The sequence below is a fragment of the Phyllobates terribilis genome, unplaced genomic scaffold, assembly GCF_046119375.1.
Source record: "Phyllobates terribilis strain yellow unplaced genomic scaffold, ASM4611937v1 Scaffold_8__6_contigs__length_399053987, whole genome shotgun sequence".
Taxonomy (NCBI): Eukaryota; Metazoa; Chordata; class Amphibia; order Anura; family Dendrobatidae; genus Phyllobates; species Phyllobates terribilis.
This window is the reverse complement of record NW_027362768.1, coordinates 147263143-147393162: the sequence shown is the minus strand read 5'-3', so window position 1 is coordinate 147393162 and position 130020 is coordinate 147263143. Positions and strand designations below refer to the sequence as shown.

Genomic DNA, 130020 nt, shown 5'->3' with positions numbered 1-130020 from the left:
ATTTTCTTGCTGTGGGGGTTATACAGTGAGGGTAATAAATATTAATGAACGTTTGTGAGAAATTCAAGCAGTCTAGAAACCCACCATATACAGTGGGGAAAATAAGTATTTGATACACTACCAATTTTGCAAGTTTTCCCACCTACAAAAAATCGAGAGGTCTCTAATTTGTATCGTAGGTACACTTCACCTGTGAGAGACAGAATCTAAAAATAAAAAAAACCAGAAAATGACATTATATGATTTTTAAATAATGAAATTGCATTTTATTGCATGAAATACATATCACCTACCAACCAGGAAGAATTCTGGCTCTCACAGACTTGTGAGTTTTTCTTTAAGAAGCCCTCCTACTCTGCACTCATTACCTGTATTAATTGCACCTGTTTGAACTCGTTACCTGTAGAAAAGACACCTGTCTACACACACAATCAATCACACTCCAACCTCTCCACCGTGGCCAAGACCAAAGAGCAGTCTAAAGGCCCCGTCACACTTAGCGACGCTACAGCGATACCAACAACGATCCCGACAACTATACGACCCGTCAGGGATCGTTGCTGCGTCGCTATGTGATCGCTGGTGAGCTGTCAAACAGGCAGGCTCACCAGCGATCAGGGGAGCAGCGACATCGTGGAAAGAATCTTTCCACGATGTCCTGCTCCTGGTTACCAGTCTGCTGAAGCAGGAGCAGGCTGGTAACCATGATAAACAGCAGGTTACTAGGGGCACACGCACACCTAGTAACCCGCTGTTTATCATGGTTACCACTCTGCTAGGGTGAGCGGGAGGTTACCGCTCACCGTAGCAGAGTGGTAACCATGATAAACAGCGGGTTACTAAGTGAGCGTGTGCCCCTAGTAACCTGCTGTTTATCATGGTTACCAGCCTGATCGCTGGTCCCGCTGATCACACACAGCGATGTGTGCTGACCAGCGGGAGGGCAAAGACCAAAAAATGGTCCAGGACATTTCGCAGCGATCAGCGACCTCACAGCAGGGGCCTGATCGCTGCAAAGTGTCACACATAGCGACATCGCTGGTGAGGTCGCTGTTGCGTCACCAAAACCGTGACTCAGCAGCGATCTCGCTAGCGATCTCGCTAGCGATCTCGCTATGTGAGACGGGGGCTTAAGGACACCAGGGACAAAATTGTAGACCTGCACAAGGTTGGGATGGGCTACAGGACAATAGGCAAGCAGCTTGGTGAGAAGGCAACAACTGTTAGCACAATTATTAGAAAATGGAAGAAACATAAGTTGACTGTCAATCTTCCTCGGTCTGGGGCTCCATGCTGGATCTCGTCTCGTGGGGTAAAGATGATTCTGAGAAAGGTCAGGAATCAGCCCAGAACTATGCGGGAGACCTGGTCAATGACCTGAAGAGAGCTGGGACCACAGTCTCAAACATTACCGTTAGTAACACACTACGTCATCATGGATTAAAATCATGCAGGGTACGCAAGATCCTCCTGCTCAATCCAGCACATGTCCAGACCCATTTGAAGTTTGCCAGTGATCTCTGGATGATCCAGAGGAGGCATGGGAGAAGGTCATGTGGTCAGATGAGACCAAAATATAACGTTTTGGCATCAACTCCACTCACCGTGTTTGGAGGAAGAAGAAGGATGAGTACAACCCCATGAACATCGTCCCAACCGTGAAGCATGGTGGTGGAAAAATCATATTTGGGGGCGCTGATACTCAATGTTGCCCTGCGACAGCCCCAAAACCTCAAAGATCTGGAGAAGATCTGTATGAAGGAGTGGGCCAAAATCCCTGCTGCAGTGTGTGCAAACTTGGTCAAGAACTACAGGAAACGTCTGACCTCTGTAATTCCAAATAAAGGTTTCTGTACCAAATATTAAGTTCTGTTTTTCTATTGTATGAAATACTTATTTCATGCAAGAAAATGCTAATTAATTATGTGATAATCATACAATGTGATTTTCTGGTTTTTATTTTTAGATTTTGTCTCTCATAGTTGCAGTGTACCTGCTATACAAATTACAGACCTCTCCATTCTTTGTAGGTGGGAAAACTTGCAAAAAAAATATATTCAGTGTATCAAATACTTATTTTCCTCACTTTATATGGTGGGTTTCTAGATTACTTGAATTTCTCCCAAACATTCATTAATATCCTTATTTTTGGGTATAAGACCAATATTCACAGTGGATTCAAAATACCTATACAAAAAAAGTGCAAAGCTCCAAAAATAAATAAAAATACTGTATATTTTACTATAGATAATAATTAAAAATAATTGGTAGACAAACTAGACATACAAAGTCAAATATATAAAAAACACAATAATTAGGTGAGCAATGACACCACACTCCCAGATGTTTAAGCAAAACAATGTAAGATCAAAATAATTTAAATCTAAGAATTGAAAATGGATACTCAAAAAATAAAGAGTCCAAAATAATCAAAGCTTTAAGACAATATTGGTACTAAAAGGAGGGGGTAGTTGTCACATAACTGAATTACATTTGCAGTGGCATCAATAAGACCTCACTTATAAGAAACGTACCCAATGTACATTTCGCATCAAGCTTCATCAGAGGGTGTACTTAAATTTCTCCAAAAGGCTGCCTCAACAACAGAAAAAAACTCTCATGTCTCATTGTCATGGGTGTGTCAGGTGTGACAGACAGTCATTCTGGATTCGGCTGTAGAAGGTCATTGCTCTTGTGTCACGCAAGGTGTGGGAAAGACTTAGTGCAACACAAAGGGAAGAGGGAAAGGGAGCCCAGACTCTAGGGAAAGGGGGGAGTGGAGACCTCCTAAGCTGGTCTATTGTCACCCTGTCACCCTGTCTCCCCTAACGACCCTATATTGGCTCTTCACCAATCGCGGCACGTGTGCCTCGCCCTGTCTTTCCCTGGCGTATGGCTAAGATTAGGGAAGGGAGGAGATGAGCACTAGTCAATCCCCACTGAACTCTAAAGACAACAAGGGAGGACAAACAGGGGGAAATTGCCTAGCCTCCAGACAAATGCACACATGTCCTCAAGCTCCAGATAGGAAGAAGTACTGCTCTTGCTAATGCCTTCACAAGGAGTAATGAATATCGCCGGCACCTCCTTCTGGAACACAGCAGGTATTTATACACCCAGGCCAGGGTGTTAATTAGCCAGAGGAAGATAGCCGCTGGGTCCTAGAAACAGCCTCTAAGAAGATGTCTGTAATGCCAAACGTAGAGATCTCCTGCAACCAACTGCAGGGCAACTGTCTGTCACTTCTGACACACCCGTGGCAGCTTGGCTCTGCAGGCACCTTCTTGATCTTTCTATCTCTGCTGTGCAGTGATATCCTGTTCTCTCTAGGACCTAGCAGTTACCTTCACCTTCTGCTGCTAATCTACACGCCCTTGCTGGATGTTTAAATTGTCGCAGAGTGCATCTTCTTACAGTCACCGCTGTACTTACGAGAGCTTCAATCAGCAAGATATCTTGAGTAAACATTATTTACTTCATACTGGTTAAACATGAGATACAATTCAGTGTCACACAGTCCGTGTGCTGCTGACATAACACATTCAGGAAAAGAAAAACACAGGAAGTAAAAACAACCAACAATTGAGAGCTTTTCTCACACATTTACAGCAAGTATATAACTATACACAGTATCGCCATCTGCTGTCTGGTTAGTATAAAGTCCTCTTTTCACTTATAATAAGTCCTAATCTGTTGTATATACCAACACCCTTTCTCAACAATAAGGACTTATTCAATCAAACCCAACTTTTTTATTAGTCTCTGGTGTTTATCAGCATTCAACGATGATCTCTCAAGAAATGATATTTCACATCAATATGCTTGGTTCTTGGATTGACTCTTTCCATCTGAGCAAGAACAAGACATCCTTGATTGTCCTCTTTCAGTTTTGTTGGTTCCAACTGTGGTTGTCCTAATTCTGTCAACAATTGTCTTAACCACAGTACTTCTTGACTCGCATGTGCTGCGGCAACGTATTCTGCTTCTGTTGAAGACAGTGTCACAATTGACTGTTTCTTACTTGTCCAACTTATTGGTCCACCTGAGAGAAAAAAAAATATGTCCACTGGTAGATCTTCTGTCAGTTGGATCTCCAGCCCAATCTGCATCAACATATCCTGTTAAAATGCAATTATCACTTTTGGGTAATTTCAGCTTAGCATTGCTAGTTCCTTTCAAATAACGCATTACTCTCTTCACGGCATTCCAATCAGCTTTATTTTCGTTTTGATACCTTTCTACTCAGGATTCCTACTGCTGCTGCGATGTCTGGTCTTGTAACGGTCGCTAGATACAGTAGTTTTCTATTGCTGTTCTGTATTCGTCATTATTTGGTAGAATATTTTTTTCACTGTTCATCTCTTTCAGATAATTAGTTTGCATTGGAGACTTTACTGTTTTTGCATCCTTTAATCCAAATTTTTCTGTTATGTCTTGAATCATGTGATTTTGATTCAGTAGGAAACTTCCGTCTTCTTCTCTTTCTACCTGTATTCCTAGGTACTGTTTTACATTTCCCAAGTCTTTGATTTCGAAATGTTGCTTCAGGATTTTTAGAATGTTTTCTTTATCCCTTTCTTGTTTAAAACAAATCAAAATGTAGTCTACATATATGAGTACATAAGTCCATCTATTAATCAGCCTTTTTGTGTATAAGCATAGATCAGCTTTGCTTCTTTGAAATTTTTCATTTGTAACTACTTCCGTGATTTTGTCATTCCACGCTTTAGCTGCTTGCTTTAAACCATATATGCTTTTCTGTAGTTTGCAAACTTTGTTTGGATTTCTTTCTTCTTTGAATCCTGGAGGTTGTTCCATGTAAATGTCTTCTGTTAAATCTCCATTCAGAAAAGCTGTCTTTACATCCAGATGTCTCAGTTCCATCTGTTTCATTGCTGCAACTGTAAATAAAGTTCTTATTGTAGTGTGTTTGACAACTGGAGCAAATGTCTCATCATAGTCTTTTCCATATTTTTGAGAATACCCTTTACTACGAGTCTAGCTCGGTATCTTTCAGCTGCGCCATCTGTTTGGTATTTTACTTTAAAAATCCATTTACATCCTATGGCTTTTCTTCCTTCTGGTAAATCTGTTAGTGTCCATGTATTTGAATCATGCCTGGATTTAATTTCTGTTTCTGTTGCTTCTATCCATTTATTAACTTCTTCTTCAGGAGGTTTAGATATGTCTTCCCAAGAGGTAGGCTCATAGATTTTCTTATGCTTGTCTTGTGTGAGAGACGTTTTGGTGGTTTTCCTTTGTTCTCTCTCATTGAACGTCTTGGTTCTGTGTCTGTTTGTAGTTGTGATTCTTCACTTTCAGTATTTTGCTCTTCATTAATTTCTACTTCTTTCTCATCAGATATTTCTTCAGTTATGTCACTATTGTTTTTCTCATTTTTTGTTTCAACTGAAATCATAATGTCTTCATTTAAATCTTCAATGAATGTCACACTGTTACTCACCGTAACTCTGTCTGTTTTGGGATCTAGGATTCTATATCCTTTGCAATTTTCACTATATCCAACAAATATTCCTTCCATGGATCTGTTTTGAAGTTTGGAACGTTTTTCTGTTGAAATGAATATAAAAACTTTACATCCAAAAACTTTTAAATGATTGACACTTGGTTTCATACCTTGCCACAGTTCATATGGAGTTTTCATCAGTTTTCTGGAAAAAAATCGGTTCTGTATATATGTAGCTGTCATTGCTGCCTCACCCCAATATTTCTCTGGTAGTTTGGAATCCGTCAGCATACATCTTATAATTTCTGTTAGAGTTCTGTTTTTCCTTTCTGCTACTCCATTTTGTTCAGGTGTGTATGGAACAATTTTCTGGTGTTCTATTCCATTTTGTCTTAAGTAGTCTTCTATTCTGTGACCTGTAAATTCACCTCCATTATCACTTCTGATGACAATTGGCTTCCTTTGAAATTTGTTACTTGATCTTGTTACATAGTCTACAAGTTTATCAAAAACTTCACTTTTGTTCTTAATTAAGTATGTGACTGTGTATCTTGAGTAGTCGTCTATAAAAGTCAACATGTATCTATTGCCTCCTGATGTAGTCACTTTCATGGGTCCACATACGTCAGTATGCACCAAATCAAGTGGTCTTTCGCTTTTCATCTCACTTTCTTTTGGAATAGATATCCTTGTGGCTTTGGATTTTATACAACATTCACATCTTACGGTAATTGAGCAATCTGATATCTTTAAATCTTTTGTCAATTTTTTTCTCTGTAGTTCCCTTATATTGTCAGGGTGTCTATGTCCTAGACGTCTATTCTACATGTGAATACAGTTTTTGTGATCATGTGTTCATACCTTCATCTGTTCCTTTGGTGTGTCAAAATGATATAATTGTTCATCTGCCTTGACTTTGGTTATCACCTTGTGTCCTGCAATAATTGCACACTCATTGTCTTTGAATTTTACTGTAAGTCCTTTTGCTGTTAAACGTTTCACACATAATAATCCGCCTTCCAATTTTGGAACATACAACACATCCTGTACAAGTATCTTTGAATCTTGTCCGAACTTGTTTGAACAATTTATCATACCTTGTCCGATACCTTCTGCGGTTATTTTGCTTCCATCTGCAAGATAAATGGCTTCTTTCTTATCTAAATCAAAATCAGTAAAGAAATTCTTGTCACTTGTCATATGACTCGTTGCTCCTGAATCAATAAACCAACCAAGTGATGATTTCTTGTCTGTTACTTTAAATGTGCCATTCCAATTATTCTCACATGAATCGGAAATTGTGTTTTTTACTTTCTGTGTATGCTTTTTATGTTGTAATTTTTGTTGTTCTGCTTTCCATATGGTACAATCTTTCTTTAAATGACCTTTTTTTCTTACATCTGAAGCATTCTCTTGTCTCTTTATTATAGGGTTTTTTAAATTCTGTAGCTTTAAGAGCGTTTTCACTGTCCTTTTCAGTAGAAGAATCATTTCTTTGTTCTTTTCTGCTCTGATATTCATCTATTAGTCTTGTTTTCACAAAATCTAATGTAATGTCAGCTTCTGGTCTCGTCTCAAGGGCATTTATCAAAGCTGTATACGAATCTGGTAAACTGCTCAATAATATGGCTGCTACATGACTATCTTTAATGTCTTCACCAATAGATCTTAGCTGTGATATCACTTCCATCATTGAGAATATGTGCTTCTGCATGTCGTCATTTGCACTCAATCTCATACTGTAAAGCTTTCTTAATAAAAATAACTTGTGATTCAAGCTAGGTCTTTCATACAGTTTTCTTAATTCTTCCCACATTCCTTTAGCTGTTTCTTCATTTCTTATATGTATTAATTGAGCATCATCCACTAATAAGCTAATGGTGGCTCTCGCTTGTCTATTCTTCTTATCCCAAGTGTGATTATCTTGATCTGGTCTTTCTGTAACAATTACTTCCCATAAATCATCCTTATATAACAACATCTCTACTTTGAATTTTCATAACTGATAATTTTCACTATTCAGTTTAGCTACTGTGAATTTCAGTTCTGTGTTACTCATCATCTTTATATAGTCTTACTTGTTTAGAGAGTTGTACTGAAGATATTCTCCTGTTTTTCTTCTTGCTGATAGTTCCTGTATGTCCTGCCTGTGCTGAATTCTCTGTAATTATATCCAGCTCCTGGGATCATGAATTCCTCTGTCACTCTGTATCTGGATTTATTTCCTTCTGTTTACAGAGCTTATCTGTGTGCTCCGTTATCTGGGGTTATAAACCAGGATCCTCTTGTAGTGCGGGCCTGTAGTGTCTGGGCTTTAGTGTCTGGGTTCCCGCCTGGGCCCATAACCTGTCGCAGAGTGCATCTTCTTACAGTCACCGCTGTACTTACGAGAGCTTCAATCAGCAAGATATCTTGAGTAAACAGTATTTACTTCATACTGGTTAAACATGAGATACAATTCAATGTCACACAGTCCGTGTGCTGCTGACATAACACATTCAGGAAAAGAAAAACACAGGAAGTAAAAACAACCAACAATTGAGAGCTTTTCTCCACATTTACAGCAAGCATATAGCTATACACACTATCGCCATCTGCTGTCTGGTTAGTATAAAGTCCTCCTTTCACTTATAATAAGTCCTAATCTGTTGTATATACCAACATAAATACCCTCAGTCTCTACAGAGAGTCACCGGTGTTAGCTCTATTTTCCTCTGTCCATGCTTGAAGTACTAGTAGTCGACTAGTGTCTTATTGGAGTTCCTTTGGAGAATAGTTGGTGTGATCTCTCTGGTGTCTTCTCAAGCTAAGTGTATTCCCCTCTCTGTCTACCTGTGTCACGCAAGGGCGAAACACGCGTCGGGGCGCACTGCCTTCATCATCACCTCTGTTGGGGGGTCCCAGTGGCGTGAGGGTCTTGTGGACATCTGCTGTGGGTGAGTTACTTATATGATGCTACCTTGACTTAGGGGGATGGGCTGTTCATTAATCAAGGACCACTCTCACACTTTGCTTTAATTACTTGCCATTGCTATTGAGCAATATATTATTGAGTAGCGGTTCCTTCTATTTTTTGAGATATGATCCCATGCTTACCTTTAACATTTGTGTACAACTACTCACATCCATATAGTCCGTTTGCCCCACTGGTCATGTGACCCCCTGATATCTGGCACTGTGCACTTTATACCCTTTATGATATGATTTGTGTATATGCTATTATGTAATTTGCATTCAATAAAATTATGTTTTCTATGCCGCAATACTCATTTTTTCTCCTTTTTCTAAATATTTATCGTATGAGTAGGCAACAATTGGCCCAGGGTCTGGCATTTTTGACCAGATACCGTGGTTCGTTTAGTTTTACAAGGTGGGCCACTGTTTGTTCAAGGGTATGGGAAAGACTTAGTGCAACACAGAGGGAAGAGGGAAAGGGAGCCCAGACACTAGTGAAAGGGAGGAGTGGAGACCTCCTAGTCCGGTCTAGTGTCACCCGGTCTCAACTGCCATCCCTATATTGGCTCGTCACCAATCGCCGCACGTGTGCCTCGTCCTGGCTTTCCCTGGCGTATGGCTAAGGCTAGGGAAGAGAGGAGATGAGCACTAGTCGATCTCCTCTAAACTCTATAGACAACAAGGGTAGACAAACAGGGGGGATATTGCTTAGCTTTAGACGACTCCAGACAAATGGGCACATGGTCTCAAGCTCCAGAGAGGACAAAGTAGTGCTCTTGCTAAAGCCTCACAAGTAGTAATGAATATCGCCGGAACCTCCCTCTTGGACACACCAGATATTTATACACTCAGGCCAGGGAGCTAATTAGCCAGAGGGAAGTAGCCGCTGGGTCTTAGAGACAGCCAGCCTCTAAGAAGTCTGTAATGCCAAACATAGAGATCTCCTGCAACCAACTGCAGGGCGACTGTCTGTCACCTCTGACACACCCATGACAGTACCCCCCTTCCCCTCTACGAGTGGCCTCCAGACACTCAGGACCGGGTTTCTCAGGATAAGATGTGTGGAATGAGAGAACCAATCTGGGAGCGTTCACCTCTGATGCTGAAACCTACATCCTCTCCTCTGGACCATAGATTTTCCAGTGCATCAAGTATTGTAGAGAACGACGTTGGAGACGAGAATCTACAATCATCGAAATCTGGAACTCCATATTACCATCAACCATTACTGGGGGCGGTGGTAGAGGTGAGGCCTCAGAGGTTTAACATATTTTTTAAGTAAGGACCTATTGAACACATTGTGTACTTTACGGACCTGAGGAAGTTCAAGACGAAGCGCTGCTGGGGTAATGACGGCGGTTATTTTATAGAGACCAATAAACCTAGGTCCCAGCTTCCAAGAAGGAACTTTCAATCTTATATTCCTGGTAGACAACCACACAAAGTCATTCACATTCAGGTCCGGACCTGGCAAGCGTTTTCTATCAGCCATACGTTTATACTAATGATGAGCGAGCATGCTCGTTACTCAAGATTTACGAGCATGCTCGGGCGAACACCTAGTATCTTCAGCATGCTCGGTATTATGTTTGAATCACTCCCTTGTGCATGATTTGCGACTGTTTGACAGCTTTAATACATGTGAGGAATGCCAAAGAAACAAGCATTCCTCACATGTATTAAAGCTGTCAAACAGTCACAAATCATGTGGGAGTGATGCAAACATATCACCGAGCACGCTGAAGATACTCGGTGCTCGTCCAAGCATATTCGCCGAAAGGGTTAACAGAACATACTCGCTCATCACTAGTTTATACCTGTCTCCCATGATCTTTAAATTACTCAGCACACCCTGCCATACCGAGGAGAGTGACAAAGCAAACCGTTCCTCCTCAGGAACTCCTGAAGCTCCTCCCCCACTAAAGGCACCAAACTGTGGGTGATAACCATATGCACCGAAGAACGGTGACCTGCCAGTGGATTCTTGATGATGATTATTAATGGCAAATTCTGCCTGTGGTAAGTAGGATGCCCAATCCTCCTGATTTTCGGAAACGAAACACCTGAGGTAAGTCTCCAAATTCTGATTGACACGCTTGGACCTCAAAACCAGACAGAAAAGCAGGTAATATTTCCGTAGAGACAGTAGCCAGGGAAATATCTAAACAGTTCTCATGGCAGTAGTTTCCCCATTCAATAATCTCCCCGGTTTGCCAATCCACCAACGGATTATGTTTAACAAACAAAGGGATACCCAAGACAATCAGTGTGGGAAGATTGTCCAGAACATAGCAAGGGATGATTTCACAATGAACTGACCCCACCCTCAGTTTTACATTATGTACAATCTGAGTAAATGCTTTCTGTGCAAGTGGCGCTGAGTCAATGGCAAAGATGGGAATAGGTTCAGCTAAAGCACAGCAAGCAAGACCATGAGTTTTCACAAACTCAGCATAAACCACGCTGACTCCAGCTCCACTGTCAACAAACACAGAAATTTTCTCAGTTTTGCTCTCTAGCACCACCTCTGCTGTCAGGACAAAGCGGGAACTGCAGTTTGGCCACAAGTGCACCCCTTGCTTATCCAACTCCAGATTACCAAGAGTTAATCGAGTATCCTTTTGTTTAGAAATTGAAGGACTGGTCCCAACAAAGTGTCCCTTTTTCCCACAAAAAAATATACGCCTTTTTGTCTTGCGTATCTCCTGGGACATGTATGATGTAGAGACACCCCCTAACTGAATGGGTTCCTCCACCTCCCCCAGTACTGGCTCAACCCCCAGACCGCTCCCCCGGCAGAGGTACACAACCCCGACAAGAAGGCCCCGGAGAAGGTGGTCTCACCCGTCTATCTCGAATGCGTCTATCAAGACGTATGGCCAACGACATGGCAGCCTCCAAGGACTGAGAGGTTTCATATACTCCCAAGGCATCTTTCAACCTTTCAGTAAGCCCCTCACAAAATTGACTTCAAAGGGCTGAGTCATTCCATTTGGAATCCGTTGCCCATCTACGGAATTCCGAACTGTATGTTTCCACTGACCGAATCTCCTGCTGAAGGAAACGTAGCCTAGACTTAGCCAAGGCGACTCGGTCAGGGTCATCATAGATGAGGGCCAGAGCTCCGAAAAACCCCTCCACAGACTGGAGACAAACCGAGTGCTGCGGTAACGAAAACGCCCATGACTGAGGATCTCCCTGCAATAGAGAGATCTCAATACCAACCCGTTGCTCCTCATTACCGGAGGAGTAAGGACGAAGTTTGAAATACAATTTGCATGCCTCCTTAAATACAAAAAACTTGTCCCTACCTCCTGAAAATCTGTCCGGGAGGGCAACCATGGGTTCAGGCTGGACAGGCCTACCTGCAGAAATCCCCATATTGGCGACCTGTAACCGCTGATGCTGCTGCTGAACCTCGCAGCGGAGGTCATTCACCTCCAGAGACAGATGACGGAAATGCTCTGCGAGCTCTGCAACTGAACCCATACCAAGGGAGAAAGGAAAAAAAAGGTCCAAGCCCAAAAACACACAGAGAAAAAAAAAAGGTTTTTTTTTTTTCTTTTCAAAACGTGGTCGACCAGCGATAATGTCACGCAAGGGTGTGGGAAACACTTACTGCAACACAGAGGGAAGAGCGAAAGGGAGCCCAGAAAGGGGGAAGTGGAGACCTCCTGGCCTGGTCTAGTGTCACCCTGTCTCAAGTACAGTCCCTATATAGGCTCTTCACCAATCGCTGCACGTGTGCCTTCCCCTGACTTTCCCTGGCGTATGGCTAAGGCTAGGGAAGGGAGGAGATGAGCACTAGTCGCTCTCCACTAAACTCTATAGACAACAAGGGTAGACAAACAGGGGGGGATTGCTTAGCTTTAGACGACTCCAGACAATTGCGCACATGGCCTCAAGCTCCAGACAGGACAAAATACTGCTCTTGCTAAAGCCTCACAAGTAGCAATGAATATCGCCGGCACCTCACTCTCAGACACACCAAGGTATTTATACACTCAGGCCAGGGAGCTAATTAGCCAGAAGGAGATAGCCGTTGGGTCCTAGAGACAGCCAGCCTCTAAGAAGATGTCTGCAATGCCAAACGTAGAGATCTCCTGCAACCAACTGCAGGGCGACTGTCACCTCTGACACACCCGTGACAACCTGTTTGTCTTTAGTTGCAGTGGGGGTTGACTAGTGGCTCACCCCGTCCCCTCCCTATCTTGGATCTATCGCTAGGGGCAGTCAGGGATTAGGTTTCCTGCTCGGCGATAGGTGCGGAACTTATTTAGAGACGTTAGGGGAGATAGGGTGTTGTCAGATCTGCCTAGGAGTCTCCACTCCCCCCTTAGTGTTTGGGCTTTCTCCCCCTCTTCCCGTTGTTGTACACTTAGTCTTTCCCTCACCTTGCGTGACACTCATGATCTGGATGACTATGCCTTTATCCAGCTGGACCACTAATTTACATCTTTCTAAAGGAATAAGGCTGCCACCTTGGTGCCAACACTTCCCACTTTTCCCTGACACTAGTTTCTTCTGCTGTTTTACCGTGGTGCTGTCCTGCACTTCTCCTTGATCACTCATTAGGGACTGGGTGGGATCTTTTGCTTCATCCAATGAAAATTTTACTTAAGTAAAATTCAGATCCCCTACCTGATCCAAAACTTTGTAATTTGTGATGTTATGGGAGGGAAATTGGGGTTTGTTGAAGAAAAATGCCTGAAAAAAATAGCAACCTGCTATACTTTTAGGATCTAAACTGTACAAAGAAAAAACGCCGCAAAGAAAATCTACTTGTTGAGAAAGGCAATCCGAAAAAACGGGGGACCAATATAACGTTATGCAAAAAGGCAGATATTAATAAGAAATTGGATATTTAACAGTTACACTAGTTATCTCTAATCACTCCTCACAACATCAGATGATGAAAGATGGACACACGAGGATCCTTGTACGTTGGCAATCTTTGAGGCAGGGGCTATGAATTAATGTGCTATGGATTGTAGCAGGGGTGAACATACGATTGATGCAACCTGTGCAGCCACATAGGGACCCACTAGGTATGGGGGGACTTCCACTTTTAAAGAGGCAAACAGCTTCTGTTACAGATGCATAAAGGGGTACATTATTGGCCCATATACTGATCTTGCACAGGGGCCCTCTTCTGTCTGTGTTCTCCCCTAGATTTTAGTATGAAGTCTTGTTACAAATGTTTTAAAAAGCTGCATGTGAAATACACATGAAAATATGGTGATATTTTTTTTTTAGAATTAATAGTCCAGTACAGATGGATGTTACATGATGCTGCAGGAAAATTATTTATTTCCTGAGGGATTTTCTGTAGCTGCAGCATGAAACAATCACTACAAGGCGCTGTCAGCAGTTGATTGTACATACAATGTCATTGACAATGATTGTTTGTGGTCTACTAGAATCTGCAACGTAGTCTAGCACTATTTTTTGGATGTAAACTTATTTAACATGTGAACACAGCCTTATATATTACCATTAAAAAAACAGCAAAATGTGCAAAGTTATGTACCCTATGTATATACAAAGTGTGGAATGCACAGATAGAAAAAAAAATAAAAAAAAAATAATAATAATAATAAAATAAGTAATAAACAAGTAAAAATAATTAAAAACTAAGGTGTGGAGTGCACAAGATAGAAAAAGTAAAAGTAAAAAATCTATATATATTTTTTCTGTTGTTGAGGCATTCTTTTGGAGAAATTTAGTACACCCTCTGATGAAGCTTGATGCGAAACGTGCATTGGGTGCACTTCTTATAGATGCCATAAGGTCTTATCGATGCCACTGCAAATGTACTTCAGTTATGTGACAACTACCCCCTCCTTTGTATATGTATATATATATATATATATATATAGATAGATAGTAATTTGCAATCAGATTGACAGACTGCTACAAGATTCTTGTGCACTGCATATCTACTTTAGCACCTACAATCTACACACAGGTCTTGTAGTACATGATACAATGGTGCATTGTGAAATACTAAATATGGGGTAACACTACAACTGCAAAGCAATGCAAAACGCTGGAGTCCTGGGTTCAAATCCCACCCCGGACAACATCTGCAAGGAGTTTGTATGTTCTCCCCGTGTTTGCGTGGGTTTCCTCCGGGTTCTCCGGTTTCCTCCCACACTCCAAAGACATACTGATGGGGAATGTAGATTGTGAGCCCCAATGGGGATAGTGATGATAATGTCTGCATTGTAAAGCGCTGCGGAATATGTTTGCGTTATATAAATAAAAAAGATTATTTATTATTATTAAAGTGTATGACTGTTTAGTGTCTCCGTCATCACAGAGAGGTTATTAAAGATGCGGCTCGTCAGTGGATGTATATATGTATCTAGCAGTAGCTAAGCTTACTGTGTAATATGACACATCCCATGTTATCTATAAGTAAACCCTCTACTATTATCACACATAATAAATGTGTTTTTCTGCTAATAACCAGATACAGAGGTAATGGTGATGAGGACGGAGCTTACCTGCAGATTAGTAGCAGACGGTGCAGCGGAGGCAGCAGGTTGCAGTCAGGCAGGTGCGGAGCCGCAGGACCCAGGTGACTCCCTAGAAATAGATTCTACTCCTCAAACTAATTCTCAAACAGATGGCTCATTGCTATTGGACAGATGGGTCACCCGTCCGCCAATCACAGCAGACCACATGCCTGAAGATGCGACATAAAGGATAAGGCTATGTGCCCACGTTGCATTTATGAAGCAGAAAATTTCTGCTGCATAAATGCAAGTCCTCTCCCGGAAAAACGCATGCGGAATTCCGCACGCGTTTATCGCGCATTTTTCGCGCGTTTATCACGCGTTTTCCACATGCGGAATTGCCTTGCGTTTTTTATGCATTGGACAAAGGCAATTCCGCTTGCGGAAACGCAAAATTAAATGACATGCTGCGGATTTTTGAACGCGGCATAAACGCTGCGGAAAAATCCCCAGCATGTGCATAGAACTTGCGGAATCCCATTGGGGACCATGGGGTGCGGATATACATGCGTTTTTCAAGCGTTTACGCTGCGGAAATTCCGCAGCATATACGCTTGAAAAATGCTACGTGGGCACACAGCCTAAGGCTGTGTGCCCACGTAGCGTTTTTCAAGCGTATATGCTGCGGAATTTCCGCAGCGTAAACGCTTGAAAAACGCATGTAGATCCGCACCCCATGGTCCCCAATGGCATTCCGCAATGTCAATGCCCATGCTGCGGATTTTTCCGCAGCGTATATGCTGCAGTCAAAAATCCGCAGCATGTTCATTAATTTTGCGGAAGCGCAGCGGAATCAATGTGCGGATGGTACCCAAGTCTGGAGGAGAGGAGACTCTCCTCCAGACCTGGGTACCAAAGAACCTGTAAAAAAAAGAATAAAATAAAGTTTATACTTATCTTCTGATGTTTTCCCTCCGTCGCGCTGTTGTCTGAAGGACCTGCCACGTCATTGAGCCATGTGACCCACCACATGACTCAATGACGTCACCGCAGGTCCTGCACACAACAGCGTGAGCCGCTCAAGCCTCCGGACGGGGCAGAGAATGCATCAGAAGGTGAGTATAAAGTTTATTTTTTTATTTTTTACCATTCTGAACAAGTTGTCAAGCACTTTTCCAAGTGATGCTTGGAGAAGTGCTTGATAACCCGCATGCGGAAATGCATGCAAAGACGCCTCACAAACGCTTCTACCTGGCGGGAAAACCGCATGTAATATCCGCATGCGATTTTCCCACCAGGGAGAAGCGTAAAAAATATGCTTCAGGTCCGCAACGTGGGCACATAGCCTAAAGGAGCATCTTCCATATTCTGTTATTTATTGTAACTGACGGGTAAATATTTAGAAATGTTTATAAATGACACGATAATGTATCTTATTGCATCTTCAATCACTTTTTAGCTGCTTCTGATAATAATATCATTATCACCCATCATCCCTAGAGTCCTGAAAGAAAGACAAATCTGTCTCATGATGCAGGAGAATAGAAACCCTTAGTGTATGTTCACACAGCATTTTTTTTCTCATATGTTTTTCAATAGGAAGACACTTCAGGGATCTTTCCTTGTCTCTTGCGTTTTGTTGGCACTTTGCTTTTCTGAAGAGTTTCCCGAAGCCCTTTGTTACCTTTCTTTTATGCCAGCATTTTTCGTTAAAATTTTTGTCCAGCGTTGTTTGGGCATCTTTTTATTTATGGTTTTTCTATTTTTTTTTTAAATGCATTGAAGCAACAAAGTAGTGATTTTTGTGGCGAAAATGCTTACAAATCAATCAAAAAGGTTTTGTTTTTTTTAGCCTTCCTTTTGACATCTATTGTAAAGTATTTCAGCATCTTCATTGTGGAAAACACCGGAGAAATGGTCAACTCACTTCTTGATGTTTATGGAAACCTGAAGGAGTTAAAAAAAATGCTCAAAAGACTGAACGTATGCACAGCAATATTGTTATGTAATTGATAATGAAAGATCTTTTGAGCGTTTTATGAGAAATTTTCCAGGTGTCTTTCGGCATGAATCTGCTCAGAAAAATTCCTCCAACAACAGTGTGAACATAGTCTTAGGCTTTGTACACACAGAGGTTTTTGACAATTTATTTTTAGAGCAGATTCTCTCCAAAAAAATGCAGGAAAAATCGCTCAAAAACACTAGAAAGACTTCGTGTGGCGCCCCTGAGGGTTCGGCCGCCACAGGAATGCTGCACTTCTTCAATGGAGTGTGGTGTTCCTCCTCTGAGGTAAGCCTGGTGTGATGGTCAGGACCCCACCTCCACATCCAACACCACATTTCCACCAGAGGGAGCTAGTATGCACTAGGTGCTGCTCCCCTGGTTACAGGGAGACTGGGGAACACAAAGTGGTAGGAACCAGTTAGTGGGTGTGGGTGGAGGAACAGTTAGTTACACTTCTAATTTCATATTTAATAGAATGCCATCTTTGATCTTGGTCTCTTGCTGGTACTTTTGGTTCTGTGTGGACCTGTCCTTCTAAGTGGTCGTACTGTGCTGTCATGAACTGTGTGTGATGTGACTTCCCTCCGGGAGCGCAGATCCTGTGTGGGCCTGCAGCGGCATGGGACACAGCCCTCGTACCCCGAACTATGGGACAAGAGGTAGGTTGCAGACGAGGAATGTCTCAACCCGGCCAAGGACCAGGATCAAGAAGGCCCGGGAGCTTTAGAGTGTGGCTCCCTAGCAAATGGGTCCCGGGGAGGATGCAGACGGAGCGGAGTTCGCCACCTGTCCTCGCCTACCTGATCTATTCAGAGGGATTCCGGCTGCAAGAGGGGTACCGGCCCCTGATACCTGACCTTGTACTCTATGTCCTGGACGGGAAAGCCCGGTTAGGCCCTGAGGATCCCGCCGGGCCTCGGATGGAGAGGAATTGCCACCCGAGCCCTACACCTGAGAGGAGCTCAGAGGGAGACCCGGCCTATCTACACACGCACAGACGGGAAAGGGTGAAGTCTGTAGTGCAGGAACACTCTGGTGTAGGGATGCTGTCTCACATTGGACTTCCTCGGAGGTAGTCGGACCCCCGTCCCTGGTGGCCGCAGGACTCCGCGAGGAACAGGGAGAAGCCTTGCGCTGCTTATGAGAACTGTGAGTAAAGCCTTGGAAATTCATCCCTATGGCCTCCGGACTGTTCATTACGCGCCATACCACGCCACGCGACACGGTGCCCGCACTCCCACACTACTACCCCCTTTATCCTGCCTTGCCTGCCCTGAGGCCGTGCTCCGCCTGTGGGGAGCAGCGAGAACTTTAGCCGCCATGACACCGGGCCTCAGTGGACTGCTAGCGGCGCTGGTGGCGCATCACCAGACACCACAGGTGGCGTAGTCGACAAATTACCACTCAACCCGGATAGCCCTAACATCATTTTTAATGTGACGGCCCTGGGCACGGAACGGGTCAAGGCCACGACTGCATCCCCGTTCTCAACATCTGACCCGGCTCCGAGTACCCCATCTTCCCAGGGCAGGGCTTGAGAGGCGTCACATTCGCATATTCATTTGTATTGTAAAACCACTTTTGTTAATATGTTCAGGTTTTTGAGCATTTTTTTCCGCTTCAAATTGTGAACAACGCCTGGTTTGAGAAAAGAAAGTGCAGATCACTTTGAAGTGGCTCATGATGAAATCTGCTTCAATGAAAAGGCTGCAAGAAAAACCTTTTACTGAACGTCTCAATAACTCTTCGAAATGAAAAAATTCTCCAAAATCTTCCAAAAATAGGAGTTTTCTTAAGCAGCTTCCACTAGAAAACTTTTCATATTTCATATAAACGATTCACTCAACCACATGCCACCTCGATGTGCAGACCCGAACTTGACAGCCTCATAAGCTATGTTCCCACGTTGAGTTTTTGGTGATTTTTTTTAAGCTGCGAATTTTCAATGAAAATGCAAGTAATCTATTGTACTTAATGGGTGCAGAAATGGTGCATAAAATTTGCAACATGAAAAACTCACCAAAAGCTCATGGTGGGAATGTAGCCATATATGCCTGTTGAGTTTGGGAGACCCACAGCTTATGGTCGGTGACATATGGATGTGTGAATCCGGCCTAAGGCTACGTTCACACGATCAGTATTTGGTCAGTATTTTACATCAGTATTTTGTAAGCCAAACCAAGAAGCAGGGATGTAATTGTGGCACCCCAGGGGTCTGGTTGCCACAGTAATAGGAATATTACGTCTGAGAGCAAGTGGGAGGTTTCTCTGGTCAGGAGCCCTAAACATGCAACACGACCCACCCAGACCTGGGAGGGGAGGAATCTGCCCTTATAAACTGGGTCTGGGGCGGGATTAGTCAGTCAGAGCCTGGAAAGGGAAAGCAAGAACTAGGAGCTCTGTAGGAGCAGGAGCGAGTGCCAGGGGCTGGAAGCCAGATAGCTCGCCCTGGCTGAAGACACTAATACCGGACACGGAGTCCGAGGCTGTGGGGACATCCAGGTCCAGCAGCAGAATCCAACCGGCAGGGGATTCCAGGTCCTCTGGCCATAGAAGCCCGGAGGCACGGTCACAAGCAAGGGACCAGCACCGCCATCGTGGAGCGGAGGCTAACAGAAGGCCCCAAGTCACCGGCCATACGGGTGAGCACCACACGGTACACTCAGGGACGTGGGCTACTTCTACCCGCATACAGCAAGGTAGCCAGGAAGAGTGCAGATAGACGGGGAGGTCTACAACTCCACCTGGCCATGGGAGGTCCTGCTTGCTCACAGACTGACCAGGCCTCTACTGCTAACCAGTACTCCCGGGAGGGTCTGCTTTATAACACCAGTAAAGACCCTGAACTGCACTGCACAGACTCTGAGTTGTTCCTGCTGCGCTCGTGCACCATCACTCCCATCATCCACACCAACTGCCCTGAGGCTATACTTCTCCCGTGGGGAGTCATCCCATTCTTAGCTGCACACACAACACCGGCCACAGCGGTCTGCCTTGCAGCGGCGGTCCCCACTGACCGCAATCCACGGGTGGCGTAGTCGGACCATTATCATACTAATAAGACTGCCACTGATTTGACCACCCTGGGCACGGACCGGGTCATCGCCACGGAGACTACAACCCCCAGCGATCCGGCCCCGGGTATTCCCCGCACACACGTGCACGCACAACACAGGCTCAGGGGGCGAGTCATAATGACTGCGGTCGTAGAGGTCACGACCGTGTGGGTGGGGGCCTGCCGACGCCGGCACAAATTTCAACTGGATGTGCGTCCTCGGACGCATATTCAGCTGAGGTGTATTGTGGTGCAAAGACCCGTGCACGGCAATACACGCTGCCGGCCAATCGGAGGCCAGCAGCTGACATGGATGGACGTAACTGGGGGCGCATGGCAGTGACGTCATGCGCTCCCGTCGTTTGCACGCTGAAGACAGCTGCCGGCTTCAGAAGAGAACAATGTGTGACGGGGGAGCGGAGCGAAGCTGAGTATAATGGTTTTTTTTTCTATCCATTAAAGCTCAGCGGCAGTATGGGGGACATATACCAGGATGGGGGATATATATACCAGGATGAGGGCATATCCATGGGGACATGGATATATATACAGTGCCTACAAGTAGTATTCAACCCCCTGCAGATTTAGCTGGTTGACACATGCGGAATTAACTAGGCATTGTGACATTTGTACTGTAGATCAGCCTGGAAGTGGGAAATGCACTGCAGCAAATTTTTTTTTTTAAACGTAAAAAGTTAATTCAGAGTGTCATTTATTATTCAACCCCTCAAACCACAAGAATTCTTTTTGGTCCCCCTAAAGTATTAAGAAGTAGTTCAGGCACCAAGAATAATGAGCTTCACATGTGTGGATTAAAGATCTCTTTTGCCAGCCTTTTCTGACTATTTAAGACCCTCCCCAAACTTGTGAACAGCACTCAGACATGGTCAACATGGGAAAGACAAAGGAGCATTCCAAGGCCATCAGAGACAAGATCGTGGAGGGTCACAAGGCTGGCAAGGGGTACAAAACCCTTTCCAAGGAGTTGGGCCTACCTGTCTCCACTGTTGGGAGCATCATCCGTAAGTGGAAGGCTTATGGAACTACTGTTAGCCTTCCACGGCCAGGACAGCCTTTGAAAGTGTCCTCCCGTGCCGAGGCCAGGCTTGTCCGAAGAGTCAAGGCTAACCCAAGGACAACAAGGAAGGAGCTCCGGGAAGATCTCATGGCAGTGGGGACATTGGTTTCAGTCAATACCATAAGTAACGTACTCCACCGCAATGGTCTCCGTTCCAGACGAGCCCGTAAGGTACCTTTACTTTCAAAGCGTCATGTCAAGGCTCGTCTACAGTTTGCTCATGATCACTTGGAGGACTCTGAGACAGACTGGTTCAAGGTTCTATGGTCTGATGAGACCAAGATCGAGATCTTTGGTGCCAACCACACACGTGACGTTTGGAGACTGGATGGCACTGCATACGACCCCAAGAATACCATCCCTACAGTCAAGCATGGTGGTGGCAGCATCATGCTGTGGGGCTGTTTCTCAGCCAAGGGGCCTGGCCATCTGGTCCGCATCCATGGGAAGATGGATAGCACGGCCTACCTGGAGATTTTGGCCAAGAACCTCCGCTTCTCCATCAAGGATCTTAAGATGGGTCGTAATTTCATCTTCCAACAAGACAACGACCCAAAGCACACAGCCAAGAAAACCAAGGCCTGGTTCAATAGGGAAAAAGTCAAGGTGTTGGAGTGGCCTAGTCAGTCTCCTGACCTTAACCCAATTGAAAACTTGTGGAAGGAGCTCAAGAATAAAGTCCACATGAGACACCCAAAGAACCTAGATAACTTGGAGAAGATCTGCATGGAGGAGTGGGCCAAGATAACTCCACAGACCTGTGCCGGCCTGATCAGGTCTTATAAAAGACGATTATTAGCTGTAATTGCAAACAAGGGTTATTCCACAAAATATTAAACATAGGGGTTGTATAATAATTGACCCACACTTTTATGTTTAAAATTTAATAAAATTCAACTGAGCAACATAACTTTTTGGTTTGTAAGATTTATGCTTCTGTTCATAAAACCTACTCTCGTTTGCAGTTTGAAGGCTCTAACTTATTTGCATCTTATCAAACCAGCTAAATCAGCAGGGGGTTGAATACTACTTGTAGGCACTGTGTATATATATATATATATATATATATATATATATATATATATATATATATATATATATACAGTACAGACCAAAAGTTTGGACACACCTTCTCATTTAAAGATTTTTCTGTATTTTCATGACTATGAAAATTGTACATTCACACTGAAGGCATCAAAACTATGAATTAACACATGTGGAATTATATACTTAACAAAAAAGTGTGAAACAACTGAAAATATGTCTTATATTCTAGGTTCTTCAAAGTAGCCACCTTTTGCTTTGATGACTGCTTTGCACACTCTTGGCATTCTCTTGATGAGCTTTTCTTTGTCACTGTTAATACTACCGGAACTCTTTTGTCACATAAAACATTCTCATTATCATATAGCAGCATATAAAACTCTTCATATACATTTTTAAGCAAAACATATTCTTGGGTACTGGCCGCGGTGCAACTTGCGACCAGGTGTTCATTCTTCTTAAAGGTGCAACACTCTAGCAAACTTGTCTTGAGGTAGACGTTGCAGTTCTTTTATAAAACCAATAGGGGGCGCTTTAGGAAGTGCAACTATTTACAGGGACGGCCGTTCTCAGTCCTCGGCCAGTTTTAGGAAGGGGATGGCTGCTCTCAGTCCTCAGCCAGGTTAAGGAAAAGGGGCGGCTGTTCTCAGTCCTCAGCCAGGTAACTTGGGGAAGGGGACAACTTTAGCAGGTAACAGTCCCATAACAGTTCTCTGTACCCTGACGGGTAACTATGTACAGTCACACTTTTCCTTTTACTGGTAACGGTGTCCTCCTGATGCGCCTTGCTCCCCATGGTGATGATCTTCAGATCCCGTCCGGGTCCTCTTGGTACTGTGGATCTGAGTAGTACTGCTCCGCCTCCTCTACTACACGGCGAACGTGGAGGGCGTACAACCCCTTCACGCCTTGGTGTCGGGTATAGGACATCACGTCTCCTGGATATAGATCCCGCCCTCGATGACCTTCTGGCAGGTGGCTTTCTACATCCCTCCGGGTCACGAACACATCACTGATTGTGTCCGGGTCCCTGATGAATCCCCAGCCGTGTTCCATCTGAAATTTTACGACAGTCCCGGTGGCTCGGGGACCGCGGGCAGCTCGGGGGTTTCGCCGGGTGCGCATCTTCTGTTCTGCGCTTCGGGCCTGTAGCTGCTCTTGCCGGACACGCCGTTCCCGCTGCTCCCTCTCGAACATTGCCAGTTGTTGGCGACAGGACTCCCGTCGGCGGGCTGCGTCCGCCTGTGTCTCCTGGGTGAACCACATTAGATTTTCTACGGTCGGGTCCCACTCAAACTGGGCGTTTTCAAGCGGGGGCTGGGAGACTTCCATGGGCTCCGGAGCAGGTATCAGGGGTTCAGGTGGGACTCCGGCCTCTGCGGACAGGCCTCTCCGTAGGCGGGGGTTAACATATCCGGGGGGCCAGATGAAAGGGAGCCCATCCGGACCGGTGTGCTGGGCGAACAGATCCGCGCCCAGGGGTGGTGCGGCAGAGGCAGAGGGCGCTGACGGGGCAGCGGCGCCCGGGGGCACTAGGCCTTGCGACCAGGCCTGCGGCGGTCTTCTTCTAGTCGCACCCGGGGGTGGCACAGCAGAGGCAGGGGGCGCTGGCGGGGCAGCGGCGCCCGGGGGCACTAGGCCTTGCGACCAGGCCTGCGATGGTTGGCTTCCGGTTGCGCCCGGGGTTAAAGGGCACGGCGCGGGGCGGGGCTCAACGGCGGCGTCTACGACCTGGGGCCTAGTTGGTAGCGGGGGAGGTGTGGCGGCAGCTACGGCTCTCAGGGTTTCAGGTTCCGTGACGGGAGACAGGGACAGGGTTGCGGCCCCTGGACTCGGGGTAAGGACTTCCCCGTTACCTGCCTCCGCGGCTATGGCCTCCTCCACGGCGTCGTCCTCAGCCTCCGATCCACTCTCACCGCCCCCGGAGGCAGGCGTGCTGCTGGGTGGTGGCGGTGCCTCCTGCTGCTGGGTCACGGTCCGCCGGGCCATCTCTTCCTTCCACCCAGCAATCACGTCCCGCTGCGCCCGGACCATCCTCCAGTCCAACTCCTCCAGCGCAGCCCGCACATACTCCGGGTCTTCCTTGGGGAGCTGTGCTAGCAGCTCCGTGAAGCTGCATGGTGGTTCGGCCTGTAGCAGGGCCCTCGCCAAAGTACTGGAGCTGGCTCCTCTCTCCATCTCCGGGTGTGCTCCGGTGAGACTGATCCAAACCACACCCGGCCCCGCAGTTTTCTTCTCTTTCCGCCCCCATTGGGGGTGGTCTTGGGGCAATCTGCTGACAATCACTTTCAGGGGCAGCCCCCCCACCTTGATGGACATCTCCACAGCCGCACTCATGGCTGTTGGGGGTGGGCTCCTTCTTTGGCGCCATTCTGGGACCTGGCCCACGATGGGAGGTGGCTTCCTGTTGTCTTTTGGCGCGCACATTATGGCGTCCGTTCTTCTGGGGCGGGCGCCATTTTTAATACAGTGAAACAGTCTCTTTTCAGGCGCGCAATACCCGTTTGTGGCGGGTTGGTCACTATCCTGCCGACTACGCCAAAGCTGACTCGCCCCCTGGGCCGTGGGGAACTCGGGAACGGGCTTCAGGGCAATGCTGGGAGTAGTAGTGGCGACCCGGTCCCGTGGCTCAGGGTGGTCAGACCAGTGGCAGTCCTTTTATATGTTTTAGGTAATGTCCGACTACGCCACCTGTGGATTGCGGTCAGGGCTAACCGCTGCTGCAGTGCAGACCGCTGAGGCTGGTGTTGTGGGTGCAGCAGGGAATAGTACGAGAGGAGTGTACGGGAATAGTACGGGAGGAGTGTAGCCTCAGGGCAGCGAGGTGTAGATGGTGGGGGTGATGGTGCAGGGAGTCCCAGTACCGTTAGTGCTGGCGAAGTAAGAAGCACAAAGACAACGTGTTGCAGTCCAAGGTCTTTTACTCACAGTTCGTATACTCCAAGCCACTTCTGTACAGGCAGTGACTGCCCAAGCCGTGCTGCGTCCACCAGGTGAGGGGCTCGGTCAACCCCCAGGCAATTCAGGAGCATGGCACAGGACTCCCTTCTATCCTTCCTCTGGCTCGTGCCCCACCCATGACCAAGCTTTTGTCCAGCTGCCGCGGATCTATGTGGGTAAAGGTGGGCCCCGTTTCCCGCTATCCTATATGGTGCCTTCCTAGCAAGGTTTAGCAGGGGGTCGCACCAAGTGATGATCACGACCTCCAGTTCTAGGCTGAGGGATAATTTACCTCCACCAATTTGGGATCCGGTACCCTTTTCTTGCCTGACCCGTCACCCGATTTCACGTTGGTCCTTAGGGTCCCCTCTGCCTTCTTGTTTCTGAGCCCTTCTGTTTCTCTGTCACTTCTTTTCCTTTCCTGTTCCTTCTTCTCCTCCTTCCCTCGGCCTCTTCTCCAGGCCTACTTCTCCTTCTCCTCCCAGGCTCCGGCCTTCACCCTAGGCCTGCCTTTGAGCAGAGTTCCTACAGAGCCTCCGCTCCCTGTCTTCTCCTCTCACTCTGAACTGACTGCTGTCCTAAGATGGTGCCCACCTTTTATACCTCCCCTCTGAGTGTGAGCTCAGGTGACCAGCACCCAATGAGCTCCTACCTATGCTCAGAAACCGTCCCCTTCTGCTCCTACATCACTGGGTTTTCCTCCCCCCTCCCCACTCCAGCCAGGGACATGGTCTGTCGTGCCTGCATTACTGTATAAATGGGAGCACCGTTGAGCTGTCCCCCGGAAATGGGGTGTGTGTGATGCATGCAGCTAACTGAGCCCTGGTCCATACTCCATCCTTACCCGGGAGTGGAATATCACACCTCTGGCAGAGGTGCAATACCCCTGTAGCGGCCGAACCCTCGGGGGGATGTCCATATATTTATATGAATATATATATAGAGATGTAAATGGCCATTTATGTGTATGCATATCTGTATGTTTGAGAGTATGTATGTGTATATATAGTTATCTGTATACGTATGTGTATATGAGTGTGTGTGTATATATATTTATGTACTTAAAAATATGTATGAGTACATGGATGAAGGCCCGCCGAAACGCGCGTAGGGGTGACACCACCCCCCCTCTTTTTCCCAGGGTCTCTATTGGTGCCTGCTACCTAGGTAATTATACATGTGGTACATATCCCTTTTGCTGACTACTCCTGCTTTGCTGCCCCTGGATTCTTTTTTTGTAGGCTTTGCATAATTTTATTAGTGGCATAGGGGTTTCCTACTTATCAGTTATGTTTCATCTCTTTTGAAATGTGATTTGGCATTCGGGAATTGTTCCCTTTGATACAAATGAATTTCTATATGTGGCCCTGGTGTTCCTATATTGGACCCTTCATTATAGGTAAATTTTCCTTGGGGGTTTGTGGTGTCTTTGCTGTTTACCAGCACATGTGGCACTTGGTGCCTGTAAGCTCTATGTCATTTATATACTTTTCTTGTATATGTATATTTAATAAAATTTGTCATTTCATATTTGGGACTTTGATGTCGCTTAATTTTTCCTCCAAATCTGTTAAGAGCTGATCTGCAGCTTTTAAAAAAAAGAAATTAAAATTGTGGAGTGTATATATAATATACATATATATGAGTAAGTATTGATTAACAATTGGCCTTGATTATTTCTAGCAGACAAAAATAAATCCTGTTGCTATGGAAACAAGTATTAACTTTGACAAGTGCTAAGTTTTAGCAGAAAAAGGTTCCGTCATTTTGAAATTGTGATTAAGAAAAAAGTTAACCCTGTCAGGTGAGGATCGGAACTTCAGCAAAAACATTCCAAAGGCGTCTTGTTTTTTCAGGATAATGAGCCGCCCTCAAGTTTCGTGTTGCCCTGCAAAAACTCAATGAAATCCGCTTTGAAGCTATCGATCATCTGCAAATGTTCTCCTGATTTGGCCCCATCTGATTATCTATTTCCAAAACTAGAAAAAAAATATTGATGCTGAGGAGTCGTGATTTGCAGAACAGGATAGGGCTATGTTCCCACAGTGAGTTTTTTATGCTGCGTATTTTCTAAAGAATGCAAGTAACTTATTTTACTTAATAGATGCAGAAATGGTGCAGAAGATCTGCAACATTAAAAAGTCACCAAAAGATTTCGGAGAACTTGTGGCTAAATGGGAATGTCCCATCTGTGTTTTTTTTTGTTTCTTTTTGGTTTGCTGTATTTAATGTAAAGCTGCTTTGTTTTTGATGGTATTTGACTTTGATAAAACTGTATTGATACAGTCCCGTGCATTTTTAGTGCTTTTCCGCTGCAGATTTTTCTCATCTCATTCAAGTCTATGGGGAAACTCTGCTAATAAAACGAATTTTTACCGCGACTGAAATGTTGAAGATTTAAAAAAACGCACCACAGTGAGCATGAGATTTCTATAATCCCGTCCATTTCACTGGAACTGTAAGACGCTGTGATTTTTTGCACAGCAAAAATACGGAGAGTCAAAAATTCATCGTGGGGAACACAGCCTTAAAGTTTTTTTTTTTTTTAGAAAAAATTAGAATGACTTTTGGATCAATAAACTCAATGAAATCGGCTTTGAAATTGTCAGTCGTTTTCCACATTCTCTGGATTTGGCCCCATCCGATTATTTATTATCTCTTTCTTAAAAAAAAAAAGAAGAAAAAAATTTGAGAAATTTACAGCAAATGAGACAGTAATTGATGCTGTGATTTGCAAAACTTACTTTTTTGATCGATGCATTAAATGTATTTTTAGGGCAAATTTGCTCATCTCTAATATATATATATGTATGTATATATATATATATATATATATATATATATATATATATATACACACACTTTTTTATTATATATATATATATATATTTTTTTTTTTTTCACTTGCAACTTTGCATCATGGGTAATTTTACACACATTTTATTGTGGCCCCTATGTGTGACACTGTGGCCCTATGTGACTTGTGCCCGGCTCCATACACTGCGTATTCAGCCTGTGTGTAGAGGAAGCGTACTACTCAAGAGCGGCCATACTTAGCCGCCCTCGGCATCCCGGCTTCTCCTAGCAACGGCTAGCCACGCCCACTAAATTCAGTTCCCGCCCACTCTCCTGATGACGCATGACGCACGTCCAGACGTCTGTTGTTATTCCACGATTCCAAGATGGCGTCTATCATGGAGGGTCCGCTGAGTAAATGGACAAACGTGATGAAAGGTTGGCAGTACCGCTGGTTTGTGCTGGACTACAACGCCGGCCTGCTCTCTTACTACACGGTGAGTAGTCCGTGCTCGGGACGCAGTAGTTATATCGCTTTTCCGTGGTAGGTAAGAAACGTTGGGCTTCAGTCCGGAACCAGCCAATCAGAGTTCAGATGGGGTAGGGCCTCAGCCAATAAGGATGGGCTTTGGGATGTCTGCAGCCAATGAGTGCACGCTTCCTGCAAGTTCCAGCCAATGAGCGTGAAGACGGGCGTTGTGCGGCGTGTAGTGTCCGCGGCCTCGCCCCATGTTGGTAGAGGCACGCCTCTCTGTCACAGCCGCCTCTACACAGCACTGACCCAAAGTTCAGGACTTTTCTGCACTGAGTGTGGTTTTAGACTCCCTGTTATTTTACGACTTTACCACAGGAGGTTGTACGTGATTACAGTCTATACCCCCAATGTAGTGATTAAAAAAAAATCTGCCTTTATTGTTGAAGCCGCTAATCTATAGGACTGAGAATGGTAGAAAGCAAAAAGTTTTAAAATATTCTGTTTTCTTTACCGCTAGAATATAGTAAAACAATACAAGTATCTCTGTAATTGGAGCGAAGAATCCTGTTTCCAGGTCATTTTTGCTGGATAAGAACGGCAGAAAACCAAAATACAATGGAGGAATTGCTTTTTATTTTCTCCATTTCATCCCAATTTAGTCTTTTGTTTCTGTAAAGTATAGACTGTTGCGCTGCCTATTGCTGGCTGCAGAATGAAGAAACTGAGAATGTGTCAGGGAGTTCACTGTAATGGTCTGACGGAGCATTTGTAACATTCTGTCCTTGTTGTACAAGGGATGGAAGCGAGGCGTTGACTGATGTGTTTATGATCAGAATAAGCCTTTAGGGTTTGTGCACACAGCCTTGTTTTTTTACTGGCAGATTCTGCCTTGAAAAAGCACTTAAAAAAAAAAAAAAAAAAAACCGTATGCGCAGCAATGTCAATGTTCTGTCTTTTGCAACGTCTTTTAACAGCTTCAGGCATTGAAAGCTACAAAGCTGCTAAAAGAAGTGGACGATCCAGTTTTCGGCAGCTTGGAAGCCAGTGCTGTGTTATGTATGAAATTGAAAAAAAAAGCTTCCTTGAAAGATGTCAGAAGAGACACTTTAAGGCAGGGCTGTGGAGTCAGTATAAAATGGACAGACTCCAACTCCTGAAATATATAATAAATTGGGTACAGTAGTTAAATGTTTGTGGGGAATATTTTTTTCATAAGAATTTGGGAAAGTTATGAAATGTCCTATTCCTGATCTAAGGGTCTAGACTTTTAGCTGAGATGAATCTGTGCTACAGTAAATTTATCACTTAAACATGAGCCATGTATGAGGGAGTCGGAGGTTTGGCTTACCGACTCCACAGCACTTTGCTGGCTCTTTGCTCTTGCATCTTCTGCTTCAAAACAGCTGTAGGTACATCAGCGTCTAAATGGCGCACATACTCTTAAAGGGAATCTATCACCAGATTTTTGCCATGTAATCTGAGAGCATCATGACATAGGGGCAGAGACCCTGAGTCCAACGATGTGTCACTTACTGGGCTGTGTTTTGCAGTTTTAATAAAAATTAGTGTTGTATCAGCCAGAGATTATCACTATAGGACTGTGTCTCGTGCCTCCTGGGCAAACCACACCCCCAGCACTGATTACCAGCTTTCTGCCTATGCACAGTGTATCTAATAAGCTGCTAATCAGCGGTGTGGACAGGGTTGTACACAGCTCAGCATTCCCGAGCTCTGCTATATCAGCAGTAGAGTAAACTGTGATTGTATCAAAATGACATCAAGCAGCCCAATAAGTGACACATCGCTGGAATCAGGGTCTCAGCCCCTACATCATTCTGCAAAACCTGCTTCCCTTTAAATGGTTCGTCCAGTAGATTTTTCTGGCTAATCCACATGTCTAGGGCTACCGTTTGCCTGCACAGCCAAAGATCTCAGAATGCTGCTGCTACATCATAGCGGAGTTGGGTCAGATTGTGACTCGCTGGCTAATGCTACCGTGACTAACAAGTCACAAAAAGAACCCCTTTGGATTCTTTGCAACTTTTGTCATGGTTTCAGCACCCTGCAGATTGCAGTGCAAACCCACCTGTGTATACAGTGCGATGCAGCGTATAGCGGTCGTTGGCTGCACCAGTTGTAGCGACCAAAGTTGTTGTGTAACCCTGGACTTTAAATGCAGGTCCCACCTCTCGGAGCACACTTGCTAAGCTGGGTTCACACCTTGCAGTTCCACTATAGCTGAGTTGCCACAAAAGTTGTGATCAGCACTATTTTTCAAGTAGACTGGCAGTATAAGCTGCTAAACTACATTTTTTTTTAACATGCTTTGATCCATAAAGAAGCTTCCTATAGCTGCACTTAGAAAGCTTCCCCCATCCCCATGTCTTTCATCAGCAATTTGTGAAGGCAGCCTAATATAGCACGCCGGACATGCATCGTGTAGGTAGTATGCAATGCACTAAAGTTCATGTTGTTCGTTACCCTTATGCTATGCTCATGTGTCATGTCTGTACCCATGCATTCCTGATGTGACCATGCACCGTCTCCTTTTTAGTATGTGCAGGATTGGTCTGAACTGTTTTTTTTTATTTTTTTTTTATTTTACTATGGGAAAATTTACCTTGTTTTGCACAAGGACAAATTTAAAAAATGAAAATACAGTCATGGCCGAAAGTGTTGGCACCCTTGAAATTGTTCTGAAAATGAAGTACTGTATTTTTCGGACTATAAGACGCACCGGACCATAAGACTCACCTCAAATTTAAATGGAAAATGGGAAAAAATATATTTTTTTATAAGGTGGGGGTCAGTCTAATAGTCTGAATAGGTATCTTACCTGGGGGGCGGTGGAGCGGGGGTCACAGGAGGCAGGCTCCTTCAGGAAGCCGGCGGAAGTGGATGAATGTTGCGGACCCTGGATGCGAGAAGCCGGTGCTCCAGCAGCGGGGAGTTGCGGTGGTGGTGAAGCAAGATCCCAGAGCCCTCCATTCCCTCCCTCGGGAACCCGGCGGCTGCAGCAGAATAGGCGATATGCTGCGGTGCCAGGCCTGGTACCGGGGCCTGTGGCTTCTGGTGCCTGTGGCCATCTTCCTGAAGCTGTGATCTACAGGAAAATGGCCGCCAGCTTGGCAGACTTAATGCCCTGGCTCCGGCAGCCATTTTCCTGTAGATCACAGCTTCAGGAAGATGGCCACAGCCACCGAGAAGGCGCTCACGCAGCTCTGCCGCACAGCCAGGCCCCAGCCAGATACCGGCCCGCCTCACCTCTTCTGCTGCCTCCGCCTTCCTGATGGAGGGAGGGAACGGAGGGCCCTGCGGTCCCTCTCCACCACCACCGGTAAGTTACGTTTGGACCATAAGATGCACCGCCCATTTTCCTCCCAAATTTTTTTTTTGGGCGGGGGAGGGGGACGCCGCCGCATCTTATGGTCTGAAAAATACGATATTTCTCCTGAGGAAATTATTGCAGTTACACATGTTTTGTTATACACGTGTTTATTTCCTTTGTGTGTATTGGAACAACACAGAATCAAAAACCGAGAAAAAAGAGATTAGTTACTTACCGGTAACTGGATTTCTCGGAGACCATGACAGCACCACGAGAGAGGGAATCCGCCCACCAAGGACAGGAAACCTACAGGCTTAAAAGGGGGCGGCCCTCCCTCTTGCCTCAGTTTGGATTACAGAGCATTGAGAGGACCACCCGGTTAGTAGACATAGCAACATAATCATGAAACAAACAGTATATACATTTTCTTACAACACCAATGTGTGAGAATAAAGAATGAAAACAGATAAGAAGTGCTCCCAAAAAGGGGTGAAGGGAGGGAATATAAGGGTGCTCTCATGGTCTCCGAGAAATCCAGTTACCGGTAAGTAACTAATCTCTTTATCGGTCGACCATGACAGCACCACGAGAGAATTGCAGAGATGAAGATTCTAGGGAGGGACCACCGCTTGGAGCACCCTTCTCCCAAATGTGAGGTTAGACGAAGCACCCAGATCTCGTCTATAGTGCTTATAGAAGGTAGATGGAGAAGACCAGTTAGCTGCCTTACATACAGTGCTGGCCAAAAGTATTGGCACCCCAGCAATTCTGTCAGATAATATTCAGTTTCTTCCTGAAAATGATTGCAGTAACAAATTCTTTGGTATTATCTTCATTTAATTTGTCTTCAATGAAAAAAACACCAAAAGAATTGTCCTAAAGCCAAATTGGATATAATTCCACACCAAACCTAAAAAAGGGGGTGGACAAAAGTATTGGCACCATTTGAAAAATCATGTGATGCTTCTCTAATTCGTGTAATTAACAGCACCTGTAACTTACCTGTGGCACCTAACAGGTGTTGGCAATAACTAAATCACACTTGCAGCCAGTTAACATGGATTAAAGTTGACTCAACCTCTGTCCTGTGTCCTTGTGTGTACCACATTGAGCATGGAGAAAAGAAAGAAGACCAAAGAACTGTCTGAGGACTTGAGAAACCAAATTGTGAGGAAGCATGAGCAATCTCAAGGCTACAAGTCCATCTCCAAAGACCTGAATGTTCCTGTGTCTTCCGTGCGCAGTTTTCATCAAGAAGTTTAAAGCCCATGGCACTGTGGCTAACCTCCCTAGATGTGGACGGAAAAGAAAAATTGACGAGAGATTTCAACGCAAGATTGTGCGGATGGTGGATAAAGAACCTCGACTAACATCCAAACAAGTTCAAGCTGCCCTGCAGTCCGAGGGTACAACAGTGTCAACCCGTACTATCCGTCGGCGTCTGAATGAAAAGGGACTGTATGGTAGGATACCCAGGAAGACCCCACTTCTTACCCCGAGACGTAAAAAAGCCAGGCTGGAGTTTGCCAAAACTTACCTGAGAAAGCCTCAAACGTTTTGGAAGGAAGGTCTCTGGTCAGATGAGACAAAAGTAGAGCTTTTTGGGAAAAAGCATCAACATAGAGTATACAGGGAAAAAAAACGAGGCATTCAAAGAAAAGAACACGGTCCCTACAGTCAAACATGGCGGAGGTTCCCTGATGTTTTGGGGTTGCTTTGCTGCGTCTGGCACTGGACTGCTTGACCGTGTGCATGGCATTATGAAGTCTGAAGACTACCAACAAATTTTGCAGCATAATGTAGGGCCCAGTGTGAGAAAGCTGGGTCTCCCTCAGAGGTCATGGGTCTTCCAGCAGGACAATGACCCAAAACACACTTCCAAAAGCACTATAAAATGGTTTTAGAGAAAGCACTGGAGACTTCTAAGGTGGCCAGAAATGAGTCCTGACCTGAATCCCATAGAACACCTGTGGAGAGATCTCAAAATGGCAGTTTGGAGAAGGCACCCTTCAAATATCAGGGACCTGGAGCAGTTTGCCAAAGAAGAATGGTCTACAATTGCAGCAGAGCATTGTAAGAAACTCATTGATGGTTACGGGAAGCGGTTGTTCGCAGTTATTGTTGCTAAAGGTTGTGCAACCAAGTATTAGGATGAGGGTGCCAGTACTTTTGTCTGGCCCTTTTTTGGAGTTTTGTGTGAAATGATCAATGATTTGATTTTTGCCTCATTCTCTTTTGTGTTTTTTCCTTGCAAGCAAATTAAATGAAGAGAATAATACCAAAGAATTTGTGATTGCAATCATTTTCAGGAAGAAACTGAGTATTATCTGACAGAATTGCAGGGGTGCCAATACTTTTGGCCAGCACTGTATATCCTCCATCGAGACGCCAGACCTCTCTGCCCATGAGGTTGCCACCGCCCGGGTAGAGTGAGCTTTCAGGCCACGCGGTGCTTCCTCTCCGCTGGATACATAGACTAGCGTAATGGCCTCCCTAATCCATCTAGCCATGGTGGATCTAGAGACCTTAAGCCCCTTCCTAACCCCCTGATAGGAGATAAACAAGGAACGATCTCTCCTAAAGGGCTGAGTGACAGCAAGGTACCTAACCACACACCTTCTCACATCTAAAGCATGGAAATCTGCTTCTCTCTGATTACTAGGGTTCGGACAAAAAGAGGATAATATTACTTCCTGAAGTCTGAAACCGGGAAGCTACCTTAAGCAAGTATGCTGGATCTGCTCTAAGAATTATTCTGTCGTCCAGAACCTGGGTGAAGGGAGGGCCAGAGGACAGAGCCTGAATATCACCAATCCTCCTAGCAGATGTTAGGGCTACAAGAAGCGCTGTTTTGAGGGTAATAGATCTCAGGGATACAGAATCTATTGGTTCAAAGGGTGCCCCAGCTAACCCTTTCAGAACCAGGTTTAGGTCCCATGGAACGACATTAGTTTTGGTAACCGGCCTGGACCTACCTACTGCTTTTATAAAGCGGGAAATCCAATAGTTTTCTGCGAGGACACAGTTATAGAGGGCACCTAGTGCCGACACTTGGACCTTCAAGGTGCTCGTTGCTAACCCCAGCTCGAAGCCCCTTTGTAGGAACTCTAAAATCTTCCCAATTGGCGCTCCCTTATCCACTGAAGATTTAGAAAAAGATAAAAACTTGTTCCAAACTTTTGCATAAATTTTGGTAGTGACAGGCTTTCTACTACGTAATAAAGTAGATACTAGACTCTGGGAAAAACCTTTTAGTTCTAGCAGGGACCTCTCAAATTCCATGCCGTCAAGTGGAGGCCCGGAGCTCGCGGATGGAGCACTGGACACTGGGTGAGGAGATCCGGAACTTTGGGCAGGACCCAAGGGTCCGAGAAGTACATGTTCCTCAGGCATGAGAACCAGGGTCTTTTGGGCCAAAAGGGGGCGACCAAGAGGACCCTTGCCTTGTCCTCTCTGATCTTTCTTAGCACCATAGGCAGAAGGTTTAACGGTGGGAAGGCATAGGCCAGACTGAAGTTCCAAGGGATTTGGAGAGCGTCTACTGTCAGGGGCCTTTCTCTCGGATCTATGGAGCAAAAAACCTTTGTCTTCCGGTTTTGTTTTGTGGCGAAGAGATCCACCACCGGAAGACCCCATTTCCGGACTAATAGGGAAAAAATGTCCTGTTTTAGTTCACATTCGCCTTGCCTTAAAAAATGACGGCTTAAGAAGTCTGCCTTTGAATTTTCTTTCCCTTTGATGTGGAGGGCTGTTAAAGAGAGGAGATGGTGTTCCGAGATCTGAAAGAGATGATCCGCCACTCTCATTAGCGATCCAGCACGAGTACCCCCCTGATGGTTAATATAAGCTACTGCTATATTATTATCGGACAGGATCCTAATGTTCTTATTGTGAAGGAATGGTAAGAAATGATTAACAGCCCTATCAACTGCCAGTAGTTCCCTAGTATTAGAGGAAAGAGCTCTCTCAGCGTTCGACCAGAACTCCTGGGCAATCATATCCCCCAAGTGAGCTCCCCATCCATGTAGACTTGCATCAGTTGTAATTATTTCAGATATTCTGACCACCCAGGGAACTCCTCGAGACAAGTTTTCTAAATTCACCCACCACTGTAGAGTCAATAGACCGGGGAGATAGGAACATCCGTCTCTCCAAGTGCCCATGTAACGAGACCTCATTCTGTAGGACGTCCCACTGTAAAACTCTGAAGTGGTATTGTGCCCACATTACCCCCGGCAGACAAGATATTAGGGTACCAAGTAAGGACATTGCAGCCCTAAGGGACATGACCTGGTTCGCAAGAGCTCCTTCCACCAGCCTTTTGACCTTCTGTTTTTTGGCTTCTGGAAGGAAACACATCTGGAGGTCTGAGTCTAGCATGATACCTAGGAACTGCTGTACTCTCGAAGGGACTACCCTGGATTTCTCCAGATTTAGGATCCAGCCCAGGCCTTCCAGAATAGAGGAGACCAATTTAAGATGGGAGAGACATTGAGAGGCTGAGTCTCCAATGATCAAAAAATCATCTAAGTAAGGGATAATTAACACATTATGTTCCCGTACATGAGCCATCACCTCCGCTATCACCTTCGTAAATATTCTAGGGGCTATAGCGAGACCGAATGGCAAGGCCGCAAATTGGAAATGTCTGATTTCATCCCCTATGACCAAGGCCACTCTAAGGTATTTTTGGAAGCTTCTGTGTATAGGTATATGGTAATATGCGTCCTTTAGATCCAATACTACCATGTGACAGCCTGAGAACAATAGTTTTATAGTAGACTTAATGGACTCCATTTTAAAGGTGGGAATTAACAAAAATTTATTCAGGGCCTTAAGGTTAACAATACACCTAAAGGATCCGTCAGGTTTAGTGACCAAAAACAACGGTGAGTAGAACCCCAGTCCCTTCTCTGCTATCGGGACCTCCACTAAGACGGCCTTATGGACCAGATTCAGGACCTCCACTTGTAGGGCAATCTGCTCCCGTGTTGAGGACCGGTTTGGGGTCAGGACGAACCTCCCACGAGGGACTCGCTGAAAGTCGAGTCTCAGGCCGGAACCTACCAGACCAAGGATCCAATTATTAGAAGAGATATTTGTCCAGGCAGGTAAGAAGCCCAATAACCTCCCCCCTACCTGGGCCGCGAGTCATTGGCTCGGTTTTCGGGGGCCTTGGCTTGTAGAAGAGGATCCGAACAGGAGCCCTTTACCTTTTGGTCTACGGTCTTCCATTTATCCTGACCCTTCTGGCACTTATTACGTAGAAACCTTCTTTTCTGAAAAGGACGTTTGTACGTGGGGGCAGATATGTTAGGAAAGCCCTTTTTTGTGTCACTTGCTTTATCCAGTAGCTCATCCAGAACCGACCCAAAGAGATGTCCCCCTTCACAAGGGATAGCGCAGAGTTTTGTCCTCGCATGAATGTCCCCCGGCCAACATTTTAGCCACAAAGCTCTCCGGGCCGAGTTAGACATGGCGGCCGACCTTGCTGCTAATCTGACGGAATCTGCTGATGCGTCCGCCAGAAAGGCTGCCGCCCCCTGAAGAAGAGACATGTCCGCCAAGATTTCCTTCCTGGGGGTATTGTTTTTAAGATGGGCTTCCAGCTGGTCCAGCCAGATCATTAGGGACCTGGCGGTACAAGGGTACAAGTAGCTGCCACCGCGGGTTTTAGGGCTCCCGCCGAAGTCTCCCAGGTCCCTCTAAGGAAAGAATCAGCCTTTCTATCCAGGGGGTCTTTAAGAGCTCCCATATCATCAAACGGAAGGGAGGAACTCTTAGAGGCTTTGGAAATGGCCACATCAATCTTGGGGGCTTTTTCCCAGGAGGCAGATTCCTCAAAGGGGTACTTCCTTTTGAAGAATGGAGGTAGAGCGCCCTTCCTTTCCGTTTTTTTCCATTCTCTAAGGATTAAGCCCTGGATTTTTTCGTTCACCGGAAAACTCCTTCTCTTCCTTTGACCCAGCCCCCCGAACATAACGTCCTGGACTGACTTCTCCTGCCTGGCCTCTGTGATGCCCATGGTGGACCGAACCATTTTAATCAATCTGTCCACTTCACCAAGGGGGAAGCAATTTTGTCCCACACCACTATCCGAGGAGGAAGCAGAGGAAAAGTCTGCACTATCTGAATCCGACTCATAGGGAGAGGATAGGGGGTCATCCAAGACTAAGGGGATCTCACAGTCCGAGTTCACTTTCTCTTTAACTCTCTTGGAGAGGACCTTGTGAATCTCTGTTTTAACTAAGGTTTTTAAACCAGAAGCTAGAGCAGGACCCTCTTCTGCCAGTGTCTGGTTTATGCACAACTGACATAGCTTTTTAGGGTATCCGTCAGGAAGAAGAGACTTGCATAGCGCACACTGTATATGCTTTGCCTTGGCGGTACATTTCTTTCCCTGATAAAATATGGAAGGGGAGAAGGGATACCATATTACTAAGTGAACTTACTCGAAGATCACTTACCCAGGCGGCTCAGGAAGAAAAAACAGCTGGTACCGGATTGGAGGAAGGACCCTTCTCAGCCGGGGGACCTTCCCTAGAGGCTGCAGATTCGTCCGTTCTACCGGAGGTATGGTGACCAGACCTAGACCCCGAGCTCCGTTTTCCTGAGGACCGGCTACCAGGACCACGTGCGCGATGCGTTTTTTGGGGCTCCCCAGACAGCCGCTGAGATGGTGAAGATGGCGGCTGCTCCACCTGCTGCTGCTGCAACTGGACACCTTCAGACTCCATAATGAAAGAATGAAGGTTTGGGAAGCACTGAGCCATGTTACCTGATAGGTTAAATAGGTACTGGCTCCTCCCCTCTAGCAGCGCCTCAGCACACTTTATTTTTTATTTTTATTTTTTTATTTATTTATTTTTTGAATTTCGCGCTCTTTTGCACATGATCGCCGAGTCGCGGTGACGTCATCGGGCCGCGACTTACCGAAACCCGGAAGTACGCGCCGCACGAGCTTCGCGCGAGGACGCATGCTGTCAGCGCTTGCACAGGTAAGCCGCGCTTTCGCGATGTACCGCGCTGCGTTCACCCAGGGCAGGGCGAGGGGACACAATCACCTTAGCCCTCGCCCCCCTTCCCCATGCTTACGGAGGGTGATGGTGGGCTGTCACACCCACTTGGAATGCAGACCCCACCGCACTTTTGGGGCTCAGCCAGGGCCTACACTCCCACGGGAGGCGCACCTGGCTGAGGCAGAAAAAGGGGATGCCACCCCAGACAGGGGCGCAGCACCACTGCAACCAAAAAAAAAAAGAGAACCCCCCAGTGCCTCAGGATGCTGTGCCTCTCCCATATAGGGGCGCACGAGCATCGGCCAACGCTGGAGCTGCCGTCCCCAGACAGGGGCGCAGGATCACAGCCGTCGCCATCCATGTTTTACGCCTGTGACCGGCTTCCTCCATCAAGGACAGGAAACCAAACTGAGGCGAGAGGGAGGGCCGCCCCCTTTTAAGCCTGTAGGTTTCCTGTCCTTGGTGGGCGGATTCCCTCTCTCGTGGTGCTGTCATGGTCGACCGATAAAGGGCAAATTGGACATAATTTAACACAAAACCCCAATAATTGATGGCACCTTTCCAAAATTGTGGCAGGAAACCAGGGAAAATCCAGCTGAACGAATTTTCTAAAAACAGTAACTTTATTAGGTCATAGAGAAATTATTAAAACAGCCTTAGAAGGACATCCGCAAACGCCTTTTGAACTATGAGTTCTTAATCATTGCAATTGCTGGTTCCGTGCTGCAATCTTCTAAGTGGGTGAGCTGATATCCATTTTGTTTTTTCTTTTCCAAAATGGTTGGTAAAAAACTTTGTTTCAAGCATGTGATCCTCGTTCAAAATCACCTGTAGCAAGCAAGAGGTGCGGAAAATATGATAATTACACCTGAAACCAGATAAAAAGGGGAGAAGTTTATTCAATCTTTGCACTGTCTGTCACACTAAGGCCACGGCCCCACTATCAGTATTTGGTCAGTATTCAGTTAGTATTTTTTTCTCAGGAGTGGGAGCCAAAACCAGGAGTGGGTGATAAATGCAGAATTGGTGACTTGTTTCTATTCTACCTTTTCTCTGATTGTTCCTCACCTGCTTTTGGCTCCCACTCCTGAGAAATAATACTGACTGGGGCCATGGGCTAAGCATGGTGAACAGAAAGAGGAGAAGAGAACTGTCCGTGGATTTGAGAATGACATACATTTTTTGATCATTGGAGTCAAATAGCTGATGAGTGCCATAGATCAGGGTGTACAGTTGATATAAAAACTCCACACACCCCTGTTGACAAAAACCTATTATTTTAATCTAAAAAAAGATCATACCAAGAAGAAGAATTTCAGAACTTTTTCCACCTTTATTGTCGCCCATAATCTGTACAGATCCATGGAAAATAAACTGAAATCATTTCGGGTGGAAAAAGAACTAAAATAATGTGGTTGCATAAATATACACACCCTTAATCTAATACTTTTGTTGACGTACCATTTGAGTTTCTGACGGCATGCAGTGGTTTGGGGTCGGAGGCTTATCAGCATGGCACAATCTTTGCCCTCTTTCTTGCAGTCGCTCCATATTTGTCAGATTGCAGGGGCATCTCCTGTGTATAGCGCCCTCTTTAGGCCATCCACAGATTTTCAACAGGTCCTCTGGCTGAGCAATCCCAAAACTATGATTTGGTGAAACCATTCCTTTATTGATTTGTCGGTTTGCTTAGAGTCGTCCTGTTCAAAGGTGAAATTCACCTTCAGCTTTTTAGCAGGGGACTGAAGATTTTATTGCAAAATTGACCTATATTTGGAACTGTTCATAATACCCTCTACATTGACTAAAGGGTAGGAGGCTATCTGCATGCAGAATTTTCTTAGCAGGACCGCTCCCCCTCGCCCCCAAAAAAAACCTTAGGTGTTTGCAAGACTCTTCCATTAATTTCTAGTGTAAAAACTACTCTGCTATTTATATCTTCAGTATTTTGAGCGTTTTTTTTCCCCTGAAGAGGTCTTAAATAATGCTTGGTGGGAAAAAACGGAAGGGTGTGAGACTTCTCTGAAGAGGCTCCTGATTGAATCCACTCCAAACGATACACGGTCCAGTCAGAAGGTATCACAAAAAAAAACAATCCTCTCCCAAAACTGGCCGAAAAGGAGTGTTTCCTGCTGTTTTCATTTGACTGCCTAGAAAAAAAACCAAAAGCAAAGCCTAAGACCGTGTTTGGTTCCAGGCAAGCCAGTGCTGTCAGTCACCAGTCAGGGATGTGGTAACATGCACAAGCAGAGGGCGGAGTGGTGTGCTGGCCACACCCAGGGAGCACAGACAACCTAATTAGCATGTCTGATTAACCTTTTTTTTTTTTTTTGCAGAATGGAGGCCGCGATTGGAATAAAAAAAAATAAACAACACTTTATTTTTTGTTGTTTTGTACTTAGTTTATACTGTCAGTTTGGGCTGGCAGACTCTTTTTAAATGTAATATTTTCTGCTTAATTTCCCACTCATCCACCGGATAGATAAGTTATCTCTGTGGGGGTCTTGCTTGTGGAACCCCCTGTAGATCCACAGAATGTGGGATTTAAAAGCCTGTATTGTAGAAGCGCAGACATTGTGGAGCTGGATTTTTTTCTTTGCAGGCGTTTTATAGTTATCTCTACGTCTGTCTTTTCATATTTGCTTCCTTGTGTGTTTCCCATCCTTAGTTCTGTGACTTTTCCATGTCGGTGCCACGTCTGTGCCACGGTACAGTGGAAAATACACATGGAATTAGCTTGGGGTTGAAAAATGAGCATAAGAAGCGCCGTCCTGCAGATCTGCACGAGTTCAGTCTTTGAGTTTTGTCAGATTGTAGTTTTACCGAGCGAAAGTTTAGATTAGTACGTAAAAGAATTGAGGACCTGTTAAGCACCAGGGGCGTCTGGGATGTCGGATGCAGAAGTGGAGATCGGCAGCCACGGAGGACGCCAAACTGGGGCAGACTGAATTGCTTATCTCTAGTATGGGTCAATTCTGGAGGAAACTTTTCTCATACGTGAAAGGACCTGACATCTGAATGCGGCGTTACATGTAATTTTTTTTTTTTTTTTTTTAGCAGATTTTACCTGCACAGCATTGACAGACCTGACCTGCTGCAGATTTAAAAATCTGCACCACAAGTCAATTTATGCATAGACAAATTTCTGCAATGTGTAGATGGGATTTTAAAAAACGATACTTTACTACTCTGCAGATTTTCTGCAATCAAATCAATACGAAAAATCTGCGCCAAATCCATACCGTGGGCATTCATCCTATGGGTATGTTCACGTTTGGCTCTTTTTTTTTTTCTGCAGCAAAATCTGATCTCTTGGCAGGTAAGAAGCTGCGACAAAAAACGCAGGTTTTAGTGCGTGTTTTTCCCCTCCCCCATGACAGCACACCTTGAGAGAGGATCCGCCCCACCAAGGACAGGAAACCGTCTGAAATAAAAGGGCGGCACCTCTCCCTCGCTTCAGTTGGTTTCCTGTCCTTGATGGGGAACCTGTCTGGAAGAAAGAAGACTTACCTGGGGCTGTCCCGGTGTGGAAGAGCAGGCACTGGCCTGTGCACCGGGTTCAGTATCCCAGAAGCGCCGTCCGCAGCTTCCCCTGGGGTCTCTGCGCCGAGCAGGGCGCACGCGGTGAGGCAGGCTCTGTCCTCCCGGAGACCGCGGCGCCGTCCTCCCCCTGCAGTGTGGAACGCTTCCGGGTGTGACGCGCCTGACGTCACGGCGCAGGGCACGCTGGGAGCGGCGCGCTGGGTGACGTCAGGAGGCGGCGCCGATCCAAGATGGCGGCGCCCATCGGAGCGTCCCAGGCCGTTTTTTTTTCAACGGAGCTCCGGCCTGAGTAAGGGGGAGGGCCCACAGACCGGAGAAGGCTGGATGGCCCTATATTTAAGGGGGGGAGCTATCCTGGAAGCGTGGTGCGCTTCTGAGACATGGCTGATCCAGATAGCCAGGAGCAGCAGCTTACCCCCCCCCCACCTCGGCAACAGAAAAAGTAGAGGGATGCATCGTATACAGACAGCCGCTCGAGTAATCATAGTAGCAGCCACAGGAGTAAGGCTTCGAGTGCCTCGGGACCATCCAGAATGGAATCATCGGTTCCGAGACAGCCTCCGAATCTGGTACCCGTTTGTGACCTCCGGGGGTGAGTGAGCTTCGTGAATGTCACTGGTTAGTAACGGGAAGTCTCTTATGTGCTTCCTTTTTTTAGGAGCCTAAAAAGAGTAGTGCCAAGCAAAAGCATAGAATATGTGCCCTTTGCCAAGCTTCTCTCTCAGTAGAGTGGCAGAAACCACTTTGCCATGGCTGTGTGACCAAAACCATAGCTGAGAATTCCCTGGATTTTGCTGCAAATTTAAAGTCCATAGTACATGCAGAAGTTCAGGGGTCCCTGAAAGGGTTCCTTAGAGGGAAGAAAAGACCCCGTAGAGAGGTTTCCTCCGTCTCTGATTCCTCCCAGTCCGAGGAGCAGTGGGATTCATCGTCCTCTTCCTCATCGGGGGGCGGTAGACCCTGCTTCCCCATTGAGAATGCAGACAGACTGGTTAGGGCAGTAAGATCGACCATGGGTCTGGAGGAAGAGAGAGCATCTAAATCCCGGGAGGACATCATGTTTGCGGGCTTGGGAGAGAAGAAGAGACGCTCATTTCCGGTTAACAGTAAGATTCAGGGCCTCATTGACCGGGAGTGGAGGAGACCTGAGAGATCAGGGGCTTTACCCTCCTTCTCCAAAAGAAGGTACCCCTTCGAAGAGAAGGATGCGGAACCTTGGGATAAGATCCCCTAGGTGGACGGGACTGTGGCAAGGTCATTGAAAAGATCTTCCCTGCCCTTGGAGGACTCTGGCGTCCTAAAAGATGCCCTGGATAAAAGAGCTGACTCCTTCCTGCGCCACACGTGGGAGGCGGCGGCAGGCGGCCTAAAACCAGCGGTGGCTAGCACCTGTGTGGCGAGGTCCTTGATGGTGTGGCTCCAACAGCTGGAAGACCAGCTTAAAGATAAAAAGGTCTCCAGACAGGCAATACTTGCAGAGCTACCTCTAATACAAACAGCATCGGCCTTCCTGGCCGACTCTTCAGCTGACTCGGTCTGACTGTCAGCTAGGGCAGCGGGACTATCCAACGCAGCCAGGCGGGCCTTGTGGCTCAAAGTTTGCCCAGGCGACCTACCTTCGAAACAGAAACTGTGCTCCCTCCCGTGTGACGGTAGACTTCTGTTTGGCCAAAAGTTAGAAGACCTGTTAGAAAAAGCAGGCGATAAAAGCAAAGGGTTCCCGGGATTTTCGGGGGAACCAAGAAAAGGGACCCTTAAGGTTCAAGTTTCAGCTTTGGGAGCACTCTACAATTGTAATCTGGCTGGGAATAGGTGGATCTCGAGGTTTATCAAGTCCTGTGCCAGAGCAGGACCGGTTAGGTCCATGGGTGTTCCTCCTTGGGACCTGAATTTAGTCTTGAACGTTCTTACTAGTGAACCATTCGAACCCCTACACAAGGTTTCTCCAAAAATTCTCACCCTTAAGACCATCCTCCTAGTGGCCTTAACGTCAGCCCGTAGGGTGGGTGATCTGCAGGCCCTCTCGGTTAATCCTCCTTACACACAAATCTTTGAGGATAGGGTCACTTTGCGGCCAGATCCAGCATACCTTCCTAAGGTGGTATCTAGATTTAACCTTAGTCAGGAGATTGTGCTACCCTCGTTCTGCAGCAATCCCAAGAACCCAGGGGAAGTCAGGTTCCATAGCCTAGATGTTAGGAGGTCCCTGCTACAGTACATTTACATGACTAGTCTGTGGAGGAAAGACTATTCTTTGTTCCTGGCCTTTCAAGGGTGTAGGAAAGGTCACGGGGTGTCCAAGGGTACCATCTCTAGGTGGCTCAGGGAGGCCATTTGCTTAGCCTATACTTCCACAGGGGTTCCAGCCCCGGACAATGTGAGGGCTCATTCCACCAGAGCTGTCGCAACCTCCTGGGCAGAGAGAGCAGATGTCTCGATCGAGCAGATATGTAGGGCTGCTACTTGGTCTACACCATCCACCTTCTTTAAGCACTATCGGTTGGATCTATCCTCTTCTGATCTCGCCTTTGGGAGAAGGGTACTTCAGGCGGTGGTCCCTCCCTAGGGTGCTCATAAATTCTCCAAAATTCTCTCAAGGTGTGCTGTCATGGGGGAGGGGAAAACACCAAGGTTACTTACCGGTAGCCGGTTTTTCCTGAGCCCATGACAGCACCCGTAGTTTCCCCCCCTTATTTTTTCTATGTTTCTCACACCCTGGTGTGCACTGTTTGGGGTGGTGTGTATATGTATATTGTGGTGTTGGTTATGTGCCTAACCTGTTTAGGGAGGTCCTCTCAATGCTCTGTAAACAACTGAAGTGAGGGAGAGGTGCCGCCCTTTTATTTCAGACGGTTTCCTGTCCTTGGTGGGGCGGATCCTCTCTCAAGGTGTGCTGTCATGGGCTCAGGAAAAACCGGCTACCGGTAAGTAACCTTGGTGTTTTTGCTGCGTTTTTCAGGATCCCAAAGTACAGCTTTGCTTCCACCACAGAAGCATGGACACAGGTCACCAATAGCAGTGCATTGAGTTTGTAGGACACTGTTTAACTTTCACACTTTGGTCTGCCATTGGGTTGATCAGGCATTGTTCAATTTCACACCTTTGTCAGCCACAGTTAGGAATTAGTACAGTTTTTAATTAAATTAGTGATGTGTACAAAGGAAACCTTGGCCGACCAAGGTGTGAGATTGAACAATATGTGGTCAGCCAATGTTTATTCTAATCCAAACTGCCATTTCAGGCGACCAAGACAAGATGGTAAACTTGGGAAAATCACAAAAATAAATACACATATTGCTGTACTTGCTTATCTTCACTAAAAAACGCAGAAAAACCTGATGGCTATGTTCACGCTAGGCATTATTTCACCACCCATTACTTTCAATGGGTGAAAAACGCTGAAAGAAGTGAAATGCTCTATTGTGCAAAAAAACATGCAAAGCACAAAATACTGATGACACAAAAAACAAGGTGTGTTTGAGATTTCCAAAATCTCATAGACTTTGCTGTTGCTGTATAACGCAGCTGAAAATTTGCATTTAAAAAACGCATAAAAAAAATGCTGAAAAAACGCCTAATGTGAACATACCCTTATGCTGACTGGAGTGCATCCTAGCTCCTGCCCAAATTGACGGTCCATGCTTTTCACTGATGGGCTGCAGCACCATCTACAATAATGGACACTTGGAGCAGTGGCAGAAACTCAGTGCTGGACCCGGGGAGGGGAATGAGGCATAATTTGGTTTTTTGTTTATTTTTAAAGAAAAAAAAACAAACTGTATCCAGGAGGGTGGGGGTGAGCGGGAGGTTTCCATAACTGGCAAACTCATTTATAACAAACCCTCCGATTTTATTTGCTCTTTTACTGTCACAATGATTTCTATTTTACAAATGTTTGAGAAGAAAGGAAAAAAAGGACTGTATTAGGGTACGTGCACAATGTCTTTTAGATGTGTGAGTGAGAACCTGCCAAGTTTTTTCGGTAGGAAGACACTTCAGGATGTGCCAGCGTCTCTCTGGTCGTTTCCTGAGCACATTTTGCAATTTCTCTGGCCACTGGCATTTTATTTATTTTTTTTACTTGTATAAACTAACTTTTCTATGTAAAAATTACTCGCTGTTCATATGTTCGGTCTTTGAGCGCCTTTTAACCGCTTTAGATTTCCTAAGACGTCAAGTGGTTAAAAGAATTGACTGTACATGTTGAACCCGCCTGAGGAATGGACCGGCCATGTCCTTTATCCACTTGGCGTCTTTGAAAACCTTTAGCGGTTAGAAGAAGTTCAAAAACATGAACAAATATGAAAGTGCGTATGTTCATTCTTTTTAGTGTATGCTTAGCCTTTTTTCAGGAGGGTTATGGAGTGTAACCACCTGAAAAAGGATGTGGTGTGCACATACCCTTACTGTGCCGTTACACTGATGTGTGCAGAGTCCTAAAGCAGAAATGCAAATACCTTAGAAATCATGTGAAATATTATTTGCAAGTCATTTCCTTTGTGTAGAGAATGGATATATGATAACTGCAAGAGATACTGAGAAGGGTTTGTTAAAGGGGACAGGTCCCTAATATCACGCCTTTGGCGGCACCCTCGCCGGTGCCGCTGGAGGCCCAACGCACAGCACAGCTCCATATAGTGCATGGGGGCTGCTGCCACAGGAGGATATGTCATTAATATCATCCACCCCTTTAAGATGGATCTGTCATTAGAGTCCGGTATATTTGAGGGTCGCACTCGGACACAGAATCTCCTGTATCTGAACACATTCCCTTACTGTTCACCAGAGGTTGCTGCTACCGTGCCTGCACTATCTTGCTATCTTCCTATGGCGAGTGCTGCTCTGCTGCTGGGGAAAAAACTAGTTAATTTTTAAATTTATGCCTCACCTTAGGAAATGATCTACATTGGAGATGATACGATTATATATATATTTTTTCACTTATTGTCATATAGGTTCCTCAATCTAATGACATTAATTAAACATTAAGCCGCGCATTGGCCTTAACCTTTGCTGCGTAAGCTCTTGTGGGACTACAACTCTCAGCATTCCCTGGACTTGCTGTAGTTCTGCAGGTTGCAGTCCACTGGTGCGTCCGGGGTTCTGCCTGATTGTGATCTCTAGCTGCTTAGTTTTCTAGTAGCGGTGCAGCCTCTATAACCGCTGACTCCTCATACATTATTAATGTCTGTGCAGCTGAATCCAGTCCAGAAATCCTTTCCGCTAAGTGTTGTGTATCCTGTCATGTGCGTCTGTTACATGGTGCTTTCTGGCTGCTGTTCTTGGAAGGGAAACTGTTTTTCCATCTTTTCATTTTCAATAAAAAAAATATTCTCTGAAATAAATTGAGTTTTTAATATTGATCTCTTGGGGCAGAGACAGGATTGTGGCGTTGATCTTTAGCGTACATTTACAGTGCACATACACTCCTACTGCAAGGGGCGGTCAGACGCTGAAGCAGTGGGACCCACAAAGGTCCTATTCTCATTAGTTACCATACAGTTTTATGTATGGTAACTAAACTCGTTGTGTTTTACAATTCTCACTAGTTACCATGCACTCTTTTTGTGTTTTACAATTCTCACTAGTTACCATGCACTCTTTTTGCATTTTATAATTTTCATTACTTACCATGCACTCTTTTTGTCTTTTTACAATTCTCATTAGTTACCATTCACTCTTCTTGCGCTTTACAATTGCTACCGCAGCCCAGTGCGCAGGAGCATCGCATACAACATGTGTAGGTACGGTATGAAACTTGTCTAAATAAGTATTCCCATGATATAACGATATGGTATATTGATAGGATTTACCATATCCAGGCATGGAGAAACTTGCCTGCACGGTGGGCGGTCATGCTGCAGTCATTAGTCTGATGCTCGTCCGATATTGTGCATCGGTCCTATTCTAATATTTCTAAAGTTGGGGATGATTGCTTCTACAACCTAAACACACAGTGTGAATTTGTCAAATCAGGAGGGAGACCGCACTGAGGACACTGCTAATTTTCGACCTTGGGTGCATGATGATTAGTGATGAGCGAGCACTAAAATGCTCGGGTGCTCGAAGCTCGGGTCGAGCACATTGGAATACTCGGGTGCTCGACCCGAGCAACGAGCCCAATGTAAGTCTATGGGAAACTCGAGCATTTTTCTGGCTGTCCCCCCCCAGCGGTCTGCAGAAGGTCAAAAATTGCCCAAATAGATGGGAACCGTGCTCAATTAAACGTCAGGCAGGCAGAATATATAGGCAGACAGGCAGGCAGGGTATATAGGAGGGTGCATGAAAAACATAGCAGGGCACTTGGGACATACTAGTGCCCTCCGATTTCCATGCACCCGTCTCTTTAAAAAAGCCGGCCGGTAATTCAGCAGCGGCATACACCGGTACCCGACAATTTAGAACAGAAAGAATAGAGCTTCACACATAGATTAGATAGATAGAAACATGTCAGTCACATATATATGAAGTACAGTGATAGTGTTGGTTACTGTACTTGTCATTTAGTGTTAAAATAAAGGATTTATAAAAAAAAAATAAAAAAAATTGGCGTGGGGTTCCCCGTAATTTTAGTCTCTAGCGGAGGTTAAGCAGACGGCTGGGGCAGATGTTTGAAGCCTGGGAAGGGGGTGATACCCACGGAGCTTCCCAGGCTACTAATATCAGCCCTCAGCTGAATACCTAGCCTTTACTAGCTATTAAAATGGGGGACCCCCCCAAAAAAATGACGTGGGGTCCCCCCTATTTTAATAGCTAGCAAAGGCTAGGCAGACAGCTGGGGGCTGATATTAATAGCCCAGGAAGGGTGCCATGAATATTGGCCCCCTCCCAGGCTAGAAACACCAGCTGTCAGCCGCCCCAGAAATGGCGCATCCATAGGATGCGCCAATTCTGGCACTTAGCCTCGCTCTTCCCACTGCCCTGTAGCGGTGGCAGTGGGGTAATAGGGCTGGCGTTGATGCCAGCTGACATCAAGCCCAGGTTAGTAATGGAGAGGCGTCTATAAGACACCCCCATTACTAACCCCATAGTCAAAGTTAAAAAAAAAACAAACACCCAGAGCAAAGTCCTTTAATTGAAATAAACACACAATTCTTTAATATTCTAATTTAAACCATACTTAACGTATCGCCCATTCCAGCTGAAGCCAATGTCTTCTGCAATAAAAGTAAAATAATAAACCAACCTCATCCTTACCTTTCCATGGTTCCCAGGACTGCTTCAGATCTGCTACATTCACATGACAGGCTGGATCGTAGCAGAAAGCTGCCATCCAGCTTGCCATGCCGCAGACACTGAGAAGCTCCTCAGTGTCTGGCTGTGACGGCATACAGATGAGCCGAGCTCATGTCCAGTGAACTCCGCTCACCTCATGCACGTCACTGACAGCGTGGGAGAATTCTCCTGCGCATGCGGTGAGCGCAGGAGAATTCTCCCACGCTGTCAGTGATGTGCATGAGGTGAGCTGAGTTCATTGGACATGTCCAATGAACTCAGCTCACCTCATGCGCGTCACTGACAGCGTGAGAGAATTCTCCTGCGCTCAGCGCTTGAGCAGGAGAATTCTTCCACGCTAGGATGGCATTGAGATGACAAGCTGGATCGCAGCTGAACGCTGCCATCCAGCATGCCATCCTTCATAGACGCTGCAGAGCGCAGGCATGCTTGCGCTCTGCAGTGTCTCTGAAGGATGACCAGCTGGATGGCACCGCTCATACAAAAATATGGCAGGCATACAAAAATATGGCAAAGCCCACGTCAAAATTTTTGGGAAAAATTAATTAAAAAAGAATAAAAATAATAATAATGTAGGGACTGCATCTTTATTAACCCCTCCATTTGAGGGGTTAATAAAGATGCAGTCCCTAAATGTGTTTTTTTTTTTTAATGAATTTTTCACCAAAAATTTGACATGACCTTCCCCATATTTTTGTGTCCAGCCAGGTATAGCAGGCAGGAACGGGCTGCCCCCAACCCCCAGATGCCTATTTGTACCTGGCTGGAAACAAAAATACAGGGAAGCCCTTTTTTTAATTATTTAATGAATTTCATGAAATAATTTAAAAAAAAATTGACGTGGGGCTTCGCCCTATTTTTGTGTCCAGCCAGGTACAACGAAGCCGCTGGGAGCTGGAATCCGCAGCGCAGGGAGGCACAAGCTTTCTACCCCCCCCCCCTGCTGCAAATTGCAGTCCGCAGCCACCCCAGAAAATGGCGCGTTCATAGAAGCGCCATCTTCTGGCGCTGTACCCAACTCATCCAGGGCCCTGGTGTTGTGGCTCACTGGGTAATAAAGGGGTTAGGGCCAGCTTGGTATTATCCGCTGGCCCCAAGCCCGAAATTCATGGGGTCACGCCAATATTAGACATGACCGCCATGAATTTCTAGTAAAGTATTTGAAAAAAACACAACACCCAGAATAAAGTCCTTTAATTGAAATAAACACACATTCCTTTAATGTTCTAAATTAAACCATACTTACCGTCACGCCCATTCCAGCTGAAGCCAATGTCTTCTGCAATAAAAGTAAAATAATAAACCAACCTCATCCTTACCTTTCCATGGTTCTCAAGACAGCTTCAGCTCTGCTATATTGACTTGACAGGCTGGATCGCAGCAGAAAGCTGCCATCCAGCTTGCCATGCCGCAGATTCTGAGAAGCACAGGCATGCTTGCGCTCCTCAGTGTCTCGCTGTGACGGCATTCAGATGAGCCGAGTTCATGTCCGTCGGAGAATTCTCCTGTGCATGCGGTGAGTGTGAGAGAATTCTCCTGCGCTCACCGCATGCGCAGGAGAATTCTCCCACGCTGTCAGTGATGTGCACGAGGTGAGCTGAGTTTATTGGACATGTCCAATGAACTCCGCTCACCTCATGCACGTCACTGACAGCGTGGGAGAATTCTCCTGCGCTCAGCGCTTGAGCAGGAGAATTCTCCCACGCTGGGATGGCATTGAGATGACAGGCTGGATCGCAGCTGAGCGCTGCCATTCAGCTTGTCATCCTTCAGAGACACTGCAGAGCGCAAGCATGCCTGTGCTTCTCAGTGTCTGCGGCATGGCAAGCTGGATGGCAGCTTTCGGCTGCGATCCAACCTGTCATGTGAATGTAGCAGAGCTGAAGCTGTCGTGGGAACAATGAAAAGGTAAGGATGAGGTTGGTTTATTATTTTACTTTTATTGCAGAAGACATTGGCTTCAATTGGAATGGCCGTGATGGTAAGTATGGTTTAATTTAGAACATTAAAGAATTGTGTGTTTATTTCAATTAAAGGACTTTATTCTGGGTGATTCTGTTTTTTTTAACTTTGACTATGGGGTTAGTAATGGGGGTGTCTTATAGACGCATCTCCGTTACTAACCTGGGCTTGTTGTCAGCTGGCATTATAAGCTGACATCAACCCCAGCCCTATTACCCCACTGCCACCGCTACAGGGCAGTGGGAAGAGCGAGGCTAAGTGCCAGAATTGGCGCATCCTATGGATGCGCCATTTCTGGGGCGGCTGACGGCTGGTGTTTCTAGCCTGGGAGGGGGCCAATAGTCATGGCACCCTTCCTGGGCTATTAATATCAGCCCCCAGCTGTCTGCCTAGCCTTTGCTAGCTATTAAAATAGGGGGACCCCACGTCATTTTTTTTTTTGGGGGTCCCCCATTTTAATAGCTAGTAAAGGCTAGGTATTCAGCAGGGGGCTGATATTAGTAGCCTGGGAAGCTCCGTGGGTATTACCCCCTTCCCAGGCTTCCAACATCTGCCCCAGCCATTTGCTTAACCTCCGCTAGAGACTAAAATTACGGGGAACCCCACGCCAATTTTTTTTTTTTTTTAATCCTTTATTTTAACACTAAATGACAAGTACAGTAACCAACACTATCACTGTACTTCATATATATGTGACTGACATGTTTCTATCTAATCTATGTGTGATGCTCTATTCTTTCTGTTCTAAATTGTCGGGTACCGGTGTATGCCGCTGCTGAATTGCCGGCTTTTCATGTTTCACTGTGAGCACTGTTCCCATCGATTTGGGCAATCACTGTAATGCCACAACCACCATGGCTGCGGCATTACAGTGAGTGGCAGACAATCCCTGCATGATTGGTGCTCTAAATAGCGCCAGACATGCAGGACAGGGACCCGAGCTCCCGCCCGGGCATCTCGAAAGTACTCGGTGAGCTCCGAGCATCTCGACTACTGAGATGCTCGGGCGAGTACCGAGCAGTGGCGAGCATGCTCGCACATCACTAATGATGATATTTTATTTATATATATTTTTTTTACTGCTTTTTGAGCTTAAGAACTTTGATGGTGCAGGACAAGGGCTTGTCTCCTGTATCATTTTGGGGTACAGTAAAAATGGTAAAAAAAACCTCCCAACACCCCCGCTCCCACCTCCAAAAAAAACACCAAATGAATACAATTCTGCAGTTATTTTTCATTGTGCAGTAAAAATGCCAGGGTTTTTTGTTTGCAGGATTAGATTTTTTTTTTAATGGTAGCATTTTGGGTGCATGTGTGTGTTTGTTTTTTGTTTTTTTTCTCTTTCTGAGATTAACAAGAGAATTTGGTATATTACAGTTGCACTGATATCAAGTTTGTGTCCTCTTATTGTTTTGTTAAACCAGTGATGTGGCCCCTTCATTCTGAGCATTCTGGAATACTGTAATTAAAGGGGCTTTCCACTTTCGAAAAATATCTGTTTACAGGCGCTGTGTCTTGTTAACCTTTCCGTTGTCCAGTACTTGGTCTCTGCTGCTGCTCCCGGTTTCTGTTATTGTCTGCAGCGTTGATTTCACTGCAGACGATCGGTGAGCTCAGCGGCTCGTGCTGTCTGACTGCTGGGACCCAGAATGGGGGACATGTTTGTTTTGTTCCGGCTGGAGCAGAACCTCTGATGCCATTTGGCACATGACGATTGCCCGTCTGGCACCTATTTTTTTAAATCAAGGACCGTACTTGATGTAGAAGCAATTTATCTGCGGTTCATTAAGCTTTATAATAAATCAACCAATAATTATTGCAAATGTAAACCATGTAGTGACACCGTTGGTTTATCCGCCAGGTGGGTTGGGGCTGACGAGCCATTCTGGGTAATGGCACATGGACAATTACAGCGCCGGCTTTTAACAAGAGCATCGATGCATAGTAATGTAGAGATTGCACATTGTGTAAAGGCTCGTTCCCTGTCTCTTCATTATTATGCACCAGCGCTTCAGTGATTGCGTTTTAATCTCTTGTATAAAATTAGCCATAGTTGGTGCAGGCATGGCCGCCGCAGGTAGCTCCATCTACTAGGGATAGCTACCCTGCAAGTTAGTGTGTAACCCTCCAGGCTATGCTCCCACCATGAGTATTTGGTGAGTTTTTGATGTTGCATAGTTTCTGCACTTATTAGGTAAATTAATTTACTTGCATTTTATTTATTTATTTTAAATGGGTTTTTGAAGTTGCAGTTTTTGTCTTTTTTTTTATCGTGTTTTTAAATAAAGCTACTTTATTTTTGATACGTCCTGGTATTTGTCTTTGATATAACTTTTTTTTTTTTACTTTAAATATTTTTAATGAGTTTTAATAACATTGATATGAAAACAGAACATTCCAATTACGTTCAATAATAACAATAAAAAAAAGTTGACGGTTGTTAATATTAAGTTTTCGTTAAAGTTTAGAATATAAGTATAATCAGCTTGTTGAAGTATTAATGTAAGCTCTAACATGAACGAAATAATTGTGCGCTAGAGGAATGTAATGAGGGAGGAAAGAGAGAGAGAATGGGAAGGAAAAGGAGGTGGGGGAGGGGGCACAAAAAAGAGATGAAGAAAAAAACAACACGACTTCTTGAAACCAGCATTTCAGAGGATACCACGTCTACCACGACATTTTATTTTAAGTATTATTTGTCGACAACCACATTTCCAGCTTATTCCCCTCACTGAATAATATCCAACATGTCCATTGGCAATGAGGATTTGATAAAACTTTGATAGTCGTTCTATGGGGAAAATCCACACATAAAACAATAGAAATTGATATGTTGCAGGTTTAAAACATTTGCCACAGGTCAATTTGTGCAGTGCAAAAAAATAATAAAACAAAAAAGCACATTGGGCTTTCTATAAATCTTATGTACTTTTCTGGAACTGTAAGACAGTAGAAAAAGCTTAGTAAACATATGTTGTGTCCACCAACATTAACAACCTAAAAACTGACACATAATTAAAAATATGGTAAAACATATCAAATTTTACTAGTCATATTAAAATAGTATAAAGTATAAAATTAAAGAAAAAAATGCCCAACAAAAAGGCACCTAGGATTCAGGAATGCAATAGTTAAAGCACATATCCTCATCAAAGAAGACGGCGAAACGCGCGTCGGAGGAGTACAGGCATCCTGGGGTCAATAATGGCACTTTGCTCCTACACATATGCTTGCTCTGCCTATTTGACATATTTTGAAATTAGATCTCTGCTGTTATGAACCTGACCTCTTTGTGCGATACGCATCTTATTTATTGATTATTTAGCTATATTGGATAGATTGATATACCATTTTACCTGTTTGGCATTGAACAATACACTCTATTCTTGGTTAATACTTGATATTAAGTATTGTCATGATTGATGTCATAACTAATAGTAGGAACTGATATATGAGCTTTTTACAAATATTATATTCCTGAACCCTAGGTGCCTTTTTGTTGGGCATTTTTTCCTAGAATTTTATACTTTATACTATTTTTAATATGATTAATAAAATTTGATATGTTTTATCATATTTTTGATTATGGAACTGCATTTTTTTTTTTTTTGTGCAGCAAAAATACCCAGTCTCAAAAACGCTCTGTGGGAAGTTGACCTTTAACAAGTCTTGTAATGTGAATAGGGACACTGACAAGGCAGAAACCCTTTAACAGGCGGCTGTTTCGTGCCCCCACGTATCTGATATTATGGGTAGATCATCAATATCTTGGGCGTATATTAGGAAAGCTCAGTTACGAGGAGAGCACTGTAGAACAATATACCAAATAGATTCTGCGGTAACAAGGTGGAAGCGACGCAATCCCAATAAATAATAGAAATTCTCATTTCATTTCTTTTTCAGTCAAAAGACAAGATGATGCGAGGATCTCGGCGCGGCTGCGTCCGTCTCAGAGTAAGTCCAGTCTCCCATTATACTGGTTTGATTGTAAGATGTCTTTTTTATTGTTTTCTCTGACTCTTCTGAATTTCTGTCACGACCGGTGAACTCTAAGTAGTCTTCCTCTGTCAACATTTCCTGTTCGGAGGATCATTCCTAAAGCATAAGCGATATGCACTGTCCCCGAGGACAAGACCCTGTGTGATTAATGACCATAGTCAGGAACCACAGTGTCTTACTGTGCAGCAGCTGCAAGAATACAATTCCATTTTGCCATCATGTTCCATACAGAGTGGTGTTAAAGTGTTTTTAATACAGATTGTAATATTAAAAAAAAAAAAAAGACCAAACATTTTAAAATAACCATTTACCATAAAAACTTTTTAAATATGATTAGAAAATCGACTAGTACTTTCCGTTCTGTAGCCTTTTATTGGGAGTTTTATACTATTTGCCATTATGGCGTCATTCCAACTTGCATATTTAGTATTTGTATTTGTAAAGCGGACCAGTCACTTGTTCAAGAAAATGTAGTAAAATACCTTGTAAAAAATCTCTGAGCTCCCTTGATCCTGATGCTTTTTTACATTTTGTGACATTTCTGCTCTGCAGTCCACTGAACGTTTCTTCTGAGTCTTCCCTGGGGGGCGTGCTCTTTTACACCTCTCTCCCAGACACTGCCAATGGCAGCTCGACCACCTCTGACATTGATTGGCTGCTAGACCAGCTGCTGAGCTGTGATTGGCAGCGCCTGGGAGAGATGTGTAAGCACGCCTCCCAGGGGAAGGCTCAGAAGAAACACCCAGTGGACAGCAAAGGTTTTCTTTCTTGCCGATGACTGTATGGATGTACTTTTCCAGGATTCACCAGACCAGGATGTTTTGTGTACTCACAGACGTCCCAAAGTCCCGGGTCTAGAAGTGCCATAATGAGATGCTTCAGTCACTTCCCACTTTTCAGTGACTCTGTCGAGACGGGAGCTTTTTCTTTAGTTTTTCTGTAGATCTGAAAGATGCAAACTCTGGCACAGAGTCCTGGGCACAAGTTTTCATCATGTTCTAAAACAATGCTTCTCCGGAGTGATGTCTAGGTGGCAGCACATCCACCATAAATGCAGCTTTCACCCATAGAGAGAATGTTACTTTAGCAAATCTGATTGCTGTGGATCGTTTCCGTATGGATAAGGAGTGCACACATTCGTATACGAGTGTGTATATACAGTGGCTTGCAAAAGTATTCACCCCCTTGGCTTTTTACCTATTTTGCTACATTACCTGTGTTTTAAATATTTTTGTAATCCAATTTGTGTGTGACGCATCAGCACTAAATAATTTAAGTTGGTGAAGTGAGAAAAAAATATATGCTTTACATTTAATTTTATGGGATCAAATAGCAAAAAATTGGCATGTGCATATGTATTCACCCCTAAAAAATTTCTGGTGCAAGTAATTCTCTTCATAAGTCACATGCTTAGTGAAAGGACGTCCACCTCTGTGCAATCTAAGTGTCACGTGGTCTGTCAGTATATACACTTTTACCTTTTCTGAAAGGCCTCAGAGGCTGCAACACCATTAACAAGGGGCACCGCTAACCAAACAACACCATGAAGACCAAGGAGATCTCCAAACAAGTCAGGGACAGAGTTGTTGAGAAGTACAAGTCAGGGTTGGGTTAAAGAAAAATATCCCAATCTCTGATGATTCCCCGGAGACTCCATCAAATCCATGATCATCAAAAGGAAAGAACATGGTACCACAACAAACCTGCCAAGAGTGGGCCGCCCACCAAAACACTCACCATTAATCAGAGAGGCAGCACAGAGACCAAAGGTAACCCTGAAGGAGCTGCAGAGATTGGAGACTCTCTCCATACGACCACAATAATCCGTACGCTCCATAGAAGTAGCCTTTATGGAAGAGTGGGCAGAAAAAAGCCAATTGTAAGGCTTTTTTTTTAGTTTGCCTAAAGACATGTGGGAGACTCCCCAAATGTATGGAGGAAGGTGCTGTGGTCCGATGAGACCAAAATTGAACTTTGGCCACCGAGGTAAATGTTATGTCTGAACCCAAACCAACACAGCTCATCACCCTAAGATCGCTTTCGCAAACCACTGTATAACTCCTTCATCTTTCTTGCAACAGTGTGAACAGATCCATTGTGTTGCTTATAATTGTGTTTGGCCTTTTTATTTATTTTTGTGTATAATGTTTAAACCGGATGTTATAACACATGGATGAAAAGTCTTCTGTTTTTTTTTTTCCCAAGATCAGTAATGGATCTGAATCCTTCCTTATTTCAATGAGATAAGCTCCAACTGATCCTTTTCTCTGTGACATCTATTCTTGGGGGAGAGTTGGGAGACTTCCAAAATAATTAGATGGTTGACTGGTCCTACCAAAATTAGCCAGAAAACATCCAGTGTATGGTCACCTTTTAGGGATCACGCCCTTGTAGAGCATGCCAAAAACATACTGTGACGTGCTGTGTTGGATTCTTTCTGTACATGCCTATGAACCTCCCCTAAAATGCTGCTACGAGGGAAAGACTTCACATGCCGTCTCCTTGAGCCTTTGCATTGCGGCTACTTGGTTGTATAGTAATAGGGCCATACAGGCTGTGTGCTCAGGGCTGTGCCGCGTGGTTTACGTGGGGCATAATTGTTCGAAGGACGGATATTGTGACTTTTCCACTGTTCTATTTCCTTAGAATAAGTCATCAGTATTAGGGTATGTGCACACGATGCAGAAATGCTCAGGATTTTTTCCTGAGCGTTTCTGCATCTCTCTGGCAGGAAAAAACGCATGCGGATTGTACATGCGGTTTCCTGCCAGGGACATGCGGAAATGAAGCGGTCTTCACTTTCATTTCCGCATGCGGGTTGACAAGCGCTTCCCAAGCGATTTTAGCATCACTTGGAAAGTGCTTGTCAACTTCACACTATATAAATCCATGCAACCGGCATGGATTTATATAGTGTGTGAATGTCAAAAAATAAAAAATAAATATATACTTTACCCTCTGATGGCCCCCGGTGTCCTGCTTCGCTCGGTCCCGGCTGCCGGCAGTGAAGACTTTAGGACCTTCCGACGTCAGCATCACGTGACCCGTCACATGACTCTGACGTCAGCGAAGGTCCTTCTTCATTCAACCGCGAAGTGCCGCGAACCAAGCAGGAGCGCTGCGCGGGCCGTCAGAAGGTGAGAATATATATATTTTTTATTTTATTCTTTTTTTTTTTAATGGTACCTGGGTCTGGATGAGAGTCCTCTCATCCACACCCGGGTACCATCCGCACATTAGACCTCATGAAAAGCGCATCAACATATACAGTGATGCGGATTCCATGCGGTCTAATGCAAGTCAATGGCTGCAAAAGAGCAGCGTTTCCGCAAAATTAATTGACATGCTGCGGATTTTTGACCGCAGCGTTTACGCTGCGGAAAAATCTGCATCATGGGCACAGCACATGCGGATTTCAATTGGGGAACATTGCTTCCCTTCTACCATGCATTTTTCATGCGTTTCCTCGGCGTTTACGCAACTGCAAAAACGCATCGGAAATGCATTAAATACGCATTGTGTGAACTCAGCCTAAGACCGGTGAAGATCCAACGCCCGGCACCACCGCCGATCAGCTGCACTGTACACTGTGTATACCTGGCTGCCGCTGACAGATGATTGTGGGGTTGCCGGGTGTTGGACCCCCACTGATATTGATGACCTATTTTAAGGGTAGGTCACCAATATCATAGTAGTGGAAAACCCCTCCGATATATTCTAATATTTTGTTGCATATTTATCAAAACTGACTAATTTTTGAACAGCGCAATCTTACTCTAGACTGTCTTAAAATGCGCCAGATTAATCACAGTGGTTCGTGCTGTTTGATAAAGCTGCTGAATCCTTGTCTTGTATAAGTTTACTCCAAATATTAGTTATTTTGTGCCTGAAATGTGCAGCAAAATTGTTGCACTGTTTTTGGTGTCGCATGTTAGGCTTAGTGGGTTAGGCCCCTTAATGCTAAACAACACTCCATTTCAGCAAAGCCATGCCCCTTGTTGGACAAGACCCAAAGAAGCTGATTCTTTAAGGTTATTTTTGAATACCTCTGTATTAATGAAGGGTCGTGGTGGCCAAGTTTATTAAGAGGCGCACGTCACTTCATGAAGTTGGTGCGTCTGATCACTGGCAAGCGCTTCACCACAAATACTACCCCAGTTAGGGAATTGAGTAACATTTCTGGCTGAAGTCATTTCATAACTTCTGAGTAGTGATGAGCACAAATGCTCCTTACTCGAGTTTGCATCGGATGCTCGGAGTATCGTGGGTGCTTGAGTGACATGCGCGAGTTCGCGGCTGTTAGCCACAAAACATGCGGAGATTGCCTGACATACATGAGCAATCCCCGCATGATTTTTGGCTGTCTAAGAGCCGCGGGGACTCAAACACGTCACTCGATCACCCGTGATACTCTGAGCATAGCTGACTGAGCAACTTCACATTTAGCAAAAAGTGTGACTTTTCAGACTGTCATGCCAAATGCATAAACGCTTTAATGAACTGGCACCAAAGTGTCCAAAGCACATAGCAATAAGAATTAATACAAGATGATAAAACTGTAATATAAGTAACAGAACAGATAGACAGAGAGAGATGTACTATATATATATATATATATATATATATATATATATATATATATATATATATATATATATATATATATATATATATATATATATATATATATATATATATATATATATATATATATATATATATATATATATATATATATATATATATAATTTTTATTTTAGTAGAAAACACACAGCAGGTAGGCTTTGATGCTTTTTTTTTTTTTTTTTTGTGAATAAAACTAAAGGCCCCGTCACACTTAGCGACGCTGCAACGATCCCGACAATGATACGACCTGTCAGGGATCGTTGCTGCGTCGCTATGTGGTCGCTGGTGAGCTGTCAAACAGGCAGGCTCACCAACGATCAGGGGAGCAGCGACATCGTGGAAAGAATCTTTCCACGATGTCCTGCTCCTGGTTACCAGCCTGCTGAAGCAGGAGCAGGCTGGTAACCATGATAAACAGCGCGTTACTAGGGGCACACGCGCTCCTAGTAACCCGTTGTTTATCATGGTTACCACTCTGCTACGTTGAGCGGGAGGTTACCGCTCACTTTAGCAGGCTCCTGGTTACGAGCCTGCTGAAGCAGGAGCAGGCTGGTAACCATGATAAACAGCGGGTTACTAGGTGCGCGTGTGCCCCTAGTAACCCGCTGTTTATCATGGTTACCAGCCTGATCGCTGGTTCCGCTGGTCACACACAGCGATGTGTGCTGACCAGCGGGAGGGCAACGACCAAAAAAAGGTACAGGACATTCTGCAGCGATCAGCGACCTCACAGCAGGGGCCTGATCGCTGCTAAGTGTCACACATAGCGACATCGCTGGTGAGGTCGCTGTTGCGTCACCAAAACCGTGACTCAGCAGCGATCTCGCTATGTGCGACGGGGGCTTAACTTGCTTAAACATGAACCCATAGCAAAGCAAACAGCGCTTTTTCCTGCCAAGAGAGCAGGTTTTGGATGCAGAAAAAAAAGCGCTGTGTGTGAACTGAATACTTTTTTTTTCTTAGTGTTTGTTGTGATAAAAAAACGAAAATGTTACAGCCAGTACTGGAAGTCAGTGACAGTACTGAAGGGTTCTTCCCCAAAATCTTCTTTATAGAAAAGAAACTTACTAAAATAAAGAAAAATATTATTTTTTATTTAAATTTTTTTTTCTTATTAATTTAGTTTGTCATTCAAATTAATAAGAAAAAATATATATCTTTTTTATTTTATTTTTTTCTTATTAAATTGTATAAGAAAAAATAAAATATATTTTCTTTTTATTTATTTTAATACGTTACTTTTCTATAAAGACGCCTTGAAGATGCATTTTTGTGGGGAGGTGGAAGCCAAAAAAAAAGAAAAATGAAGAAAGCACTTAAGTTACCACCCTGGTATCCAGACACTTGATTAACGAAGATATTCTTATACCCGGTCCTCACTAGACTGAAACACAATTCATGGAGATTACAAAGCTGGGAGACAACAGAAATAAATGCTAATGGCTTTGTTGGAAAGTGAGAACTTTTGCGCCATTGTCGCGGGGCAGTGTTGCTGCGGTGCCAGGACGGCGCTCACATGTCATTGCTACACTCTTGGATTTACGGAGCGTGGTGCTTCAGGAAGCTTGTGAGATGATTGCAGGCTCCTTCCCATAACTGTGCAGGGTCCCCCCTCCTGGCTGCTGTACTGCAGTGCTGTAGTAATACCGTATGTACTGCTGATGTCACTGCTACTCTGCTCAGCAATCTGCTCTTTGTTCCACAGGGGGCCGTGATTGGTATTGACGACGAGGACGACAGCACCTTTACTATAACAGTGGACCAGAAAACCTTTCATTTTCAGGGTGAGCAAAAAAAAAAAATCTTGTTTGTGTCAGTGTGGTGTGCGGCGTGTCTCCTCTCCAGCTCATGGGATAGCGCGCTGCAGCGGAGAAGAACGCCGGACTCCAGGCATTTCCTATCTCAAAAGCTGACTCATGGGAGCCAACTCTGCATCCAGCCAGACGCGCTCACCCACTCGCCCTGTGAGATGCGGAGTTTGCTGGGGGAAGAGCCCGCGGATCCTTTCTGTGTGACCAGGCTATTTTTGTCTTGTATTGCTTTACCTGCGGTGGCCGTATTAAGGTGGAGTTGTGCTTCAAGACTTGGAGTGTCTTTTTCTTCTCTCTTTCATCTGCACTCCTTGTCTCCATTTCTTCGCTTTTACTCTCCATTTCCGATCATAACTTCACAAATCAATGCCTTCTGTCACTGCTATGTTTCGGCATTGCATGCTGTGGCTGAACCGTAGAAAGGGTAAGATGTGACTCTTCCTGCAATCCCACGACTTTACACGGGGGTCTGTGGGCACGGTGAAATAATGCTCAATGCTCTTATAGTGCCTGGATATCAACTTCTTCACCTCCAGTTATCAAACCATCACTTATTTGTAGGGGTGGGGTACATGGCTTTATTTGTAGGGGTGGGGAACATGTCTAATTCTTGTTTGGGACGGCTTCTGCATTGGGCATGTCGGCAACTATAGAGCAGCTCCGATATTCTCCATATTGTACGTTATAACCGTCTGTACTGATATAACTGCTCATTCTTTGCAATCATTGTCTTTAGCATTGTGCTGCTTGTAATGTATATTTGTTTGTATAACTAGTCTGCTACACCTGCGTCGTTACATTGGGCTGTGAGCACAGATTTGGCTTTTGCCCCAATAGAGTTTATGGTGCATACACCTACTGTATCCATAGGCCTCCAGTCTCTTGCGCAGAGGCCAAAATATTGCAGTAGTCATTTTATTTTTTTTTTGCATTTATTCACAATGAATAAATTTGATACATATAATATGTATATTATTATTATATTTTATTTATATAAATTTATTTATATATATATATATATATAATATAATTTGCAGTGGTCTAGCTGAATTTCTTCCATACAACCTATATGTTGGGGAATATTCCAGACATTATGGGCACTGTCCCCATTGGGGCTCACAATCTACATTCCCTATCAGTATGTCTTTGGAGCGTGGGATGAAACCAGAGAACCCAGAGGAAACCCACGCAAACACGGGAAGAACATACAAACTCCTTGCAGATGTTGTCCTTGGTGGGATTTGAACCCAGGACCCCAGCACTGCAAAGCAACAGTGCTAACCACTGAGTCACCATACAGTGCTAACCACTGAGGCACCGCACTGAATAAGATCTCCCAATATATAAATATTTCGCTTTAATTTTTTTTCCTTGCAGATTTAAAGCTGTTTCATATCTACAGCTCGTCAATTCTTTCAGCGTTTTTGCATCATTTTCACCCATTTTAATGAATAGGGGGAAAAAAACGCAGCAAAAAAACTGTATATTTTTACCCAACATTTTTGCTGCTGAAATGTCCACCGCAAATACTTAACGTGTGCACATACCCATGATGGATTATGTTACAAGACGAGGAAGATAAAAGTATGGGGGAAAAAAAAAGGAAGCAAATGAATACAGTGTATATTCTTTTAATCGGTATTTTATTTTTTTTTGCAGATTTTGACCTATGCTGCTGGTCTTTTGCACCTTCTCCTTGATTTATAAATCTGGCCATGTGAACGCAACCTTTTCAGATCACACAGGGAATTTGCAGAAAGCTAATATGAAAGTTTTCATTAGTAATGAGCCGTCAGGTTTACACTGCCGTGGTCTGGCGATGCATCCAGAGCAGTTTTCTGTAGCTGCTGGTCTTCACATCGGCATCCTGGGACCCATGAGGTCGCGCTGCCTTGTAAGCACTAGAGTCGCTTAGGATTCTGGGTGCAGACATGAAGACCAATTGCCCTGTGGACTGTTCTGGACTCCGGATTAGGGCAACAACTCAGCACTGACGAAAACTCTGGACACTTTTTGTAAGGCTGACGGCACTGGTAACTTCCAAGTAACTCTTAACCAGTGCCGCCAGCCAGGCTCGGACTGGCCCACAGGAGAACAGGAGAATCCTCCGGTGGGTCCCCATGCAGGAAGTCCACTCCAGCTATATGAGAAGTACTTAGCACAATACATTTGTTGATAAGGGCATCATCTCAACATCCGTTTAACAAACTATAATATAGAAAAATAGGTAAATTTGTGAATGAGGGTAATGTGATATTTGTATGTAGCTGGACAGCAGGCCACCAGGGTAAATGTTACTGGTGGGCTCTTGGCGCCCCAGTCCAGCACTGCTCCCAGCAATCAGCTGTAATCTGATGGGACACCAGGTAGTGGGTGTTCAGTTTCTCTGCAGCGCCACCACAGGAGAAATAAAGTATTACAAGTTACCTAGCAAATCAGCAAGTTGTCTGTACTCCGGGCAGGAGAGACTTTGTGGCAGATTCACAGGAGTGATGGACTAATGTGTGTCACATTATTGTGACACCGGTACACCCTAGTAAAATAGGGAAAATATTTTAATTTTTTTTTATATGCATTTCTGATATTTTTTTAAACACCCCACTCCTGTCACTCTATTGAGCCCATTGTGTAATCTTTTATTGTGTGTTCTCTTTTCATTCTGCAGCCAAAGATCGATTGTCTGCTTTATAATATCAATTCGGAGGACTCGATTTTTATGTATCTGGGTTAATACAATGATGCTCGCAGCGGGCCAGAAACCATCGCCATTAATCACCGAGTGCAAACTGATTTAATAAAGGGGCCGGCAGCCTAAATATGGGTTACATAAATGAATTACCCTCCGCTATGGATTTATATTAGTGTCTTGTCCAGAAGGCACTGTCTTAGGCGGTGTACTCACATTTGGGCAATGTTCAGAAGTAGCGCTACAAGTGATTATTTTTCCATTGCTTATCAAATTTATGGCCATTAGGGCTTGTAAAAATGTGATGATTAGCTAGTGGGGATCCTCCTTGAGTGTCTGTCCCAGCTGGGCTCCTGCTGAGGATATGCAATCCCATTAATTCTAGATCCCAGCGTCCTCTCTCATTTCACCAATTGCTGGCACCGAGCATGGTAATTAGTAATTACCGCTTATAGCACCGCCATACGTACAGATTAGGCAAAAAAGATGTCAGGAGCTCTTGTACGGATCCTACTGGTGTATCTGCAAGTGTCGGTGTAAAGTGCTCAGAGGCGGAAATGTTTGCGGAAAAGTTTACACTTGGGGCTAGAAATCGACTTTGACCACCATACAGGTCTTGTGGCACAGACCTCTCTGAGGAGCTGTCACATTTCGAACCCTAGGGTACAACGACTGCAAAAAACTAATCGCAAAAGGTCCGATCCAGTTGGATTTTTTTTTTTTTTTTGCAAATTTCTCGCGGAGGTCATGTTACCCTATGGGTCGCAATGCAACTTAATTCACCTGCATTCACCTTACGTGGACTTGGTCATGGATGTTTCCAGTGCAGGTTTCCCAACAGTGGTTGGCACCATGTACACAAACGGGTTACAGGAGCGGCCAGCAATGGAAACCATATAAGTGAGACTACATCACCAAATATTGATTGGGTTTAGATTTCTCTTTTATTCATTCACTTTGCATTTTGTTAGGTTTTTTTTTTAAATCCACTATTAACACTTCTATTTTTGAAAGCATTTTTACTCTACAGCATTTATTCCCACACCTGCCTATATCTTTTGCACAGTGCTGTATTGCAGTCTGTCTCTACGGCAGATTTCCTGCTAAAAATCATTGGTTTCTGGGTGCAACACGGCCATAGGGCGTCATTGCAAATCCGTTGTAAGGCAATATATGCCTGGCAGCCAGTTTGTCTGTGCTGGCAAGGAGGAATGAAACATGGCAGCAGTCAAGACAGGGCATACTATTGAAATAGAAGATGAAACCATAAAAAGCGGCACTCACATAGAGGGATGAACAAGCAACAGCTGTTTCGCCTTAGTGCAGGCTTCGTCTGGCTCTTTCTGAAGACCCAGAAGAAGCATGTGCTCACGCAAAACGGCTGTTGCTCGTTCGTTCGTCTTTGTCTTTGCTCCTCATGTGATGACCAACAAACGTTGCTATTTTATTCACATACCAGCGGTAAGTGCCACTCTCTACAGTTTTTAGTCTTCTATATCAACTGTTGGAGCACTAGTTAGTGCAAGCTGAGCACCGCAAAATCTGGTCATCCCAAACTATTTTTGCTTTCTGATTTTTTTTTTTTTCTTGTTAAGCAGGTACAGTATGTTAGCACTGCCGGCGTTTTCTGTTTCTTTTTTTCTTTGATAATTACTATTCACTGGAGAAATATTGCTTTCACCCTTGATAATGTGTTTTTTTAAGACTTGTTTTTCACTCTTCACTATAAAAAGGTGACGATCTGCTAATTACGTGTATCTGGTTCCTGCTCGCTGAGGGATGTGCGTCGCAGACAGTGTTGCATCATGGAGATCTCAGAAATGCTCTGAGTCTCTGCTCATTGACTTCATTACCTTCAGTTCTTTAAAGGAGGACACTGTTCTCCAAGTCCCCAAGTCCAAGGCCCCATTTTTGGCAAACCTCTGAATTATACATTTATCTTTTTATTTTCTTTACATCCCACAGCCCGAGATGCAGATGAAAGAGAAAAGTGGATTCATGCGTTAGAGGAAACCATTCTGCGTCACACTTTGCAGCTACAGGTAAGGACTGATACAAGGACTAATAATTGCAAGATCGGTCAGAACAATGTACCGACAGGGGTCTCTTCATATTTGCATTGATCAGAGCCTCCTTTGTAGATGCCGCCAATAACGCCGGGTACGGTAGGGTCTGGTATAGTGCCTCCTATAGTCAGTAGTGTTTTTCCAATGTTGCTAGTGTCCTTCATCTAGGAGGTCCGGCACTTCTGTTAATAACATGCAAAAAATAACCATGCAGATGTGAACACGGCCTAAGAAGTAAGCGATCTGCAGTTGGCTAAGGATCCTGGGAAAAAGGAAGGGACAGAAAAGGGAGTTTATGTATTGGTTTGATGTTGGACATAATGTTTCCTCATTGTGTAATCTTGAAACAAGGTTTTGCAATATACTTTTTGTATCCATTCCTTTTGGAATTTAAAGGGGCTGTCTAGGTTAAATGAACATTTTTCCCAGTGGTTTGAGGTCTTTAAAAAAATGAACAAAACAGTACTCCTCTCCCACTTAGCTGGATCCAGCACAGTCTTTACACCAGAAGGGAGACGTCTGTGCTCAAGCAGGATCAGGACTTGATTGCCCTCCGCGGTCAGGTGACTTCTGTAGCGCATCATCAGTGATGTCACCAATGACATGCTGCGATAGTCACCTGACCGCGAAGGGCAGTCCCAGGACCCAGCCGCAATGACTACTCCCTGCCAATGTAAACGCTGACCATGAAGCTGCCTGTGCTGGATCCAGGTAAGTCCCAGGAGGTGCGCAAGCGGAGATTTTGAAAGCCAAGAGAAATCGATACAGAAAATATATTGATTAATGCTACCCACACAATGTCAGGGGATGGGGGGGATGTGATGCAGATTTGCACGTTTTACATGTATAGTTTGTAGGGTGAAATTTGCAGCGTAGATTGATGGGCTGCTCATTTATAATCCTCACCGTGGGCTAATTCATTCTCCGATTTTTGCATAATATTTCATACTCTTTGCCTGTGCTGTGTTTGGACAGAATATTCGCTGTGAGTCCTTCTACCCAGACTGTATTCTTACCATGCAATGAATAGAGTCCGTTCTACGGTCATTATGTCCAGCCTCATGGAAATGTTCTGTTTTCAGCAATTTTCTCTTTAATGTCCTATTTCTCATTTGCGGTCCTCTACTTGTGAGCTGATTTCAGCATTGGTGGCCTTTAGTGACCAAGTCCTTCCTGCTTCATTCATTTATGCAGATTGTCCGTGCTGGTGTCAGTGGTACGTCGCACGTGTGACCATAGTGTGGGAGCGTCTTCCGGCTGTTTTGTCGTCCATTGATGTGATGAAAGCTCTTATTGACTCTCCATTTAAAAAAAAAAAAAAAGTTAAATTGATGAGTATTTTAACTTTTTATTCTTGGCTTAAAAGGGCTCAAACTATAAGAATTGTCGGAGGCTAGGAAAGCCATGTGGCTTTCTCCAAAAACCGCTCTGCATTTATCCTCAGAATAGGGCTGATCTACTAATACTCTCTAACATTTAGACAGTGCAAACTTAGGGCCCAATTCATTATTGCATTGGCCCTAGTTTTTGTTTAGCTTTTGCTGTTTTTTTGCCTATTTTTCATTTGCACCATTTATTTATTTATTTATTTATTTATTTATTTATTTTTAAGTCCATTTCATATGTTTTTTTTCTTTTGTTTACCATTATGGAGGGGTTTACAAATATTTTCAGTTGGTTTTTCAATTGCAATTTTTTGGGCACCTTTTTTTTGCTGTTTAATCTGAGAGCAGCATAATGTAGGGGCAGAGACCGTGATTCCAGCTTTGTCACTTTCTGGGCTGCTTGCTGCAGTTTTGATATAATCACTGTTTTATCATTAGGAGATTATCGCTATAGGACCAGTAAACCTGCTGCCAGGTAGTCCTCCAAATTAATGATCTCTGTGTAACCCCACCCCCCACCACTGACTGGCTGCTTTCTATCTATACACAGTAGGCGGCCAATCGGGGGTGTGGGCGGGGTTATACACAGCCAATCAGTGGCGTGGGAATGTAATAAAGGGCTCAGCATTTCGAGCTCTGCTAGATCTGCAGCCGAGAAAACTGATTTTATCAAGACTTCAGCAAGCAGCCGAGTAAGTGACACATCACTGGAGCCAGGGTCTCTGTCTCTATCTACATCATGTTATTTTCAAATTACGTAGAAAATGTGATGTCGCAATTTTTTGACGCAAATGTACTTCAGTCCTCGCCACAAAATTTTAGCTGATTGCATGACTTTTTTTGCACTAAAAAGTTGCAAAAAAGGTTAAAAACAAAGAACATTTTTTACTTTGCACAAAAGTCATAAAGAATCGGGCCTTAGAGGAAACGTTTTTTGAATGATTGAAGTTTTTTACTTTGCTTCATGCATTTAGTGTCTAGTCCAAGTTTGCACCATCTACTAATTGGCTTACTATTATTGACGAAGTTCCACCAAATTTAGGTGGAATTTTGGGACAATAGCTTGCAACCCCTTTCTGATGGACCACAACCTATTATCTAGCTTGCCGATAAACCGGTCTAAAACGCATAATTAATGTGGTGTCCACATGTAAGTCAGTCTGGAGCATATAGCTGTGTAATTGCTGGTCTCGCTTGCACATATTCGCTTGTTCCATTGGCTATAGAACAGATGAAGGAAGCCAAGATAGCGGATGACGACGACTCCTCCGTGGGTGCACTCACTCAGATATTAAAGGGTTATTTCCGTCTTAATAAATGGGTATTGTTGGAGAGAGCTTGTAAATGTAAGCAGTTTTGCAATTTTCCGCTTTTAAAATTTTTCAGCCGTTCTTGAGATATTTTTATTTACAGCTCGCTGCCGTGGAGACCGACTGTTAGACAGCAGAATATGTAAAGTGTTTACAAGCTCTTTTCTTGTGCATTTGTAAGCACGGTTTTGAAGCTGGTTCAGAATCACTGGAGCGCGCTGTTACCTCCTAATTCTGGTGCGCTTCAGCACAGCGCTTACAAGCTTAGAAAGTAGCTGGGGTCGGTCTCCTAGGCAACGAGCTGTAAACAAAAGAAAAGTGTTAGTATCTCAAAAATGGTTGCAAATTTAACAAGCAGCAAATTGCAAAAGTGCTTCTTTTTGCCAGCACTGTTTGTTAATGAAAATTGGAATAATCATTTCAACGAGCGCCGCATGACCGTATATAAGGAATGGGCCGTAAACGAGCGCTAACAGACTTGTCTCTGCAATCGGTGTTCATTTATTGGAAAAAGTATGAGCTCCTAAATGCAATTTTTATATATATGTTTGCAAATCTTAAAATCGTTCAATGAAACCTCAAATTTCATGCTGGCCTCATCGGCGGAGGCTGCCTGTAATATGAGCAGAGCGAAGAAGGAGGCAGAAGCTGCGGACGTGTGAGAGGAGGAGGGTGAAGAGTTAACGGCAGGATCTCTGTACTATGCACTCCTTAGTAATGTCTGACGTGACCGGCAATGAATATGTGGTAGATGTCTGCAAAAGAGAACAGTATTGTTTTGATGATCATATGATGACTAGATGGCGTTGCTCTCGCCCCGCAGTGCTGTATACTCCCCTCACTTCCTGGAACAATGGGGTTAATATATGTGTAATAGTATCTGATAGCGGCAATAGACTGATTACTAAGCCGAGCATGATGTGAATCAGAGCTGGCACCTTCCCCAGTGTATTGCTGAACGGCGCACGGCGTCATGTGACCCGCAGAAACCCAATGGACACGGATGTTTTTGATATGTAAGCTGCACCCGTCCAATGGTTACAGGGTGGGAGGCGAGAAGCAGCAGCAGCAGCAGGTCAGGAGACGCGCAGAGGAAGTAGCCGGATGCTCTCATCCTGTAAGTAAAAAGCATGCATGTCACCGCCGATCAGGATTACAGGGCTGTGTGATCACAATGGCCGGGGAAGGCTGCAGCAGCGTAAGTAATGACCGCCACCACCGCCGTCCTCCTGTCATTGTTATCATGTCAGGCAGCACGTGACTGGGGGGCAGGAAGAACGGAGACTGCCCGGGGGGCCCCTATACTGTGCAAAGGGATCATCATGGGGGTTTTCTGGAATGGCAGGAGGTCACGCAAGGACGTGAGAGGCGCAGCCCTGTATGGCGGTATTAAATAAAGATGTATATACCATCTGCTGGGCTCAGGGGTCTTTGTGCAGTGGACTGAAGGGGGGAGCTTCATTGAGCTGATTTAGGAAATGGGATACTAAGGATGAGGATCCTGGTCACGTCCCGATGAGAATAGTCATGTGGCTTTTGTCTGTGTTTGTGATTAATTATAGAGAGAGAGAGAGATCTATCGATCACTATGACACATGTATAGACAAATGCAATCATTTCCCTGCTGCAAGTGTCCTTACAGTATACATATATACTCTGTACAGTGAATACATATCTGTTTATACAGACAGAAGAGGGCCCCTGAGCATGACTGGTATACGGGCCCTGTACAGGTAGCTCATCATACTGCTTCCCTTTATGCATCAGTGAGGGGGGGTTGCTTGCATGATGGATGCGGCCCCTGTTACTCCTGGACTCCTGGTCTTTGCTGTCTGCCCCCTCTCCCCCACCACCAGCGGCCTCTGCTTGCCTGCTCCTTCCCCCTGGCTGCCTCTGCTAGCCTGCCCCTTCCCCCCGGCGGCCTCTGCTTGCCTGCCCCTTCCCCCGGCGGCCTCTGCTTGCCTGCCCCTTCCCCCGGCGGCCTCTGCTTGCCTGCCCCTTCCCCCTGGCGGCCTCTGCTTGCCTGCCCCTTCCCCCTGGCGGCCTCTGCTTGCCTGCCCCTTCCCCCTGGCGGCCTCTGCTTGCCTGCCCCTTCCCCCGGCGGCCTCTGCTTGCCTGCCCCTTCCCCCTGGCGGCCTCTGCTTGCCTGCCCCTTCCCCCTGGCGGCCTCTGCTTGCCTGCCCCTTCCCCCGGCGTCCTCTGCTTTCCGGCCCCTAGAAGTTGTTGTTCTCTACTACCTGTGTGTCCGCGGTGTCACTTGGAAATTAAAAAGACACTAAACAAAAAGTTGATCTGATCACCGTTTGTAATGTAGCTGATTTAGAGGCTATTGTTCCCTGTTGTCAGCCACTACAGGCTAGAGAGAGACCGAATAATAGTCGTCAATGTTGGTTAGTCCATTAAAGTATCTGCCGTGCTGAATTTACGATCGGCGCCCATGAACATGAAGGTATGAAGTAACGCATTGGGGGACACCTTATGAGCGTACGGATCCCCGTTGTGCTACCCCATGCAACCAAAAGCCACCTGGGAGGTGGGGGACGGGCGCACAAGTTTTCCAGTGTTGGAGCACAGTCTTGGGCTCATTCACTCCCCCACAAGTGGCCATGACTTTTGGCCACAAGTGGCGGCGCTCCTTAGCACCGTCCCTTGAGGGGATATTCACATTAGGCAGATTTCTGTGACTGTCCCCTTTGGGGTCTTTTAGAAATCCACGTGTTTGCTGCAGAATTCACCCTGTTATATGCACATAACCGCCATCCAGCAGCAGACACCTGCGTGTCAGTATATGGTCACCGGTGATGTCACTGCACGCGGGGCCTCTGGTGGCGTCCAGATCTGCCGTGCGTAGCGGTATGGAGCTGCTCCCAGATCTTCAGGCCTGATCGAGGCAGCGTTCTGCTGGTGTAATATTTCTGCCTCTGAGCTGCAGTCATGGGGCTGTGAAAGGGGAAGTGATCCGGCATTTATCAGTTCTTTATGTTTGGACTCGCTGATCAGAGCAAGTGACGTGTGTCAGATAGGACCTGGGTCTGTCACCTCCCAGGGTGGGGAGACATTACGGGCTCTCATATACCACCCAAAGTACTTATAGCAGTACATGGATATAGAAGTATTGCATCACATACACTGTATGAATAAAGTATGTACCCCCTCCACATTACACTCCAGGAGCCTCTCTGACCGCCCATCCTACATCCATAGACATTAATATGGAGTCGCCCCTCTGCAGATATAACAGCTCCCGCTCTCCTGGGAAGACTTTATACAAGAGTTCGGAGGGGTCTGTAGGAATTTTTGCCTTTGTTCAGAAGAGCATTTGTGGGGTCAGATACTGATGTTGGGGGGGAGGCCAGGATCACAATCTCCATTATAAGTGTTGGATGGGGCGGAGGGCCTCTCATGTTCTTCCCCTCCATGTCTGTATGGACCTTCTGCACTGGACACAGTCATAGGGAGCAGAGAAGCGCCTTCCCCAAACTGTTCCCACAAAGATGGAAGCTACAATTGTCCAAAATGTCTTGTGCTGAAGGATGAAGATTTCCCTTTACTGCAACGAAGGGACGCAGACCATCTCCTGGTGTTACCCCTCCTCCAGCAAACTGTACAGCGGGCACAATGCAGTCAGGGGGTAATGTTCTGCTGGATTCACCAAACCCAGACTCCTCCATCAGACGCCAGATAGAGAAGTGTGATCCGTCACTGCACAGAACACATCTCCTCCAGAGTCCAGTGGTGGTGGCTTTACACCACTCCATCCGACGCTCCTCATTGTGCTTGGTGATGTAAGGCTGCCGGCAGCTGCTAGGCCATGAAGCTCCCAGCGGGGGCGCAGCATTTGTGCCGATGTTATACCAGAGGAGGTCTGGACTCTGCAGTTATGGGGTCAGCAGAGCGGTGGTGACTTTTCTTCCCCCTGCTCCCCTGCTCCTCAGCACTCGGCCCCCCGCTCTGTAACCTTACAGGGTCTTCACTTCGTGGCTGAGTTGCTGCGGCTCCACTTCTTAGTAATATCACTCACAGGTGATGGAGGAAGAAATGTCATGAACGGACTTGTTATCCCGGTGACTCCTATTACAGGACCGCGCTGGTATCTGTGAGCTCTGCACCACCGGCCGTTCTTTCACATGTTGGTACAGGCTGACGGCACGGCGGGGGGCCGGAGGTTATACACTGAAGGCAGGGGGGTCGGATGTTATACACTGGGGGGGGCGAGGGGCTGCATGTTATACACTGGGGAGCAAGGGGCCGCATGTTATACACCAGTGCAATTGGACTGAATGTACACTCTAAATTCAATCACGTACCAATAGTTTTCTCCATATACTGTGTGTCGGACTAGAGCACACACTCCAAATTATGACAAATCTTGATTCTTGTTATATATTAGTTATGTAATATTAGTACATAGTATATGAACTCCATAAAACCATAGAAGGAAATCGCAGGGTGTCAGTGTAAGAACTATTCACCGTCACATAGAAACAAGTTAGCAAAGAACAGACACAACACAATATAAATGACTCATAAAACAAACAGCAAAAACAACGATCATTGTTATTGCTGTGGGAGATTGCTTCATCTTTCTTCGCTCCTGTTGCAATGAACGAGACCTTAATGCACTTGTGCAGTGCAACTACATAAAATAATGTACAATTTCTGTGAAAATCTAACACCAGAGCTGTCTGAGGATGTCTGATCTGCTGGAAAGTGTGCAATGGCAGATCCCCATCTAAATAGTGCAGGTCTCGCTGCCTGGTTCCCAGAGCACTTCACAAATTAATAAATAGGAATTCTCTTCTTCTCTCGCTCCTTGCCAGTCTTGGTACAGCCCGGCACCCTATCGTGTGTTTGTATGTATTTTTTTGTATTTAGTTTTCTGATTTTTCTCAAATTTAAATCAAAATGTCTTGGTTTCCTCATCTGAGCCTGGATGTTGGTAGTATTAGTACAGTTTAATTACATTAGTGATATGTGGGAAAGTAAGTAATGCTCGACCAATATGTGGAAGTAAACAATGTCCGACCAACATGTTGAAGTAAACAATACCCGACCAATGTGTGGAAGTAAACATTGTCCGATCAATGCATGGAAGTAAACAATGTCCGACAGATGCGTGAATGTAAATAATGCCAGATCGATGCATTAAAGTAAACAGTGCCCGGCCAATGAGTGAAAGTAAACAATGTCTACAAACTCAATGCTCTGCCATTGTCTTGGGTAAACCAGTTCTGTGGAGTCAGTAAGCCAAACATCCAACTCCCTCATACATGGCTCATGTTTAAGTGATAAATTTATTGTAGCACAGATTAATCTCAGCTAAAAGACTAGACCCTTAGATCAGGAATAGGACAGACATTTATAGGACATTTCATAACTTTCCCAAATTATTATGAAAAAATATTCCCCACAAACTGCATTGAACTACTGTACCCAATTTATTATATATTTTAGGAGTCGGAGTTGGTCCATTTTATACCGACTCCACCAAAATGGGCTCCGACTCCACAGCCCTGAGGTAAACTATGCCTGACCAATTCCACTCCCTCTGTTGTTTTTACATTTGCAGTTGTGTACTTTTTCATGAACTTGTATGAACATTTTTGTTCAGAATAGTCACTATTTTTTTTTTCAGACACAAAACTTTTTCCACTAAATAATTTGATCAAATTGCTTTTTTTTGCCAAAAATGTTTTATGGTTCCACATATGGCTTGGATAGTGGAGGCCAGGCTGAACTTTGGGATCCTGAAGAATACAGCAAAAAACGCAATAAGAAAAGCAGCAAAAAAAGCCATCAAAACATGCTTTTTGGCTGCATCCTTTTTTTTTTTTTTTTTTCTTTTACATCCAAGAGATCAGGTTTTGGCTGCAGACAAAAGCAGCAAAAAAGCAACGTGTGAACATAGCCTTAGTGTTATTCTGTTGAAACCCCGTAGCCATTAGCTGTAATCTGTGGGGAAAAGGACAGTAAGGGTTTGATTTCTCTGTAGGGCCACCAGTAGAGAAATTCAGTATTACATAGTGCCTCTTTCTATCAATGTGTTTTCTGTGCAGTACAGGACAGTACAGATCCTCAGGGGGTAAAGACCCTCCATGTGGCTGCTCTCCACTTAGGCTAAGAGATGAGGGTCCTGAACGGATGTTAAATCGGGGATTGTACAAATTATCAAATGTCCTATCTTTCTGCAGGTTACAGGGGGGCAATGTTCATGTGAGCTGCACTTTCCATGCTGAGTGCAGCCAGCAGAGGATCCATAAATGTTCTTGTATTGTTGTGTAGGAATTTGGTTGTCACATTGCAGTCATGTTCTGTCTGCTCAAACAATGTGTATGTTTGTGCACCTTTTGCTTGAGTAAACCTTTCGAGGTGAGCGCCACTTTGATTTATTTAACAAAACAGGATGTGGAAAAAATGGACCGTACCCTCAGTGCTTGTGCACACAGCTCTGTGGTGTCCGAGTCTAGTCTCAAATGACTGGTTTGCAAAAATGTTCCCTTGTAGCGGGTATAGGACTAAAAAGTGCATTTTCAGAGGAGGCATAGTACCGAGCGTTTATGCTTCTCTACTCTACCCCTGTAGCAGGAACATGAGAAGTGTCCGGCTGCCCTTATACCGTGGGGAAAATAAGTATTTGATACACTACCGATTAACAAGTTTTCCCACCTACACAGAATGGAGAGGTCTGTAATTTTTATCATCGATACGCTTCACCTGTGAGAGACGGAATGTAAAAAAAAATCCAGAAAATCACATTGTATGATTTTTAAATAATTACTTTGCATTTTATTCCATGAAATAAATATTGAATACAATAGAAAAACATAACTTTACTATTTGGTACAGAAAGTTTTGTTTGCAATTAGAGGTCAGACGTTTCCTGTAGTTCTTGACCAGGTTTTCACACACTGCAGCAGGGATTTTGGCCCACTCCTCCATACAGATATTCTCCAGATCTTTCAGGTTTCGGGGCTGTTGCTGGGCAACATTGAGATTCAGCTCCCTCCAAAGATTTTGTATTGGGTTCAGGCCTGTAGACTGGCTAGGCCACTCCAGATCCTTTGAAATGCTACTTACGGAGCCACTTCTTTGTTGCCCGGGTCATTGTCATGCTGGAAGACCCAGCCATAACCCATCTTCAATGCTCTTACTAGGGGGAAAGAGGCTGTTGGCCAAAATCTCGCAATACATGACCTCATCCATCCTTCCTTCAATACAGTGAAGTCGTCCTGTCCCCTTTGCAGAAAAGCACCCCCAAAGTATGATGTTTCCTCCACCATGTTTCACGGTTGGGACGGTGTTCTTGGGGTTGTACTCGTCCTTATTCTTCCTCCAAACATGGCCAGTGGAGTTGGTACCAAAAAATTCTATTTTGGTCTCATCTGACCTTTATGACCTTCTCCCATGCCTCCTCTGGATGATTCAGATGGTCATTGGCGAACTTCAAATGGGCCTGGACATGTGCTGGCGTGAGCAGGGAGACCTTGCTTGCCCTGCAGGATTTTAATCCATGACGGCGTAGTTTGTTACTAATGGTACTGTTTGAGACTGTGGTCCCAGCTCTCTTCAGGTCATTGACCAGGTCCTCCCGTGTAGTTCTGGGCTGATTCCTGACCTTTCTCAGAATCATTCTTACCCCAAGAGGCGAGATCTTGCATGGAGCCCCAGACGGAGGACGATTGACAGTCATCTTGTGTTTCTTCCATTTTCTAATAATTGTGCCAACAGTTGTCGTCTTCTCACCAAGCTGCTCGCCTATTGTCCTGAAGCCCATCCCAGCCTTGTGCAGGTCTACAATTTTTGACCTTTCGTGTCCTTAGACAGCGCTTTGGTCTTGGCCATAGTGGATAGGTTGGAGTATGATTGATTGATTGTGTGGACAGGTGTCTTTTCTACAGGTAACGAGTTCAAACAGGTGCAATTAATACAGGTAATGAGTGCAGAGTAGGAGGGCTTCTTAAAGGAAAACTAACAGGTCTGTGAGAGCCAGAATTCTTGCTGGTTGGTGGCTGATCAAATACTTATTTCATGCAATAAAATGCAAATTAATTTTTTAAAAATCATACAATGTGATTTTCTGAGTTTTTATCTTTAGATTCTGTCTCTCACAGTTGAAGTGACCTGTGATAAAAAATACAGACCTCTCCATTCTTTGTAGGTGGGAAAACTGGCAAAATCTGCAGTGTATCGAATACTTATTTTCCCCACTGTACATACATGTTAGATTATCAGCAGACTCCACCAACTTCCATCTGGACCAGGGTGGGTCACATTGGGTTTTTACCCTAAAATATAGGCGGCTGCCTCTGTTTAGCATATACATCACAAGTTACGTGGGAGGATTCAATGTGAACATGACCTAACCTGTGTAGCATAAAGTGGGTCTTCCGGTCCTAAGATATCGATGACTTATTTGGGTCATGTAGTGGCCGCTCCCATTCACTTGAATGAGAGTTTATCTGAAGTAACCAGGAGAGGCCACTACACCGTGAACATGGCTCCATTTACTGTTGATATCCGGCCGCCGGCGAAGGATACGTCTTAAATATATCAAATTTGGAAAGATTCTTTTTAGAGTTGAAATGTTGCTCTGGGGCTTCACTAATGTCGAATAATATATATAATTTTTTTTTTTTCTGTACCATTGACATTGAGTTGGAGTTTGTAACACTGGCAAAAGGACATTGCGTCCAGCAATCCATGGCATTTTAACAAATTGCCAATTATCATTACAATTATAGATTTGAGCAGCACGTAGGGGACTGGCACCGGACCAGAACGCCAGTGTGAAGCAAATATGATTTTGTTTTTTTTCTGAGACGTTTCGAGTGGAAAATGGGGACTTTCTGTGCCGCAGCCTGCCTTCTGCTTTTAACCACCTAGTCTTATGATCACAATAATACTGTTTAGCTGGGATTTTCAAAAGTTGTCCAAGAAGCCATTGTATTCCATATGACTGGTATTTCTAGTATTAACATGACATTTGCTGAATTAGAAAATGCGATCTTGGACCTTTCCCACGTCCATTATAGAGTCTGTTCACACTGTTTGCAGCGTGCTTTGGAAGTATACGCTGGGATGATGCGGAGCTTTTGCAGCACATGCGCCCATCGCAGTGTGAATGCGATCTCAGGGTGCATTTACACTGCCTGATTGGCAGACTATCATGGATAATCACTTTTACCAACTAGCAAAACGCTTGCTTAAAAAACAAGCAAACAAAAAAAAAAAATCGTCCTTCTCGGCAGCACATCATCCTGTGTAAACAGGACATGTGCTGTCAAGGACAATGACAGCCTGTGCACACAAAACGATCTATCAGCTGCAGTTTTTTGCTTGTTGCAGCCTCCCTAAACAGGCTAATAAATGTCCACTTCTATGTAGCCGATCGGCGGTGGGATTTTATGGCAGTGGGTCCACCAGCGAATGAATACGAGCCTTTAAGCATATTCATTAAGCATAGATTTCTGCTTTTAATATTGTAGTTGTGCTGTATATTTGTATGCGCCCCATCGCTCTGCTCATTGTCTATGGGACTGCTAGAAATAACCCAGCGCTGTACTTGCCTAGGTCCAGCAGTAACAGACAGTGAACGGCGCGGGGCTGGGCATGCTCGGCCACGGCCAAACTAGAGAAGGGCACTTCAGAGCCCTGGTCTCTGGATTGGAGGGATCCGCAAGTTATTAAAGAGAACCTGTAACTTGTGCTGCCAAAACTATGGGTGGGTACCTGTCAATCAACTAGCGCCGCGTGGGGAGAAACCGCCCCCATGTCGGAATAGTTAGGGCTTTCCTTATAGTCCTCGGTCATCTCTTCAGACGGTTTCTGAAAGGAAGCAGGATCTGATTCATGGTGCCCACCATCAGTGTTGGACTGGGGTGCCAAGGGCCCACCAGTAACCAACTCCAGGACCCCACTTTTCAGCCACATGCTAATGTGACATTATTCTCGATCACAAATTTTTATATCAGTGACCAAAGTAGATTCGTAAATGAACAAGATGCTCCTTTGTCTGTACATCTTTTTTTCTTATTTTTGTAGTAAGGAATTGAAAACTAAAGGTTTAATTTTGTTTTCTCCCTACATTCCCAGTGGCTTCCGTCGCCCCTGCTCTCATACCGCGCTGATGAATATAAGGGTCTTATCTCTTAATCTTTCTTACGTTATTTTTTCCACCAATCCGTGGCTCCTGTCGGAGAGATCTCCCAGCTGTCCCACATTTCCTCGCTCGCATCCACAAGCCAAGCAGCTTTGCAGCAATAACGCCCCCCTCCCTTCCTTCATATGGATGGATTGCAGCACAGTACATGGTTTGCAGGCCATAAAGAGAGCGGCGTGTCCTTAGGAGCGGAGTCATATACAGTGTGAGACAGGGCACACAGACCACCTCATGTAATATTTATCAGCTACTAATAGCAGCAGCGGCTTACAAAGGAAAGCTTGGGATTTATAGTATTTCTAATAATATGCAAGCATTATTTTCGTCCACAGAGCATTTATTAGCTGTTTTTGGGGAGAAATTTTAAAGCCAAAACTGCTAATTTCCTCAATTCTTTGCAGAAATGTATGTGTATGTATGTATGTATGTATGTATGTATATATATATATTACAGTACAGACCAAAAGTTTGGAGACACCTTCTCATTTAAAGAAATTTCTGTATTTTCATGACTGTGAAAATTGTACATTCACACTGAAGGCATCAAAACTATGAATTAACACATGTGGAATTATATACTTAACAAAAAAGTGTGAAACAACTGAAAATATGTCTTATATTCTAGGTTCTTCAAAGTAGCCACGTTTTGCTTTGATGACTGCTTTGCACACTCTTGGCATTCTCTTGATGAGCTTCAAGAGGTAGTCACCGGAAATGGTTTTCACTTCACAGGTGTGCCCTGTCAGGTTTAATAAGTGGGATTTCTTGCCTTATAAATGGGGTTGGGACCATCAGTTGTGTTGTGCAGAAGTCTGGTGGATACACAGCTGATAGTCCTACTGAATAGACTGTTAGCTGCTTTTTTCTTGCCATACTACAAATTCTAAGTAAAGAAAAACGAGTGGCCATCATTACTTTAAGAAATGAAGGTCAGTCAGTGTGAAAAATTGGGAAAACTTTGAAAGTGTCCCCAAGTGCAGTTGCAAAAACCATCAAGCGCTACAAAGAAACTAGCTCACATGAGGACCGCCCCAGGAGAGGAAGACCAAGAGTCACCTCTGCTTCTGAGGATAAGTTTATCCGAGTCACCAGCCTCAGAAATCGCAGGTTAACAGCAGCTCAGATTAGAGACCAGGTCAATGCCACACAGAGTTCTAGCAGCAGACACATCTCTACAACAACTGTTAAGAGGAGACTTTGTGCAGCAGGCCTTCATGGTAAAATAGCTGCTAGGAAACCACTGCTAAGGACAGGCAACAAGCAGAAGTGACTTGTTTGGGCTAAAGAACACAAGGAATGGACATTAGACCAGTGGAAATCTGTGCTTTGGTCTGATGAGTCCAAATTTGAGATCTTTGGTTCCAACCACCGTGTCTTTGTGCGACGCAGAAAAGGTGAACGGATGGACTCTACATGCCTGGTTCCCACTGTGAAGCATGGAGGAGGAGGTGTGATGGTGTGGGGGTGCTTAGCTGGTGACACTGTTGGGGATTTATTCAAAATTGAAGGCATACTGAACCAGCATGGCTACCACAGCATCTTGCAGCGGCATGCTATTCCATCCGGTTTGCGTTTAGTTGGACCATCATTTATTTTTCAACAGGACAATGACCCCAAACACACCTCCAGGCTGTGTAAGGGTTATTTGACCAAGAAGGAGAGTGATGGGGTGCTACGCCAGATGACCTGGCCTCCACAGTCACCAGACCTGAACCCAATCGAGATGGTTTGGGGTGAGCTGGACCGCAGAGTGAAGGCAAAAGGGCCAACAAGTGCTAAGCATCTCTGGGAACTCCTTCAAGATTGTTGGAAGACCATTTCCGGTGACTACCTCTTGAAGCTCATCAAGAGAATGCCAAGAGTGTGCAAAGCAGTCATCAAAGCAAAAGGTGGCTACTTTGAAGAACCTAGAATATAAGACATATTTTCAGTTGTTTCACACTTTTTTGTTAAGTATATAATTCCACATGTGTTAATTCATAGTTTTGATGCCTTCAGTGTGAATGTACAATTTTCATAGTCATGAAAATACAGAAAAATCTTTAAATGAGAAGGTGTGTCCAAACTTTTGGTCTGTACTGTATGTAACATAATAGAGCAGATACTTGCCTTCCCCTAGTCAGGCCCTGGCTCACTCTCTTTGCTCAGATCAGTATTTTGGCTGTCATGTTGACAGAGCGTTTCACCTCTGCAGTCAATCACTGATCTCAGCGGCTCGTACTATCTATATCGCTGACACTGTTATGCACCAGACACCCCTTTACATCCAGACATTAATCATACGCAGCCAGAGAGTTCATGAGCCATTAAAGTAGTTCATGAAACACCTTTAATCCTGGTTTGACATTTTTTATCTGGTCACAAATCCTGCCATGTCTGCTCTGCTCACTTTGTGCCACGTGGTATTACTGCCTGTGTCATGGTCGGCAGATGAAGACACTCTGCTGTCATCCTGGACAGGAGCGGCTGTGTATCGCTTCCATCTAAAGTGCTTATGCACACAGAACGTTATGTCTTTCCTAAGCCTAAGGCCTAAAGAATTGGAGAGGTGGCAGCAAGATTCACCACACAGGAAGAGGCAAGGAAGCAGTACTACCTGTGCCTACTTCGTTTATAGGAAAAGGCAGGAAGGAAGTTGCGTTTGTGACTATATCTTCTAGGCAGAGGATATAGTGACCACTAGTCATAGAAACAGTCACCTTATTATCACTAAAGTTTTTTTTTTTATTGTAAGTGCATGTAAAGTTATATGGGTCTGATCCCCAAGTTTCAAGCTATCCCTTACACATAGGGTAGAAGATGAGTTATTGATCGCTGGGGGGCCCCATGTTCAGACACCCAGCAGTTGTGAGAATGGGGCTAGAACTCTGTCTTGAATGGAGTTAAAGGGGTCTTCCCATCTCCAAGATCCTATTCCAATATGTAGTAGGTGTAGTAGTAATAATATTATTATTATTATTAATAATAATAATAATAATAATAATAATATCAGCAAATGCCTTCAATTAGAAATGTAGTATAGTTTTTCTGATTGGCTATGTCGCTTACCCCATGTGCAGGGCATTACAGTAGCTTAGGTATCTATGGTTACGACCACTAATAGCAACTACTGGTAACTGTCACTATATGAATGGTTGTAACCACGGATACCGAAGCTACTGCAATGCCCTGCACATGGGGTAAGCAACATAAGCTATCAGGAGAACTACAAGTGCTTCTCACTAAATTAGAATATCATCAAACAGTTAATTTATTTCAGTTCTTCAATTTAAAAAGTGAAACTCCTATATTATATAGAGTCATTACAAACAGCGTGATCTATTTCAAGTGTTTATTTCTGTTAATGTTGATGATTATGGGTTACAGCCAATGAAAACACAAAAGTCATTATCTCAGTAAATTAGAATACTTTATAACAACAGCTTGGAAAATGTTTTAAAAATCCAAAATGTTGACCTCCTGATATTTTTTTTATTCCAACTACATATTGGGATAGGATCATGGAGATGGGAGTACTCTTTTAAGGTGCACTTGCTGAACCTCCGCTCCATTGTTTCTCTGCTAGATAGAATAGTAATCGGCTATTCCTGGTAATCCCATAGAGCAATGAGTAGAGCGGCTGTTGAGCATGTTCTCAGGATTGGTTGGACCCCCAACAAGTAAGTTATCGAATGGAGTGGAAGAGTGTGCATGCTTGACTTTTGCTTCATAGAGATCGGGGTCTTTACAGCCCTGTTTTTGGCACCAGTGGTCTGACGTCCAGAAATCCAGAACTTTTGCCTCTTCTATGGATAGAGGATATCTGTACAATTTGGAATATAATGTAGAGGAAGAGTTTTTCTTACACTTTCCGACCAGGGTGGTGCTTTAGTAAATCCCCTTTTATTTTATTATGGGGTGTGTGCGTTTGTTTTCTTCACTCTCCCGTGTTTCTCCTTCTACCGTCCAGGAGTGCAGATTACGGCCGCTTCTGAGGCTTTGCTATTAAGCTCTTAGAAGGTAAGCGATTACTTTTTGGCACAGACCTCACACAGATATTACACAAATACCTTATTCATCCCTCCGCTCCTACCCTGCTGACTTTGGCAGCCACAGCTGATGTTCTATTCAGCGCTCCTGCTTAGCTGATTTGGGAGGTAAAGGGTTAACCGGTCCATATAACGAGCCCCCTTCTTATTTACAGCTCAACCCTTCTCCTCCACCCCGGCCACAATAGCTGTACACAAAGTTCAGACTGCGCAGCACAACTTCAAAGAGAAATGCCACCGCTGCGTATAATCAGTACCGCTGCGATCAGTTATCAGTTTAGTAAGATTGCTGCCATTATTACATCCTAGTGGAGCATGTAAAAGCCATTGCTAAATAGGGTGCTCAGATATCTGGTCTACCTGGAATAAAAGGGGGCAATTGGATGTGTGTGTGTGTGTGTGTGGGGGGGTCCTCTGATCTAAAAGGTCTCGCTTACCCGGTCAGTAGATGACAACTTTTGCCAACCGGAATACTCTTTTGAGGCTATATTCACATTGCATTTACTTTCCAGTAACTTTTCAGAATAACCCTCATCTCTGGCTATTATATGACTCCATTTTCATCAGTTTTGCCCCTTTTCGGGCTCCATCTCTAATTTACAGTTGACTCTGAGCTAGATGTAGGTAGGTGACAATATATCCCATCACACCTCATCGACAGGAGGTTATTTTTCTCATATCAGATGCCCTTCTTGTACCCCGATTGTCTCGTCTTCAGGTTTTCTCACTTCGGCTGAACCTTTTTGTCCAGATAAGGTCGGCATTTGTATAATTTCTTTCCTTGTCTCATATTTATCTCTAGCGCTCTTGTGTTTTGCTACATTGTGACTTTGCGTCTTACCTTCACTTCTGCTATTTTGCTTTGATAACTTGGAAACGTAAGGCTATGTTCACACGTTGCGTTTTTGCTTAGTTTTTTTAATGCAAATTTTAAGCTGTTTTTTACAGTATTAGCAAAGGCTTTGATATTTCAGAAATCTCATGGACACACTTGTTTGTTTGTTTTTCCTGACTGATTTGGCAAACTGCTGCGTTTTTGCAAAATGAAACATGTCACTACATTCAGCATTTTTTTCACCCATAGAAAGCAATGAGCAAGTGCAAAAATACAGCAAAAAAAACAACCCCTGCAGGTATCAGGTTTTGCTGCATTTTTTGATGCAAAAACTTAAGTTAAATCATGTTTTTTTATGCACTAAACTTTATCAGCATGCACAAGAGACAAATGTACCTGACAAAAATGCAGCGAAACCTACTTTTTTGTTATCAGTTTCTTTACTGCCTAGAGAGCATTTTGCCAGCAGAAAATAAACGCAGCAAAAACACAACGTGTGAACATAGCCTAATTGAATTTTGAACATTGTTACAGTATATTAAAGGGGTTGTCCTTTTTCAGAAAACTTTATACCATATGTTGAGCTGTTCTGAAAAAAACCCCAAAAAACAGTGGGTATTACTTGCCCTCCCCTGGTCCAGCGCTGGCTCTCTGACGCTATTCTGGTCTTTGTGGTTTGACTGCAGCAGTGACGTCACGTCGATAGCGCTGCAGATCATCATTGGCTCTGACTGTGCTCACTGATGGGCTGCAGCGCTGTCGACTTGACATCACCTCAGTAATGTTGGAGAACACATGCTAGACCCAAAGAGGGTTAGTAATACCTTGTTTTCCAAATATCTCAACCTATGGCATAAAAGTTTCTGAAAGGAGACCACCCCTTTAAGGTGGCGCTAAAGATGGTGATTTTTGTACTGGGCATTTAAACAAGTTCAAACTTACATTATTTAGCTTGTTTTATGGTTTTGCGTGATTTTATAGATGTAACCCTGCCATTTAGGCAGGATCAGTTGGCATTTGTGGCACAGTACATGCCCGGCCCCGTGGTGGCTCTTTCTTGCCAGCTTACTGGATGAGACCTGTGGTGCTATCAGCTGTCATCGTAAACCCCTCTGTGCAGCGTCAGGGCTTATTCCTGTGTAAGCACGGTCCCTACAGGTCGCTCTGTGCGTACATACAACAAGGCTTAGGTGCTTAGTAGCCCGTATGGGTGTCGTCTCTGAGAATAGCTGCGTTCGCTTTGTAATGGGAGGATATAGCGCTTTTTCTTCTTCCAAGAGCTGGCAGAGCAGCCGTCTGGAGCGGCGCCCCCCTCCCTATGTGAGATACGTGGCATAAGACAGTCATCCTGCCCTTTTAGAGATGACACAGAAATGAGGACGCTGTAAATTGGAGGTCGGTGAAGGAGAGAATAAATTCTATTTCTGTTACTTTACTCTTTTTCCTATTTTACGCCTCTTTTATATTTGCAGCTTTTCTCGCTGGTTTATTTTCCAATGCATTACTTTAGGCTCAATAAAAAGTATTTTGTTGCCCTACTGGTTACACCCAGAGCTGTGTACACCGCGCGCTCCGCTGCAGGCAGAATACTAGATTGATCTGTCTACAGTATCCTGTGTCCGTACACCTTCTTTTGGGACTTTTTTTTTTTTTTCTTTTTCTTTTTTCTCTTACATTCAGACACGGAGCCTCGCCGCATTGTTTGGCTTGTTCTCCTTGATGAGAGCATCGTGGTTCTCGTATACGTTTCACGCTAAAGCCTCATTAGAGCGGCGGAGCTGTAATCTTCAGTGTCAGTAACGCTCGCAGGCTTCTGTCTGGTTATCCTCCTTGTGACCGCGGCTCTGAGCTTCAGACACTAATTTCACAGTAGTTTTATTTTTATTTTTAATATAATAATAGGAGAAGCCGAGTACATATAGGCATAAAAACAATATAGCTTTATTAGATACCAGATATAAAAGTAGCCACTGGAAGTGGCAGCATAGAATAGATAATAGATTACAAAGTACAGCACATAGTAATATGTATACAAAGTATATATACTAGACAAAATTCCCTCAAAGTGGAGGAAGAGGAGAAGGTAAGCACAAAAAATAGTAGAAATAGCAGACACCATACATATGCACAAGTCTGTACAGGTGCACAGGTAAGTATACAGTGTCAATATAAATACAGAGTGTTGCTTACCAAGCACAAGTGTAGATAAAAGTAATAGACAGGCCAAGGGCCAGGAGAACTAGAAGTACCAAGTGGCCCAAATAGAGCCTCTTTGAGGGAATTTTGTCTAGTATATATACTTTGTATACATATTACTATGTGCTGTACTTTGTAATCTATTATCTATTCTATGCTGCCACTTCCAGTGGCTACTTTTATATCTGGTATCTAATAAAGCTATATTGTTTTTATGCCTATATGTACTCGGCTTCTCCTATTATTATATCTAATGTTGAGTAGGCTTGTGGTAACTATTAGCCATGTACTTCCCAATTGGCATTTTGCCACGACTATATAAAATATGAAGGCCTTTTTGTGTATATTATTTTTATTTTTGCAGGGTGTGGAGTCTGGATTCGTTCCGAGCGTTCAGGACTTCGATAAGAAGCTTGCCGAGTCAGACGCTTATCTTCAGATCTTAATAGATCAGATAAAGGTAAGGAAACTCCGCAGATACTGGACTTTTTTCTTTTTTATGTCTTTCTCCTTCCATATTGTACTGGATTGGTATTGGGAATGGCCCAAACTGATAACTTCTGGCCTCGATCAACCCTTAGGAGCTTTAAACCTAGAAATTAACATTTAAAGGGACCTGACAGCTGTAGGATGCTGCCCGTATGATGTCAGCCATGTATACGCTGCGGCATTTCAGAGAAAAAAATACTTTAAAACCGCACAGGTGAGTAATTGAAAAAGTGGGTCCCACGAAAGTTTCTACCCGCCTGCTTTCAATGACTGACAGGTCTCTCCCTACACATGCATGCAGGGAGAGACCCGTCACTCGAGGGGAGCTGGCGGGGAGAATCCACCATTTTTCAAAGCATGTTTTTCCCTGAAACACCGCAAACATACCTGGCTGAAATCATCCAGCCAGTGCCTGATGCATGCCGCCCAATCATTTCTATCATTCTATCAGTTTAAGCACTGCCTCTTTAGCCAAAGGGGTGGGACTTGGCTGTCTGTTTATTGTCTTTTATTACAAAATAGACTTTTTTTTTCTGTTGTCGATTTTGATTTACTGATGTTTCCTGTAACTATAACATCCAAGGCCCCTTCAAGGAAATTGCCTGTCAGTTTTTCCATCTGGTCTGTTTTAGGGTTAATACTGTAACACTTGGTATCTTGGGTACATAGCCCTTTTCTTTTAGGCTGCTTATTTTCAGCATGGAAAGTTTGTTTTTTTGTGTGTAAGAAAACCAAAAATATATAAACTAAACTCATTACAAAGGAAAAAAATACAACTCATGCATTTGGTGACATTGCTGCAGTTCTGTCTCTCGCGCTCTCTTGCTCACTCTCTTTTGCGCTCTCTTGCTCACTCTCTTTTGCGCTCTCTTGCTCACTCTTTTTTGCGCTCTCTTGCTCACTCTCTTTTTTGCGCTCTCTTGCTCACTCTCTTTTTTGCGCTCTCTTGCTCACTCTCTTTCTGCGCTCGCTTTTTCTTGCGCTCCCTCCGGACTTCCCCCAGAACTTCGATCATTGCAACTGACTTCTGGGGAAAGTCTGTGTTTCGGGTTCGCCCATCTCTACTGTCTAGTAGTGCTATGGTAAAAGATGCACAGATACAGACCCAAACATCCTTACAGACCAGGGATAGGAGATTGGAAGAAGTACCAAATAAGGTTGTTCAGAGTGCTGGGAGGACATGTAGCAAAGAAAGTGTTGGGTACTAAAGACGCTCTGCCGCATCATGCAACTCCATGCTCTTCTGTTCGGTGACTCTTAACAGTGTGTGACCATAGGTAGGAAATTGGTCAAATGACTTGTGCTACACGGCTATATATACAATAAGAGGAGGTGTGGGAGTTCATTGTCTACATAAGGTTAATTGATCCTTCTGCATTGCGTTTCCCAGCTTCTCTCCCAATATGTCGGGAGTATAGCAGTCACTACAATAACTCGCCCTCTGCATCTCTTATCCCGAGGTCCGCTCCCTGCAGACATCCGGTTACTGGCAGTATTTTATCCCTTTTCTTTCACGTACACGAGGACATGACTGATGGGTTATGGACCAGGACTATGTCCGCACGTAACACTTTACAGCTCTTTTCCAGGTTACATCACGAGGTCGGATTCCAGGTGTATTTGGAGAAGCTGCAGCTCGTCAATTCAGCATTTCGTGGGGGGGAAGGGAAGCAAAAATGCAAATATTAAATGCATCGACTTTCCTGACAACACTCTGTTTTTTTCTGCAGAAAAAAAAAACACCATATGTGAACATACCCTTACTCTACTGATTAGACCTAGAGGTGTACGGGAACTTGCAAGCAAAGCTCTATGGGGAGAACAAAAAAAAATTCTAATTTAGTTTATATCATCCAAAGCAGCCAACTCCTAGAAAAAGAAAGTACTCTAAGAAGGATTCCTCTTCTTTAGTTTAAAAAAAATAAATAAATAATAATAATAAAAAAAAATAATTATAATGGTACTGGTGGGGGTATAGACAGTGCTCCCCTGTTGCAACAGCAGCAAAATTTATTGCAATGTTTAAAGGGTTAAAAGGCTGGGACTTTGTGGGGCTGTCCATCACAGCTGTCCTGCGGCTTCTCCCTGCGCATTCACAGTAGCATACATTGTGCTGCAAGTGGTTAAAAATAATCCGGCTATAAGCAGACATTAGTTTCGGGAGTCACCCGTGAGTAGTGGTAAAATCGCAGCATTACCACAGCTTGCATCATCGCACATAGAAAGGTAAAATGCGGATCTATGATCGCTCTGTCCATAGTATAGTACCGGGATCCACAGAAAGTCAGTCCTTCGTGTATTGCGTGGTTATTTGATCCTTGCTCATTATTAGGCGCAGGACCCCTTTAATTGGCGGTGACTGGTGTATGTGCTAATGTATAAAGGTCACTTCCTGCTGCGGAGCCTCTTGTGTAATTATTAGACATACCTTTGTTAGGGGCAGAGCTGATTGCCACTCTTGCATGTCAATGATCCTTCTTCTGTCGCCCTGCTAAATACTCCTTTCTCAGCCGTCCACCCTGCGTATTCTCAGGCTGCTGCCATTTCACTCTCTGTATGATCTAGACAAGCGGCGAGGGGAGAAATACAGATTTCTGCGTCACTGTCACCTCTGAGGGACGGCTCCAGCTTTCTCCTTGTGTGTTTTCTTGCTCTTTAGTTTATTTTATTTTTTACTATGACTTTTTTCTGTATTTCATTTCTTCTTTTATGACATTGTGGATACTTTTTTTTGCCTTTTAGGTGTTTGATGACAAAATCCAAAACTGCAAAGATGATGAACAGAGAAAGGTCAGTGGTGATTTTCCATTATAAATATATACATGGTGCATTTGTTTTTTTTTGTTTTTTTATAAAGTCATTTTCTTTTTTGTCCTTATAGTATTTGACTCTTTTTGCAGCAAATGTATGAATGTTGTGCAAAATCAAAAATGCTCTTTATGTTGTTTTTTGGGGGGTTTTTTAGTTCTCTTTTAGATGTAAAAAGTTGCATGTCCCTAAATTTGCCCAAAAATTGCAAGCATGCATAACCTTATTCCAGAGGGAGGGTCACTGGAGTACATTTTCACAAAAATTTAGAGACTTTAAAAATATACAAAAAAAAAAGTGGTCATCGATGGATTGGCCGCAAACATCTGGAAAACAAAAACTGTGCAGCAAAAATAGCAAACGCATATAAAGTAGACTACAAAAAAAACCAGTTGCGCGTTAATAGAAGAATTTAATGCAAATCAAAAAATGGGTGAAAATAATCTAGGACTGGGGGAAAAAAAAATGTGCAAATGCAGTAATAAATCAAGGCCAAAAAGTGAGAGTGCAGCTCAGGCACAGGAGCTTAGGATGGTAATAAGGATTCCTACTTTCCCTGCACATGCTCAACCTTGTATACGTTGGTATACAAAGGTTTGTTTTTTTTTTTTTTACTGTCGAAATGTGTATGAATCCAGATCGTTTCATCAGATGATACATTATGACAGTTTTCCCCTAGATGCACCATATAGTGCCATATGGAACCACGCTACTTGTACAGCCTTCCCATGGCACCATGCGCAACTATTTTTTCCTATAAGGCCTTTTTCCCATAAGCAGAAGTGCTCCAAGTTTTTTTTTTTTTTGTTTTGTTTTTATGAAAGTGTCTGCTCTAAAATTTTATTTATTTTTTTTTTCATGTGTTTCCCTTTTCCATTTTTCTAATTCTTCTTTTTTTTTCATTAATTTGTGGTGCAGATGTTGTTGTTTTTTTTTTTGTTTGTTTTGTTTAAGAACAGAAACGATGCAATTCTGTTCATAAAAAAAAGTAGACAAAAAAAATACACCATTTTTACATGCAGATTTTCAGGTGACAGATGCACTAAAGCAGGGTTCCCCAACGCCAGTCCTCAAGACCCACCAACAGGTCATATTTTCAGGATTTCCTTAGTATTACACGGGTGATAATTGCATCTTCTGCACAGGCAATAATTCCATCACCTGTGCAATACTAAGGAAATCCTGAAAGCATGATCTGTTGGGGGGCCTTGAGGGCTGGCGTTGGGGAACCCTACAATAAAGAACACACAGTGGGCATGAGTTTTGACGCACATCCACTTTGCTTGAACTGTTAGGGCTAATTCAGATGTCAGTATTTTCTACGTATAAGAAAAACGCATCGATGCGTTTGGACCATCTTCTCCGTTCTGCCAGTATGTAAAAATTGGACCACACTTGAATGTCGTCTGGGTGCAGTCTGTTTGTTTTGTTTTTTTTACACACCCATAGACTTGCATTGCTGATTTTGATCAGACATGTCTCCGATATTCTCCACGGATCACTTGGTTCTAGGAGAAAACCTGACATTTGCACAGCACAATATCATAGATACAAGTGCTATGAGTTCCATGCAAAAAAAAGCATGACCTAACAAAATTTAGAACTGAAACAATTGAGTGCAAAATCACTAAAAAGTGTTTGGTCATTTTGGTCGCACAACTTGCTGCAATCCCCTATGGTGATAATAGATCACTTTAGAGGGCAGTTCTTCTGCAGCTTCTCTCTGCTGGGGGTAGTAGTAATCTCTTATCTACACTGGGCATTTATATTGCCAGGCTGTTATGTATATCGCTGTAAGGAGGCTTCTGCTCATCCTAAGGGAATTTACTGGTAAATGATCTGCAGCTGTTCTCTGCATGCAGGATATTCCCGAGGGATCGGTTATGTATTAATTAGCCCGGATCCTGGCATCAGGAGACACCCGCAGCTTCTCGTCCCAATCATCGCCTCCCATTCAATCACATATGTTGTATTCCTCTGTGCAGATAATTGCTCTGCTTACATCTCAAACATAGGCGATTGGAAATAATCATTTTTATTTGTGGATAATCTTGCTGTATTTTTTTTTATTATTCCTTTATTTATGCAGAAAATTGAAAACCTCAAGGATACCACATGTGTAAGTTATTCATGTCTTTCTTCTAACCCTTCTAGTGCTCTCTGTATAGGTTTTAGAACATTATCGCTACGAGAAAAAAACCAAAAGTTTTTGCAAAGACTACAGTATACTTATTGCAAAAGATTTTTATTGATGGATATCGTGTATGTATATATGTATATATATATATATATATATATATATATATATATATATATATATATATATATATATATATATATATATATATATATATATATATATATATATATATATATATATATATATATATAAGAGGTAAAAAATAGAGATGGTTCAAATTGTTTTGCAGGGATCCATCGTCTACGTCAGTAATCTGTGGCCGCTAGATGGAAGCGCCTCCTACCTGCCGGCATCCATGGCTCCTCTCTTGATTAGTAAGCCTGAACCAGTGTAATGGGCATGTGACGTTGCACAAGGCCAACTAATCAAAAGAAGAGCCACAGATGCCGGCAAGTAAGAGGCGCTTCTCAATACTTCCCTTTAGCGGCTGCTGGACAAGGGTCTTGAGAATTGATTCGCACTAGGTAACCCCATTTTTGGGATCGATGGGAGTCCCAACAATTAGACACCCAATAGATTTTCCTATAGTGATTGTTTGTTTTGTAGGAGACCCTTTTAGGTAAACTCCACATGTGCTGTTATTTATGCCAACCTGTGTTCTCAGGGTCAGTCCCGGCCATCTTGATAGGATTTGTTTTATCTGTTTTATACTTCTAGAAGGGATTTATTATCTTGTGCGGCACATTTTCACTTCCTATCTGCAGCTCCTGGACTCCTGTGGATGACTGCAGCCAGGAAGGCTTAGGCTGCGTTCACACATTGCGTATTTCCCTGCGTTTTTTTTTACGCTGCGTATTTTCCTGCTTTTTTTACCTGCGTTTTTTTAAGCAGGTAAAAAAAGCACCTCTATTCACACACTGCGTAAAAAAGCGCAGCAAAAAACGCAGTGTGGAAATGAAGGGTGACATGTGTACTGTCTATGTCCTGTGTGTCTATGTGTCGTGTGTGTGTCCCTAGCAGTGTATGTACAGACTATGGATACTCACCTACCCGATGAGAGACGCATCTGCTCCGTCCCGCTCTTGCAGCATCTGCCGTGAAGCGATCAGCTGACTGTCATGTGACCGGCTTGTAATCAGCTGACCGGAAGCCGGTTACAAGCCGGTTAGCTAACAGCTGATCGGCTCACCGGCAGATGCTGGAAGCGCGGGATTGGAGCGGACCGGACCGGATGCCTCTCCCCTGACATCGGGTAGGTGAGTATCCATCCTGCGCCCCCGTAAAAAAGCGATGGAATTACGCAGTGTGTGAACACCGCTGCGTAATTCCATCACTTATAATGGGCACAATAGAGAGAAAGCGCAGGACGCAGCTGCGCAAAGAATTGACATGCCAATTCTTTACGCAGCTGTTCTTTCCCGCTGCGTAAAATTACACAGTGTCTGAACGGCAAAGTGAATTTCCCATTCACTTTGCTGGCAGACACAAAGCACATTGTGTATTTTCAAAAAGCGCACGCAAAAAAGCGCGCGAAAATACGCAATGTGTGAACGCAGCCTTACCATTAAATAACACAAGGTTACTGAGAGAGCGTAGCTATAATCGAGCGTAGTGAGAGGACAAGCGTGACACCGCTGTACCATCACCCTAATGGAAATGTATTTGTTTTTCTAGAGCATGGTAGAATCCATTAAACACTGCATCGTGTTACTGCAGATTGCAAAGGTAAGTTGTCACATGCCTGTCTTCATTTTTATGAGTGTGATGATTGTTGTCAAACATGACGCTTGTAGATCAGTTTATTTTTTTTGTTGGTAAAGCATTGAAGATTTGACCATGCTGTGGCATTCAATTACTTAGAAATTGTATTTTTACTTATTTAGTAAGTATAAAACTACTATCTAATAGTATTCTGCCAGCACTATAGAAGCTGGAACTTCCTTTCCCTAACTTCCCAGCATGCATCTCTTCTGCTATTGTCCAGTGGCTTGCCTGCCACAAACTGAAAGCCTGCCTCTCTTTTATGCCTGTACACAGCGTGAAAGACATTTGATTAGTAGCAGAGCAACAAAGGACCCCCACACACACACTTCCTGTAGAGAAACCCACCCCCTTCTTCGTCTTTTTCTTCGTGTTAGTCTTCTTCATGCTCTTCATATTGTTCTTCTTCTTCGTCTTTGTAGTGTTTTTCTTCTAATTCGTCTTTGTAGTGTGTTTTTCTTTCTTCGTCTTCTTGTCTTTGTAGTGTTTTTCTTCTTTCTTCTTCTTCGTCTTTCTAATGTTTTTCTTCTTCTTAGTCTTTGTAATGTTTTTCTTCTTCGTCCTTGTAGTGTTTTTTTCTTTCTTCGTCTTTAATGTTTTTCTACTTCTTCTTTGTAATGTTTTTCTTCTTCTTCTTAGTCTTTGTAGTGTTTTTCTTCTTCTTCTTAGTCTTTGTAGTGTTTTTCTTTTACTTTTTGGTGGGTTTATGCAGCTGAGCCCTCTCCATATACAGTGGGTGCCGGCTGTATTATACAGTAAGAACCTGCCTTGAACTGCAATTACCATGATTGCTGCAACGTTTCCCCTTAGCTGCCAATCACTAACAGTAACATCAGTGGGACCCGCGGTGTGCTGCGCTCCTGACCTAGCTCTGTACACCTCCAGCCGTTACATGACTTGCATGTACATCAAATGTCGCAAAAGGGTTTAGAAAAAGTGTCTAGGGGCCGCTGCATACAAGTAGTAGAAGGGTTACTGAGAAAATGCTCCTCTATTATGAACTACACAGAAGGACGTGACGTCAGATGTCATATTTCGGGCTGTCATTGCACGTCCCCTTTAATGTTCTACTGATAGAAGCAGGATTTCCAGTTTAAGCATCAGATGTAAGCGAAGGATTGCAGCTCTCCATCTTCTTGTTACGACGGCATTATTTATCTTCCTGTTTGGTTGCACAATGTGGAAATATTGTGTCCATGCAGGGGCTTGAGAAGTCCCCGCAGCTTAATCCCCCGGTGATTATATCTGCCCATAACATGCGTTAATCGCAGCGGGGGTCTTGCCTGTGCACTCTGGTAATGAATCCTCCTAATCTGTATGAAATCTCCATCTCTTCTGACAGCAGCGTCCGTCTCCATTGTAGCTCATCCCGCCTACATGTATTGTTGTGTTTCCCGCACCATTTATAATGGTCACTGTAATATCGGGGAACGTGTGCGATACCGGCAGGCGGTGCTCCTGGTCATACTAGTCTGAGCTCTGCGCTTCTTACTTGTGTTTCTGTATTTTTCCCCCTGTTGTAGGTGGACGGTGATGGGTCAGATACTTTTCTACTTGTGTCCTGTTTTATTCAGTTACTCTCTCACACTATCGCAGATATATATTGTACATATATCTCTCTCTCTGTGTCTGTGTGTATGTGTATATAATCTTTCTATACACACACTCTATCGCAAATATATATAGGTGTGTGTATAGAGAGATATATATATATATATATATATATATATATATATATATATATATATATATATATATATATATATATGTATGTGTGTATATATATATATATGTGTATATATATATATATATATATATATATATATATATATATATATATATACTCACATACACATACACACAAAGATAGGATCCAGATATATATATATATATATATAGAGAGAGATATAGCTATATATCTGTGTGTATATGGATATAGATATATATATATAATATATAATCTCTCTATAAACACACACTATCGCAATATATACATAATTTGCGATAGAGTGTGTGTGTGTATAGAGACACACACACACACACACGTACACACACGTACATATATATCTGCGATAGTGTGTGGATAGATATATATAGATATATCTATATCTCTCTCTGTGTATGTGTGTGTGTGTGTATATATATAGCTATATATCTGTGTGTATATGGATATAGATATATATCGCAATATATACATAATTTGCGATAGTGTGTGTGTATAGAGATACACACACACACACACACACACACACACACACACACACACACACACACACACACACACACAGATATACGTACATATATATCTGCGATAGTGTGTGTGTATAGATATATATATCTATATCTGTGTGTGTGTGTGTATGTATGTATATATATATATATATATATATATATATATATATATATATATATATATATATATATATATATATATATATATATACAGTACAGACCAAAAGTTTGGACACACCTTCTCATTTAAAGATTTTTCTGTATTTTCATGTCCATGAAAATTGTACATTCACACTGAAGGCATCAAAACTATGAATTTACACATGTGGAATTATATACTTAACAAAAAAGTGTGAAACAACTGAAAATATGTCTTATATTCTAGGTTCTTCAAAGTAGCCACCTTTTGCTTTGATGACTGCTTTGCACACTCTTGGCATTCTCTTGATGAGCTTCAAGAGGTAGTCACCGGAAATGGTTTTCACTTCACAGGTGTGCCCTGTCAGGTTTAATAAGTGGGATTTCTTGCCTTATAAATGGGGTTGGGACCATCAGTTGTGTTGTGCAGAAGACAGGTGGATACACAGCTGATAGTCCTACTGAATAGACTTAGAATTTGTATTATGGCAAGAAAAAAGCAGCTAAGAAAAACGAGTGGCCATCATTACTTTTAAGAAATGAAGGTCAGTCAGTGTGAAAAATTGGGAAAACTTTGAAAGTGTCCCCAAGTGCAGTTGCAAAAACCATCAAGCGCTACAAAGAAACTGGCTCACATGAGGGCCGCCCCAGGAAAGGAAGACCAAGAGTCACCTCTGCTTCTGAGGATAAGTTTATCCGAGTCACCAGGCTCAGAAATCGCAGGTTAACAGCAGCTCAGATTAGAGACCAGGTCAATGCCACACAGAGTTCTAGCAGCAGACACATCTCTACAACAACTGTTAAGAGGAGACTTTGTGCAGCAGGCCTTCATGGTAAAATAGCTGCTAGGAAACCGCTGCTAAGGACAGGCAACAAGCAGAAGAGACTTGTTTGGGCTAAAGAACACAAGGAATGGACATTAGACCAGTGTAAATCTGTGCTTTGGTCTGATGAGTCCAAATTTGAGATCTTTGGTTCCAACCACCGTGTCTTTGTGAGACGCAGAAAAGGTGAACGGATGGACTCTACGTGCCTGGTTCCCACCGTGAAGCATGGAGGAGGAGGTGTGATGGTGTGGGGGTGCTTTGCTGGTGACACTGTTGGGGATTTATTCAAAATTGAAGGCATACTGAACCAGCATGGCTACCACAGCATCTTGCAGCGGCATGCTATTCCATCCGGTTTGCATTTAGTTGGACCATCATTTATTTTTCAACAGGACAATGACCCCAAACACACCTCCAGGCTGTGTAAGGGTTATTTGACCAAGAAGGAGAGTGATGGGGTGCTACGCCAGATGACCTGGCCTCCACAGTCACCAGACCTGAACCCAATCGAGATGGTTTGGGGTGAGCTGGACCGCAGAGTGAAGGCAAAAGGGCCAACAAGTGCTAAGCTTCTCTGGGAACTCCTTCAAGATTGTTGGAAGACCATTTCCGGTGACTACCTCTTGAAGCTCATCAAGAGAATGCCAAGAGTGTGCAAAGCAATCATTAAAGCAAAAGGTGGCTACTTTGAAGAACCTAGAATATAAGACATATTTTCAGTTGTTTCACACTTTTTTGTTAAATATATAATTCCACATGTGTTAATTCATAGTTTTCCTGCTGCCGCCGGCATTGGGTACAGGTGATCGGTGGGGTGCCGAGTGTCGCACCCGAGTGACAACCCTCTTTAACGCGATATCACCCATCTTTGTCCCGGACAACCTCTTTAACAAATTATCACTTATCTTTTAGATCAATGTGAACTTTATTTCACTTGATAACCCATTTTAAGAAAGAAAAGAAATACCCTTACTAATTCAGAGGGCAAATTTTGTCCTTTGCTGACTTCACACATCCATGTTCAGACCATCATGTCCAGGTCAACCGTGGGACTCCTGACCCAAGATATCGGATATATGTGTTTATGGTCGGTCTGGGCATTGTGGTCTGTATATAGACTGTGCATGAAGCACCGACGTCTGAATTCACCTTTAGGCTGGTCATATAACTTCTTTCCCCCTCTCTCCTCCATGAAACACATGAATTATCAGCCCGCATGTGTTCTCAGTAGGGACAGGAGGAGAAGCCCCTGTTGGACTCCTCAGAATTTGACTTTTCTCTTTTCACTGAGAACCTCGAGATGGCGCATGTTGACCACCAACTGCCTGATCCTTCTGTCCCCCGACACCTGCTATTTGGAGAGAATGTGGAGGTCTACATATTGGAAGCTCATCCAGAATGGTCGCTGTTGGTCGACATTAATCTAGTGCGTACGGCCAGCGATAGTAGTCTTCTTGAAAAATGTACTCCGGTCTTCAGGAGCTGTTGTTTGTGGCCTCCTCCGTTGCTGCATGTTCACAATGTTAACATTTCTTTTCTTAAGGACCAAACTAACGAGGACAAGCACGCAGATGGACTTATAGTAAGTTTATCTCTAATGGATTACTTCCTTTATTTCTGCAGAACATTCACCTGATCTCAGGAAGACCTGGTCGTCTTCTCCATTCTTCTAGATCCACAAACCTCACCTGCTTCCTAGAGTAATAATTTCTCCCACCTAACACTAACAGTCTCTGAAGAAAGTCCTGTTTCCTTACGACAGATGGAACCTTAGAGATGTTGTACGTGTGGGATGCGGTCAATTATCACTTGGCAATGGGAAAAGTAGCTGAACGTTCAAAGCCCCAACCAAAAAACGGGCATCGGAGGCCATCGGCTACATTTTAAAGGGGTTGTCCAGGATTAAAGATTTGCTTAATCCCAAACATAGCGCTACACCTGTCCTCCGGTTATGACTTGTGTTGCAGTAAGCCTCGTTTAAGCCGGTAGGACTTTCCTGCAGTATTGTGCCAGGTATACCGCCGGAGAAAGCAGACATGTTTTTCTAACACTAGGCAACCCATTAAGCACTTGTCCACTTTTGAGCAGTATTATGCAACAGAATTAAAGGGGTTGTCCAGTGAAAACACAGTATCGCCTACTCTTGGGTAAATGATGATTATTAATCAGTGGGGGTCCAACCGCTGGGTCTTGCACCGACCTGCTAGAATGGAGCAGTGGAGATGCTCGACCTCCGCTTCATTCTTTCCCTATGGGGCCTCCCAAGAGCTGCGCTCAGCTTTTTCCAGCAGGCCCATAGAGAATATATGGACCAACGGCTCCGTATCCGACCAGCAGCTCAATATTGTAACTGGAATAATTATTCTCCATTTTACCGATCGGTGCGGTCCCTGTGGTTGGATCTCCACAGATCAGAAAGTTATGACTTATCTTGTGGATAGGTGATGTCTTGTTTTCACCGAACAACCCCATTAAGGAAAATTAGTAAATGCATTGCTTTGCACCGCTCCTAAGTTACAGCCTGTGCTACATTGGGAGCTGCGTTTAGAATCATGCAGGCTTCACAGCTGGAATCTTGAGGCATTTTCTTACAGCGTCACATATACGATAATCGTATTCATCCACTTTACTGAAGTGTTCATAATCCCACAATGGATTTATTCAACGAATGCTGGAAACAATCCTGCCATCTTAGTTTTTTTTTTTTTTTTACTTTTTGGGTATAGTCCCTGGAGAGGTCCATAGCAAACTTGAAGGACTTGTGCAAAAATCATTCACTTTTTTTTAATAGTCAGGGGTTCAGGAAGATATACATTTTTTAAATTTACTGCAAAACCTTGTTAATCTTCCCTATCCTTTTTATCTGGATGATTATCAGAGAAAGGGCACAGTCAGCCGGCCTTGTAAATCGAACCACAATGCACGGACTGGCTGGCGGCTCTACCCACCCGAGTGTGACAGCCACATTGAAATATATGAAGCTGTCACTCTCTGGTAGGGAGAGCCGCCAGCCTGTCCGTGCATTGTAGTCCGATTTATACGGCCGTCTGACTGCGCCCTCACTCACAACTCCTATTGAGAGAAACACATATATCCAGGCCTGCCATCCAGTAATATTGTATCGCATATGACAATATGTAATCAGTCCCAATAATTATGGTCCTGTAAATAATTCGGGGATCAGTTATGAAGAGACGATAGTTGCTTAGTTATGCATTTAAACTTGCCAAAGGAAAGAGTTCGTTACAAAGTACATTGTTTTGTTTTTTTTTCTTAAAACCCCAGTCTCCCACCTTTCCGGTGGTCTCCTATATGGAGCGGGTGGGATGATGTCCTGTACATCAGTCACCGGACCCTGCAGCTAATCAGTGGTGTCGGCAGTCAGGTGTTGTGAAAAAAACAAGGTGGGACAAAAAGGCTGCAGAAAACCCTTCATGAAAAAAAACTTTTTCAAAACTTTTCAGAAAAATGAAAAACTTTTCCAAAAACTTGGCAATAAGAATGTTTCCTGAAGCGGCTTCTACTTGAAAGACTGTTTTGTCTGCCTCTAAAAACTCCAATGTGAGCATAGTCTTTCATCTTTTATGTCCCTGCCCCATTTCCACAGGCATCTGTTCTCTTGCTTTCTCCGTGTAACCTGCGACATTTCTCTTTATTTTTCTTTCTGCCTCTGGATTACCATCCTGTCGACCTCTCCCATTAACCACGCCGCATAGTTTGATTCATCCTGTTTGCATTATTACTAATTGTGAAGTCATTGCTGCTTGTTTTACCTGTAAGACCAGGTTCACACAATTGGTAAACTCCATATTACTGCTCTGGGGTTGTGTTTCCCATGATAATACAGCTGCAGATTTTGGTGAACTTGCACTTCAAAGAAGAAAATCTGCAGCATTTATTGAATGTGCTGCAGATTATCTCGGTGGAATACAAGTCAGATATTAAATATCATTACTGTAACCTATAGCTAAATTTCCGCTTGCAAATTGCTCTATGGGAACATATCTTGGCGGCTGTCATTTCTATAGAATCCTTTACCAATCTTCACAGAGGGGTTTCCAAGATTAGAAAAAAAAAACCTGAAACAGCGCCCCTCTTGTCCTTTGGCTGCGTCTGGTACTACAGCTTATCACCATTCTCTTCAATAAGTTGGAGCTACAATACCAGATCCAGCCGTCGACAAGAATGTCATGGCGTCTGGGAAAAGAGACTCATTTCTAAGCGTAGACAACCCCTTAAACAAATGGCTCATCCAGCAGCACCACCTTGTTGTTCTGAGGTTTAAAATGAAGGCTGAGCGTTACTTCCTTGAAGACATTTGCTTTTTGTTTTATTTGCGCATGAAATATTTATTGCACTGAAGGCTTCAGCCTTGAGTTACTTTCTTGTTGTGTCTTGCATTATGGCTGCAAATATATTGCATTGTTATTTTTCCACATATCTGCCTAATGGGAAAAATAGCTCAATGTGTTACCATTTATGTCATGCAAGGATTAAAAGAATGCATTAAGTGTCATTAGCGTCTCCGGAGAGGCACGTCGTAGTAACGGACATCATTGTTATTCTCGTATCTTATGAAGGAATTGGGTAGATGATTATATGTATTTTTTTTTTATTTTATTTTTTCTGTTCATGAACAGATCTTTCTGCACTGGAGTTTGCTGTCTCTTATTTGCTCCATTCTTCTTCTTACTCTATTAAGTTGCATTTCTGCTTATCTCTCCATAGAGCACCATAAATCCTGTGGATTCGATATATCAGCCAAGTCCATTGGAGCCTGCAGTGATCCGCACGATGCCAACGCAAACTGTTCCAATGCCAGGTAACAATATACTAATGGTTTCTATGAAGACAAGGGGTGCTGTATAAGTAACATTGCATATTAAATATGTCTATTGATGCCTGTGCATTATAGACTAGGACAAAGTCTCTTACCCAGCTTCTTGTCAGGCTTGTCCTTATTACAATAGATTGCATTGTTTCACATCGCCATTTTTGGTGACTGGTTTGCCTTTATATTGCAGAAGCTGTGCAGGTTGGCAAAGGAGAGCAGCGCCCATCTTCTCTGGCTGTTGGTTCAGTAGTGGGTACCCTTGCCAGTCATCAGACGCCAACACCCAACAGCACAGGTGGGAGGTTAAATAATTATTTTCTCCTTTTTCAATGGTTTTTAATTATCTTGTGGATATGGTATAATTTTCTGATCTCTGGGGTCCTTGCTGTTACGAACCCAAGAACGAAGCTCTTATGAGACCCTTCTGTGTGACGTGGAGGTCAAGATGCTCGCCTCCGCTCTATTCATTCTCTATGGGACTTTTGGACATAGTTGTGCACTGTACTCTGCTTTCCCAGCAGTCCGATACACAATGATTGGATTGAAGGTTCAAATGATCAACCTCCACTCTCTTCAGACCGGGTTCTGCAGAGCTCTGATCTCAGGATCACTGGTGGTCCCATAGATCTGTCCCCTAGCTGCCTGAAACTAATCCATAGGATAGAGGATAACTTAATGGCCTTATATAAACACCTTTAATTTGGCACTTTAACTTATACTATGGGTTACAAATCAGGTTTTCTAATGCTGAGAGGAACAATGTACTGCAGGATGTTTCTTTATATTTAGGGGTTGAGAGGAGTGATTTGCTGCATGATGGGCCGCAGGATGGGGCTGAGAGGAGTGATGGGCCGCAGGATGGGGCTGAGAGGAGTGATGGGCCGCAGGATGGGGCTGAGAGAGGAGTGATGGGCCGCAGGATGGGGCTGAGAGAGGAGTGATGGGCCGCAGGATGGGGCTGAGGGTAGTGATGGGCCGCAGGATGGGGCTGAGAGGAGTGATGGGCCGCAGGATGGGGCTGAGGGGAGTGATGGGCCGCAGGATGGGGCGGAGAGGAGTGATGGGCCGCAGGATGGGGCGGAGAGGAGTGATGGGCCGCAGGATGGGGCTGAGAGAGGAGTGATGGGCCGCAGGATGGGGCTGAGAGAGGAGTGATGGGCCGCAGGATGGGGCTGAGAGAGGAGTGATGGGCCGCAGGATGGGGCTGGGAGAGGAGGGTTGGGCCGCTGGATGGGGCTGGGAGAGGAGGGTTGGGCCGCTGGATGGGGCTGGGAGAGGAGGGTTGGGCCGCAGGATGGGGCTGGGAGAGGAGGGTTGGGCCGCAGGATGGGGCTGGGAGAGGAGGGTTGGGCCGCAGGATGGGGCTGGGAGAGGAGGGTTGGGCCGCAGGATGGGGCTGGGAGAGGAGGGTTGGGCCGCAGGATGGGGCTGGGAGAGGAGGGTTGGGCCGCAGGATGGGGCTGGGAGAGGAGGGTTGGGCCGCAGGATGGGGCTGGGAGAGGAGGGTTGGGCCGCAGGATGGGGCTGGGAGAGGAGGGTTGGGCCGCAGGATGGGGCTGGGAGAGGAGGGTTGGGCCGCAGGATGGGGCTGGGAGAGGAGGGTTGGGCCGCAGGATGGGGCTGAGAGAGGAGGGTTGGGCCGCAGGATGGGGCTGAGAGAGGAGGGTTGGGCCGCAGGATGGGGCTGAGAGAGGAGGGTTGGGCCGCAGGTTGGGGCTGGGAGAGGAGTGATGGGCCGCAGGATGGGGCTGAGAGAGGAGGGTTGGGCCGCAGGATGGGGCTGAGAGAGGAGGGTTGGGCCGCAGCATGGGGCTGAGAGAGGAGGGTTGGGCCGCAGGTTGGGGCTGGGAGAGGAGTGATGAGCCGCAGGATGGGGCTGAGAGAGGAGTGATGGGCCGCAGGATGGGGCTGAGAGAGGAGTGATGGGCCGCAGGATGGGGCTGAGAGAGGAGTGATGGGCCGCAGGATGGGGCTGAGAGAGGAGTGATGGGCCGCAGGATGGGGCTGAGAGAGGAGTGATGGGCCGCAGGATGGGGCTGAGAGAGGAGTGATGGGCCGCAGGATGGGGCTGAGAGAGGAGGGTTGGGCCGCAGGATGGGGCTGGGAGAGGAGGGTTGGGCCGCAGGATGGGGCTGGGAGAGGAGTGATGGGCCGCAGGATGGGGCTGAGAGAGGAGTGATGGGCCGCAGGATGGGGCTGGGAGAGGAGTGATGGGCCGCAGGATGGGGCTGAGAGAGGAGTGATGAGCCGCAGGATGGGGCTGAGAGAGGAGGAGTGATGGGCCGCAGGATGGGGCTGAGAGAGGAGTGATGGGCCGCAGGATGGGGCTGAGAGAGGAGTGATGGGCCGCAGGATGGGGCTGAGAGAGGAGTGATGGGCCGCAGGATGGGGCTGAGAGAGGAGTGATGGGCCGCAGGATGGGGCTGAGAGAGGAGTGATGGGCCGCAGGATGGGGCTGAGAGAGGAGTGATGGGCCGCAGGATGGGGCTGAGAGAGGAGTGATGGGCCGCAGGATGGGGCTGAGAGAGGAGTGATGGGCCGCAGGATGGGGCTGAGAGAGGAGTGATGGGCCGCAGGATGGGGCTGAGAGAGGAGTGATGGGCCGCAGGATGGGGCTGAGAGAGGAGTGATGGGCCGCAGGATGGGGCTGAGAGAGGAGTGATGGGCCGCAGGATGGGGCTGAGAGAGGAGTGATGGGCCGCAGGATGGGGCTGAGAGAGGAGTGATGGGGCTGAGAGAGGAGTGATGGGGCTGAGAGAGGAGTGATGGGCCGCAGGATGGGGCTGAGAGAGGAGTGATGGGCCGCAGGATGGGGCTGAGAGAGGAGTGATGGGCCGCAGGATGGGGCTGAGAGAGGAGTGATGGGCCGCAGGATGGGGCTGAGAGAGGAGTGATGGGCCGCAGGATGGGGCTGAGAGAGGAGTGATGGGCCGCAGGATGGGGCTGAGAGAGGAGTGATGGGCCGCAGGATGGGGCTGAGAGAGGAGTGATGGGCCGCAGGATGGGGCTGAGAGAGGAGTGATGGGCCGCAGGATGGGGCTGAGAGAGGAGTGATGGGCCGCAGGATGGGGCTGAGAGAGGAGTGATGGGCCGCAGGATGGGGCTGAGAGAGGAGTGATGGGCCGCAGGATGGGGCTGAGAGAGGAGTGATGGGCCGCAGGATGGGGCTGAGAGAGGAGTGATGGGCCGCAGGATGGGGCTGAGAGAGGAGTGATGGGCCGCAGGATGGGGCTGAGAGAGGAGTGATGGGCCGCAGGATGGGGCTGAGAGAGGAGTGATGGGGCTGAGAGAGGAGTGATGGGGCTGAGAGAGGAGTGATGGGGCTGAGAGAGGAGTGATGGGCCGCAGGATGGGGCTGAGAGAGGAGTGATGGGCCGCAGGATGGGGCTGAGAGAGGAGTGATGGGCCGCAGGATGGGGCTGAGAGAGGAGTGATGGGCCGCAGGATGGGGCTGAGAGAGGAGTGATGGGGCTGAGAGAGGAGTGATGGGGCTGAGAGAGGAGTGATGGGGCTGAGAGAGGAGTGATGGGCCGCAGGATGGGGCTGAGAGAGGAGTGATGGGCCGCAGGATGGGGCTGAGAGAGGAGTGATGGGCCGCAGGATGGGGCTGAGAGAGGAGTGATGGGCCGCAGGATGGGGCTGAGAGAGGAGTGATGGGCCGCAGGATGGGGCTGAGAGAGGAGTGATGGGCCGCAGGATGGGGCTGAGAGAGGAGTGATGGGCCGCAGGATGGGGCTGAGAGAGGAGTGATGGGCCGCAGGATGGGGCTGAGAGAGGAGTGATGGGCCGCAGGATGGGGCTGAGAGGAGTGTTTCATGTACCACTACTATGATTAGAATGTTGGCTTCCTAGAAAACTAATACTCCTGAAGTTTGTTCCATATTGCCAGTGTACAGGTTACAATTCTGTCTTTTCTGTCCTTCCAGGAAGCGGTCAGTCTGTTCCCAGCAGTAGTCTGACGTCCCCCAGCCATGTCAATCTGTCCCCTAATACAGTGCCGGACTTCTCCTACTCCAGCAGCGAGGATGAGTTCTATGACGCTGATGAATTCTACCAGAGCACGTCCTCCCCGAAGCGATGCATGGAGTAAGTCTGGCTCCCTCTTCCTCCTAATAATATTCCTTTAGCCGACTATAAGCACAAGTTGTCACTTAGCCAAGCGACAGCCATTTTCAATATAATGGTCTTTAAAGTCGGGTCGTGTAGGTAGTGGACCTATTTTTTTTTTTTTTTTCCCTAGAATTTGAGTACTCTTAAAATATACAATGTATAGAGAAGCCACTAGGAAATAGAACATTGTAGCGGTGGTTAAACCTGAGTGTAGATTGTCCGTTTCAGCCTGTTGCATTCTCTTCTCTTGTCTTCATCATATGATTGGCAATAAAATAATGTGATTTGGCCACTTTAAGAAAAGCATAATACGGGTACATTTTGTGCCTACAATCCCAGGTTTACCATCATTAGAGCACTGTAGACTTCTATGTAACTCCAGTTTTTCTAACCGTAGGAGGACCAAGTGCTGCATCCGTTATTCGGGCACAAAAAAAGCACCGATGTTACAAATGTCCGAAAGCAATAATAGCCATTAAATCATTCCACAGGGATTCTGTGACAAAACTGCATTTACTGTAATTTATAGCAGATTTTCAGTGCAAAATCTGCACTAAATATTCACCTGAACAGGTCCTAAATCTACCCTCAGAGGAACATAAATCACTCATATAAGTGCTGTCCATGTGTAATTTCCAACAACGTCCACAGTTCAATGTTGAATAGTCAATGTAAACAACAAAAAAAATCCTTTCCAATGTGACCAGAAAAAACAAAATCTTTCAAAAGTACAAATTCCATGGCATGAAGTGACCTCTGTTACTCTGATTAATGAGGAAAACACAAATGAGTAAATGAAACATTGTGTCACAATCCTGATAAGAAAACACTACTGGAGCACAACACTGATAGCATGGCATTCTGCAGCCCCTGGTTAATAATCAGACAGATTACCACCAGAAATTTTAACTCTAAGGGTCCCTTTACACTGGCCGATAATTGGGAACAAGCTTTGCTGATAATCTGGCAATCTAGACAGGCTGCCAATCACCCACCAAACAAGCAAAACATTCGTTCTGACGGCGAAATGATCTTTTGTGCTGTACAAAGGATCACGGTTCTCACCAGCACTTGTGTAAACTGGATCTGTGCTGCCGAGAACAGTGACAACCTATGGGCACTGAACCATCTCTTAATCCGCCGTCAATCAGCAAGTAAGTGGTTAATCTGCGGTCGTTTACTGCCTGCAGTCGACCATTGTAAATCAGAGCCTGTTTACACTGGCTAGTAACTGGAAATGAGCAACTTTTTACAAATTATCAGCTTGTCTAAACAAGCACACCTCTGCCAGAAACTAATCTCCCCTGAAATCCAAAAGATCGGGGTTTGAAATTCCAACGTGTCGGATCCTTCTCTTCTTGATGTCACCTGCTCGGCGAGTTTGTCCAACTTATAAAAATAAGTATTAGTGTAGCAGCACCTTATTTCTCAGGAGGCCGAACCCCCACTGATCAGATTCCCAGCAATATGTAATCACTGTATCAGATGGTAATACCCCTGTAATAGACAATCGTCACCTCCATTTCTATATGTGGTGTAGTCTACGTTGTGTATTCACCATTTGTGTCCTGTTCTAAATATTTCTGTTTTGTTTGTTTTTGCTGCAAGACTTCTGTCTAGTTGGTAAGGATCCATATATATTTCAGACTTACATTATCTGGGACTCTTATCTCTGCAGCGACCTCTACTAATGACTTTATAATTAAGCATGGCCTGCTTCATACATTGCAATGTCACGGGTATTAATCTTTCTGTCTCGTGGACCCATTGAAATAGTTTTTTACATTCTGCAGTTCTCCATTGATGATGTATATAAGGGGATATTGACTGTATAATATTTCACGCACCCTCGTCCCCCCGACGTTTCTTCGTGCTATTAATCCTCATTTATCATCTGAAAACACACAGACCATCCCTTTTCCAATGAGAGTAAATGCGCAGCATGTTATGCCAGCCGTAGCTCCTGTCTCCCCATCCAGCTCTCGTTCTCTATTCTGGGCTATGGGGCGGCTCCAGGGCTTGCATAGCAGCCAAAACCTGATCCGTAGACCGGCTGACGTCATGCATTAGCGTCCGCCCACACACAAAGCAGGAAGTCGAAGCAGGGGACGGAGGTGAAACCTGGCAGAACTCTTTAAAGGGGTTGTCTCAGAGCACATAAATGTCTAGCAGATGCGAATCCTACCTATCTCTAGGATGGGGATCTCCGGTCTGATTAGTGCCCGACCTGCGGAGGTGGCCGCACTAAGCACCGAGACTCTCCATTTCCTACTATGGGAGTGCAGATTACAGCCGAGCGCCAAAGTAAAGATCTTGGGACCACATTCTGGCTGTAGGTTCGGTTTCCAAAGGTAGGACCCAGATCTATTAGACATTTATTGCTGTCCTTAAAGTCTGGAATGAGACAGCCCCTTTAAGCTCTTATACCATAGGTCATATATGTGTCTACGTTGTGCTACTTTTCATAGATCTCCACTGATTTGCTGTATCTCTGTTTGCTGCACATATCATGCTCTCCCGTCCTTCATCTTGTCTCATGTTTTCCTTCATTTTTCGATTATACAATGTATAATGGATTATCTGCAAAAAAAAAAAAGAATTTTTTTCCTGAAGTAGGAATCTACAGTTTTTACTAGGCATGCTGAGACTTCTAGTTCCATCATTTCATGATATCTGGGGTGTTTTGGATTTCTTAGTGATGAAATACGGGTTGGCTATAAAACCAAAATGCATTTTATTGTACAGCTCGTCCGAATCTGCGGCAGGCCTGACGCACAGCAGCACAGGGACCAGTCTGAAGAGGCCAGACACTACCGAATCCCTCAATTCCTCCATGTCAAATGGGACCAATGATGCCGGTAGGTAGTGGCTAACACCCCGCTCACTGCTGGGGATTTCTTGTAGCGCAACGTTCTAGTTATATCAAATGAGCGAAAGTGCGTTGGGTTGCGTGCAACGTCTTATAATGACTCGCGTAAAACTGGAAAGTTTGCACCTCAGTTACAATCTTGTCGATTCAGCCAGACGTATTGCATCTGCATTTTAACCCCTTCATGACTGGACCATTTTGCGTTTTCGTTTTTTGCTCCCCTTGTTCCCAGAGCCATAACTTTTTTTTTATTTTTCAGCCAATATGGCCATGTGAGGGCTTATTTTTTGCGGGACAAGTTGTACTTTTGAACGACATCACTGGTTTTACCATATTGTGTACTGGAGAACGGGGGGAAAAAAGTCCAAGTGCGGTGAAATTGGGGAATTTTTTTTTTATTTTTAACACGTTCACTGAATGAACACTGAACACTGACCTGCCATTATTATTATTCTCCAGGTCATTACGAGTTCATAGACACCAAACATGTATAGTTTTTGTTTTTGTTTTTTTTATTTAAGTGATGAAAAAAAAATCCAGTTTGCTAAAAAAAAAAAAAAAAAAAAGGCACCATTTTCTGAGACCCGTAGCGCCTCCTTTTTTTTAAGATGTAGGGCCGGGTGAGGGCTTATCTTTTGCACGCCGAACTAATGTTTTTATTGATACCATTTTGGGGTAGATACAATGTTTTGATCGCCCATTATTACATTTTATTGCAATGTTACGACTACCAAAAAAATGTAATTCTGGCATTTTTAATTTTTTTTCTCGTTACGCCGTTTATCGATCAGATTAATTCTTTTTTTACATTCGTAGATCGGGCGATTCTGAACGCGGCGATACCAAATATGTGTATTTGTTTTTTTTTTTATTGTTTTATTTTGAATGGGGGGAAAGTGGGATGATTTTAAACTTTTTTTTTTTATATATATTTTTAAAAACTTTTTTTTTTTTGCTTGCTTCAATAGTCTCCATGGGAGACTAGAAGTAGCACTTGTCTGATCTCCTGTGCTACACACAGATCGCCTGTGTGTAGCAGATTTGCTCACTTGCTATGAGCGCCAACCACTGGGCGGTGCTCACAGCAATCTGGCAGTGACAACCACAGGGATCTCCTGCAGACCCTGGGTTGTCATGCCAACCCATCGACAACCCGCGATCATGCGACGAGGTTGACGATGGGCGGGGCCAAAGACGCGCTTCCGGGAAGCGCAAGTTAAATGCCGCTGTCAGAGATTGACAGCGGCATTTAACTGGTTAACAGCCGCGGGTGGATCGTACAGTGTCCATTTTAGGACATAATCAGATATCAAAATCAAACATCAAAATGATGTCAGTTTGAGGCTAAATAACCCTGTCTGAGAACTGATTTTGACGAGTGACTCTGACGAGTGACTTTTACAACTATAATGATAATAAAAAAAAAAGTAACTGTTCGCTGATGGGACTTGACCCCAAAATTCTGTGTCCCAAAGCCAGTACACTAACCACTGAGTTATAAACTCAGTTGTTAAATCTAGGAGTTCTATTTGGTTATATGATTTTCAGTGCAAACTTGTCTATAACTCATTGCGACTTATGCACAGACTGCAAGCAAGCCAAATTCAAATGATGTTTGATTTTGATGTGCGAGTCTGATGTGTGACTTTCTTCAAACATCAAAATCAGAATCACAATGACTTTTAGTCACCCTGAGTATTTTCATGGTTGATGTCATATGACAAGAAAAGCTATCCGTTAGTAGCACTTGACTGGATTAATGGTAAGGCATCAGCCTCTGAAACTACAGTGTTAAGAGTTCAAATCCTGATAGGAATAAGAATTGTTTTTTTTTTTTTAATTATGCCTATTTAGCGCACAAACTAAAGGGGTGTTTTACTTTTAATATCTGACATTCTGATTGTCATCCTGACATGTTAAGAGTTTTAGACACACGGTCTATTTGCATGGTAAATTACATAGCCAAAGTAAATTGGGAGTTTGCAGCCAGTACTTGGGTGGATGTAAATAAAAATTTACAATAAAGACATCATTAGACCACGTTAAGAAATTATGCAAATATAAAGCCACTTGGAAATAGATATATGTAGTAAATTAGTGCCTCCTAATTTACTGTGGCCATGTAATTTACCATGCAAATAGACAACGTGTCTGAAACTCTTAACACATCAGGATGACAGAGTGTCAGATATTAAAAGTAAAACACCCCTGTAGTTTGTGTGCTAAATAGGCATAATTAAAAAAAAAAACAATTCTTATTCCTATCAGGATTTGAACTCTTAACACTGTAGTTTCAGAGGCTGATGCCTTACCATTAACCCCTTACTGGCCCAGGGCGTATTAGTACGCCCCAGGCCAGCACCCCCGGTTCAGTGAGGGCTCCGGCGCTGAGCTCGCACTGAACCGGGCACATGTCAGCTGATTATTACAGCTGACATGTGCCTGCAACAGCCGCGGGTGGAATCGCGATCCACCCGCGGGTGTTAACATGTTAAATGCCACTGTCAATCTCTGACAGCGGCATTTAACATCGCCGCGCCGGAAGCGCGGCATTAGACCCGCCCAGCGGTGACCCCGTCACGTGATCGCGGGTCACCGATGGGTGGTCATGACAAACTTGGGTCTGCAGCAGACACCAGTGATTGTCATGTAAAGATTACTATGAGCGCCACCTAGTGGTCGGCGCTCGTAGTCACCTCTATGTAGCAGAGGCGATCAGACAAGTGCTGCTTCTAGTCTCCTATGGAGACTATAGAAGCATGCAAAAAGTTTAAAAAAAATGTTTTTAAAAATATAAAAAAATATAAAAGTTTTAATCACTCCCCTTTTGCCCCATTCAAAATAATAAAAAATAAACCCCACATAGACATATTTGGTATCGCCGCGTTCAGAATTGCCCGATCTATCAATATAAAAAAAGAATTAATCCGATCGGTAAACGGCATAATGAGAAAAAAATTCTAAACGCCAGAATTACGTTTTTTTGATCGCTGCAGCATTGCAATAACAGGCGATCAAAACATCGGATCTACCCCAAAATGGTATTAATAAAAACGTCAGCTCGGCGCGCAAAAAAAGGCCCTCGGAAAATGGCGCCATTTTTTTAACATTTTTTTTTTTTTAAGCAAACTTTGGATTTTTTTTTTCCACCACTTAAATGAATAAAAAAGAACCTATACTTGTTTGGTGTCTACGAACTCGTAATGACCTGGAGAATAATAATGGCAGGTCAGTTTTAGCATTCAGTGAACGTGGTAAAAAAAATCATCTGTGGTATTGCACTTTTTTTGCAATTTCACTGCACTTGGAATTTTTTTCCCTTTTTCCAATACATGATATGGTAAAACTAGTAACGGTGTTTAAAAGTACAACTCGTCCCCCAAAAAATAAGCCCTCACACGGCCATATTGACCAAAAAATAAAAACGCTATGGCTCTGGGAACAAGGGGAGCAAAAAAACGAAAATGCAAAAACGGAAAATCCGAAGATCGTGAAGGGGTTAAGCTATTCTGTCAAATGATACTGATAGCTTTTCTTGTCTTATGAGATCAACCATGAAAATACTCAGGGTGACTAAAAGTCATTGTGATTCTGATGTTTGAAGAAAGTCACACATCAAAATCAAACATCATTTGAATTTGGCTTGCTTGCAGTCTGTGCATAAATCACAATGAGTTTTAGACACGTTTGCACTGAAAATCATATAACCATATAGTACTAGGTTTTTACAGCTGAGTTTATAGCTCATTGGTTAGTGTACTGGCTTTGGGACACAGAATTTTGGGTTCAAGTCCCATCAGCGAACAGTTACTTCTTTATTATTATTATTACAGTTGTAAAAGTCACTCGTCAGGATCACTTGTCAGACTGGGTATTTAGCCTCAAACTGACATCATTCTGATGTTTGAATTTGATATCTGATCATGTCCTAAAATGGACACTGTAAAGCCGCGGGTTGATCGTGATTCCACCCGCGGCTGTTGCGGGCACATCTCAGCGCTGGAGCTTGCACCAAACAGGGGAATATTGACGTGGGTCGTACGATTACTCTCCACTTCAGAAAGGGGTTAATGTCCATGTTAAAGACATTTTCTCATCTCGAACATTTATAGCACATCAACGGGTTCCCACTAGGGATGAGTGAGCATGCTCATTTAACCCTTTCACTGTGCATGCTTGGGTGCTTACCAAGTAGCTTCGCCGTGCTCTTATTTTCTATTTAAGTTCCTGCGTCTGCATGATTTACAGCTGTAGGACAGCCTGAACACGTGAGGATTGCCTGTTTGTTAGGTAATCCTCACATGTGTTCAGGCTGCCTTACACCTGTAAATCATGCAGACTCGGGGACTGGAACATAATATACAAGCACGCCAAAGATACTCGGTAAGCACCCGAGCATGCTTGGTAAAAGGGTTAAATAAGCAATCTTGCTCATCACTAGATCCCACCAATGAGACGTGTTTCTCTTGGAAATGGGACCCAGTCGTGTGCTGCCGCCACCGGTCGTAATTTCCTTACAAATGAATGGGAGTTTCGACTACCTCTCTACAGACAGCAGGACTGGACCATTCCCCATTATCGAGATACATGCATCTCCCACTGGTGGAACCGCATCTACTGTCAATGTATGAGACGGGAATACATCTTGAAGACTACAATGCCTGGACCACCTGCAGCCCATAATATGGATTTCCATTATTATGAGTTTCTGAAATCGCTTTTAACACAAAGTAGTTTTAGTTCCAAAATTATGTGCTTGTTCATTTTTTCAGTTACTTCATTGGGGACACGAGACCATGGGTGCTGTGTCCCCCAATGAAGCCTACGAGAAAGGGTTTTTATGGTAAGTTGAAAAAACTTTTTTTTTTTTTAAATGTCGGAATCTGGATCCAATTTCTTGTTACTAATTATCTTGCATAAAATGGGCATTTGTGAATTCCTAAGTTCCCTTTAGGTTTAACCACACAGTCATTTTCTCATAGATCAGTTTGACCCTCAGGATGACCGCGATGACGACGGGGAAGGAGAATCGGTGGAGGAGCACAAGAGCGTCATCATGCACCTTCTGTCCCAGGTCCGTCTGGGCATGGACCTCACCAAGGTGAGAACTTTATTGGAAATATTATCCCTCAAAACCAGTCTTTGTGTATTTTCCACTCGTTTGGAACCAGTCAGATAGAAAACATTCTATAAACACGTTCCTTGCAGACTTTGTTAATGGAAAGTTTGTGTCTGGGCCAAAAACCCCTGTGATGGCAAAGCGAAGGATTCTTCCTGCACCGATCTTGAGTTTATCTTACCGCAATCTTAAGATTACATTATCCCATTCAAGTTGAAGATTTAATTGCTGGCACTAAGTAGACATGTGGATGATAAAACACATATGCTTTAAGTTCGACCTTAATTATCCAGAGAAGGTCAAGAAACACAGGGAAGAGCAAGAAATCCTGAATATTTGCAAAGATTATAATAAGTGTTCTATTTCGCCTAATGAAACTGTTAATTTTTACGCATTCATTTTTTTTTTATTATTATTATTACTCTCCTTCCTTCGACATGTCCGTATGATGGATTGTTTGGTAGTTTTGATTGACACCATGCACAGTATGGTGAAAAATGACCCGGCGCGTTAAGAGTATGATTACAGCGATATCAAATTTGTAAAGGTTTTTCTTTTTTTTCTTTTCTGCAGGTTGTACTCCCCACATTTATCCTCGAGAGAAGATCTTTACTGGAAATGTATGCCGATTTCTTTGCACATCCAGACTTATTTGTAAGGTATTTGCTTTATATGATCTTTTTTTTAAAAAAAAAAAAAACAGAATCCCCTCCCCTAGGGCTATTTTTACACTTGCATTATTTCCCATCAGATTTCAGATGTCTGCTCACATCTCATCTTTTCCTTCTATCTGATATATACATATCCCTAATGTATACCTCCGTCAGAAGCCTCTGATGTATGCCCCTGTGTATAGGTCTGCATTGACATACCGTACAGACCAAAAGTTTGGACACACCTTCTCATTTAAAGATTTTTCTGTATTTTCATGACTATGAAAATTGTACATTCACACTGAAGGCATCAAAACTATGAATTAACACATGTGGAATTATATACTTAACAAAAAAGTGTGAAACAACTGAAAATATGTCTTATATTCTAGGTTCTTCAAAGTAGCCACCTTTTGCTTTGATGACTGCTTTGCACACTCTTGGCATTCTCTTGATGAGCTTCAAGAGGTAGTCACCGGAAATGGTCTTCCAACAATCTTGAAGGAGTTCCCAGAGATGCTTAGCACTTATTGGCCCTTTTGCCTTCACTCTGCGGTCCAGCACACCCCAAACCATCTCGATTGGGTTCAGGTCTGGTGACTGTGGAGGCCAGGTCATCTGGCGTAGCACCCCATCACTCTCCTTCTTGGTCAAATAGCCCTTACACAGCCTGGAGGTGTGTTTGGGGTCATTGTCCTGTTGAAAAATCAATGATGGTCCAGCTAAATGCAAACCGGATGGAATAACATGCCGCTGCAAGATGCTGTGGTAGCCATGCTGGTTCAGTATGCCTTCAATTTTGAATAAATCCCCAACAGTGTCACCAGTAAAGCACCCCCACACCATCACACCTCCTCCTCCATGCTTCACGGTTGGAACCAGGCATGTAGAGTCCATCCGTTCACCTTTTCTGCGTCGCACAAAGACACGGTGGTTGGAACCAAAGATCTCAAATTTGGACTCATCAGACCAAAGCACAGATTTCCACTGGTCTTATGTCCATTCCTTGTGTTCTTTAGCCCAAACAAGTCTCTTCTGCTTGTTGCCTGTCCTTAGCAGTGGTTTCCTAGCAGCTATTATACCATGAAGGCCTGCTGCACAAAGTCTCCTCTTAACAGTTGTTGTAGAGATGTGTCTGCTGCTAGAACTCTGTGTGGCATTGACCTGGTCTCTAATCTGAGCTGCTGTTAACCTGCGATTTCTGAGGCTGGTGACTCGGATAAACTTATCCTCAGAAGCAGAGGTGACTCTTGGTCTTCCTTTCCTGGGGCGGTCCTCATGTGAGCCAGTTTCTTTGTAGCGCTTGATGGTTTTTGCAACTGCACTTGGGGACACATTCACAGTTTGCCCAATTTTTCAGACTGACTGACCTTCATTTCTTAAAGTAATGATGGCCACTCGTTTTTCTTTACTTTCTGCTTTTTTCTTGCCATAATACAAATTCTAACAGTCTATTCAGTAGGACTGTCAGCTGTGTATCCACCAGACTTCTGCACAACACAACTGATGGTCCCAACCCCATTTATAAGGCAAGAAATCCCACTTATTAAACCTGACAGGGCACACCTGTGAAGTGAAAACCATTTCCGGTGACTACCTCTTGAAGCTCATCAAGAGAATGCCAAGAGTGTGCAAAGCAGTTATCAAAGCAAAAGGTGGCTACTTTGAAGAGCCTAGAATATAAGACATATTTTCAGTTGTTTCACACTTTTTGTTAAGTATATAATTCCACATGTGTTAATTCGTAGTTTTGATGCCTTCAGTGTGAATGTACAATTTTCATAGTCAAGAAAATACAGAAAAGTCTTTAAATGAGAAGGTGTGTCCAAACTTTTGGTCTGTACTGTGTGTTATCCATAGACTCCAACTAAATAAAAAAATCTTCCAAACTTTTTATTATTTTAACATACACGCACACAGTTCACCATTTTATTAGGGAGCTTTATGGACTGATATTTGCTATACAGTCATTAAAAAAAAAAAAGGGCGAAAAGGGCCTGTGAAAAGAGCCTTCCTTTGCAGTTTGGTGGCCAGTAGTAGACTGTGCTAGTCTATCCAGTAAATAAAAACCTGACAATCTCCATTATAAGTTATTATCGATCCTTTCAAACCTGAAGCGAAGACACCAACAGCATAAAGGAACCGAGCTAGGTAGTGGTATCCATACAAGAGCACACAGAACGGTGACGTTGCGGGAGGGATCCGTGATGGGTGGGCCATAAATTCTCAATTATTATTACATTTGTGGTTTCTTTTAGTATTGGTGACTTCAAAGATCCCAAAGACAGGATGGTTCAGGTGGTCAGATGGTACCTGTCTGCCTTCCACGCCGGCAGGAAGGGCTCTGTTGCAAAGAAGCCTTACAACCCCATCCTTGGAGAAGTCTTCCAGTGTCATTGGGACCTACCAGGGCAGGATAACGAGGACTCTGTGAGTTGAGTTCAATTGTGTTTGGTGCAAAATAAACAATAAAGAGGTTCTCCGGGCATATGATATGGATGACCTATATCTATATCAGATCACTAGGGGTCCAACACCGAGCCACCCCCCCCCCCCCCCCACAAACAGCTGCTAACAGCTAATGGAACCATTGAGCGGAGCGGCACTGTGACAATGCCAGGTTTATTATTTAATGCCTTCAGCTCGATCTCCACCTATGGCGACTTAGCGGATGATTGATCTGTATGAAGATCTTGTGCAAGCCTAAGTAGCTCCACCAGGGTCTTCTCCGCCGTTATCTTTGATGGTATATACGCCACCAGGTTGCTTGTCTTCTTCGCCTTGTTCCTTCTATTCTTCCAACCATGATGTCCTTCTCCAGTGATCGCTCTTTGTAGGATGTGTCCAAAGTAGGCAAGTTGTAGCTTGGTGATCCCTGCTTTGAGTGACATGTCTGCCTTGATTTGTTTGCTGTATGTGACTATAGATAAGACCAGATTGTGTGCTGATGCCGGGTACTGCACATCAGACAGGAGTGCTGGGTGGTAGACCAACAACAATCTGATATTTAATGCCTGTCCTCGGGATAGGTGATCAGTATCCCATAACTGGAGAGCCCCAGTTAGGCTATGTGCCCACGATGCAGAAATGCTCCGGATTTTTCCTGAGCGTTTCTGCATCGCAGAAAAAACGCATGCAGATTTTACATGCGTTTTATTAGCCAGGAACAAGCGTATGTCACGCGGTTTGCACATGCAATTTCACATGCACGTTGTCAAGCGCTTTCCAGGCGATTTTAGCATCACTTGGAAAAGTTCTTGACAACTTGGTCACACTATATAAATCCATGCAACCGACATGGATTTATATAGTGTGACCAAGTTAATAGTTAAAAAAAAGAATAAAAATGGTAAATTAAAAAAAAACAAAAACATTATACTTGCCTTCTGATGGCCCCCGGTCTCCTTCTCCAGTGCCTCCGGTCTCTCGTACGGCTCGCGGTGGTGTAAAAGGACCTTCCATGGCGTCATTTAGTCATGTGACAGGTTACGCGACCGCCGACGTCCGCTGTCGCGTGACCTGTCACATGACCAAATGACATCATGGAAGGTCCTTTTACACCATCGAAAGCCGCCGGGGAGCCAGTACGCATCGGAGAGAAGACCGCGGGCCATCAGAAGGCGAGTATAAGGTTAATTTTTATTTTAAATTCTTTTTTTTTTTTTTTTACAGGTACTATGGTTCCTGGGTCTGGAGGAGAGTCTCCTCTTCTCCAGACCCGGGTACCATCCGCACAGTGAATCGCTTAATATCTGCATGTGCACATGTAGTTATTCGGATATTAAGTGATTCAATGCAAGTCAATGGCGGTGAAAACGCCGCGATTATGCAAAATAATTGGTAGTGCTGCGGATTTTTCCGCAATGATAATCCGCAGTGGAAATTTCCGCAGCATGTGCACAGCACATGCGGATTATCATTGGGGAACATGGCAGACCTTCTACCAAGCGTTTTGTAAGCGTATCTGTGGCGGAATTGCCACTGCGGAAACGCTTAAAAAACGCATAGTGGGCACACAGCCTTATGGTGTTGTCTTACGATTTAAGTACTAAATTTCTCTGTTGGATCATGAAGAACAGAACAAGTTTTCAATTGTAATCATTAAAAAAAAAAAAATAGTTTACATATTGTAGTTACAGATTTGTTTCTATTAATTTCCTCTCTGGACGTCCTCCTAATGTGTCCAGCGCTGGTGAGAAGCGCAGATTTTGGCTCCACGGCAGCAGGAGTCACAAAAGAAGATTCAGACTGAGCCTATGTGACCGCCAGCATCGGTAAAATTAGGTGGACATTCACGGAGAACAGCAAAAGAACAGCAGGGGGCGCAATAACAAAAACTGTAACATCTACATACCAGAGTATTTTTTTTTTTTTTTTTTTTTAGAAATGATTCCAAGTGAAACCTTTTGTATTTTGCTTGATAAGTTCTAGTAAATAAATACATGGGAAAACCATAGTACGAATACATAACCCGCCATGGTCAAGTTTGCATGTGACGGCATTGATATCATTTATTTCAGGAGCAAGTTTCTGAAGGTCCAGTTCCCTGGGCTTCCAAAAACAATGTGACTTTTGTAGCCGAGCAGGTCTCACACCATCCGCCAAGTAAGTTTCAGTGTAAATTTTTATTCTCACTTTTATTTATGGATCATGACATTTTTATTATTATTATTATTATTATTATTATTATTAAAATTATTATTATTATTATTATTTAAGGCTGTTGTAAAATATTTCCATTCATAGATACAATTTGGCTTACTGAGGTGTGCATACATGGGTATTGTGCAGTAATTTATTTATTTGTTATCTTATTAGTTCTTAAAAGGTTTTTTCTTATTTTCTCAAATGGGTAAGATGTTAGGCCTCGATCAGACGTCCGTGATTTTTTTCGTGTGTAAAAATAAGACCGTTGTTCATCAGTATTTTGGCTCCGTCATTGGTCGAGGTGTTCATTTTTACCATCAGTGGTTTTCTCGTGTGAAATAAAAATAAATTGCTAAGCGTCTCCTACCCATTAATGATTTTCATGGACCTATAGTCTTTTATGGGTAATTTTGAACCTTTTCTCTGATCAGTAGCAGACTCGTCTCCATAATTTCTTTTGCGTGCACACAGTCTGCAAAAAAAAAAAAAAATACGCATGTGTGAAATACTTCATAGACTTTAATGGGTACGTGTTCTGTCCGGGAAAATTAGACAATACATCCGTGAAAAACTGAAGTCTAAGTGAGGTGTTAGTCTGCATCTAAGAGCTGAAGACCTCGGCATTTATTGCCTGTACAATCTGCCAGTACTTTCACACTGTAATAATCCAAACCTTTCAGGGTACACATATTGTAAAATGTAAAAGTTGGCAGGTTCATTGACTTACGGTGAGACCAAAGTGGTGGTGAAAAAAAAGTTTAGTAAGTGAATAGTTTTACCTGATGCTCAGATTTGCTATTACATAGAAAGTAGTGGATGAAGTCCGTTGACAGCTCTTAGATCTTGCAGTTTTCAGTCTTGTCAACTGAGCCCCATAATAAGCCGACACCTCTTGCTGTGTAAAAATCACTCCCCTGCCGTCACCTCTTCATTACAGTCATAATTGCATCTATCTTATAGCATTGTGGGCATGCTCTGTGACCTGCGGAGAGGTCACTGTGCATATATATTTAAATATTATGCATACATACATATACACATATGTGTATATTATAATACACACGTACAACAGGTGAAATAAGTATTGTACATGTCACCAATTTTCTAAGTAAATATATTTCTAAAGGTGCTATTGAAATTCTCACCAGATGTCCTTAACAACCCATCCAATCCACGCGGATAATTAAATCAAACCATAGATGTCAATAAATTGTACACGTTTATTTCCTTTGTGTTTTATTAGAACAACATAAAAAAAACAGGAAAAAAAAGACAAATTGGACAAGATCTCACACACAACTCCAAAAATGGGCCGGATAAAATTGTTGGCACCCTCAACTTAATATTTGGTTGCACACCCTTTGGAATAAATATCTGCAATCAGTCGCTTCCTGAAACCATCAACAAGCTTCTTACACCTCTCAACTGGAATTTTGGACCACTCTTTTGCAAACTGCTCCAGGTCTCTATGTGAAGTCGCCTTCTCCCAACAGCAATTTTTAGATAAGTCCACAGGCGTTCAATGGGATTTATATTCGGACTCATTGCTGCCACTTCAGAACTCTCCAGCGTTTTGTTTCCAACCATTACTGGGGGCTTCTAGAAGTATGTTTGGGGTCCTGGTCCTGCTGGAAGACCTTTGACCTAGAACGCAAACCCAGCTTTCTGACACTGCGCACTACATTGCAACCCAAAATCCTTCATAATGCCTTGCACACAGTCAAGTCATCCAGTGCCAGAGGCAGCAAAACAACTCCAAAACATCTTTGAACCTCCACCATATTTGACTGTAGGTAATATGTTCTTTTCTTTGTAGGCCTCATTTCGTTTTCAGTAAACAGAATGATGTGCTTTACCAAAAAGCTCTATCTTGGTCTTATCTATCCACAAGACGCTTTCCCGGAAGGATTTTGGCTTACTCACGTACATTTTGGCAAACTTCAGTCTGGCTTTATGTCTCTGTGTCAGCAGTGGGGTCCTCCTGGGTCTCCTGCTATAGCTCTTCATTTCATTCAAATGTCCCTGGATAGTTCGCACTGACACTGATGCACCCTGAGCCTGCAGGACAACTTGAATTTCTTTGGAACTTTATTTGGGCTGCTTATCCACCATCCGGACTATCCTGCTTTGCAACCTTTCATAGATTTTTCTCTGCCATCCACATCCAGGGAGATTAGCTACAGTGCCATGGGTTGTAAACTTCTTGATTATATTGCTCACCATGGACAAGGGAACATCAAGATCTCTAGAGATGGACTTGTAACCTTGAGATTGTTGATATTTTTCAACAATTTTGGTTCTCAAGTCCTCAGACAGTTCTCTTCTCCTCTTTCTGTTCTTCATGCTTAGTGTGGCACACACAGACACAATGCCAAGATTGAGTCAAATTCTCTCCTTTCTATGTGGTTTCAAGTGTGATTTTCATATTGTCCACACCTGTTACTTGCCACAGGTGAGTTTGAATGAGCACCACATGCTTGAAACAAAATTGTTTACCCACAATTTTGGAAAGGTGCCAACAACTTGGTCTTGCCCATTTTTGGGGTTTTGTGTGAAATTATGTCCAATTTTCCTTTTTTTATATATTTTTTTTCTGTATACACACACATACACAAAAACACACATACACACAGGACCTGCTGTGATATATTATGAATGACCTTGAATATATCTGTACATAAAAGCTTTACCTTTTTACTTTTTTTTTCTTACTATGTAGTTTCAGCCTTTTATGCCGAATGTTATAACAAGAGGATACAGTTTAATGCCCACATATGGACTAAGTCTAAATTTTTGGGAATGTCCATCGGAGTCCATAATATTGGGCAAGGTAAGACACAAGTTATATTGCTGTATACGAGTTAAAAAGTTGCAAGTAGCTGCACCTGCAAGAAAATGAAAACTGTCTCCATTTCTCTCTGTAGGTTGTGTGACCTGCTTGGACTACGACGAGCACTACATCCTAACTTTCCCCAATGGTTACGGGAGGTGAGTAAATGTCATTCTAGACAGGGCTACAAGCTACTTTTGGGTCTTGCATTGCCTGTTGTGTTGAAAACCGGTGGATAAATAAACCTGTGTCCTCAGGTCCATACTGACTGTGCCTTGGGTGGAGTTGGGAGGAGAATGCAACATTAACTGTTCCAAAACTGGATACAGCGCCACAATCTCGTTTCATACCAAACCCTTCTATGGGGGCAAGAAGCACAGAATAACAGCAGAGATCTAGTAAGTGTCAGACACAAGTTTTATTTGCAAATAGAAATGGAAATCTCCACCTTCCTGCATGTACACTTTTGTAAGGCCTTATATACATATGCGTACTGCGCCTCTGCACAGCCTTCAAGTTGTACGTAGCGGTGTTACCGCACCCATCGCTGTGTATACTGTACCTCCGTATGTCTAACATACTCCAAATCTGAAAGAAAAAATGGTAATGCTGGATTCATAAAGAGACCTATCCCCATAATGTGTAGTGACGTTCAGAGACATTGTGCAGCGTTACGATGTCTGTAGACTGTACGGGGCTGCCAATACACAACACCCCTATTGCACAAACTGTGATCAGATTTGGCTTCCAGTGCCATCTTTATACTGATGACGCCCAGTTACACACATCTTATCGTGGCATCACCCCTGCACTACGGCAAAATACCAGTGATTATCTGTCTCTAACATCATGTCCTCCATGTGTCTGAAAATTAATCTTTAAAAAACTGAACTTCTTTTTGTTTCCTCCCTCTACTAAGGTACCTAAAATATCATACAAGTGTTATCCATAGTAATAAGGAATCAAACAAATGTATATAGATAGTAAATGATTTATTGGGGTGCACAACTACACAATACATTTTTTTAAGTTAATAAATAAAATCAAGAAGCCATGAACGCAAGGGGAGGCTGATGAGAGAAACAAAAGAGATAAGATAGTAAGACGATACAAAGAGTAGTCAGCAGATGGCAGAATACTACCAACATGCATTTCCAGATGAAGTAGGGTCGAAACGCGCGTTAAGGTCTGAGGGAGGGGGGCGATGCGTTGGTACATTGTATTTTTATTTTTAGGCATGTCTGACTATAATGCATCTTAATCTCTTTACTATTGATTTAATTTTGTGCACTACATTGCACTATTCATGTGCATTACATTGCACCAAATTTCTATAGCTCTAACTTTCAGACTTGCATTGTAATTAGCTTTCTTGATATACATATGTGCATATACATACCTCATATCGTCATTCCTCCGTAGTATTCTGCCATCTGGTGGCTACTTTTTGTATTTTCTTCCTATCTTCATTATTTTGTGTCTCTCATCGGCCTTCCCTTGCTCTCATTGCTTCTTAATTTTTTTTAATCGTGTAGTTGTATACCTCAATAAAAATAAATAAATACATTTGTTTGATTTATGATTATTATGGATTAACATTTATATGATATTTTAGGCTTGCTCTATGTGCACTCATTTATATTGGAATTACTTTTTGGATAGGCTCCTACTAACCTGCCTAAACCTGAAATTTCCATCACTGGTAGTACCATAACTCCCAGTAAGCACGCTCGCTTTATTTTGGTTCTATTTTACTCAAATTTTAACTTTACTCGGTCACTCTGGTCACCTACGTCTCAAAATCAACTCTAAAATCTGACCTTTTCTTACCTTTTGAAACTGCACAAGTTCTTACTGTGGTTCTGATTCACCGTTGTCTTGTTTACTGCAACTCCCTACTAATCTGTCTCCATCTCACTAAATTCTCCCTACTACTATCTATTCTGAATGGAGCTGCAAGGCTTCTATTTCTGTCCAGCTGCTACACTGATGCCTTCCCCCTGTGCCATAGAAAAAAGAGAGGGGTCGCTCACTGGTCTATTCGGGTGCTCTGAAGAAAAGAGTAATCTCAATAGCAAAAAGAACTTCGGCACTCCATACATGAAAATATAAGAAATATTGTATCTAGACTGTCATTTTGAAAAATGAAGGTTTTTTGCGCATAATTTGGCCAATTTATGTGTGCCCATCAACCACGACAAGGTCACCTTCGTATGATGGGAAACTACGCTACACTACCACTGGATATGCCACTCTTGGGCTGTAAGCCTGTATGGACAATATGTCTCTGCTTGGGCTTTTAACCTACAATGTATGGGCTGGTAGAGCTAGTTAAAACCACCTGTGACTGAATGGGAGGGACACATGGTCAGAAAAAAGGCTGTCAAACTTCTAATAGTGTGAACACGTACCTGCTGCAATGCTCCAGGAGCGGGATGCCAGTCCTTGCACTGGTTGACCTTCCACTATGGAATATTTACTGTTATCACAGTCTCCAAGAAAGCGGTCCACACTTCTGCACTGCCTTACATCCTCACTCATTTTGCAATAGAATCCTACCCATGCTTTTCTATAATGCTAATGATCTAAAACTAACATCCTCCATATTCTGACCCTCCCACTGCCGTCTCAAGGACTTTTCTCGTGCTGCACCAGTACTCTGGAATGCACAACCCCAAACATTCAATGTAATTCCCAGTATCCAAAGTTTTAAGCATTCCCTAAGACGCATCTTTTTAGGCTGGCCTATCACTTGAGGTCACTAATTAACTGTTCTCAGTACTCCTTTCCTACATTCAGAACCCGGTCCCGTCTTTCATTCGTCCCCACACTCTCCATGTACTCAGCATTTTGTGTCCTAAACATGCACAGATACTGACTGACTATTACTATTTTCTAAAATATCAGGATAGCTGACTGTGTTCTAACTCTTTTGATAAACCAGTCCTGCATTTTGATAAAAAATGAGGGACCTAAAACAGCACAGATTTATCATATGTGTCTGATTTGATGAGACGTGGAGCCTGAAAGTCATGGCCCTAAGTCAATGTGCTACTTATGTCAATGTTACACAATGCTTCATCCGCTAAGATCACCTTAAGCATATGCCCACAAAGGATAGGTAATAAATCCATATGTCCCTTTACCCATTATGGAATATCAATAAATCGAGCTTTACAATGTCTGTTTTTTTAATTTTTTTCAGTCCTCCCAATGACAGGAAATCGATATGTTCGGTGGAAGGAGAGTGGAATGGCGTCATGTATGCAAAATATGCAAATGGGGTAATAGACCAAATATCCATAGAAATGTTCACTGCTGCATTCACATGGTTAAATTTCAGTTTTAAGTCTGCCAATAACTTCATATAGTTATATAGAATATTAGACAGTCTGTTCACATGATGTTTTAAGTTATGATCTACATACTACCTTAAAGGGGGCTCCTGTCACATTATTTACATGGCAGCCTGTCCTAGTAACATGTCGGAACGGTCTGCAGTCTGAAGAAATGCTGCTCCTGAGACCTGTGTCTTAACTGACAGAGGAGTTGAATGCACACCTACTGGCGAGCTGCTGGAGCAGGGCTGTGACCGGAGAATGAATAAATCTTTGGCAGACTGCGCACGGAGGGCTGAGGCTGAAGATAAAATACTTAATCAGCCGAGGAGAATATGTATTTATTCTCAGGTCACAGCCCTTCTCTTCGGCTGTCTGCTTACAATGCAGCTCCTCTCTCAGTTGAGACACAGGTCTCGGGAGCTGTGTTTCTTCAGACTGCAGCCCATCCTGATACATGATTAGGATAGGCTGCGGTTTGCGTTATGTGATGGGAGGCCATTTTATTACTTAGAGTACCCCTTTAATTAGAGCAGTGGTATCTAATGTACAGAGATGTCGCTTTTTAACCATTTAAGGGAATGATATCTAAAGTGCGGAAATGTATGACTATAGACACTAGCAGCCTTCTCTTACAAGCAGAGATATTCTCAATGTCCTTTGGATCCACAGTGTTTATATGCCAACTTTGTCTTATAATTTATCATTCTTCTTCTTTTATACAGGAGAATGTAGTTTTTATAGATACCAAGAAAATGCCTATAGTCAAGAAAAGGGTTCGGAAGTTAGAGGATCAGATAGAACATGAATCTAGACGGTAAGTTTTCTTTCTGCATGGTGTCATCACCTTGGATCACTATTCCTTATCTTATATTTCTGACTGAACCACATTAAGTCCGCCAACAACATCTGTACACCTAATACCAAAGTAAAGGGTTATACTTTGTCATGTGACTTGGCGCTGTGCACACCAGACTGATGCACAAGTCTTTTTTCATTATAGAAAAGTTGTCCACCTCTGGGGACTTTTTTTTTTTTTATTCTTAAATGTATGCATTTGAGCTAAAAAGCAAAAATGTTAAAAATGTTGCACCTTTTGCTTTATATAGCCTCTGTGTTTTACTGTCTATTGCTGACTGCAGAGTGAGCCAACTGAGAATTAGCCAGTGAGCTCATTCAGATAGAATGAAAGGCGAGTTTATTTTCATTTTTCTGAGCTCCTCCCAGCTGATTTAGGACTACAGACCACAACAAAGTTGAATGTGCTGCAAAACCAAGCCTGTAAAAGCCAGATTGTTGGACAAAATGTTAAAGAACCCCAAGTGTAAAATGTATATCTAGCTCTAAATATATGCATTTAAGAGAAAAAATGATCACCAAAGGTGAACATGCCCTTTAATCTGTACTCCCCTTTTGACAGATTATGGAAAGATGTCACGTATAACTTGAAAATCAGAGACATTGAGGCAGCCACGGAGGCAAAGCACCGCCTGGAAGAGAAACAGCGAACGGAAGCAAGGGAGCGCAAAGAGAAGGAGGAACAATGGGAGACTCGGGTAAGTGCATCATTCCCGCCACTATCTGTATGATGAAGGCTAAAGTGTAATTCCACCCTTGAAGGTATTTTAAAAAAATATTAGTAATAACTTGAATAAATGATATGGATTCACTCTGCACTTTATCTTATGGGCCAAATGCACACGTCTTGTTTATGGGACCTGTCTTGAACGTATATGTGACCAGTCAGCAACCGCTCCGTCTCCTCCTGTTCTTGTGCATCCTGAGATGCACATTGAAGAGTCCTATCGGCAGACGCAAATTGTTACTTGCTTGAACGAATGTGAGGTCTCAAGGCAAAGCTGGAAATCTGTTACTAAATCCTAAACTGTTGTCTTTGCAATCGGTGTTTAAATAGGTTGTTTCCGTCTTACCAAAGTGATGGCAAATCCTGAGAATGAAGGAGGTCCTCTGCTAGTGTTATGCTACATCCCTTTCTCATTTTTCCTCTGCTAGGCTGTGCAGGGAAATGCTCCGGGCTCCATTTACTTGTACAGAGCTGTGATGTACTTCCCCTGCACAGGAGGTGGGCAGATGCCGCTGTGCAGAGGAATGGGGGGCACATCGTTAAGTCATCTGCGTCTACTAAACAGTGGAGGTTGTCCAATACCCATAGTAATGAAGCCCCCTTACTCTGCAGCGGTACTCAGGGTACACCATGACAATTCAAGCAGGGCATGGGGATGCGCCGTCATTGTGACCATGTTTACACCACTTTATAAGATGAGAATACCTCTATTAAACTGTCCAGACACAATTTGATTGACAAACATGAACAGCGCCCTCTTCCTTATAATCATGCACATTTGCTCTAGCCTGCAGCATCTTTTGCACTGTTCGACAGACAGGACTGAACTTTTGTACGCACAAAATCAGGCTTATTGACTACACGGGGCTGCTGCCATACACATTGACCAAAATAGTTGGGTTTCAATCATATGTAATGTGTATGACCTGTTTAGTTAGGAATCACATGGACGAGGCATATTATTGACTTCGAAACCAGTGCGTGTCCACCATACATGAATGTGGAGCGCACCGCTCCTCTGCTGTCCGGCTCCCTGCCGGTGCACTCTTAGTTATTGACAGTTTTGAGCAGCAGCTTAGTTTGAGCCGCCAGTCTTAACAGTGCACTCTCCAATGCTGCAAGCCGGCATAGGAGGAGTGCAAAGCACTGAAGCTAGCCCGATCCAGCCAACTTCAGAGCTGCACTCAAAAGTTCTATAGCAAAGAGCTTGCAAACGCTCCACTCCTTGCTTACGAAATCTGCCACTATAAAATGAAAAAAACATCCAGTGCAGTTTTACAGTTTCCGATGACACATGTAACAATGTTTTACTGTAGAATAGACACAGCTTTGCAGCTCACATATACTGATATCCACGACATTATTAGATGCCACTGATATAAGCGCCGTTTAGCAGAACGCGATCCTATAAATAATGGATGATGTCTTCTTGTCCTAGCTCTTCCACGAAGACGGAGAGTGCTGGGTGTATGATGATCCATTACTGAAGAGACAGCCTTCCCTCAGGCATTAAGTGGCTTACAGAACAATTGTAGCAGAAATAAAAGTATCATCTGAAGCCCAGAAAGGAAGAAGGTATTCTCACATTTCTAGATGACGATCTTCCCTGCGGTGCTGAGATCATCTTGCACCGCAGCGGTTCCTTACTCAGGGATACTGGACTTCTACGGAGTGACAATTCAAGCAGGGCATGGTGACCCGCCAGCATTGTGTTCATGTTCATGCTATAAGAAAATAAAAACAAAGACCCTTATTTTTTATTTTCTTCGTTTTTTTTCTTCTTCTTCTGTCCCTTTTCATCTGTAAGTGTGACCTGTTGGCAGTGAAGTCAGCTATTCTATGAGCTGGAAAGTGATTGAGGTGAATGCAGCCCATCATAACTCAGTGGGTGGAATATTGGCGATGCCCACAGAGTGGCTGCCACCATTGTAAGTAGACAACAAGTGCACTTTAATGTAAAGAACCGACCATGGGCAACCATGTAAAATGCATTGTAAAGAAGATTTGCCCAGGCATCTGCTCTTATGATGATTACAGGACCTGATCACTCTTCTGTATCCATATAAGTTTTCAGTTTCCTCTTGTGTATATAATATAAATCTGCCATTTTATTATACATACCATGTAATTCCAAAAATTTCCACAACTTTACTTTCAGCATCTATTATTTGTTTCCTAATACTCTCAGATATGTAAATCTGCCGACTCCTCCACATTTAGTCCTTTTTTTTCCCAACAAAATTGGTCTTGCCTTTGTATTTATTTATTTCCTAATGAAATGTTAGAGCAAATTATTTTATTAGATTTGCATTTATGATTTGCAATTAAAATCTAATCTTCAGAAAATCCTTGTAGTGTTTTTTTCTTTACCAAAGTCAGGTGAGTCAGTGAGGGTAATGGGCACGTACAGGCATCCGCACAATACAATAAATTCTTGGAAATCTGTATATTTCTTCCCATTTCTTAATACATGATGTGATTGCAAATAAAGCTTTACATTTTTGTATAAAAGAGATATTCCCATCTAGGAAATGTATGACTTGTCCACAGGTTCTGTCAGAAAATATCTCATCAATTCACACCCTGCCTGTAGGAACCACACCTATGCAGAGAATGGAGTTTTCACGGTTGTCCGGGGTTAGGCTAAAAGTCTAGTCATTCAATGTGACTGCACACTTGTGAATCATCCATTTTGCACACTGGTGCCACATTCCGACTAGACTTGTCCGGCCGCACACGTCTAGTTGGCACGTGACTGCACGCTTGTAGCCTAAGGCCGGACTACTCCTTTAAGTGGGAATTGTTATGATCTGCTACAAGCACTAAGGAAAGAAAGGAGATCTGTCCCTACAATAGAACTAAGCTAGATCCCTACGATGTAACGGGGAACCTGATCCTGCGATCAGACCCGCTAAAGTCCTCGGCTAGTCTGTACGAAGACCTATAGATGCAAGGGAGGGATCCCTACAAGAACTAGGGACTGGGATAAAGTTGGGCACCTCCTAGCAGAAATTGTAGCAGTCAAAGACAAACACACAACATAGAACATAAAGGTCCGAAGACCTAGCTAAACTGACTGAGAAAGGTAACTAAGCACCAGGCTAACATAAGAGTAGAAATTACAATGAAGGCCAGCAAGGTCAGGAGGGCGGAGCAGGATTAAATAGGCAAACAA

The 130020-nt window shown here is 44.0% G+C and overlaps 1 protein-coding gene across 5 annotated transcripts; it reads left to right on the top strand.

The window, feature by feature from the left end:
* The first annotated feature begins 28142 nt into the window (after nt 1-28142).
* Nucleotides 28143-129191, top strand: OSBPL9 (oxysterol binding protein like 9). 5 transcript variants are annotated; one of them, XM_073643484.1, is made up of 24 exons: nt 28143-28298; nt 55268-55318; nt 61695-61773; nt 66452-66528; nt 86830-86925; nt 89697-89744; nt 91852-91881; nt 93577-93627; nt 98404-98442; nt 101589-101682; nt 101885-101989; nt 105621-105780; nt 108550-108662; nt 113656-113774; nt 114366-114451; nt 116704-116875; nt 118966-119050; nt 121812-121922; nt 122017-122080; nt 122180-122320; nt 125128-125206; nt 125986-126077; nt 126681-126816; nt 128284-129191. In XM_073643484.1, exons 1-24 carry the CDS (start codon nt 28188-28190, stop codon nt 128356-128358), a joined length of 2214 nt encoding a protein of 737 aa, XP_073499585.1. In that variant the 5' UTR covers nt 28143-28187; the 3' UTR covers nt 128359-129191. The 5 variants fall into 5 exon arrangements, with proteins under 5 accessions (XP_073499585.1, XP_073499586.1, XP_073499588.1 ...); XM_073643485.1 differs by lacking the exon at nt 98404-98442; XM_073643487.1 differs by lacking the exons at nt 28143-28298; nt 55268-55318; nt 61695-61773; nt 66452-66528 and adding an exon at nt 70217-70364.
* Nucleotides 129192-130020: the final 829 nt, after the last annotated feature.

What these genes read in the sequence shown, in the direction of transcription:
- OSBPL9 (XM_073643484.1), top strand. Translation starts at nt 28,188, where the DNA reads ATGGCGTCTATCATGGAGGGTCCGCTGAGTAAATGGACAAACGTGATG. An exon ending in AGCACGCAGATGGACTTATA is followed by an intron (nt 98,443 to 101,588) that starts GTAAGTTTATCT and finishes ATCTCTCCATAG; the next exon opens with AGCACCATAAATCCTGTGGA. An exon ending in AAATGGGACCAATGATGCCG is followed by an intron (nt 108,663 to 113,655) that starts GTAGGTAGTGGC and finishes ATTTTCTCATAG; the next exon opens with ATCAGTTTGACCCTCAGGAT.